The following is a 144,179-nucleotide window of genomic DNA, read 5'->3' as shown; positions in this document are numbered from 1 at the left end:
TGTGAAGGAGAATACTTTAATTCTGAATAATTAATTCTGAATTAAAGAACATCATGTAACCGTGGCCATTGATAATCTGATGTTTCTTACAGTGTACTTTATGACATTTGTAGAACTGTTGTATCAAACAATATCACACAAGAGGTTGTGACATTATACAGAATATTGGCACACTTGTTATCTTCAGCCACATTCACCACATCACTCCCTTTTGTTGCTTTTTACTCAAATCTAAAAATTAAAGCTGAATTCTGAGAGTTTTTCTTTCTCCAAAAAGTAACCCAGCACCCTGAATTTATACAAACCATAATTTTTCAAACAGATAATTCACATTTGAGTGTGAATCATCGTCTTGAATGAGACGTTTGATTGGTTGACATTTTCAGTGAACTGACGACATCTTATTTTCTCACTTTTTTCCTTGCAGTCTAAGTGTTTGACAGTCATTCTGACAGCATGCAGACGTGTGTTTAACATGCACCGTGAGGCTTGTAGACTTTCGACGTCAGCTCTGTAGACTTTTCTCTGAGCGAGCTTTGACGTCAGTCGTGTTGGTTTAGCCTCATTATCCTCACGTTTCCATCAGACGTGTGTTTACTCCTCTCTCTCTCTCTCCATCTGAACTGTGATATTCAGCTGACCTCAAAGCTAACAATCGCCCAGTCCGTGTCTCCCCCCTTTTCTCCCTCTGCCTCCCCCCTCTCCTCTGTACCTGGGGCAAAGTCTTATGTAAAACACATTTATTTTTAATAGATTTTTTAATGAATTTTTTAGCTGCCTATTAATAATGCCATTAGTGGTGGCAGAGCGGCGTCAGACAGCAGCCCGGCCTGCTAATCCTGCCCCCCAGCTCTGGCAAACCCGGCTAATCCAGGCCTCTGCTTTTCGCTCAAAGAAGGCCTCACACACACAAACACACACACACAAACACACAAACACACACACACACACACACACACACTCACACACACACACTCAGACCTATGCAAACACGTACTGTATGTAAAACACACTGTGACACACATAAAGGAGTGTTGTTTAATCTTCATGGTGTGTGTGCTCAAAGTTGCTCTTATTCACCGTCTCTTTTCGCCTCTATCTTTTTGCACGCCCCCTCTTCTCCTCTTCTTCATCTTCTTCACTCGCTCACCAGCCCTCCTCCTCATCCTCCTTTTTAATCCGTCTGTCGCTCCCTCTCTCATTCATGCCTTCCCTTTTTGCCTCCCACCTTATTCCTCCCTCCCCTTCTATCCTCTCCTCTTCCATCTTGACCTCCCTCCCTCGTTTTTTTTTTCCCTCTCTTCGTCTTCGCCTCCCTCCACTCCTGCCTTTCTTCTTCTCCCCTGGGCGCCCAGCAGGCCTGGCCTTGGTGCTCGACTCCTCACGGAGGCTCCTTACCTGAGGCCCTGACTGTTTGCACACACACACACACACACACACACCCACACATACACACATTTGTGGATGCTGCAGAAAGTCGGAGCAGAGCAGGGAAATAGTGAGCCGCTTAAAGCCTTAATAGAATTTGAGCCGGGCTCAGAGCGCGCTGGAGAAAAGGTGTTAATTACTGCTGGTTTTAATGCTAATTAAATGTTTCAATTAATGGCCTGTTTGTTGCCAAAGTGTGTGTCAGTAATTGACGAACGGCAATAAGGTGTTTGAAGGCATTAAAGACAGAGACAAAGAGAGAAAGAGAGAGAGCGCTACCTCCTACATGTGCCAGAGCCTGGAGCAGTGCAGCATGGGAAATTTCATTCATGAGGTTGGGGGGAAAAAAAGAGCTGGAACAGATTCAACACAGCTGCTTTCCATAAAACTCTTCATGGCCTCCATCAAATGTTAGTGTGTGTGTCTGCGCGGCACTGCTGGACGATCAGTGTATATAATGATCTGGATGTTTGACAGGAGGACGATGTAAACAGGCAGACAGCAGAGAAGTTTGTGTTTTGTTGTCAGGGAGCAACTATCAAATAGAAACAAAATGCCAAACCTCATGAATACATCTGAGAGAGCACTTTTTTTTTTATTGTGGACCAATGAGGAGGGTTTGTTTTTGTTTTATTGACAGACTGTAGACTGTAGAGGAAGATGCTTCGGCAAAACAGCTCCCTGAGAGTGAAGCCAGAACATTTACAGCTGCAGAAGAGATTATACTGAGGTACAGATCTTGAAATTATGAGTTGGGATGGAAGAGAGGGCAATGATGGCACTACCAAAGTTCATCTGCTTCTATTTCCTTTTCGGTTTGAGACACTGCATGCTCAGAAGTGAGTTCATATACGAGTATGTCAATGCTGTGCAGGCATCTCAAGTCAGTAGGATTATTCAGGCGTTCAACCCAGTCTGATGTCAATGAAGTCGCTCTCTTCCTGCAGAAACAGTTAATCCAGTACATGATTCTTCATGGATACAAATTAATGCTTTTAAAATATTTTCAGTCTAGCTTAGCTGTGACACAAAAACCTACCTGATACCTGCTTGAAATGCTGGATGCTCTAGGAGTTAATCTGAGGCATCTGAACTTGTTTGGAGGACACCTATCGGTAGAAACCCAGGTCCCAATTTTAGGTAAAAGTAAAACCATATGGTGTATGTATTAATGGGGCTATTGATGGATTTTGGTTTATGGTTACACATTTACTCCTCTAATAGCCACCTTATGGTTGGTTACTTCATTAATAAAGTGGAAACAGAAACGGAAAAGGATGGAACAATGGTGGGCATTCATAGGACAACAGCACGCACAGGATTGTATCAATGTTTTAAAAAATGTATAGGACATGGATCATTTCCTGCTGCCAAAGATGAACTCTGAAAGGATCTACGACTTTGTGCAAGAATTGGACAGTTCTTTGTGTTACAGCCAAGCGGCAACTTCCGGTCTCAAAATATGAAGCCCATGCGGAAGTGTTATAAACTGTGATTCATCGAGCCTTCGCTTGAGGCTGGCTGCAGAAACACCGGAAACCACATACACACCAATTCAAAAAAGACTATCTTTGCAGCATTAATAAACATGTTTACAGCCTGGTTCGAAAAAACGGCTTGGGTTCAGTAGCTCATTTCTCTATCAGCACACACTGTACGGAGGGTGAATTTTTTTTCTAATGCGCCAGTTCAGAAGATATTAAGATTATGAGTTTTGCCCATTTAAGGACATGACTGACTTCACTGACAGGCGGGAACACTCTTGCTGTTGGCTAGGAGGCTCAAACTCCGCCTCTTTCCTCACACTAAGTTTGGTTGAGTTCAGCATTACCAATATGGCTCCCACCAAAGATTGGCTTCAAGACTGCACTCAGAAACAGATGGGTGACGTCCCGGATACTACGTCCATCATTTATACAGTCTATGGTCACAGCCAAGCCAGATTGGATGCATTTCAAATGCATTAATTTGTATCCATGAAGTAACAGCTGCTGCAGAAACAGTAACCCTTCCAGGATCTCAAAATTACAACTTCCTTTTCTCATAATTTCAATATGAGAAAAGGAAGTATGAGAAAAGATCTCATAATTTTGAGATCCTCAAGGGGTCCAAAAAAATGATTTCAGTAGAATGAAATGAGCCACTGTAAGAACCACATTTCTGCTGTTAAGTGGGCCTGTTGGTGTTAACTTCTCTTGCAAAAGGTAAAATAATTTGGGTTCCCTTTGAGGACTGGGAGCCCTGTGTTGGTATATTTGCTGTCTAAGTAGATTTTCTATCTCATGGGATCTGGTTTGGCAAGTCAAAGTTGAAATTACTGCATCAGTTGTTTAGATAATCTGACTACAGTAACGAGCGTCAGTGTTGACTTCAAAACAACCACTTCAACTTCTGACTGAGACTTCGGATCTCATCACTCCTGTGTACATTATGATAAAGACACAATGAAACTGGAGATGTGTTTTCTTCTCTTTGTGAATGTGCAGCAGGCTCGTGTTCATCTTCATGAGTGTGCATTGAGACTGTGTGTGTGCACGCGTGTGTGTGTGTGCATGCGTGTGTGTGTATGTGCTGCCGTAGGTGATACACTGCAGACACAGACGGTCCATCACGCTGAATTATAACCTCAGTGAGGAGCTGGTGACGCTCTCACAACTGCTTTGTGTTCACTTTACACACTCCTTATATGTGTGTGTGTGTGTGCGTGGATGGTTTTGCTTGTGCATACTTTCCCGTGTGTGTGTGTGTGTGTGTGTGTGTGTGTGTGTGTCTGTGTGTGTGTGTGTGTGTGTGTGTGTGTGTGTGTGTGTGTGTGTGTGTGTGTGTGTCACACTTGCTGCACACTGATATGAATTCCATCTGACTCGGTATGCAAATCAAAAAGACTTTAGGTGGGGTAGTGCTAATCGCCCGGTGGCTCTGTGGGCAGTGAGTGTGTATTGCAAGTGTGTGTGTGTGTGAGAGTGAACAAGTTTTTGCATGTGTGTGTGTCCTAAGGCTTTTAGGATAAGGATGTGAAATTCCAGATCAGCGTTTCAGTGCTGAAGCCCGTGGGCTGCTGTCAATCCTGCTGACACACACACACACACACACACACACACACACACACACACACACACACACACACACACACACACACACACACACACACACACACACACACACACACACACACACACACACTCTGTCATTCACACGCACACACCTCTCTCTGTGAGTTTCAGGCTCAGATTAGCATAATTAAGTCATTTGTTGTGGTTGCTGCTGATAAAATCATTGAATTATTCAATACCAACAATATCACACGATAGATAAATCTGTGTGTGCGCGTTTGTGGGTAAATGTTTGTTTTCATGTGTGTGCAGGTGTCACCATGCACCCCAGCGCCTCCTCTCCATCACCCACAATGCACTGCGCTTCCGGCAATGATCCGGCGGGCCTAATCAATTGCTCCTCCACCCGGCGTCGCAACAATCCATCAACAAACACATACACTCCACACAAACACACCCATTCATTTGTTTCCATGGCAGCAGCAACAGCATCCACCCATAATTCAACGCTTCAAGACTTCAAATTGTTAAATTATTGTCTCATATATAATGTTTACGTTCACATGTGTGCTCACTCTTCTTCTACTGTGTGAAAAAAGAGGAGTGAGCGTAGCTTTGTGTTGCAGCTGTAAATTAGTGTCAGCATCTTCTGCATGTCTAGAAGCAGACAGAGAAGTTGTGGGGAAGATGATGGAGGAGGAGGAGGAAGAGGAAGAGGAGGAGGAGGAGGAGGGTGGTTAAAAGTACTTTGAAGTACAGCAGTTGTTTGCCAAGGACAATAGGCAGAGTCTGATGTTAGCAGAGAAGTGTTCTAATTGTGTGGGTGCAGGGTGTTACAGTGAAAATGAAACAATGTTCATGGAGGAAAATTGCAGCTGTGGAGGTGTTGGCTTTGTTTACACGTCATTTGGGAACACGGAGTGAGATGTTACTGTACAGAGCTGTTAGTTTAGATCCAAAATTGTTGTTCTAAAACCAGAGAAGTCATCTCTATCCGTTTTATTCTGAAGATTGTGGAGGTATAACTGCTGCTGTATTAGTTTTTATTCAGTTTTCTCACTTTGAATCAATCTTTTTCTTTTTATATGGCACCGAACCAAAAAGGAATCTCTGCACGTTTGGCAAAAAGAGCAGGTCTACACTGTACTCTGTATTATTTACACAAAACAACATTTGCTAATTATGAACAGGCCTTTGGCAACATTTGGCTTCAGTTGAAAGAAAAACTCCCTTTCAACAGGCAGACACCAGTGTTCATTTTGGCGGCTATTTTAGATTTAGTCTTATTCTTAGTTTTAAGACTAAAATGCTTGTTAGTTTTAGTCACATTTTAGTATTTTCAGCCCATTATAGTTTTAGTTTAGTCTTAGTCGACGACAACTCAAAACGTTTTAGTCTTTGATTTTTGCCGAAATATCTTCACTCTTTAAATAATTCATGTAGTTGATTAGATATTTGTAACAGGGTTAAACACAGGCGGCAACCAGCGGTCTCAAACTATGATACCCATTTGGAAGTGTTATAAACTGCAATTCGTCCTTGAATGTACCTGCAGAAACAGGGGCACTGGACAGACAGGCAGTATCTTGAAAGATTAGACGCAGTGTAGGCATTGATAACAAAAATAGTCAATGCAGGAAATTATGATGCTACTCAATGGACCAATCACAGAGCTTGCAGTCTGTGTTGCATCCAGATATTGTTACATTTTTAAAGAAGTGCACATCAGACTACATATGTTGGTTTCTGCGTATAAGCACAGGCCTTCACAAATATATTGCATAGTTTTGACCCAGGCGTATAAACCAGGCTCTATAGGTGAACAGCCATCTGCAGTGACCGGACAGAATGAGGAATTGGAGAAAGACGGGAAGAGAGGGATGAATAGACAACTATCAGCAACAACAACAGATAATACAGACTAATGGCTAAAATTTGAAGCGGACTCCAGGTTCGCCAATCTGATTACTTTGACTTTAAAAGCATATACCGGTTCCTTTCAGAAATGTATGTTTCTGGAGTAAAGCAGCCCCCTATAGTGTTTGTGTACATGCTGAGGAGCTGCTGTATCATGATGAGTTGCCTTTCCCCAGAAATTAGGGTTACTACTGGCTTTTGCTCTGGATCAGCATTTAAATAACGTTTTATCAGATTTGATGGATTAGTCACAGACTTTCCCAAAAATTGTTTTACTTTTCTTTCACAAATGTGGGAATGAAATTGCATTAAAATGTACAAAACAGTGAAATTTTATCTTGCCCAGCTCAGCAGCCCTAAAAATACGATCCTAGAATCGCCCCTGTGTCAAACCAATCAAAACCATGTATTTCAGGGCACTGGCCTGCGTACAGAGTCTTTAGTCCTCAAAGCTGACGGCCTGGGTCTGATCCAGAGCTGCAGGCTTGTACTGTCTGTCATCCCCAACTTCCTCTTTTCCCAGTTTGCTGCTATACCTCCACCCATCTCTGACCAACAGAATAAAAGCAGTATTTTAAACTAAAAACCAAAAAAATCAAACATTTGTGTATTGGTTTGTATGTACATTTAAAGACACAGAAGTTTGAGTGGGTCTATTTAACACTACTTCTAAAATAAATTTTCACCCTTTTCATGAATCATATGTGTTAAATACTTGAATCTGATTTGTCAACACTACATAACAATTTTTTATCTTCTTCAATACCAAAGGCGTTTGGCATAATTCACCTCTGCCTGTTGACACTGTGGCAAAAACACAAGTTATAGGGAGACAAAACCCCTCAGCTCTGTTTTAGGTCATGTAAGGAGTCTGATTCTCATAACCATCCACTCACTGTACATGAAACATTATCCCTTATGTAACAGTAAAATTGATAGCAACATTAAAGTTAAGCTACAACACATGAAAACTGATTAACAACCCTAAAAATTAAACTTACATTTGAGGAAAAACAAAGTTCATGCAGCTGCCAGAATGTGCTTGATCTTGTCTTGCCGACATAAATATCACTGTTTTGTTTCATCATTATATTTTCTCTCCAAAAAATTCTACCCACAAAATCCTGGACTTCATATCTTTTCCTCTGGTGTTGGTGTTTCTCCTTGAAGCTGAGCTGGATTGAGCTCTCTGGCAGAGAGGTAAATAAGGAGGGTGATTAAGGGGAATGAAGCGCAAGCCCTCGTTATGTTTGCGTCGTCTTTCTTTCTAATCAACATTAGTTCAGACTCATTATTCCTCTGAAGCAATTGGAGCCTCCACACACTCATAACCTCGTCCATTACTCTCTGCTGCTAAGCAGGAGGGAAGAGACCAGCGGAGAGGGAGGGGAGAATGGGTAGTGAGGAGGGTAGAGAGGGAAGGAGGGGAGTACAGTGCTTGGTGAAACATGAGCGATATGTATCATGTTTTATTTTACATTTAATTTTTCTCTGAGAAACTGATGGAGCAATGGATTATAAAGGTTAACTTTGTCACAACATGTGTTTAGAAGCAAGTCATATTAAGCACACTGTCAGAAGGTTAAAGCTCCTGTGAGGAGTTTTTTTTACTGGTTATCAATCAGACTGAAATCAACAGTGGTGCCTCTTTATGACCCACTAAATCAAATTACATCATGAGCCAAAAGATTAACAATCTTCTATACAACAATTTTACACGTGTTCCTGCTGTGAGGGGGTAGGTGTCAGACAAGGCAACTTATGGGGAAGGAAATCCCTCCTTTTTTAAAAAAAAAAAATTTCCACAGTAAATATTTACAGTGAGTAAAACATTTGTCTGTCAAAAGAAAACAGCATAGGCCAAGAAGTTGGTTGGGATGAGGTGGAAACACCCGGTAGGCTGACAGTCAAGAGCTGGATCCTCACTTTCCTAGATATAGTTTACTTCGAGCTTTCCACTGCTCGGATGATCACGGTTAAAGAGTGTAATATTCAAATGTGGGCTTCTTTTGCGGAAAAACTGAAAGAACAGATCTCTCAGATTTTTTCATTTTGTTATTTTATTTAATTTATATATGTATTTATTTTATTTTGCATGTGTACATTTATGTTTGAATATCGAAACTTAAATTTGTGTGCAGCTGCTAAGCCATTGTAATGTGATTACAATTTACACTATTTGTCATTTTTTCTAAAAAATGAAAAGATTTGATCCAAAAAAAGAAAGCTGCATAGGTTGTTGTTAGAAAACACAACTTACACATGTGCTGGAGAAGACTAGAAGATAAGAGGTATCCCTTTGTCCACAGGGGGCGCCACAATCAACTCAAGACAATTCCTCAAAGAAGCTGTGAGTCCCAAAAGCTTTAGAAAATGTTGTTCAAATATGAAGAGTTCATTTGCAAAAACAGTTAACTCACTTTTGAAAAACTAAAAAAATGTTTCAAAATACATATTTTTTCTATTACTAGCTTTTGGTACTATCAATCAACTGAGGTTGGGTGGCTTTGACTAAGTCAAAATGACTTTACTAATCAGAGGTATCTTGAAAATGTGACTGGATAAGAAATCTATCTAAAAATAAATGTTTTTTGAAAATGTATTAAAACGGAGTTATCTATTTTTGCAAATGAACTCTTCATATGTAAAAACAATGAGACTGTGAGAACAACTAAGGAAGGTTGATGGTGTTCATTTAAAGCTAACAACTTCAATGTTAAATGGAGCAGCTGGTGGGGACCAACACAGAGCCAAAAGACTTAAAAGTGTTAAATTCACCACAAAATATCCAGATGAAAATATAATATGGCATTACGTCAGTTGATTTGGTTAAAAAAAAGCAACCATATTATGCAGAAAAGATTATTTTCCCACTTGTTCCTGAATAGGATCCTGCTCTGTCCTGCTGCTGGCCTCTGTTTGTCAATTAAATTAAGTCTTTTAAGTCTTGTTATTATTGTATTGATGTATGTACTTCTTTAGTGTATCTTCTTTTGTCTTCCCTCTCCTACTCTGCTTTGAGGACTGAGTTTACTATTCATACCAACAGCCATGATCCATAGTATGACCAAGCTGACCACCTTGTTCTAATGTTGTTTGTTGATGTAAACCATTGAACACTGTCACTCTTAAGTATTGTGAACCTCTTTGTGTAATAAAATTTAATAAACAAAACTATTTAAAAGAAAAGAAAAACCAACCATACAAAAACAGAGGGTCTAAACATTTTTTTGTTAACTTAGAATGAGCTATTAATATCTACATAAGGAGCAGGTACCCTTCTGTGAAGGCCCACTGTGTGGCACTTCTGTGTTTCCTCAGTGAATTGTATTTAGCATGTGGCCGTCTAATGTGCACCTTGGAAGATGAAGAAGAAGAGAGTGGTGGTTGTTTTGTGCAAAATAATTTGTATTGAAACAAGTTTTTTGGGGTAAAAACTTGATAAATGGAGGATCATATTTATCATGTATCACAGCATGAGCTTCTTGTCCTCGAAGGCCACCGTGGCTTGTGGAGCTTCACCAACAGGAAGGGCAGTATGGGGTTTTGGTTCCATCTCCATAGTTAGTCTAACACCATGTTGGCACTGGAGACAGTTTCAGCCAAACCCATCATAATTCCACATTAAAGGGAAAAAATCCCAGGGTTGTTTGTGTTTCTGTTGACCAATCACAAACCTCCATGGGGCACCGATCAAGAACACAGTGAGGGTGCTCTGGTAAAATAGTGCTCTAGCAGCAACTTCTGGTGTTGAAAAATGAAGCCAATGTGGAAGTTCAACAAACTGCAGTTCTTAGAGTGAAAACTTGAGGCTGGCTCCAAAGCTTTTACCTCATCTGTTCGATTATGTTGGGTGGGTGCTTTGTAGCAGTTTGGAAGGTGGAGGAGCTATGGCTTCAACTATACCTCTGTTGCAGCCTCTAGCTTAGCCAGAAGACAGTTAAGTCAGCATTTCCAATATGGCAACCACTATCTTTGGGCTTCATAATGACTCTTCAGAAACCAATGGGTGATGCCACTGAGAAAGGTCTTTTAGTGGATAAAGTCTATTCAAGTGTTTGATGGCTCTTGTATTTGTGGATAATTTGCACATGGGGGCGATGAGACCTCACAACAAAATCACCAAATCATCTTGAAATAAAAATGTTCCACACATATAATGTACATTTTCTTTAAAGAGAGCTGAATAGGGCTTTCTTGTTGCATGATCAGCGTTTGTCAAATCTCGACATTTCAGTGTCAAGATGGCTTAAATGCAGTGCCAGGGATTTTGAAAATGTAACACCAAGATAACGAAAGAGAAGAAGAATTCTGTGTGAAAAAATGGGATAAACATTGGGCTTATTTTGTGAAGTTTACAACCTGAACTTTAGAGGCTCGTCACAAAATTTCCTGAGGTTGCATATTTTTTCTGGTCATGGAAAAAGAGACAGATATCGCCTTATAGGAGTTGAGACTAACAGCAATGTCAACACACACAATTTGTTGAGCTACCCAACTTAAGGAGTCCTTTTTGCAGCTCTGCAGGGTAAGTTTCTTCTACTTCAGCTCCTGACTGGGTTAGACTTTACAGGGAAATGCAGATCCAAGCAGAGGTCAGTTACAGCTTTCTCTTGCACCAGCAGTCCCCTTTATTGCACAAAGTTCTGACCAAAGTTGTCCTCATAAACACAAAGACTTTGAATTAGAAAAAAACAGCAATGAACACATCAAGACTTTTCTGTCAGTCTGCAGAGGTGAAGTCTGAAGTTAACGTTCACCTGAAGCTGTGTTTGATCCTTTTCAGAGGAAGAAAGAGTTGAATGACAGAGGGACAGTAGCAGGACGAATAAGGTTAAGAAGAAAAAGGAAAATATAGGGACACAGAGCAGCAAGGAGAAAAGAGCTGCATGATGACAAAAGTTGAGAATTAGACATCCTCCTGTGTGTGAAATCTGGAGGTTAAGAAATGTCTTTTAGTGGAATTTTGGGAAAGACAGATGCTGTATAAGAAGTTGTGCAACATAAAGTGGAGTTCAATCCAACTGTTAATTTATCTGCAGTATCTTTCCATTAATCGATCAGATTCTCATCTCTAAAGCCGTGTTTCAACATCTCTGAAACTGAAATCTGAAGATCAAATCACTGTGAAAATCACATGGAATCAGACATCCAATCAGAGAGTGTCTAATGGTTGGCAGTGGAATTGCAGTCTCACACACACACACACTGTGTGAAAAAATAAAACACTGTTGTGAGCTGCCACTTTAAGGAAACAGTAACAGTAAAGTAAAAAAAAAAACTTTAGCAGCAAAAACTAATAATTGCAAAGCAGCCAATTAAATTGTACGGGAGAGATGAAACCGCTCATATTTCCCCTGGTAATTTCATGCTCTAAACTCGCTTCCGTGCGCACATAAAAAGAGGAGAGAAAATATCATTTCAGAAGCTGACAGAACTCATTGTTCGTGGAATTTTAAATTCAAAAAAGTTAATAAAGGCGAGTGCGAGATGAAGGGAATTTGCATTTCTCAGATTAACAGCATGTAGAGCAGCGGCGGCGCGCGCAGCCTCGGGTCATCATTTAAGAAACCTTTGCATATTTTATTTAAGAGTGGCCCGGTTTGGAGCGTAATAAGACAGACAGATAATGATTAGAAGGTCGGGCCTGCAGGGCACAGCCGGGCTGGGCGCTGTAACGCTCTAATACCCAACACACACACACACACACACGCTCGTACACACAAAGCTCAGCACAGCCTGTGCCGGCTCCTCTAATTGGCTGCTGATGGTTTATGAAATGTTTTCCAAAGGTTTTATTATTATTGTTGTTGTTGTTGTTGCTTTTATTGCTTTCATTATTTTAATAGAGGGTTCTGCTGGTGAGCATTGGTTTGGCTCACAGCCACCTGGTTCTGCTAACATGTTGCCATTTTAATCAACTTGAAGAAACCCAAACAGGTCCGGAAATGTTGAGCCAAAGCAACATGCTAGCTACAAAGCCAGAGTGTAGGTACGAGGCGTGTCTGTGTGATTATACAAAGTGTTATTAACGTATTTCACACAACATAAAAAAAGGACAAATGACTCAAACTGTAATCAAAAGTTTCATTAAGTCTCCATTAAAGGAGTGATTGAAAAAGAGCTGCTTACACTTTGAATATGATGCAGTCATACTTTTTTTGCTTTATTATCTTAATTATTGTAATTTGTTTGCCTTGTCATTATTGTGTGTATGTGTACAATAAGTAGAAAATGTTGATGACAAACCATATCTTAGAGGTTCTGTACCAAGAACTTAATGAGCCTTGTGTGACAAAACGAATACACGGCTGCATTTTCCAGAGGGTGGACTGGATTATGAAACATGAACCCCTCAGTCTTCTTTAGTCCTGTCTTCATATAAAAATAAAAATGGTGAATACACTGTTTGTACAGATAACCTGTATACTTGTGTTTTGGCAGGACAGTCAGGCCTAATAAAAATGTAATTAGGTAGTTAGTTCATTTTAAGACCTAAAACTTGTGAACTTTTTAACCCTTTTTATGAGACAAATATCCAATGTTTTGAAAAGATATGCATCTACAGTAAAAATGAAAAACTTTCTCTCAAAATTTAGAATTTGGAAAATTACGAATTCCAACACAACATCAGAGGATTGATTTTAAATTTCACTGTTAAGGTACAAGGCTCTCAGTGGCTTGGCTGATTTTCTCCATGTTTACACTCCAGCTTTAGCACTGAGGTCAACCAACCAGCTGCTCCTCGATGTGTCTAAGAATCGCCTAAAAACCCGGGCAATTGAGCCATTGCAATAGCTGCCCCAAATCTCTGGAACAGCTTGCCAATTCAGATGCGATCGGCTCTCACTATTGAATGTTTAATATCATTGTTGGAGACCCATCTCTTCTCTTTGGCCTTCTCCTCCAGATGAGAACATTACAATACATCCAAAACTCAGCTGAACGCCTCCTCACTCACTCCCGCTCCAGAGATCACCCCAGTCCTCTAGAACCTCCATTGGGTTCCCATCACCTCTCGAATACAGTACAAGATCCTCCCCATCACCTACAAAGCCTTCCATAATCTAGCTCCCTCCTACCTCACCGGCCTTCTGCAGCCATACAATCCCACCCGCAACCAACCTTCGTTCCACCAGTGCCAACCTCCTCACCCCTCTCACCAAACCCAAACCCAGCACCGAACCTGGGGGGACAGGGCTTTCTCTGTCGCTGCCCCCACCCTCTGGAACTCTCTCCCCCAACACCTCAGACTCTCTCCCTCACTCACCAAATTCAAATCCGGACTCAAAACCCACCTATTTACAAAGGCCTTTAACCTATAATTGATTTAGTTTAGTTAAGTTTAGTTTAGTTTTGTTGCTTTGCTTGTTTGCATTGTTTTCCTTTGCTTTTCTCTTTGAATAATTGATTTTCTTGTAAAGTGTCTTAGAGAAACTTTTAAAGCGCTTTTATAATTAAAATGTATTATTATTATTACTATTATTCATTTCCCAACAGATTTTACTTAATTTTACTTTTTCAAATAAATATGTCACGTTGTTTATGGTTGTCTTTGTTTACATTTTACCTTGTAAAGCACTTTGGCAAACACTGGTTGTTTTAAATGTGCTATATAAATAAAGTTGACTTGACTTGACACAAAACTTTATCTAAATGACTTAAGTAAACGTTCAATCAAAACTGAAACTTTTGATATCATATACAGGAGTTAACAGTTTACCAGGTGGGGTACACTTACAGTAGTACGCTTCTTCACTGTGACATCTGGCCTATCAGATCCTGTTGTGGGCTGGATATTAGGTGAGACCGAGTTTTAAGTGAAAACAGACCCAGAGGGAAGACAACAGACACACTGGTACTAGAGAGAATAAAGTGCTGATACAGATAATCAGCTGAATGCCAAATTAGCCGATCAAGTAGAAATGAAATATTTAGGGATATCTAGTGGTCAGATTCCAAATTGAAATGCTCCCTTGCTTACCCTTCGTGTTGCTCAAGTGACGGTAGCCTTCAAGGACATGAAGCCGCTGTGATGCATGAAAAGAATGATCCTCCATGTACAACAATCACTCTCTTCTTCTTTGACTTCCAACCGGCGCATTTCAGACTCACCAATATGCTAAATACAAAACACTGTATCTTTAAACCTCTAGTCATGTTGACATAATCAGTTAGAATGTAATGTTAATAAATGAAATGTCAGGGCGCCAGTTTAGCTCAGTTGGTTGAGCAGGCACCCCATGTACAGAGGCGGCAGTCATTCTTTGGCCACATAATGTGAATTCCCTGGATCACTGACAGGATTTGGTGAACATCATCCTTCACTTTTCAATGAACCAAAGGTCCATTTAATGAGGTCAGTCAGACCACTGTAATATTTCAAACAAAATGTCCTTTTCGTTCAAAGTAACAAAAATATGAACAACAGTTGTGCTCATAAGTTTTACATACCCTGGCAGAATTTGTGATTTTTTGGGGGCCATTTTTCAGAGAATATGAATGATAAGAGAAACTGTTTTTTTCACTCATGGTTAGAGGTTGGGTGAAGCAAATTATTATCAAACAACTGTGTTTACTCTTTTTATATCATAATTACAACAGAAACTACTCAATAAATTATTTCAGGGTATGTTTACTTATGAGCAAAACAGTGAGTGTTGTGTGTTTTTGTGTCATAGATGTGTCAAGAGTCCTGCTTGCAGCTTGATCATTTCAGTGCATTTATTTTGTAGTTCTTACCTCTGAATTTTGAGAAATGTCTCTTCAAAATTCCTATGCTTCGTCTTATAATGCCGTTTCAAAATGGAAATCTTCATCACAGCTATAGTCTCCTGGCATATTAAGCACATCGATCTTGAGGTGGTTGGAGGGTGAGTGAATGCAAAAGTTTCACTCCATTCTTCTTTCAATTGCTGATTTTCACCGTCCACTTTTATTTGAGCAGCAAACTTGGAATACACCGTTTTCATGCATTCTAGGGTCCTACAGCTGGCAAAGTGCCAATATGCGAACTACTTCATAAACGAAAGTGAAAGTAAAAAATTGCACTCGCAGCAGGGGACTTGAAGGGACCCAGTAACAGCCTGTCTGTGTATCGTTGACATGGAGACAAGTCCTGGTAAACACAAGGTGACCCGACATAAACACAGACTGAAGGAATAACAGTTCGGGGGCCACAAATAGGCGGCCGGCGGGCCGCTTATTGAGGGCCTCTGTCCTAGACTAATGGATATACTCAGGTAATGTGAACTTATCTGCTGACTCGGACCCGTCTTTGACTTGAGCACTGGGGACTGAAGACTCTTCTTGGATTCAAGGTTTCAACACTGCCATGAAGCTTGAGGCCACTGACAAAAACTATTGTATAATAATAAAAGTTTCAGATGATCCATTAGTGCCTTGAAATTATTAAAATTAGTAAAAGATCAAAAGAAGTCAACAGTTGGGTTTGAACTTTGTCTGGATCATCAGAAAATGACATTTCTGTCACCGTAGAAGGTTTCATGGCAAAATTAAATTGTTAGTCACTGTTCTCAGTGAAATGCTTGAAATGTTCACACTTGGAAGCAAATTTCACATTTCTCCAACATTAGAGAACTACCTGACAGAATCAAGACTCCTTCAGTTCTGCTGTTGGCAGCTGTATAGCATGTAGAGCAAAGATGATAAGGAAGCTGCAGCACTGTTGGCACAACAATAACCTCGACTGTATCTACAAAGCAAAATCGTCAATTAAAACTCCCGTCACTGCCGAAGACTTTAACTTCATAGGTGAAAAACAGAAGCACAGTAATGATCTTTTCTGTGCTTTTGTACTCTCTATCTGGAGTCCTGAATCAATGCATCTTTTTGATCTCTCTCACTCCCATGTATACAACAGAGGTGTGTGTGTGTGTGTGTGTTTGTGTGTGTTGCAGTGCCCCCGGGGTTGCCAGTATAATGATAGTATCTCTGAGGCCCCTCCACGGCTTTGAGGCCTTATTATCAGAGCAGGTAAAGTAATTTCTCAGTTAGACCAAATGTTCCACACTAATTCCTCTATGTGTGTCCTTCTGTGTGCGTGTGTGAGTGTGTGTGTGTGTTTGTGTGAGCACACATCAAAGCAGCACAGAGAGATGAGGGAGATAGTTTTTCTCTGATTAATTTAGTCATTTGGGATACTCTGTTAACTGGATTACACTCAGATGTGTTGATATGGCCACATGGCCCTGGGATCTGTGTGTGTGTGTGTGTGTGTGTGTGTGTGTGTGTGTGTGTGTGTGTGTGTGTGTGTGTGTGTGTGTGTGTGTGTGTGTGTGTTTGTGTGTAAGTGTTCACTTTCACGCATGGTTTTAAAAATTATCCAGTAGCTCTGTGTTTTGTTCTGCCTGTGAGGTCCAGAGATCGTTCACTGACACACAAAGACCTCTGACTGATGTAAAGGAGCTGCTTTAAAGTCACAGGGCTCAATGTGATCAGCTGGTTTATTGACTCACCTGTAAAGTCATGAGAAAGTTTAAGACATCCATGTGTCATAGACGTACCATGATAATCTGTGATAATGGCCATTTCCTTTTTATACATTTATTTGGTCCAGCTTTGTGTTCGTCCTACTTCTTGTTCCAGGAGAGGGAATTTTATTTTGAAGTAATAACACCAGCTATGGTTTGCATTGAGCTTGAAGGTCCTGTGATCACTTTATACTGGTCATGAAACAGACTGAGGTAAATAGTTATGCCTACGTATGACCGACAAAAGTAGACATAACCATCAGTGGAGGGTGAACAGTTCAGTCATTTCTGAACTTTTTTTTTTCTGAATCAACAAACATGCTTCTCATCACGGCTCCACCTTCCCTGTTCTTTTTTTAAAACCTCTCTACAGAATCCACTCTGTTTTCTTTTCTCTTTTTTAGAAAATGGGCGAGTATGGGGAGGTAAGGCTTACAGCCTAATCTGGCAGGGGCAAGCTCTACCCCTAACAAGCTTATCTCCCTGGCCCTGCCTTTTTGTCCTGTTTCTTTCATCACTCTACAGACTCTTCCTCTGTTTTCTCCTTTCCCTTTCTCCTCTCTTTACTATAACAAATGGTCGAGTAGGGGAGGTAGAGTGTACAGCCTAACCTGGCAGGGGCAAGCTCTACTCCTAACAAGCTTATCGCCTTGGCTCTGCCTCTCTTATCCTCTTTCTAACCTCACTCTACAGACTTTTCTCTCTCTTCTTTCCCCTCTTCCCTCTTGAAAACAGGAAAGGCAGAGCGTACAGCCTAACATGGCAGGGGCGAGTTCAAGCCTTAACAGGCTTCTCATCTTTCTTACCATTATTTTCTTCCCATGTGGTACTGATGGGTAATGAGAGAAGGGGATCGGTTTTGGGAAGCGAGAGCTAACTATTAAGGCTTCTCAATGTGTCATTGGCCCAATCTGACAAATGGTAGATGACCTATATAGCGCTTTTCTGGCCTTTCTGATCACTCAAAGCTCCTTTACACTACTTGTCACATTCACCTGTTCACACCACATTCACTCACTGATGGTAGAGGCTGCTATAGTAAAGAGTATCAGTATTGGCTAATCTCCTTCATATACTGTTCATCCACCAAGCAGCAGTCTCCGGTCTAAAAATATGAGTCCAATGCGGAAGTGCTAAAAATTGCAGTTCATCGAGCATCTGCTTGAGGCTGGCTCCAGAAGTACCGGAGACCACATACACACCACTTTAAAAAAACAAAAACGGTCTTTACAGCAGAAGTAAACACGTTTACAGCCAGGTACAAAAGACGAGTGTCGTCTGGATAGCTCATCTGATCGGCACACACTGTACGGGTGTTTTTTTCTAACGCTGCAATTTCGAAGATATTGAGATTATGAGTCTTCCAATGAGAGGCACAGCTGACTTGATTGACAGGCGGGAACACTGCAGCTGTTGGCTAGCAGGCTCAAAGCCAGCCTCTTTACGCCACAATTGTTCAACATTTCCAATATGGCTCCCGCCAACGATTGGCCTCAAAACAGCGCTTCAGAAACAGATGGGTGATGTCACCGATACTACGTCCATTATTTCTACAGTCTATGGTATTAGCTAATCTCCTTCGTATACATTCACACACTGCTGAACAACAGCAGGAGCAATTTAGGGTTCAGTGTCTTGCCCAAGGACACTTCAGCATGTGACTGCAGGAGTTGGGATTGAACCGCCAACCTTCCCATTGATAGACGACCGACTGAGTCACACCCGCCCAAACACCAGTGAAGGGAGATGTCAACTTGATGACCCCATGGTTAGTTGGTTATTACCTCCCATCTAGGTCTCTGGTCTGGGTTTTGGGGCCAACTGGCTCCTAAGCCAATTAGTCGGGTAGGCAGTGGTTAGGGTAAGGAGTAGGTATCATTTTTGTCAATACCTGGTGCTCGCAAAAGCGAAGCATGGGCTTAATTTTTGTTTTGTTTCTATTTTTAGGCATATTTGCCTTTATTGGTGGCCTAGAGGTCTGGGCGTCCCATGTATAGAGGCTGCAGTCCTCGTCGCGGAGGTCGGTGGTTCAACTCCCGGCTGGTTGACCATGTACTGCATGTCTTCCTGCTCTCTGCTCTCCACGTTTCCTGTCTCTTTTCAGCTATCCTATCCAAAAGAGGCGAAAAAGGCCCAAAAATATAACTTTAAAAAAAAGAAAAGAAAAGGACAGCCGAAGAGGGACAGGAAATGAGGGGAGTAGAAAGTTGGGGGAGTCATGCAGAAAAAAGGGAAGAAGAAAAAAGAGATGTGAGGCTCTGTCAGATACCATGTAAGCTCAATTGTTATTGGATCACAGAGCTGAAAGGGGCGGAGTTAAGAAAGGGTCATCTTTTAGTTAAATGTGTGAAAACAAATGTGCATAGGTTTCTGTGCAGCGTGGAGATGCATCGTGACAGACAACTGGTGAAATGTAAAGAAAAGAGAGAGAGAGAGAGAGAAGGGGGAGGGAATGAGTGCACTGTAAGGATAACAGAAAGAGAGAGAGAGAGGGAGAGAGATGGCAGAGTGGCCAGAGGGCAGTGTGCATTAGAGTAAGAGTCTGATTGGCTCTGACCTTCCTCACAGCCAGCTGTCAGCCTCTTAGACACACACACACACACACACACACACACACACACACACACACACACACACACACACACACACACACACACACACACACACACACACACACACACACACACACAGTGCACAGCCTGTTACGGCCCTGCAGGCTCTGATTACCATATCAGCACCGTCTCATTTGCATAAATCCCAGCACTCTTAATTAGGCTTCATCTCTCTCTTCCTCTCTTTACCTCACCCTCATTTTCAGCTCTTCTTCTCCACTCTCTTTCCTCACTTTCTCTCTCCCTCTCTCTCTTTCCTCTCTTTGCTTGCAGATACAGGCTGGGGTTTAGGGTTAGAATTAGCAGATAGGAGGGTCCATGACTCCCAATTAGTTTAGCGCTGATTAGCCTAATGACAATTTCTCTTCATCTACATGTATTAGCACGCCATATTCTTTTAACACTTCTGTTCACACAAACACTATCTGAAAGGAATTTTCTCTTTCAACTTCTCTCCCCCCTCTTTTTTTCTCCTCCTTCTCTCTTTATTTTACAGGTGTTATGGTCAGAAAGGACACAGAGCTAAGTATGGCTGGAAGTAAACTCTTATAACTAGCAGTAAATGAGTGTGCCGGGCCAGCCAGTGTTATATCTCACCATGCAGCTGTCATGGAGCAGTAAAATATGTGTCTGAGTGTATTAGAGAGTCTGTGGTGTCACTCTTAGGGCTGTAAGGAGCTGGAGTTTTTGGCTCACGCTGGGCTGAGGTGAAGCAGGCGGGTAATGATCCCTAGATGGCCTCATACTGAAAGTAGTAACATGATATAAAGAGACGGGGGAAACAAAAGGTCTATCTCCACGCCTCTGAGTCTATCAGCAAATCCACTGATGCCCCCTGTGAGTAAGAGTCCTGCTGCACATCTCTGTCTTACAATTGCATGAACTAAAAAACTACGTGGTTGACTTAAGAACAAATTTCAGTTGGTTTGTAGCACAGTCACCTTCTGCATCCTCAAATTATCAAACACACCTCCTGCACACCTGACCACAAGTCCATACCAAAACATTCCAAACTATGCCTTTGCTCACTGACATCCAGCAATACCCTGTTAATGCGACAGCAAGTGCACTTTTCTGGAGTTTCAGTTTGGGTGCTGTCTCTTATTCAAACAGGTTCTTTATGCCTTAAACCATTATTCATCTCTTCTATCCCTCTTTCCAACCCCAGTACCGTCGAGACAGATGTTTGTCTAACATGAGTCTGGTTCTGCTCGAGATTTCTGCCTGTTAAAGGAAGTTTTTCCTTGCAGCTGTTACTAGCTAAATGCTGCAAAGTGCTCTACTCGTGGTGTATTTTTTTTAACAACTTTTTATTGAGTTCAAATAAAGAAAATTACAATACACAAAACTGTGCACAGTACCCCCCCACCCAAAACCCCTATACAGTACATCCAATACAAACACAGAAAATTGACTACATAACATAATAATAATACAAATTACAATGACAATACTAATAGAAATTAAATAAAGTAAATATGTAGATACAAATAAAACGTTAAAATAAATAAGCAAATAGAAACGAAAAAAAAAAAACAAATACAAAAAAAAACCCAAACAAACATGGAATTAAATCTAAATAGACAATGAACAGATATGTTCACAGATAATATAAGATAGAGTAAAATGTTGTTTCCAGTCCACAAGTGAGTTTAGGGTAACCAGTCATCAAAAGCCATGTCACGTTGTGTCTCCCACTATCGGGGTTTTAAGAGGGGTCTTCCACTCAGAAAAGTGCCCTCCCCTCAGAAACAGTTTCTTTAGGTCTAAAGGCAAATAGTCTATGAAGGGTGACCAAACATTTAAAAACTTCTCATTGTTTCCTTTTATGACAGCATACTCATGGTGTATTAAGATGAGATCAGACTGAGTCCTTTCTGTAAGATGGGACTGGATCTTATCCTGTCTTGATGTTGGATCTTTGTTAATAATTTAACATAGAGTCAAGTCTAGACCTGCTCTCTTTGTTAAGTATCTTGAGATAACTTTTTTGGGGATTTGACACTATAGGAATAAAGATTGATTGATTGATTGATTGATTGATTGATTGATTGATTGATTGATATTGTTCACTGTGATGGTGAAGCATGTGACAGATCACAACATGCCATCCAGAGGATGTCCCTTTATACCTGAGCCACAAGTCTCGATGACTTTTGACTTCTTAACTTGGAGTTTTTTTAAAGTCAAATGTGCAATTTAGAAGTGCAGTGGTGTCGTTATTTTTCCATGAAGGTGGCAGCAGGCGTGACGGCCCAACTAGTATGCAAAAAGAGACTAATAAGGCATGTGAGTAAATAAATGTACGTGTTAATTTCTGACCATAATCTCATTGCCATTACTGTTATGAATTGTTTATTTTGGGGGTGAAAGGATGGAAATTGTTATTGTGACCATTTCTTTTAAGTAATTTTGCAGCGTTTGAATCCATCTTTGCAAAAAAGGTAAATACATAAGATTATATTTTTCATACAAAAAACATATACAAGGTGCATCATGTGCTGTGTCATGTTAACAAGCAGGCTCAGAGTCATGGCTAAGGGAACAGTTTAAATGTTGCTGCACAGAAGAGGAATCAAGACTACAACATGCACAGGCACTTCAGTTGTGAAGCTCTGACTCAATAGACAGATGGGCCCCTGAATGCTGAAGTAGTTGTTGGCTATCTTACAGATAGGAGAGTGTTAAAGCCCTTAGTGGCTGACGATGATGAGAGCTGGACTTGATTACAGCTGTGGCAGGTTTGAATCCAGCAGGCACAGCTGGGACTGTGTGGCTCTGCTCACTTGTAGAATAATCTTAGCTGCTATATTTATGACAAGTGACTTAAAAACTGGCTGTTAAAGAGTCTGTGATGAATCTGATGACAGAAGCAGATGGTCACTGGGTATGATCTGTACCCTTGTCTTTTTCTTCTTAAGTTTATAGCCTCCATGTTGCCTTTGTATACAATCTGAAACCTGACTAGCCTTTTTACAAACAAAAGGAGTTAGGGAAGCATTTTCAACCATGTGTCTTTGAGAGTTGTAGTCTTAATATGTAGCACATTTAAGCTAACATTTTGGCGAACATCCTGGCACTTTTAAGCAGTAAAAAGGACTATTCTTATGTTTGTTTTTGTGAATTCAGGCACACAAGTAAAACTGGATCGAGGGAACTAAATCATATTCAGCTTAAGAGCCTCACTCAGCCTGCGGGGACTCTGATCTGTGGACCTCCAGTGTGTCTGCCAGAGGGTGTGTTACATCACCTGAAACACTGGAGTGGACTCAGGACCAAGTCCTGAGCCTGACGAGGGGACCTGAGAGAGGTCTGGTGGGGAGACGTGGATTTGAACTTAAAAGTCCAACTACATCTACATTTTAAACTATGATACATAACCAGGTGGTTTTTAGTGGGTTCAGTGTGAAACCAGGAGGTGCTGTGGGAGGCTGTTGAACCCCCTTAAAAACACTGAGTTCTGTGTGTGTGTACGGTGTGTGTGTGTTGTCAGAGGGAGGTGTGTTGGGGGGTTAAACACAGCTATATTCTGTAGATAACAGGATTAGCTGGGAAGCGGATAATAAGTTAGCATTTCCTCCCCGCGGCGCTCTCTCCTCTCTCCTCTCTCTAATCCTGCAGCTTTGATGTCCCTGCTCCCATCAGGTATCTGGGCTGCTCTGGCCCCGGGGCCTCGGGGCCTCCAAATGCTCAGACACTCAGTTGTGTGTGTGGATGTGGGTGTAGATGTCTGCCTGTGTATATGTGTGTGTGTGTGTGTGTGTATGTGTGTGTGTTCAGTGTCCTCATTAGTTCTGCCTGTTTACTAAAGTTGGCTTCTTGGGATGAAATCTGCTGCACGGCCGCTCTGCCAGAGATCTGCTCACTGTTTGCCATCCTCCCTCTCTCTCTCTCTCTCTCTCTCTCTCTCTCTCCCTCTCCCTCTCTCTCTCTCTCTCTCTCTCTCTCTCTCTCTCTCTCTCTCTCTCTCTCTCTCTCTCTCTCTCTCTCTCTTTCTTCCTGCCAAGTCTGACCCCACAGAAAGCTGATCAGGCATCTTAGTCTGGCCCTGAAACATCCTAACAACAACAATATGTTAAAAAACATCACAGTTCAATTTGAACAGCGAAGCAATACGCACATACAGAGTTTGTGGAGCAGGTTTTCTCAAAGTTATTTATGAGGTATCTCCACATCAAATGTTATATTTCAGGATTTTACATTGTCTATTTATGATGCTCTATTATATGCACCACTAAGAAGTTATCCATGTAAAGTCAATTTTCAGAGGTGGGCACAGATAGCAAAGACGTTAACATTGATAACAGTTAACCCGTTAGTTCTGTTCAGAATGAACGTTTGTTAACATCAAAGATTCACAGATTGTGACAAGTTGTCTGTGATCTGTCCTTCCATGTAAGAGCAGGGCTTGGATCTTTCTTCCTTCTCAAGTCAACACACTGACTGAGGGTGAAATCAGTTCACGGGTGATGTGTCTGCAACAACTCTTGTTGTTTGTGAAAGCATTGGTTTGTCAAGGATTTTCAATTTTAGCGTATAACTTAACCATTATAAAAGCCTGGAATATTGTGGTGGACAGATGAGCAAAAACTAGAATGTTTGTTTAATTTTGACGTGTTTAAACTCTCAAAAGCCTGGAAAGGAGGACAAGATAGTTTATTTAAGGTGCGCTGGTGGCCTAGCGGTCTAAGTGCCCCACATACAGAGGCTACAGTCCTCGTTGCAGGGGTCGCCGGTTCGATTCCCGGCCGGTTGACTATTTCCTGCATGTCTTCCCCCACTCTGTACTCCCCACATTTCCTGTCTTTCTTCAGCTGTCCTATAAAATAAAGGCAAAAAGACCAAAAATCTAACTTAAAAAAAAAAAGATAGTTTCTTTAAGTAGTCTGCATCTTTATTTTATTTCTTTTTAATTTACTTCCTCTGTCTCTTGACAATCAATTCACATGCTGTGTGCTCTGACCCTGGACTGCATAAAATCATGGTGTCTTGTAAGCCCATGCAAGCTGGGCATATGATTATGTTTGACACAATAATGCAATAACAACTTCAAACTTCTTATAACCGTAACTGTAGCAACAAAACAAGGGTCCTACAGATGCGGTCCTGAAACTGCAGCCTTGGGCTCTGCAGACACATAATGTTGGGGAGTATTAAGTATGCTTTCATTGTTGTCAGTCAGAGACTAGAAGCGTTAAGCTAAACTAGAATGTTTTTATTTAACACTTTTTACAGTCAAAGATGTCACAAAGTGCTTTACAAAGACAAGACGTAGACACAATTAAAAAAATGAGTGGTGAGGTCACTAGAGCCACAGATTAAAGCAATAACCTAAAACACTGATTTCTTGAAACATGGATCAATAAAACAGAACATTAAAGGTTTTACAGATAATCAACTGAATGTCTTTTGACAGATGTTTGAAAACATCAGCTGATTCTACAGAGCGTAAGGATACAGGCAGATCACTCCACAGTGTAGGAGCTCAAGCCTAAGTGTTTGTGTGGAGCTGTTCGTAAATGCAAAATTGAACAGCTTTCAAATATCCTGACATGACAACATGAAAGAAAACCGAATTTAACAGAAGTTAATGGTTTTTCAAATGAACGTCCACGATAAAAGTTAATACAAAAATGACACTAATAATTAACAATTAACAGATTAATGGATGTGTTCCCAGCTCTGGTAGTTTTCTATTTAACTGCAAGCCTTGAAGGCATGACAAACAACCTGTTCATGTTGCAAAGACAACTCATCGAAATCATGGGAACCCTGGGAAGACATCAAAAGTAAAACAATTCAGCTCCATCTATTAGGTTGATGTCACTGTACTATGGTACGGGTCCTGAAGTAGTCCTTAAGGTGCATTTTGACCAAGAGTTCCGGGGTCTTTTAGCCCCCAGAACTACTTTCCCCAGAACTAAAAGGTTCCTGTGCCCCCATTGTTGTCTGGGTTTCAACCGTGGGCTGAAGTCCTGGGTAGATTCTGCAAATCAGGCCAGTGACGTATGGAGAAAAAAAATTGTATCAAATAATATTTTGAAAACTAAACTAGTATGCATTCCCAGGAACTCCCTCTGTGTTTCAAACAACTGTGTAAACTCCACAAACACCGTAACGTTCAACCAAAAGTCCCAGGACCTTTGAAAAGTACTACCCCCCCCCAAGCAGGGGCTTTTCAGGGGGGAGATTATCTACCCCTGAACTAAATTTAGACCCTGGTTCCTCCGGTCGAAACGCAGGTAGTTCCGGGGTAAAGTTCCTGCAGTCGAAAAACGCCTTTAGTTGGAAAAAAGAAAACTCTATCAATTCAAGTGAAATTGTGTGTCAACAAAGATTCTCTGTTAATTATATCAACGATGGATTTCCACTTTAAAAGTAAAAAAAAATAATAAATTCCTCTCCCAGAGTTTGTATGTGTTCTGTTTGGCCTGTTTCTAAACCCTGTGTTACCCCAACTGGACTTCCTGGAGCATTCTTCACCTTCTCATCTGTACCTCCAGTAACAGGGTTATACTACTGTATATAGTGAGCTCATAAGCACAATACAAGAGCACTGCCAATGGAGTCAGTACTGTTACACAACTAAAGTTCTTAGCTTAACACCAGTCGCATCAATAGTATAACTTCTTAAATTTCAGTGATAACTAATATAAAACTGGCCTTTATTTTAAAGAAAAAAATCAAATAAACTAAATGGGAATCAAATAATGTATTTTTAATAGAATACTGAGGAAGGGAAACTACCTGTATGAGCCATTTTACCTATGTTGTTTTTGTTTTTTGTTTTGCTACTCACACAATCACCACAAGGGGCACTTCAGGTAAACGGGCAGGTAAATGCTACAAAAGGGGCACAGGTGAAGCAGTGATATTGGGTAACGGGAAGAGCATGCGGTTTTAACCAGTCGTCTTAGACCGCACTGTTATCCTCATCACGCATATCACCTTCAAAGTAAATTGTCTGTACCTGTTTATCATTTGAATCAATAAATGGCAAGTCGTAACGCCAGATTGGACATTGGACTGTTTTAGAAGTGCATCAAAAACACCTCACTCCCACACCCAGACAGTGACTAAAATCAGGTCGGAACAGTCACTACACTACCCTTACCCCGTCAAAAATATTTTACTCTATATGAAAATGTCTATATTTTGGTAAAAATATGCCAAATATGGACTTTTCTGTGCTCTATCTACACTCACCATTTTTCTTCGCGCTGCAATGCATGATGGTATATATCCCTTGGTGACTACCGTTAATACACTGTCTTTTTTGCAATGTACTGTGCAATAAAATGAGTCCAGTATAGAGAGCAATAATTCTTGACAGTAGAAGAGGTGACTATGTGATGTGATGTGACGTGATGTGAGGCTTTGTTATATTATGTTACATTACATTAATACCATACGACAGATACACAATAAGTTACAGTACATCATGTATGTGAGTGACCTTGCATGACTGATTCAAACCTCAGCCTCCTCTGTTGACTTCTGTGTTTCCCAAAACCAACTTTATGTTGTTATATGAACCAAGTCAATGGTTGGTGGTTATGTTTGTTTTCTGACTTTTTTAGTTGGAAATAATAATAACTTTATTTATATAGCAACTTTAAAAACAAATGTTTACAAAGTGCTTTGACAAACAAAGCATGGTTCAAATAACATAGCAAACATCTCGAATGACAGGGAGGAGGAACTTAAACAATGCAGAACAAAATGCAATGCAAGAGGTTAAAAGGAATACACGTCAATTAAACAGAATGAAATGGTGGGACAGTAGACCAGTAAATCATTGTTCAGAGGTTTTTATAATAAATAAAATAAATAAAATAAAATAAATAAATAAAAATGGATAAGTAAATAAAAGCATTAAAAGGAAATAAAAGAGGTTTTCAGAATAAGAGGACGACATCACATCGGGAAAATTTGAAAAGTGTTCAGGATAAATGAAGAACATTAAAATAATACATGAAAATACATCCATCCATCCATTTTCTTGACCGCTTATACCGTTAAGGGTAACGGGGGGCTGGAGCCTATCCCAGCTGGCTTCGAGCGGAAGGCAGAGTACACCCTGGACAGGTCACCAGCCTATCACAGGGCTTAACCAAATACAATTTAACACAATTCATTTTTTGGATAAAAAATAAGAATTAATGATAAAAAATAGAAGTAAAAGCGTTTAGAAAGCTAAAATCACATAAAATCAAGACTGTAAAAATCAGTTTTAAGAAGAGATTTAAGAGAAATCTGACTGCAGGGGAGATCTAGTTAAGTTGTCCGACTGTGTACCCTGATATTTTTCAGTTCCAATAGAAAGCAGCATTTTTATGAGGAATTTCCCGCTATGGTGACCTCAGGGAGCTTTGTTTTCACAGAGGACACTACAAAGCCACTACACCCCTACACAAAAATAGTATAAAGAAACAGCCACTCTGATAAAACCCTGAAACTTATTCTACTCTGTAGGTAATGAAAAGGCATCATTGTAAGAGTGAAACTACATCCAAATCTATAAAAAGAAAGTCCTCACAGAGCCTTTAAACTTAAAGAAACTCAGCACCACACAGAGAGGAGACGGTATCATCAGCAAAGAACTGAAGTCCCGACGGTGTAATCAAGAGATAGTGATAATATCCCATCAGCACATTAGAGTAAAAACCCCTCCCTCTTTCTCTTTAAACGATCACACAAGGCTGTAAATGATTATCTTGAATGCATTCTATCTTAAACATCAGTCAGTCACGTATACCCGTTATAAGGTCTCCATACTGTCAGCAGGCTGTTTACAAAGTGTAGGATGCTCCCATGCATGCCGGTGTGTAGTTATCTGTGAATACAAGTGTGTGTGTATGTGTGGTAGGAGGGGAGAACTGGAGTCTAGGAGTGTGTGAGTCTAATTAAAACGATGAAAATAATTACTGATACAGGCTGACAGACAGCCTCGCCCTCAGACATCCTCAGTAATTAGTTAATTAACCAAACGCAAATTAGCAGCAAGAATTAGTCAGCCAGGCTTAACGGAGAAGATGCTGAGCCCTCCTCTCGCTTTCTGCTTTGCTACTCTCTGCTCCGCCTTTGCTATCAGAGTGTGTGTGTGTGTATATATGTGTGTTTGTGTGTGTGCTTGCAGAGCTACATTAAACAGTTTTAAAAAGTTAGAAATAGGGCACATCTGCTTTATTACACTTTATCGCTACTTTGCATGACACACTCGCCACGTTATATGTAATACTTTTATGCCTGAGTCAATTTATTTAAATTAAAAAGTGATTTCAGGATAATGAGGCTGTAATTTTCTCACTTTTTGCCTCAAATAACAGGAATAAACCGAGCGAGTGTTAGCATCTGCTCCCCTTCAAATCCCCTAAACTTGTGCGTTAATAAGAGTTCTAATTAAAAAACATCGAGGCTTTTTCTTCCACAACTTGAAGTTAAAGTTTAACAATAAAGTCATCAAGGACAGAGCAGAATCTCCGAATTGGAAAGAACACAAAATCACAACACTACTTCCTGATCCCTCCAGCTCACATGGTCCAAACAGGCCACTGTAGTTCCTCTGAAGGCCTGCAGGTCATAAGAAGAAGCCGTTGGATCCAACACACTGAAGTCAAAATGATTTAGTGGGCTGGGATGAATATTCGCCCACTGCTGGCTCCGGCGGGCGAGTGGAGGCTTGGTGCTGCGAGCGGCCGGTCTGCCTCTTGTTAACACTCACTTTGACTCGCCTGTGGCTCATTTTGGGGAAGATCTGAGAGGAAACAATGCAACAACTGCACAACAAGCCTCAGTCCTGACACGGTACGGACAAAGACGAGATGTAGATATGAGAACATAAGGGTTAGTCTGGTATTCTTTATTTCTTTAACTGACTTTTCCAAGAGTAAAACAAACAGTGAACTGATATTGACAAGTACATTTATCAAGAATTGAAGGGAGCCATATAGTTCAGATTTGCATTACTGAAATGGATTGATCTGTAATGGTTCAGGTATTTTACTGTCAACTGGATGGAGGCGGTTTTCTTTACATTTTTTCAAAACTTTTTTTTCTTAACATTTTCAGAAAAGACTGTAAACATGTACATGACAAGATAAACTTAAAAAACGTATGTGCTTCTTGGTTCAAGGGGGCGCCTAAATCAATCCAAAGTTCCTCATAGTAGCTTAAAATAGTATTTATGGTAGATCAGGTGTGCTGTGCTGAAACTAGCATATTCTTTGCATATCTCATAATAACTGCATTAACTAACTGCAATGCAATGCAAAGGTATGTGGAATATGACAAAGCATTCTGATCAGGTGACAACTAATAACCAAGCCCCAACCTTAGGTCGCTAGAATTTAAGCCAATGCGGAAGTGTTAAAAACTGCAGTTCATCGAGTGCCCGCTTGAGGCTGGCTCCGGAAGTACCAGAAACAACATACACACCAATTCAAAAAAGACGATATTTACAGCAGAAATAAACATGTTTACAGCCTGGTACAAAAGACGAGTGTAGTCTGGATAGCTCATGTCTTGATCGGCACACATTGTACAGGGGGTGGATTTTTTCATAACACAGCAATTTTGAAGATTACGAGTTTTTCATTATGAGTGGCACAGCTGACTTGATTGACAGGCGGACACACTGTAGCTGTTGGCTAGGAGACTCAAAGCCCGCCTCTTTACGTCACACTCGCTCAACAGCAGTTATGTTGTGTTCAACATTTCCAATATGGCTCCTGCCGACGATTGGCCTCAAAACAACTTTTCAGAAACAGATGAGTGACGTCACGGATACTAAGTCCATTATTTATACAGTCTATGCTAGAAACCTACATTCCAAGTCTTCAGCTCGAGTGAAATGACAACAGTGACATGGAGGGATGGATTTATCAACCACAACAGATCAAGTCGTCATGTATTTCTGAGAGAGAGAGAGAAAGCAGAGGGTTCACTGATGTGATGGCCGACAAGGGCTGACAATCTACCAGGTGCCAAACGATTTTCACTAGGAGAAATGTGGTGGAAACGCAGAAATGATGCAAAATACAAAAAAAGTGTAAAAGTCCCAAACTAACACAACAACTAAAACATAAGGAAATGTGCTAAAAAATAGCCCCCCCAAAAAAATGCAAAGACAGAAAACAACTGCAAAGACCAACGCTGCAAATCAAGACTTTTTACAGGAAGTGTTCCAGACCTGACAGGGCATTAAAGCTAGGTTTGGTAGTCAGATTTAGATACACTTTTTGTTATACTGGTTAAAATGATCTTTATGTCCCGATGGCAATCAATACATAAAATGTTCTTAAAAAAGAGTGAAAAATATGAAACCAATCAAATCCCGTCCTGCCGTTCTGCTCGCCTCCTGCGCATCCTCAGGAAATGCTACATTCAAATTCATGGTAGTTTTCCATTTCTACCAACCCTAGCTTTAAGTGATACAGCTTTATTGTTTTCAGCAGAGAGAGGAGTGTATTTCATCTGCATCTGAAAATAGTTCCGAAATGTTGCACCATTCCCCAGTTTTTGTGAAGTTTGTTGAAAAATACTACAGAGCCAAGCTGTTTGATGGGCTCAGAAGTTGGACAAACACTACTGCTTTGTCAGTTGGTCTTTTCACAGGATTGAAGTCTTTTTTTTTTTTTTTTTAAGTTATATTTTTGGCCTTTTTGCCTTTATTTTATAGGACAGGTGGAGAGAGACAGGAAATGTGGGGAGTAGAGAGTGGGGGAAGACATGCAGGAAATGGTCGACCGGCCGGGAATCGAACCGGCGACCCCTGCGACGAGGACTGTAGCCTCTATATGTGGGGCGCTTAGACCGCTAGGCCACCAGCGCCCCGCAGGATTGAAGTCTTGATTGACGACTACTGAAAAAAATAAAACTCTCTTGCCCAATCCTTCAACAAATTAAACTCAAGGTTTCAAAACCAACTTCAGTATTATGTTTGTCAACTTGTACTCCATAATTTAGCTGAAGACACAATTCTAATCACTGAAAATATCAACATTTAGCATTAGCATGACAGAAGTTCAAGTCATGGCCAAGCTGTAAGCTGTAACACATTATAGAGTGCTTTTAAGATTAACAGACAGAGCCCAGCCGTCACCGCTCAGCAAGCAGGTGATTGACTTTTAAAAATGTCAATGTGGATATAAATGAAAGGTGAGTCTATAGTCTATGATAATCCACAGGATGTTATAACAGTTAAGTGAAATCTTTAAAAATGGCAGATATGGACTGACTGAGGCAGTTAATACGAGGGGAAATATCAAATCCAGAAACATGCACAGTAGTCTCTTACAACATTCACTTTTCATAGAGTGCAAAAGTTTTTGTCGTTCTTCTGTGCTTCATATAATTATATGAACACAGATGGAACAGTTATGATTTTGTCATTGGATGTATAAATGCACACATGGAAGAATATATGTATCAGTGTGTGCGTGCGTGTGTGTGTGTGTGTGTGTGTGTTTATAGCTTAAGGGTAAAGAGACATGCACATTCAGGTCAGAGCTGTCAATCATGCCCAGTCTGTTAGTTGTGTGCATGTTTGTCTCTCTCTCTCTCTCTCTCTCTCTCTCTCTCTCTCTCTCTGTGTGTGTGTGTGTTTTCATGCATGTTTTTCTGTTTGTGTGTTTGTGTATACAGACCGAGAGTAACCCAAAACTGGCTTCAGCAGAACTACAACATGAGTTTCTCTGCTGTCTGTCAGTGCTGCAGGATTTTTCTGACACTTATTTTTTGAGGGAGAGCACTGAGGAGTCCAGATTCTGTGGCAGTGACAGATGGATGGTCCCCGTGTTTCCCTTTTCTCACTGAGAGAAGTCTTGAAGAGTTCACCAAAAAGCCCAGATTTTAACCATAGACTGAACATGGAGCCTGTCACACCAATGGAAACAGCCCTGCTGATGAAGCCCAGTGCTTTTTTTGTGCACCTCTCTATTCTCGGGTAGAATCATGTTTAAAGGCACAGCGTTCATTTCTGCTGCAGGGTTTCTCAGTCTTCTTCTTCTTCTTCTTCTTCTTTCTTCTTCTTCTTCTTCTTCTTCTTCTTCTTCTTCTCCTTCCTTTTCTTCTTCTTCTTCTTCTTCTTCTTCTTCTTCTTCTGCTTCTTCTTCTCTTCTTCTTCTTCTTCTTCTTCTTCTTCTTCTTCTTCTTCTTCTTCTTCTTCTTCTTCTTCTTCTTCTTCTTCTTCTCTATTTTATTATTATTTATGTTGTTATTATCAGTAGTAGTATTATTGTTCTTATTATTATTATTATTTTTGTTCTTATTGATAATTATTATTATTTTTATTTAAGTAGTAGTTGTGATATTGGCAGTGCTAGTGGTAGTGATAATGATAATAATAAATAGTTTCAAAAAACACAGCTAAAGGCGGGTACACACTACAGGATAATCGGGCTGATTTTTGTCCCGATCTCACCCTTACGATCAAAGCCAGCTAAGACCCGATTGTCTGATGTTTGCAAACGACATGGTGTCTGATTTTCCTGTGGTGTGTGGTGTGTTAAGAGTGACTTTGTCCAGTTGGAGCTGCTCGGAAGGCCTCAGAAGGAGAGATTGTAAATAATGAACATGTTTAATATTTGCAACTAGAAATCCTGTAGTGTGTGGGATGCTCTGAGAGGAGCCGAGCTAGCGCACTGTGTAATGTCACGTACCGGAGCAAAAGCCAATCAAGACGTAAGCTGACTCAGCTGACTGACGACAGAGGAAGTAAAAACAAACAAAAACATGGTGAAAACAAAAGTCTCTTGGAACAACGACATGGAAGACCAACTGGTTGATTTGTGGCAACAGCATGAATGTTTATATAACGTTTCGTCCAAAACCTACCACTACAGGACGGACGAAGAGAAGAGTTAGACCGAAATTCTGTCCGCTGTATTTGTTTACACCGAAGTCACGTTTTATTACGCAAGATTTGGAATATTGAGCGTGAAGAACCTGATATTCTGGTGTGCTCCGTAGTGCACACCACACACTATAAGATCAGAAGAGAGAGATCTTGTGCGATCTGTCTTTTTTTATCATCAAGTGTGTGGTCTCTAAATATGTGAAGGTTTGAAGAATCCTCTAATGTGTGCCAGCCTTAACACAGAAACTTTGCATATGCAGGAAAGTCAAATATTACACCTTTAAATGTTTGTACCAAGGGATTCGTTAAGTCCCGTATCATGCTAACATTCAGTTTGTTTCTCTAAATGACGGTGAGTTCTCCAAATCTTAGACTAGTTTCAGTTTCCCAAACTTCACAACAACTAAAGAGCAGGTGCCACCAATCAGAAAACATCACTTTTGGTTCTGGTGTTTGCATAAACTGACAAATGATGCTCTTAAATCTGGAGCTATGCGTACTTGTTGGACTGAATAATTGATCTAAAGGTCTGTATTGAAACACATTTAGTTGTATCTTCTGTTTACGCCGTCTACTCCTTGTCCCAGTGTTCCTGTCACACTCGGCTCTGTTAAGCACACTTTCTTTAAAACAGTCTGTAAACAGCGCTTTTCTCTTGTGGGAATGTCTGACTGTGTTTCTATTCGCTGAGCAGCCAGCAGCCACAGAGCTGCACAGTGGGATTCAAACTCTTTCTCCAGGGACCTTCAGTGGAAGCTCATCTTCCCAAAACACAACACCAACATCTAAAAGTAATAATTTTTGACAGCAGCTAAAAATATGAGAAACATCCCCGGGGAGGCGTGTGTGTCAATATTTTTTCTGAACAGGAAGAAAATGATTTCTGTTTCTCTTAGTTTTAAAATGTTATTTTTTTAACACACTTAACAAGAGGAGAGACACATGCACATCATCTGCATTTTTTGGTAGTGCTGCATTTGGTTGTTCAGAATTTTCAACACACAGATTACAGATGAAGGACTAAAGCTGTGATGTGAAATAAATTGGAACCAGTGTGCACAATTCCCCCTGTTCATTTCTGTCTCTTTCATAAAGAATATTATTTATAAGCATCTCTTCTGGTTCTGCAAGCCAAAATCAAAATATAGCAGAAGGCTTGCTTATTTTTGTCGAGTACATCTGGTTCAATGTCAGAACATTTGATTTGGGGCCTCCCAAGAAACAACAACAGGTGAATTTCTGTGACCTGATTTGTTAAAGCTAGGGTTGGTAGCCACGTAAAACTAGCATGAATTTGAATGTAGCATTTCCTCAGGACTCAGATATTAACAAAACCTTGTTGGTACAGGCAGAGTTTTACCAGACTCTTTTGTTGTTGGGGTAACAATTATTGTTTCAGTCTGTTGGAAAGAATAGGTCATGTGATGTACCAAATGTCAGTTAAAGTAACTCAAATTGGACTTTTAGTTTCACAACCCTTAGTCACCCTGATATAAATCTGGTGTTGATTTGATGCATTTTTGATCCCCATTCTCCTCGAACCCACTGGTGGTCATCACAACAACAAAGCCCTAAAAAGTTGGTCATCGCTCAATTGGGGATTAAAGATGTGTCAAATAAACACCACATTTATATCAGGGTGACTAAGGTTTGTGAAACCAAAAGTCCAGAGCCATGGCCAACTTTTTGGGGCTTTCAATATTTCTAGTGTGAAAGTATTCCAAACATGACTTCCTTGTCTGTTGCCATTATAGACTAGTTGCAACTAGAGAAGCAAGAATGGAGTCAGGATTGAAAGACAACAAGTTCCATGCAGATATTTGTCTCTTGACTCTATTTGAAGCTAAGTTGTTGTCTGATGACTCAGATGAGGATTGCTTTCCATCCCTGCTGCTCTTTTTGTTGTTTTCCTGCATTCATTGCCCACTGAAACACAAGTAGACGAGCCTACCTGGACCACAAACAACACCAAAACATCTCTGGTACCTTCATTGTGAAACATTTTCTTTTGTTGGTACTAAATGGTGACTTTGAACAAACATCTTGAGTCCTTTAAAGAATGAAGTTCAGCAGATTTAAATATTAACACTTTGTTAAGTTACTGTTTAGGGTTAAATGATATACAAGAAAATGTTTTTGGATCCTTTAATTTAAGAAGTTAAAGTAGATGTGATTAGTGGAGATAAACCTGCTAGGTTTGGGGTAACCTCTAACATTTACCACTGCTGGCCATCTCTACAAAGGTCTATGCCTCAATTTGTCCACCCCAGTCGATAAACTCTTGCTTGCACTGCTTCCTATTCTCTTTTCCTGTCATAATTGCTCGAACTACAGGTTGTCAACTACATAACCCAAATATGAGTAGTTTCACTGTAGCCAGAGAGGAATAATATACAGTGAGTGGAGCAGAGGGGTATTACAACTTGCTCTCTCAACACTGACTTGCTAATAACACTGCTTTGTAGATTTCTCTGTCGTGGCCCACGGTGTTCGTTTCTTTAAACTCTCCTGCCTTCTCTTAGTTGTTTCCATGTTTTTTCTTTTTTTCCAACATAAACATGTCAATACAAAAGTGACCGGACTTCTTTCGGATGATTGATATTAAAGTAAGAACAAAGAATCTGGATATCTGCGGCACCCTTAACTGTTGTCTGCTAATCCTCACAATAGTCTGCTGTAGGAAAAAAGCAGATCTTTGAATGCAGCATTCAACCAATCAGAATCAAGTTTTTAACACAGTGGTGCATTTATACAACATAATGTCTCTCTCAGCTGACAGGGTCATTAAAGCTAGGGTTGGTAGTCTCGGAAAACCAGCATGAATTTGAATGTAGCTTTTCCTCAGGACTCCGTCTAACCCCTCCCCTCCTCCCTCGGAGCTCCTCCAAAACGACGCCCCCCCCCACTCACATGCACGAGCACCGCTGATTCTCGACGATATGATCGTGACTGATTCAAAACCGGTCCTCACCAAAACATTATCATAGTGAAAGTTAAAAACACAAACAAACATGGCTGCTGTTAGTACTCACAACTACCATGCTAGCATTATCCAGTTGTACCGGTGACACGATATCAGGAGAAAAGTTATAACACATATAATACTGTAACAGCTCTACTGTTTGTTCAGTGTAGATGTTCTTAATTCCTACAGTGTTGACGGTCAGTGAAGGCATCAGGAGAGGTGTAGAGAGTGCGAGTGGGAGAGAGGAGAGGAGAAGTTTTTCATTCATTCAAACATTGATTGTTGCTTTGTTGGTTGGCGTGATCATGGCCGACAGTGACCGGTTATTAAAGCTCAACGGGTTCACGTATCGGCTCGTCATCCCTACAGCGTCCGGACGGACGCTACAATAAATATATATTTTCTGTAGGACTTACTGAACGTCATTAATTATTCTGCTTGTTGGTGAGAGCTTTTTAGACTCTGATCCGGACTACAGTCCTGAGCAAAGCACCTAATCAGGTCAGAGGGGACAGGCCCGAGGACGAGCGAGAGGGGCAGTAAATAGAGTCAGGGGAAGTAGAGGCAGGAGATGGGGACTCGGAGGAGTGCACGCCGGGGAAATGTACGCGCAGGAGGAGGGCAGAACGGCTGGACGGGATTTGATTGGTTTAAAATTTGGGGAGCCAAAAAACGGTGATTGGTTGGTGTTTTCCCAGGTTTACTCTGGCTGTAGATAGCAGCTTTTTTTCACTCTTTTTTAGGAACACATCATGTATTGATTGCCATCAGGACATAAAGATCATTTTAACCAGTATGACAAAAAGTGTATCTAAATCTGATTACCAACCCCAGCTTTAAGTATGGCCCTACTACCTCACTACTGTGTTTCTGATTTACACTGATAATGAAGTGATAAGTTACCCAAATCAGCAGATGTTGGATTATCTCTACTTTCTTCCCTCAGTTGTAATCATACAAGTTTCTCGAGCGTTGACTCAGAAATTTGAATATCAATATGTATTCAAGGCAAGTTTGAACATTGAAAGTAAACTGAATTAACAAGTACCTTACAGCTGGATCATATTTTCAGAAAGTGATAATAGATTTTAGAGAAATAACAGCATTGTCACCTCTTAACCCATCCTGAGCCCCGGGGAAACGTCACAAAGAACAACTTTATTGGCTCCTCAAGATTCCTGGAGTTATCTTTAGCGCAAGAACATGCCAGCCCAGCCAATAAATAATGCAAATGAAACAAATAGTGTAACACAACATTTCATCTTCATCCAGCACCCTGCCCTGCTGCTTGCAAACTGGCTTCTCTTTGTTTTTATTGGCTTGACTTTGCCCTAATGTCAGAGATATGACATGACCTGAAGGCATCTGTTCTTCTTCCCTAGAATCTCCAAACACCCACACAAATACTTTTGCAACACACACTCCCCACACCCCTGTCTTTTGGTATTTCTCGGTATCCTCGCCCTGTGTCCTGTGGTGTGTGTCCTGCAGAGGAGTGTATGTTTTCTTTATGGTCAGTGACATGCACAAGCACTGTGGGGCCTAACTGAATGTGAGCACTGTCACATGAGATTAGAGCCATGTGTGTGTTGGTGTGTGTGTGTGTATGTGTGTGTGTTGGCTAGTTGACTGGTGGGGAGACACCAGTACAGATGGGGGCTTCAGAAATGATGAGCGTCATGGCCGGGCCTCCTCCTGTCCTCTTGGTTCAGCGTCAAGAAAAGCCCTGCTGCTGCTGTCCAAACTGACCCGAGCAGCCCACCGGCCACTCCACGTCCCCTTTGTCTCCTTGTGCCTTTCTCATACACACAACACACACACATACACACAACACACACACATGATTTAAATGGTTTCTCTAATATTCAGTTTAAGAGTCACTATTAATTTATACAGATATTCACAAGAAAAACACATTTTCAAAGGCTACAACAACCTTTCTGGAGAATGTACATGGACATAAATCAAACTATTTATGTTTAAAGAAAAAGGTGATCACATTGGTTTACGGTCAGCACGATTAATTTACTCAAAAAGTTAATAAAAATGCCAAGTAAAGAAAATAAGTGTGTACCAAAGTCCCTTTAAAGATACATTTTGGAAGATTTGCTCATTTCTTTAGCTTAGAAGATTGTTGTTTTTATCCTCAACATAAAGCTACTGCTATCCAGACAAAATGGCTCCAAAGGATCCCCTTGAATTAAAAAAAAGGGTCTCCTCAGAGGTTACTAACACCCTCTATGAAAATCTGACATGTGTATACATCAAGACTAACATAAACCCTCTTGCAACCATGCCCAAAATCCTGTCAGCCAATTTGATTTGATTTTTAAAATTACGTCTATTTTGAGGGACTGTATTTGAACAAACTCTTGCTAAGGGTTTCTCCCAGTCATCCCCAAATTTGGTCAATCTATTGAATACACTCTGAAGATTAAAAGCTGTCAAAATCTACAGTTCTTGTCAAAGGGTGAAGCTGTGGCTGTGGGTTAGAGTTTGATGTTATTTTGGCAATTTGCCATAAAATAAAAACAATGTAAATCTCATGCACAATGTTCAATCTTATTAAAATTTAACATGCATGATAAGAGTCCAGGCCTGAACATTACTAAACGCACATTTGTCTTTAATCATAGCTCCCCTACTTCTTACAGGAAGTGAAATATTTTGTAAGTGAAGAAGCTGTATGGGATACACTTTTGGAACTGTCCACCTAGCTTAACAGCCTATTGCTACATATCATGTTCCATTAATCTGATTGTTTGTAGGTCTTTATCCTTCATTATTGCTTATGCATATGAACAATGCTTTGACACATCTTACTTAGATTTAGACCTTTTTTTTAGTTCCTTAATAAACCATCGGACCCAGGGGCTGTATTGTGTTTTGTAGAGTTTTATATTGTTTTATTTGTGTTTTCTTTTAATGTTGGATTTGTTGGACACCACTACTAGAGATTGGAGATTCCCTAGGAACGTTTTCTTAATCTACTGTATGTTCGAGCACAAATAATAATAAAGTTTGTTTTGATTTGATAATGTCAGGCGATCACAAGCCCACTGGTGGGCTATAGCAATACCACATTTTCTGAGTAATTTCAGAGTAAATGTACCAATAAGAGTTTGTACAAGCTGATTGTAGAGGAATAGAGGAGTGTTAGTCGTGTTGGATGAGCTTTTTTAACATTCATATTTGTTTCTGAAAGTCCTGCGTTAGTTTTCCCTCTGAGAAAGACACAAAAATAATGAGCTCTAGTAATACTTTTATTCATCACAACAATAGTTCTGTTATCACTTGTGAAACACTAAATTCATATTCAATCAAACTGTGCTTCATACATCAGATCTGAAATAAACTGTCACAGAAATGATGGCTATATTTGTCTGCCACTTGCAGGCTCTCTCTCTCTCTCCCTCCCTCCCTCCCTCTCTCCCTCCCTCCTCACACAGTGTGTTAGACGTGTTGTGAGGGTGGGCTGGATGCTGTAGGGGTGGAGGTTGGTTCATGGCCTTGCTCACTCCATCAGACTGGGCATTTTGTTCAGACAGTGAACAGAGACCTCCATTGCCCCGAGGCCATCTCTCCCTCTCTCTCTCCCTGCTGTCTCATACACTCTGTGAGCTGGAGCTGAATTTCTATTATATCTATAATAAAACAGACAATACAGGGTCTTCATCCTTGTCTAAAACACAAACAAATCCTCATTGTCCCTCAGTTTGTCTTTAATTAGAACTTTTGTGCTTGGGATGCATTTATCTTACTCCAAAACACATCAAGTAAGGAATAATGTATGGGTAGCGGGTGGTTAAGTAAAACAGAATCCCGACAGGGTGAGTGAAGACCCGGACAGCTTTTAAAAAATAGTCCGTGATTCCAGGGTAGTTAACTTCCAATGGCAACAGATTCTTAGCCGCCTGTTGTGGTCAAGTGATGTACACGGTTAAGTCACAGTCAATATCAGTCAGCTTATTTGTTACTATCCACATCACTCTGAACATTTCCATGGATGGTTATGTCAGACAAGGTGAATGGGTCTTCTGCAAGATTATAAATGTTAAATTTTGTCCTTGTTCAGTTTTTTTGTAGCGTTAAGGACTTCCCCAAGTAGAGGTATGAATGCTACCTAAAAGCCCTAACATGAACAGTGATCAAAGAGTGAAGGATAGGACTGGTTCTCAGTAGGGGAGGATTGAAAAGGGGTTCGGTCATCTGCACCGGTCTGCCGGAGAATATACTGGTCGGCGTGGGTGGCGAGGGGCGAGCCCAAGCGTCTTCTTATAAGTTTAATAGCCGTTTTGTTTGGTTGGGATAGTCTTTGAAAAGGTGCTGTTGGTTCTCCAAAGGTTTGGTCATCTCTGTTGAGTCCTGTCTTGATGAGTTGGCGTCCCCTTCGCTTCCCAGCTGCGGCTCATCACTTCAATCAGGTGCCGTCAAACAAGCCCCTTTCATGGGTGAGTTTGACAGTGTCGGACAAACCAGTGACAACCAAACACAATCCCAATTTCCCATATAAGAACCAGTCAAACAAAATAAAGAAAAGAAAAGAAGAGGAGGCTTAAGGTATCCCTTTGTCCTGACAGTAGCAACCAGAAACTTAAAGATGAACCCAACTGATCTGCTGCTTATAAGATTGCAGGACATGATCCAATATTGAAATATCCATGTTGTATAGCCTACAAATTTAGAATGCTAATGGAAACCAATGTCAACAAGCAGAAGTAAAATATGCCGGAACTCTTTTCCACGAATTGATTTGATGTGAAGTGTGTGATCTGGTTGTCTCTGGCATTGCTCTTGTTGGTAAAAGTTAATAACCGTTTTCAAGGGGTTTTGATCAATCAGAATCAAGTATGTCACACAACATTTGGAAAACCGGGTAATAAGAAGTTGTTGGACAAATATAAATTTGAGATCGATGTAAGAATTTCACTCAAGGTAAAATGTGACTAAGCCATGACTAGCATCTTTTATAATTCTGAAAGTGCACTGACGAGCCTGTGAGAGTGAGACGATGAGTGTTTGATGCATAAAGTGGTTGATGTTCTTGTTTGTTAGGGCAGGCTACAATATACACTGAAGGAATCTGAAGCAGTCTTTGGCATTAAAGGCTGATTTATACTTCTGCGTCGAATCGACGGCGTACCGTACCCCGGGGTCCGCGTAGCTCCTGTACCTACGCAGAGGCCTATGTACGTAGCTGACGTGCACCTCCTCCAAAATGTAACTACGCATAGAATCAACATCGGCCGTGTATTTCTCTATTCTTTAAGTAATCATGTCTGTATGATAAACAGCAACATGTATCAGCTGTAGATTAACATAACACGCTCTGAATCGCTGTGGAAAAGTAAACAGAGATCGTAGCAGGGCCGGAAGAAGGTGACCGGCTATCAGAGAGACTGCACTGCCCTCAAGCGTTTCGGCGGAGAATTGCTGCGTGTCACGGACACGTCGACACACAAGGATGTGGGGCTCATGTCCACGTCTGCCCCTGCTGCGATGCAGAAGTATAAATCAGCCTTAAGAGTAGAGGAGACCATGCCTAAGCCAAAACTTGTCTTTTTTTTTGCAATTGAAGAAGTGATTAACCGATTAGACACTGTTCTCTGTGTTACACAAATTGTAGTGTCCTGCAGGTTCATTCTCCTCTGTCCGCAATGAGTCGGTGTACATCACAGCTAGGTCATGTGCGAGGCTCATAGGTCAAACCCAGATACAACATCTATGTAAAAGGCCACATGTCCCCTTATGACAACAGTTAGAGCAAGGGTCAGCCAGTGGCATGGAAGCATCAATCAACGTCAACAGTCAACATGGTGAAAGTCAAATCACTAATACACTTTTAACACCTTCAAAAACCAAAGTGTAACATGTTAAACTGCTGAAATATTATAAATAAACTCATCTGAACTAATAGTAGGTGACAGTAAAGTGCTTGCTTTCAGACCTTGGAGGCTTTGGGAGACATTCATTTCTTTGTAATCTGGAGTTTGTATACATGTTTATGTGTCTCTGTGTGTGAGAAGCTCTGCAGCAGAAGTGTGTTCTCCTCTGTGTAACCTTGACCCGTCTGGAGCGGCAGCCTTGCCTCAGCAGCAGCAGCTGTGTCACTTCAACTCAGCGTCTTCAGACCAACCTTAAGGGACCAGGACTGCCCGTGTCCCTGCCCACACATCCAAGGACCCCCCCCCCCCCCCCGCCCCTGATACAGCAACCAGCCAGACCCCCCTTCTTTTTTTTCCCTTCTTCTGCCCTGAGCGAGCAGCAAACACACATCCACGCACACTGTCCGTCTTGCATACTGATAAACGTGCTCGCTATCGACAGCAGCAGACAGTGGCCTGGCTGCTTGGCTGCTCTGCTGCTGACAAAGCCCAGACTCAGCCCGCCTGCCCGCCTGCCCGCCTTCTTGGCCCTTCAGACACAAGAACGACGTTGGAGACAAACACTGGCCCCCAGCCACTTCCAGTCAGCTCTACATATGTCACATGTTAATGACATCAAGTCTGTGGCCACCCACAGACTGCGGTGGAGAAATGAAGTAGCTTCTCCGTGATCTTATCCTTTTGCTGTGGCATTCAACGCCAACACCCGGGGGCTTAAGTCACTGTCCTTCAGGTTTCTGTCAAGTCTCTGCTCACCTTTCTGCACCTTCTCCAACCTTACCAAGTCTTACTTATATTATCACTATCCTCGTTTGTAATGTTAAGTAAGAGCTACTTGACTGCAAATGCTACAGTTTTTCCTATCAGTCATTTACATTATTGAAGTTGTTTAATGCTAAAATCAGATCTGTTAACTGCAACTGGTACCACTATCATCAATAATTTATATTATCATGTATTTGTTAAAAACGGTGCTTATGTGTCAGATTTAAGAATCAATCATCAATCAATCTTTATTTATATAGTGCCAGATCACAGAAAAACGTTTTCTCAAGATGCTTTTACAAACATAGGAGGTCTAGACCACTCTATGTCAAATTATAAACAGAGACCCAGCTTCAAGACAGTGTAAGACTCAATCTTACCCCACCTTAATCCACCATGAGCACTGCACATCACAATATTTAGATAGTTACAGTGGCTAGGAAAAACTTCATTTTAACAGGCAGAAACCTCAGGCAGAACCAGACTCATGTTAGACAGACATCATGCCTTGACTGAGTTGGGTCTGGAAAGAGGGATAGAGGAGAATAAGAGAGAGAGAGGTGATAGTGATGAGACGAGTAGTAGAAGCTGTTGCCGCTGGAGTCCAGCACGTCCGTATCAGCTGGAGTCTGGAACGTCCACAGCAGGAGGACGTCTACGGCAGCTCAGAGGGACCTACGAGACACTGGAGCTCAGGGACTCCAGAAAGGTCTATGGTTAATAACTTTAATGGGACAGGCAGAGTTAAAGTAAGTGATGAGGGGGTTGGGGGAAGGGGGTGAGATAGGATCCCAGTGTGTCAGTGCGTTGCAATGAATGCAAACAAATGGTATCATACAGAGAACAAGACCCGCCCCTGCAACACTCCTTACTAAGTGCAATAGTTATGTGGATTTTATCCAGACCAAATAAGAAGAGTTAAATCTTATTATACATATACTTTTTTATGCTATTATTGGCATTGCCCTAAGTCTGTATTATGTGCTGTTGAAGTTGTCGCTCTGTTTGTCTCCATCATGGACATATTTTGGAGCCAAGACATGCGCAGAAGTGATCTGGCAAGTGAAGACAAGGGACGCCCCTGAACACATAAAACTTATTGATAAAACAGCAAAGGTCACTCAGGTGGGTTTCAGTCCACAGCAGAACAATCTCTTGTGTTGAATGAAGCAGACATTCATGATTATGTAAAAGTTGTATTAATCTTGTGTAGGGACCATTAAGTTTTCTCTTTTGTAAGTGACCATTAAGTTTTCTCTCGCTGTTCCTCGTCTGTTCTGCTAATCCAGCAAAGAATGCTGCAGGAGCTGCATTTGTCAGCAAAGCATCAACCCCACTTTTAAACATCAAATAACTAATTGAAGTAAATGCTAAACTAAAATGAACACTTGCATATAGTCTGATAAGAGCTAACTGCTATATGAAAAAGAGCATGTTGAAGAAAAAAAAGAAAGTACATGGTTTTTGATCTCTTAATTCAACTCATGTTCCATCTGTTAACATGGAGGAGGCAGGCTATATGACCTACAGCAGTGGTTCCCAAAGTGTGGGTCAGGACCCCCTGGGGGGTCGCGAGCCACTAATTTAGGGTCTCAGAATGTCTTCCAGAATTGTTTTTCTTTTTTAAATGATCTGAAGTTGCCTAGTTTACCCTTTATTCTAAAAAAAATATTGACAAAAATAGTTACATTTCAAATAAAATCTTGCAAAATTTTAAATTTTTCATTATGTCTATCTTTGTTGCCTGATGACCCCTAAGGTTGGGGAAAGTTCACAATGAATTAATAGAAGCATCAGTAGCAGCAAGTTAATTCACAGCACCACATGAAATACAGCCAGGTGTGCATGTAGGGGCTTAATTTTCTGCAGACCAGCTAAATGAAATATGAAACAACATTTAATCACTTCGAGGTGGGTCGTGAGTCTTTGGTACCTTTTATTTTGGGGGTCGTGGGCTCAAAAGTTTGGGAACCAATGACCAATGTATGCTGTCAAACCTTAAATGTTTTAAATTGTGATTAATCGCTGAATTACAGTAGTTAATCGTGATTAATCGCATGGTTAACCACATATAAAATTATATTATTTTGCATTTAAACACTGTTTTAACATTAACAATCTGAAGCAAGTCTTACCACTGCCACTATTTGATTTCATCCAAAGATCTGTGGTGACTGCACTCAAAAATAGTGCTCTGCCAGCTTTTGTAATGCTGTTCAGTCTGATTAGCCTCTACCTACCTGTATGCTAAGCTTGTAGGAGGTAGCTCAAACTCAAAGTACTTCAGTGATATTTTCATTCCGCATCACAATCAACATTGACAGCCCTTAAAGTAATTTTATTATTCAGCCAGTCACCAGGGGGAGCTCTAGATGTATTGACTTCACTTGTGGGGAGCTGTCGTGTCATCCATCTTGTTATTCAGTCCATGGTCTCTATCCATCTCTCTCCCTCTGTCCCACTGTCCCGGCCAATCCAGTAGTGGCAGATGGCTGTCCATGAATGAGTCTGGTCCTGCTCAAGGTTCCTGCCTGTTTAAAGGAAGATTCATGTTTGGTCTGTTTGAACAATATGTAGGATTACAATTGAGACCTGCTCTTTTTGAAGTGTCCTGTGTTCCTTTTGGTTATTATTTCATAATAAATAAAATGATTGATGGGTTGAAACCATGCAGACTGCCATGGCAGCTTTACAAGCAGAGTGCTGTTGAATAGAATGTATCCCTACAACCCAAATAAATCATTATAATATTTATGATACATGTTTTTCTTCCTGTGAAATAATGAATATTTGTAGCCTGGAGGCCTCCTCTGTTAATTAATTAAGTGAACTAGACTGAAAAAGGGGAAAGTAAAAGTCATTATTCCAGAGTGTGAGTTCCTCATTTTGCACATATTCAACTGTTTCATGCAAAAAACTGGAGCAGATCTCCCTTTTGTTTTTGCAGGGATTTGAGCCAAAAACAAGCATGCATGAGCCAGAAACATATTCACAGCTCTAATCCTGATCCTATTAGTGGACTTGGGAGTGAAAACAGTAAACAGCAGCCATACTAAACTCTTCCATGTGCAGAATGGATATAACGCAGCGTCTTTTGTCAAACATGACTGATTCACTCTCTTCTTTTGTGTGTGTGGGAGCGTTTGCCTTTTATATCGATCACGTTTGTGCCAACTGTTTGTTTTGTCTTTTCATATAATGAACCCTGGGCCCTGGGTGAGGCCCCGGCGGAGCCTTCCCTCCACGCTAAAGGGCTTTTTGTGAGACGGTGTCACGCTCCCTCGTTCCGGCGAGGCTCCGCGTTTCTTATTATTCATGGCTCTCTCCCCGTTTGTTGAGGAGGCCGGGATCAAACAGGCCGATTTGCCACGCCTGACACCCACTGCAGAGAGTGTGTGTTTTGTGTGTGTGTAAGTGTATACTTGTATGTATGTGTGAACCGGGCTCGGGCTCTCAGTAATGACAGGATTTGTTAAACAGTAAATTAATGAATAATGAAATATCCAGCACGCGCCTGCCTCGCCTGGAGCACAGTGCCCCGAGCAGGAATTACTCCCGACCAGCACTCTGCTGTCTGCATGCTGGATAACCTGTGTGTGTGTGTGTGTGTGTGTGTGTGTGTGTGTGTGTGTGTGTGTGTGTGTGTGTGTGTGTGTGTGTGTGTGTGTGTGTGTGTGTGTGTGTGTGTGTGTGTGTGTGTGTTTGTGTGTTGGATAAGCATTTTTACAGCCCATTGCGTGACAGAACGCTCTGGGGCTTTTGCTGATGGGGGCCTGCTCTCCCACTTTCTGGCAGAGAGACAGACAGACTGACAGAAACACAGACATAACTGAACATAGAACAGACTGTCTCTTATAGTTTGGGTATCAAATATTACCCATGCCTTCATTATCTCAGTCCATGTTGATAACTGCAATATCCTGCACTGGTCCTCCTATTAAAGTAACAACCTGCGACGTTTTCATAAAGACATTTTGCATCCCTTTATCACCAATTCATCAAACACATAATTCATATTGTGCCCAGCTTGTGGACGCCTATTTGTCATTTCAAACTCTCTGCAGTTGGTGGATCTTTCCCTGGTGCACGGGAGGTGATGCATTTTAGTATGATCAGCATTAGCCTAATAGAATCTACAAAGCCTTGACAGGTAATCTAAGGCTATGTTCACACTACAGACAAAAGTGGCTCAAATCAAATCAGATACAGATCTGATTTTTTTCAATGCGACCTCAGTGTGAGCGGCCAAGGAGGATTTGATGCACATTTGATACTTTCACGTCACTTTATAGCGACACACGTCACAATTCTGCGAGGCGGTAGCCTTGCAAAAATGGAGGACAGCAACGATGGAGCACCTCAATTGAGGGTCCTGCTGAAGCTGTCTTGGGGAGAGCCGCTGACAGATGTAATTGAAAGTTGCCCTCGATATCCAGAAGTTTTGAATAAACTCTGTCTCTGTGAAACTATTAATGTGGCAGACCCACCTCTCCTGACTCCGTGTCTGCATCCACATAGACCTTTCAATCGTATTAGCGGCCACAGCTCCGCAAAAAGCCGAAACAAGCAATTTGGCTCTCTTTTTCTTTATACTTGACCTCCTCCACACCTGGTCATTCATTCTCCGGCTCTCACTCCACAAAAACTTTGTAACAAAGGTGAAAAATGCTGACTTCCTCCATGTTTACGTTTGTGAAACAGCTGCATGTGACGTCATTGTTACTGTTCTTTTGCGCATGTGGGGCAGTTCAGAGCCGCAAACAGTTCACACTGGAATCGGATACAGGTCACATTATAGATGGTAATGTGAACAGGCAAACAAAAAAACGGATCTGAGCAAACAATTCGAATTGAGCATTAAGCCCCGCAGTGTGAACGTAGCCAAAGAGTACTGCAGATTGAAACACACAAGGCTTTTAGCTTCTCTACTTGTTTTTTGTACAAACCCTGTACAACGATGACCTAAACAGCACACCATACACTATCAGATTACATTCGCCAACTACCAGAGTCCTGACTCTCAAAACTGGATATCACGCGATATCTATGACAGTCAAACTTGACATCAGAGGAAACCATCATGGCAAAAGGTGAGCTATGATAGTTGTTAGGCTTCCTGGTACTTCCAAGATGGTAGCACTTCCGGTCTAACTCCTGTCCTTGTCAGTTTCATCGTGTTGTGTTTATAAGGACACCTTGACTTGACATTTGGGGTGTTAACCCAGACCAACAAGTTTGATTTCAATTTCTGGCATCCATGCTTCACATTTTGTATTATCGCTGTGGCTGTTTGTGTTGTACTTCCTTCTTCGTTGCGGCCCTGAATGTCTTCCAAGCGAATCAGGGGAAGTAAAATCACTCTACACTCACACCAAGAAAATCTGACAATATTAACTTATCTAGGACCACCAAATAATGGGAACTCTGATTGTCTTGTAGTGTGTAACCCGCTTTAGTTGCACAATTTAGGAAGATTTCTTTACGGTCAGCCACCAATGAATGTTTTGTTAGAATATAGTAAGAGGAATGGAACGGTGTCACCACAGTTGGGAATTTATAATTATTGTTTAATGCTATGCGTTAAAGGTGTTTATATAGACCTGTATTTGTAAAAAATGTGAGTTTTCCTTAGGGGAGCAGGTGAACGCTCATGTATACCTGAGCAGAAATACATTTTGCTGACACTTTTTTTCTTGGTTTCTTGGGTTATAGAGGATTGTTCTGGTAGCCTTTATTGATTGGTGTAATCGGTATTAGTTGACAAGTTTGTATGGTTCAGTTGACCTCCAACTTCTTTAACATCTAAAATCATCCTGTTTAAAGCTCCAGTTTGTTTTGCATAGTTTTTGGCGCCTCCTGTAGACAAAGTTATATAACTCATGCCTTTGCTGATTTTGTCCTGAACATATGGAGTGTTTTCTGACAAAATATTTGCTTTGTTTTTACAGTCAATGAACACTTCACTGTGAATATTTGCTGTAGAAAAAGTAAAACTACCTTTTTTCTACAATGTATACTGTCAATCGTCCAGTCTGACACCTACCCCTCACAGAAATTACAGGAATTTCAAATGTATGAAATAGAAATTGTCCATCTTTTTTTATGATGGTTTGTTTTTGTAGGTCATAAAAAGGCATCACTGTAAATGTCAGTGTGTTTCATAACCAGCTAAAAACTCATCTCAACAATTACAAGCCAAGTCCCCTGTAAAGTTGTTTTTTGTTTTCTTTTAAGATATTGCATCTTTTTTAAGGGAACTTGTGATTTCAAAGACAAGGTTAGCTTTTTCTTGACACTGCAGGCCTGTGACTGTTTTACATTTTTGTTTGCAGACGTGTTATTAGATTTTTTTCTGTTGGCCAGTAATTAATAAAAATAGGTGAAGCATTAAAATAGCATAAAACCAGCCCTGGATCTACCATATGGGCAATATGGGCACATGCCCAGGGGGCCTTGAGCATGTAAGGGCCCTCTACTATGGGAGTGGGGTAGAAAAAGGGGCATTTCCATCCTATCAGATGGCTAAAAAAACTAATGACCAATTAGCAAACTGCAATGCACTTTATAGGTTGTAATTAATGTTTCTCATGAAAAGTCTGTATTAAAAATGTAATTCATTTTACCTGACCCACTATCAGTTAAGATGTGTGAATGTGTGTTAGAGTAAAAGAGGGCGTTGCTGAAGCATAATTGTGCTCAGTGACAGCCTAGCGAACCAATCATGTGTAATTAAAGTTTAAAAAAGAATGTATCAGAAAGGAATGCAGGAAAACTCGCCAAGTGACAGAAACTGGACATCCAAATGCCCGGCGGAACAGCAAAGAGAAAGGAACGAAAAGAAAAAGACGAGAAAGACGCGGCAGTAATAAAAAATGTCCCACTTATAAGTAGCTTTTTCAAAAAAGCTGAACAAAGTGAAGAGACGGAGGATGAGCAGCTAGCTAACGATTGCCTGTGTGGTGTGTGTGCGAGTGCGTGCCTGCATGTGAGGGGTACATGAGCCTCAGTGCCCAGGGGCCCCTGGTGGTACTATACAGCCCTGCATAAAACAACATAGCAAAGGCCATATAGCTAAAAATTCATACTACTTTTCTTATTTTTAAGAATCCGTATTAAGGAATTATTAACATGTTATTTAACACTATCATTTTATTGATTTAGATTGAAAGAATCAATACTTTCATTGAAACTTGATTAAGTTTATGGGCTGTAATTGGCTTTAATGTGTAGGCCTAATTCGACAGTATCCCTTGTCCTCTTGCTGAACGGTTCCTGCCCTCATTAGTTGTTGAGACGCCATGTTTCTCTCCCTGATGTTGTTTTGTTTTCCTTGTTTGTTTATCGTTGCAGCCAACCTGTCGTCGTTGTTGCAGCCGCTGATGCTCAGCAGCTCCCTGTCTTTGTTGAGCGCTGAAACGCTCGCGGACATGCGGGTGCTGAACTCTGCACCTGCGTCACGCGGCGTTCCACTCCACGGGTCACGCTGAGCCCGCGGGACACTTTTCCCTCTCTCTCGCTTTCCGCCTCTCTCTCTCTCTCGCTCGAGCTCCCTATTTTGTTTCCCTCTGCCTCCCTTTCTCATTAGCTTTCTTTCACTGTCTCCCTCTCCTTTTCTCTGTGTGTCTCGCGCTCTGCCGTCATTAGCACACCGGCGGTAGATCCACCGCAGAAGCGGGCCCGCGAGGCACGATTCTATTCCCCTTGCGCGCGTGCGAGAGAGAGAAGGCTCTCTGAATCTAGGGCCTCACTGCCCGGAAAATACAGCCAATTATCTCTCTGGAATAAGACCGTATCCATCACGGTGTGTGTGTGCGTGAGTGTGTGTTCATCTCAGAGGTTTTGCAATATATAGACTGCAGAATACTGATATTTGAAACCTTATAAAGCTGTTAAAGCGTTAAAACGTTTCATACTTTTTTTTTTTTTTTTGCAGTAAGGGTTTTAAATCATCATGTCAGTGGTGACAGTTTGTAAAAGCTATTTTCCCAGACCATTTGGGAATTTTTGCAAGCTTGGAAAAACTGACTGAAAACAGGGATATACCTGAATCACACTCATGGATTATAACTGTGTAGGGAATGTTCCCAGATAGCAATTTTTTGTTCTAATAACATTCTGTTAATGTAACTGAGCATTTTAGTTTCAGTGGGAAGTTATCTTTGTTTTCACAGAATGTTCTCTAGTTACATTCTCTAGAAACCTTCATAAAATGTTAAGTGACAGCAGTGCTCGAATATTATGCCTTAATGTTCTTCAAACATTCTCAGCGGGAAGTTTTCTTTATGTTCACAATTTGTTCTCAGATAACGTTCTCTAAAAACATGCAATAATCTGTGACCCAAAGAACGTTTTAAAAACATCCTTTGAATGTTAAAGATAAAACATTCCATCTTTGTGCTAATGAAATATCACCAGAATATTCTTAAATAAAACATCAGAAACGTCCTGAAAACATTTTTATATGTTGCTTTGAGAATCTTGCTTCTTTGTTATTAAGTAACATTATGGGAACATTTTATAGAAAACATTGAATAATCTTTGACCTAAAGAATATTATAAAATCATGATCTGAATGATATAAACAAAATGTTCTTCTTTCATTAATAGTTAACAAAAAAGGAACATTATTTAAATTGATGAACATCCTTAAGATGTTCTTTGATATTACACTCAAAACCTTGTCTTGAAACTTAATCAGAACTTATAGTGAATGTTAGCCAATGTGGTGAGAACATTCCCTGCTAGCTGGGTTTCCACTTATTTAATACTCACTTCATCAAGCTGAAGATGGCAGCTTTTTCATTCACAGTACATTCAAAAGCAAGAACTTTGTATTTTTGTATCATAATTTCATATAACGGCAACATGTTGAGGGGCTAAGTTATATAGGAAAAAAGTGAACTAATGGTTGGCAGTTGCATTTGTTTAAAACATCGGAATCAATAACTCCTTTTTCTTTCTGTATTGATTCTTGTGTTCGAAGTGATCATAAATGTGCTACCCACTGCAACAAATAACTAACATTATTAGTGTGAACAAACATTTCTCTTGAATCTGTTACTTGCCCAGCTTTTGATTCTGTTTTATAACATTTAAAATCACAATAAATAACAGGACTAGTGTTTGGATGAATTTGATTCAAATTTCAGTGATTCTAAAAGTAGCATTTTCTATCAACCCTCCATATTTCAAGCATTTCGCTCCCAGGTGTTCATTAATATTCAATGAAATAAGTCTAGTTAAATACCCTCGGATAATAAATACAATATTTTACATTTCCAATTGATTGAACTGAAAGTGACTCTGACCTCTGACCCTAACAGCATGACTCTTTCCCCGCAGGAGAAAAGGCGCAGGCTGCACACCTCTCATAATAAAACACATGGTTTATTATCAATGTGATAGAAATGAAATCACTGGACAATTAGAAGCATGTCTACCCATCATCATCATCATCATCATCTTCATCATCAACATGACAACAGCTCTATAAGAACAGAAAAACACTGGATGAGTCCTGCCCTCCCCCCACCCACTGGTCGAATCACAGATAAATAGGCCTACTCCTCCAAAAGTAGCTGCTGCACCTATTTACACAACCATCCATTTAAATTAATATAAATAAATATTTACACACATAAATTAACACCCTCCAGCTTCCTTTTTGTGATAACTCACCAGACAAACCTGTTTTACTGATATAACACTCATCACCCAAAAGTCAAACCCACAATGCTTTTCTGTGTGAGGACCGTTGACTGTATTACAAGATGGACGACACCTCTCTAACGCTGCAGTACAAAAGTGGAGCCAAAATATTCCCAGGTGGGCACGGGCATCTTGCGGCAGCTTCGTTATTTTGGAGCCAGAGTCTCTGTTGTAGATGATGGAGCCACAGTATTGACGTCCCGCCTCCTCATTCACAAAAAAACACACACTTGACTTACAAACAAACAAGCAAACTGGCAAAGTCTACTGCAGAAAAGCTTCCTGTTAGTCCAGACATTGACTCTTAGAGACTGTGAATGACTGGTGACATCGTTTAGAGCCAGGGTTTGGACTGAAGCCTTGTGGTGTTGCAGTATTGACATCTCTGCCTTTCCCGCCACCAAAAACACACATTTAGCACGCCCACAAACCAGCAGAGTTCCCTCAGGACAGAAGTCCAGGCAGAACATTTTGTGAAACTTGGGGTAGTGGACTGTGGATGGCTGGTGATGGCATTTGGAGCCAGAATCTATTCAGCGGAGGCTAGCATTTACTTATTGACACACAGGCAAAGACCCCTCAGATCAACAAAGTTTCAGATACCCAGAGTTGTGGTAAGTTTGGCTTTTTTAGTATATTTCTTCTTGCTGTTCCTCCTCTACTCTGATAACCCATTACAAAACACTTAGGGGGACCGTATTTGTCAACAGACCTGTCAATCATGATGTCACATACCTTCTTTATCATTAACAGAAACCAAACTCCTCAGATAAAAACAAACACTTGGACATAAATCTGCATGATCATCACTACCTCGACTGACAGAGACCACGTTTGAGATGAAATCATCAACATGTATTTTGATTTTAAAGTTTGACCCATGTCAACTCCTCCTCCAAACGCCTCCTCCAAACTCTTAACATGGAGGAGGCAGGCCTTAAGACCTAGACTGCAGCCAGATGTTTTGACTTCACTTTTGGGTAAATGTTACGTCATCCATCTTTTTTTATACAGTCCCGTGAGGAGAAACACAAGCACACAGTCACACAGGCACTCTCAGACACAATGTCATTTGCTGGCCGCTCACAGAGTCTCACTTTCACAGGATGCAGGCAGGGGGGAGCGAAATTGATGTAACACAGTAACCATGTCCTCAGGGGAATGAAAAGAACGTAACACAGATGAAAAATCCCTCTGTGCTCTCTGACACTGGCCCACGGGTGTCTTCCTCCTCCTCTTCCTCCTCGGCCCTGTGTGTGGCAGGTCAGTGGCAGTGGTGTAAAGCTAGAAGTAACGCCTCTTCATCCCCCCTGCTTCATTTCCTCTGCTTCTCCTCTTTGTCGCCGGCCTTGCCGCTGTTGTCTCCGTGCCTGTTGTTGGGCGGGTTGTTGAGAAACATCTTGTCGAGTCCTTTGAGAGCCTCGTTGAGGTAGTTCTGGAGGGTGGTGAGCGCGGCGCAGAGGGCAGGTGAGCCGAAACCGTGTGTGATGAAGGAGAAGTGGGACAGGCAGCTCTGGATGCCGGGCTCCAGGATGGGGCTGGGCCGGGAGTTGCCCAGGGGAGTCCGGTCCTGGGCCAGCAGGTCTGTGAACTCCTTACACAGCTGTCTGCAGGGGAGGAGACACAACAATGGTATCAAGAAGAGCTCAGCCTTATAGCTCATGTTTTCCCTGCTTTAACACAGCTGAGAGTGAACACATGGTGGCAATACTTTGGTGCTTTGCACAAGAATCAATCTCAAACAAACTCTTCCAAATTAAAACAAATTTAAAAGGATTTCATTGGAGTTTTTTGTAACTGACCAACACAAAATAGTCCCTAACTTTGAGCAGGAGGGTAAAGTTTAAGTGGTATTGAAACTGTTAGAAAAACAAGAAACTTTCATCCACTGACAAAATTAAGTGGAACCAATTACCTACAGGTCCAAACCTTGCTTTCATTTGAGATCTGTTTTCTGGACTGCTCTTGTTAGTAAAACTATCAAATTTCAAAGGATGTGTGAAATGTAGGAAAGTCCAAGAGGGTGTAAAACATTTACGATGCACTGTGAATACCTTGGTTATTTAATCCCTTTAAATGTTATAAGTAGAAGAGGATGATTCAGAAGTTTGACACCAAGATATCCAGACTGTCTGAAAACGTATAATCCAGTCCCTTTGCAGAACACGCTGATGCAACAAACTCATACGTTCTGGGTGATGTAAAGTCAGAAGAACATCTCTGCTACTGAGATGCAGTCAAGCTGAATCAAAAGTGGACACTGTATGTATCCCTTCTGGCTGAAAACCTCATCAACTGCATCCAAATCAGGCTTTATGAAATCTTAATCCAATAAATTTGTGGTAAAATTATGTCAAAGGCCCAGCAGTCAGATTATTTTGAAGCATAAGAGGCATGTTCTTCCACTGGTACTAAAAATTAAACACATCCTTGTCTGGGATCCAGATGAGTCTACAGCTCATGTTTGATTTACTCTGACAGGTGTATCTTATCTCTCTCCTGTTCAGGCAGATTCACATCTGCTCACATTCAGGGCAATCACAAGCGTTTATCTGCTACAGGTCGGGGGTTAAGTGCAGTTTAAGTATTATTGTAGATAAAGAGATGGCTGCTGCTGATGTTGATCATTCTAGATTGGTCACTTCAGTATTTCATGGACTGGGTATTTGTTCAAATAATGTACAATTTTTAAATATGACTGTGACAAAAAATCTGTGCACTATATGAACTGTGTGTTGGAGCTAGCTACCTGTAGGCTATCAGCTGGCTGCTTTATCACACGTTTTGGTGCTCTGTTTGTAAAGATCAGACTCATATTTTCATCATCAGTTTATATTACCATCGGGAAACATTGAAAAATTGACAGAGATGTTATTGCTGTTGAGAAATAGTTTAAAGATCTGTACAAAGCTAAATACTACTAATATTAAACTAATATTTACTTTTAACTGCATTTCAGTCTGTCTCTTACAAGCGGCAAACTCCGGTCTCAAATTATGAAGCCTATGCGGAAGTGTTATAAACTGCAATTCATCGAGAATCCACTTGAGGCTGACTGCAGAAACACCGGAAACCACATAGACACCCATTCAAAAAAGACAATCTTTGCAGCATTAATAAACATTTTTACAGCCTGGTACAAAAAACGGCTTGGCTCTACGTAGCTAACTTCTCTATCGGCACACACTGTACGGGGGGGTGATTTATTTTCTAACGCAACGGTTCAGAGGATATTAAGATTACAAGTTTTTGCCCAAATAAGGACATGACTGACTTGACTCCCCGACAGGACCACATAGCTGTTGGCTAGGAGGCTCAAACTCCGCCTCTTTATGTCACACTATGCCTGGTTGAGTTCCACATTTCCATTTTGGCTGCCACCGTCGATTGGCTTCAAAACAGTGCTCAGGAACAGATGGGTGACGTTGCAGATACTACCTCCATATTTTATACAGTCTAAGGTCTCTTACTTTCGTGATTTCCTGTGGTAAAACAACTTAACAATATGCGTTAATATCTGTGTCAGTAATAGTGCAATATTTGAAGTAATTAAGTTTGCTTCATCGCCTACAATTTGCCTTTCCCTAAAACCAAATAACGCTTATTTCATCACCTAATGCAGCCCTATTCAATGAGTGGCCCGAAAGCAACCCTCGAGTGATTGTGACTTGGGTCCGTCACGAAAAACATCTTTTACTAACACTGACAAAATGTAAGCACAGATTTATCCAGAGTAGTATTCTTGTTCAGGTGGTGATATGAATAAAAAAGCAACCAAGACTGATAAAACTCTTTCCCATGGTCCTGCAGCATGACTTCACACACCTGCTCAGTGTGAGGGGAAACTAAAGTAGAGTGCTTTATGCATCATTGTTGTGCAAACCTTAGCAAGTTTTAAGATGTTAAATACTGATTTTGTGGTAAAGACTTTGATTTCCAGGCCATACTTTTATTCACTTGTTTCAGTGGTGGGAAATCTTGATGCAAATAAATGTGCTTCTCTGTAACAGCCTGCATGAGATCATCTATCCCAGGGCAAAACATAAAACCCTGAGAATTTTCTACCATACGCCTTGCAGGGATTTTTTTTTTAACATATCCAAAGGCCTTTTTTTACAGTGATGGTGGAATACTTTCTTTCACAATTTAAATCTATTTTTTTTCCTTGTGTTTCCCAGAATGCATCTGGGATACAAAAAGGGAAAAGTTGCATGAAGTTGATGCAATCATTGGCTACAGTATGTCTCTACCTGAGTGCCAGCTCTGAGAGAGCAGGAGTTTTCAATTTGAAAGTGTATAATCCCCCCTAAAAATGCCCTCTGGCTGGAGTACATTCTGGTACGCTGAAGCTGCTGTCTGTGAATAAGTTTTAAGAGTCTTTGGTTCGTCTTTTTGCTGAAGTTTCTTTAGAAATGAAGCCTTTTATTCAATTCTGAAGGCCTGCTTCTTAAAACCACTCTACTCTTAATGCTTTAGATAAACTAATCTTCCCTTCCTGATTTTCAGACTCCTCTGAGCATGCACCAAACATTAAAAAATACTTCATATTACATCATATCGCCAGTTTTTATGGTCCTGATCATGAGTGTACTCAAAGACACATCAAATGTCAGAGCACTATTTGAACATGGTGCTAAAATCCTAGCCCTTTATGCCTTTACGAATTGAAGTATGGCTAATGTCAGAGCATGAAAATGGTTTGGTGTGTGGCCTCACATTGTACATTTTTAATTATGTGTAATTAAAAGCACATAGATCTTCACTGTAGCCTTAAAATGAAAAACGCACAGAGAGGAGAAAATCCTGTCTTCACCTTGCTGTCCTTGTTCAATTTCAACAAATCATCTTCTGGTTTTAGGCCCACATTTTATATTCAAGAGACCTCTCTCTGTCTCTTTCCTTCTTTCCCCCCTCTCTCAGATTTGCACACCCCCTGCACACACACACACACACACTCACACACACCCTGTCGGAGGCCTAAGGGCAGAGCTGCAGCAAATGAGTGACAGGCTGTGCGGGCCGAGCCCAGCTGGGGTTAGGGGAGTAGAGAGGAGAAGCCGCGTCCCGGGGCTACACTCGCGGCCCTCGCTGTTGTTTTCTGACGACTTGAAACACTTCACTGCTAAATAATGAATTTCTAACAGGCAGCACCGACACGCAGTATTGGAACAGGTTTGAATCTGAGCATCAAACATCCACCACCAAACACACCGTACATACTGAGTACATCGGGGTGCAAACACACACACACACACCGACACACCGACACACACAGATAGGCAGATGGTTTATGCAGTGCAGGCCAGCAGAAAGCACTATTTATGCAAGCTAAAAATACAAGCCTCCTGGAGGGGTTGTTGGGAGATGGTGTTTCGGCTTAGTGCAACCTTTTTGCCCAGAAAATTCAAATTGGGGTAAACAGCGGACACAGAACAAGACTAATTAATTAATTGATGGATGTTTTTCTTTTTTCTGAAGGTGATGAGCCAAAAAGTTTAGATTAAATCTGGTGTTTAATCAACATTTTTAAGTCTACACACCATCTGCCAGCCTGTACATTTCTTTGTTGCCAGAGCCAATTTGTCTGGAACATCATCATTCAGGACAATAAATGGAAAAACTTAAGTTGACAGACTGCTTTTCTCTGTCACAAGTAAAAAAATTGTAAATTGTCTTTTTTTGGTATTAAATCTAATTTTTAAACCCATGTCACAGTTGCTCCCTTGTATTTCCTTAAGAAATATGCATTTTGTTGCTGCAAAAGCTCATCAGATCACCCCTGAGTCAACTACAATAATTTTGTTTCACATAATCATAATTCAGGAGAGGTATCAGACATATAAGACTGCTGATTATTCAAGGAATAATTTTTTACCAGGCAAAAAAAAGGGCAAAAATCTCCCGTAATGCTTCCATTTTTAAACCCACATTACTTCCTCTACAGGCTTCCTTAAAGAAATCTCCATTTCTCGCTGGCTGAAGCTAATCAGACGATCCTTGATTCAATTCCACAGTTAAAGGCCCATAAAATGGATTAATAAAAGTTACTTTACGAGGAGTAAAATGTAAAATGGATCGCTTTTAAGACCAGAAGCAGAGGTCAAACATACAGTAGCTACCTCATAGCTCATGTTTTATAATGTCTGTGAGCTGTGTGAGGCACGTGAGGTTCATTCACACACAAGCTAAAGGTTGTTCTGTGCAATGAACCGCCTGTGAAGATGTTAAGTTGTGCAGTTGCATACAAAGTAATGATATTTCATTGCATGCATCTTATAGCTTCTCCTGAGGTATGAAAATAAAATCACAATCATGAGTTGAAATGAATGCCCTGCTACTTTTGTCCAGTAAAAAGATCCTCGACTGGGATTTTTTTTTTACCCAATTCAAATTAATTCAACCGCCTAATTTCTTTGTATGACAATTTTCCTATCAACCCTTTCATCACAGGTCAGATCCATATTGAGTTTGATGCCTTTCATTAAAGAAATCTCACTCTCTTTTATAAATGTCAATGCATGTTCACTACGTATTCTGAGAGTGATATAGAGAGGTGGATATGGGAGGTTTGAACCCTCAGGGAGAGGCCCTGAGAGGGGCTGTGGAGGCTCCAGGAAAATGAGAGAGAGAGTGTAATTTCACGATAATTTCCTCCTTCAGAAATGTACTCACATACAGAAGATGATTGCCTTTTCTGACCTGTGTGTGTAACCGTTTTGTATTTTCAAATCACAAGCAACAAAAAACATGCAAACCTGGAATTTTAAAGCTGTCAAATGGGGACATTTAGACCTATACTTTCTGGATCTTTTGAGACATTTAAAAGGAGAATACCTTCTGTTTGGGGACTTTTTTTGTAGAGTTGTATTTTTCTTTCTTCTTTTCTGCTCATTTTTTATTCACCTTTTCTCTGTCAGACCATATGTCACATGTGCAATACTTGATTTCCAGCGCAATACCTTATAACCATGGGCAATATTGTGATTTATCCACACTCTTATTATTATATTCATGTACTACATTTGCACTCTGGCTTAGGCTAATTTAACTTATCTCATGCCTTTAAAATACTTCTACACCTTTCTTTGTACAGATAGTATTTTGATTTAGGACTTTTGGATTTGTGTTTAGGTTTATATATTTATTGTCCATACTGTCTTGTTGTTAAGAACCAGTGTTCCATTCCCCACATCAAATTCCTTGTGTGTGAGCTCACTTGGCAATAAAGCTTTGAATCTTGGATCTTGAATATTATACATTTACCTGGCTCCTGATAGTGAAACTTCTTGTTTTTCATGAAGCTCTGCTCTATTTGAACGTGCCTAAATACTTCACTCATCATATCAGTGATTCAACAACAGTTAGTTTTATGGTATGATCTCATTCCACCTGTCTCCTCCTCGATATTAAACTGAAGACGTGTATTATATTTCCTCTCTGACAGACCTTGTAAAGACAATGAACGAACAGGATCTAATCAAACGCTTCATCACACTCACTTTGTCGCCAGAAGCATGTTTTTCCGCGTGTGCAGCTCGTTGGGGTCCGTGTGCTGCCGGTTGAGGTACTCGCTCACGGCTTTGGTGGGGAACTCCGTCTCACAGATGTAACCGAAATCCCGGGCCAGGTGCACCGCTTCACCTTGGGGGAGGAAAAGAAGCGGTGTCAAGGTAATGTACATAGATATTACGGATGGAAAAAAACTTACAGGGAGTGTTAAAAATGACTCAGCAACGGACGTTAAGCGAATTTCAGCCCACTCTTTTCTACCTGCCCAAGCTTTAAAACCCCTCCTTAGTACGCAGGCCTTCTTCTTGCATGTTTATTTTAAATTAAAAAATCCATGTCAAGTTAACATTTAAAAGCTTTTTATGAGATATTATCAACCCACTCACTAATATCCCTCCGCTATCACCTTTTATGTCAAAGCAAAAACGTAGGCCCTATTTATTAATTTATTTAGCTTACTTGTGCAGATCTCAGATAAGTACATTACTCACGTAGGTAGTGCACATTAATCCCAATTCATTTTTGACATCGTTTTAAATTGTAAGTTTGCTAAATGCTCATTTTTCTTCCTGTTCAACTGACAACTCACAAGAAACTAGTCCCAAAAGTCATAAATAAGTCTATAAATAGCCGGCTTTGCTAGCTTGATGGAGGCAAAGCGTTAATAAATTGCACAATTAGCCCAAATTTAAGAGTGAAGGTATAATAATAAAGCTGGATTATTTTTTATTAAAGCTGCAAATCAGCAAAATGTCCACTGTATAGTGTTAATATTGACGTTATGTTCAATGATCTGTTGTCATATAATAAATTGATCTATTTCATTCCGCCTAAGTGAAAACAGCTTTGAGAAAAACGCACAATGGAAATAAAAATCTTTAAAAAGTCTGATAGTGACTTTAAACTGACCTTCAGAGCAGATTAGAAAAGCCAAATTTGATTTAATTATTTGAACTACAGGCCAACATTTTTTTTTTTTAAAGGGAGTATATTCTTCAAAACCCTTTATTAGGCCTACACTTTAATGGCCCCTTAGTTCAAATGAGCAGATAGAAGCAGATTGAAATGTTATACTGGGCTACAAGTAAGAGAAGCAACCTTACAAAATCAAATCAAATGCAATGTCATATCCATCCAACCTTAAGTGGTGTCTCATGGCTACAGTCCATGCTTGAACATGTTAAGTAGGCATAGTGGAGCTTCTTTATGAATACAAGCACATTATATGTCTGAAGTCAGTAAGGTCATGACCTTTGAAGTCATCTCTTGGCATTACTTTTGGTGATGCCACATGTATGTCAATTAAGTGTCACAGGAAGATACAAATAACATGTGATACTCCTTTGGCAGAGTATAAAAATTGGACATCTGCAGTTTCTGTATTTCTGGAGGTAAACTATGAATGCAGTCACCTTCTACTAGAGATGTTAATAATGTGACATTGGCAGCCTTGCGTCTTCCAGCAGGTAAATTCAGTCCAATCTTCTCCAGCTTTTCTCGCAGACACTTCCCTCCATTTTTGGACTTTGCTCTGCAGAAAGAAAAGACATTGTTACATAGGCTATGACACATTTTTGTTCTAAAAGTAAAATTGATTATGAAATGCTTTCATAATATTCCAAACCCCCCTCTACATAGCCTTATTTTTAGCCTAATAAATGACCAATATTCGCTCCAGAGTTTGGAAACTTTATTAACCAAAAGTCATCAGCCTGTGCTCCAATTTGTCTCTAGAGGTTTACTCAATGTTAAGTAGAATCTGAGCTTTAAATGGCACAGATACTGAGACTTTAAAGCTTCGGCTTTAATTAATACATTCCCTGCATATTTAACGAGCCACAGGCTTTCTTGTTAACACATCCACAGTTCTTCCTGAGCGTCAACATGTTCTGAGGCTGCAGTCGTACCTTCTCAACACGCCCCCCAACAGGGAGGCGTTGAGGCACTCGGGTGGGGACAGTCTCCTCTGCACCTCTCCTACGGTCACTTTGTACTTGGAGGTGGAGCTGAGTAGGGACAGGCGGCCCGGTACCGAGCAGAACACCTCGTTTATGTTCACGGTCACTCCACCGATCAGGCCGTCCTTCCCCAGCATCAGAGCGCCCATGTTCTTGTGGGGCATGGGGACTGAAAGAGGCAGAATGAGTGGTCCTTTAAAACACAAGTGTGAAAAACGGGATATCATTATTTTTTTGTTTCAAAACGACGTTTTTCCCTCCACTCTGTCAAACTTTGTAAGTGTGTTGAGACCTCGCGCGCTCAGAGGGCGGCCATGGCCTAATGAAGCCCCCACGCGCCGGGCATTTGCTGTTATTTAATGTCGCGCGACATTCTCATTACAATATTATCGATTGTTGATTGGCTCGCGCTCTTAAATCGCATTAACCACCTCCCTGTCTTTTCTCCACGGCCGGTTTAACTCCCACCAGCCAGCACTGGATGCTCCTTCATCCTGCGTGTTAATGCTCGCACTAATGGCGTTTAAAAAAAAAAAGAAGAAGAAGGAGCCAGCCAGCCTCGTGCATGCATGCGTAGGGGCCAGTGTGAGGGGTTTTTTGATGGCTCCACGGGGGATAATACCGCAGATTAGCTCTAAACGAGCTCACGAGATCTCCGTGAGCGGTGCCATTTATTACATCAGCGGCTTAAATGCCCCGCGGGGAGCTCAGTCACTCAACATCCCGTAACTAAATCACCGCACATCATCAGAGCGGCAGCGTGGCAGCCTGTCAGCGACACACTGCCTGCCAGTCAATACCCCGGGATCGTTAACCCGCCTTTCAACTTCACGACCTGACGCCCCAAAAAACACAATTAGCAGCCAAAGACGTGGAGATATATGACTCTGGATCCTGTTTAAGCGCAATACATGCACGGATATACCCTTTTACAAGCAAATTACTGCAGTTCTACATAGGCCTACAAGAAATAATCTAAATTAATAGAATTAAGAATTAAATATCTAAAAAAAAGCAGGGTTTAAAAAATCATAGGAAGGTTTCTCAACCAGAACTTACAATATCAAAAGATATTCCTGAATAAAATGTTTCCCACGCAATATCAGATTTTTTTAAATATTAATTATTTTTAAATCTTATTTTTGCATTTGCAGGACTGATTAAATGAAATTGTTGGAAATGTGTAAATTAGTATGTTCCTACCTTTCTTAATGACTGATTGATCCAGGATGTTTGTTCCATTTGTGTCATCAATTGTCTGTCAAAACACAATAAATAGACAACATTCATAGTTTGCTTTAAGAAGATCCACACTGTAAAATAAAAGCCCTTTTTATTTTAATTCAACAAACTCAAACAAACGAGACAAAGAAATACTCCAGGATTTATTCCCTGTTTGTTTCCACAGAGCAAACAAATCTGGCTTATAATCACTCCCCTCTTTTTGTCGTAATAACGTGGCTCAGTGAGAAAAATCTGCTCTCACAATTTCACAGCTACATTCATCAGTCTCATTCATCATCCTGCGAGATCAACTCCCCGCTAAACAGATTTGATTTCACCATAATTGCTGCACAAGAAAAACAAAGACTATGTTCAAACAAATTTCTGTGGGGTTAATACATGCATGACACAAATACGAAGAGCTAGAAATGAGAATCTACTGTGGAGGTTAAATGGCAAACAATTCGTGATGGAGGAGCCCTGAGGGGGGACGAGGAGGAGATGAAATCCTACACAGCTGAATGTCTTTTTTTTTTCTCCCAGTCTGTGCTATAGCTTGCTTTGTATGTTTTGCACCTTGGCAGCAACAATGCTCACCAAAAGAAATCTACATTTTGTTATGTTTTTAAATTATTTGAATTTCACATGAGTATGAATAAAAAAGCAGAAATATAGAGCACCAACTTCATAAAAGAACATATTAAATGTGACAGGTTTTATAAAAAAACCAAGATAAAAGATCCAGAAATATTAAACATTTAATTTATTTAATTTGCAATGCATCATTATGTCAGCATGGGATTTCATTTTGAAATAAAAAAAGAAACATTTGAGCAGCATTATGCTTTTTTGATCACTTATTTTCCATATATCAGCATCTTCTCATCAAATAAGTTGTTTCAGGTCCCTGCAGACAGTGAGTGTAGCTGTGGGCCATTTGTGTTCAGGCTACAGCTGCAGATAGTCCAGCCCTAAGAGAGCTGCTCTAAGTTCACTGACCTTTACTCTGAAGGACCGGAAACATGCCGAGACAATGAAGAGGACAACTGTCAGCAATTACCAATTCGTTTCTTTGAATACAGTTTTATTTATTTATCTAATTTTATTGGGGGAAAATATGTGAAGGAAGCATATTTGGGTTGTTTTGTCAAGCAAATTAGTTAATATTTCTGTTACTTCAGCAAAATACAGTGGCCTCACTGTAAATGGGATTAGTTAAAATTATTTTTTAATGCATTTATTAAATATCAGGTAGTGAGAAAAATACTGTAATACAGTTTCAGTAGAAACCCTTTTTGTCATTCAGATCCCGGGTGTCTATGACGCTTTCCTATAAAATCCCAACACACAACAAAAATAAATAAAAATGGAATCGGTAAAAACTTCAAAAACTCTAAACAAACAATAAATTCTCAGTTGTTAAATATATAACTTCAGTGTTCCGCTCATCAGCTGTGAGCTATGACTCACCTGAACGTCCTCCATGCCGTGCAGCCCGTGCAGCAGTCCGTCCCCCATCCCGTGGTCCAGTCCCGGGTGAGCCGAGTGCAGCAGCACATCAGGCCGCCTCACGCTCCCGTAGTCCCGCCGAGGGTCCAGCCCGGATAGCTGCGGCAGCGAGGCCCGGGGCTGAGCCAGCAGACCGGAGCCCTCCATCCGATCTCCCGTCACATCCTGCCTCTGCCGAGCCCCCCACGCGCCCTGCTGGCTCTGGTGCAGGGAGTTCAGGGAGTAGGGGTCGCTTACATGGGAATACGGGTCCTGGCTCTGGTAGTGAGCGAGCGGCTGGTACGGTGGAGGGAAGTACGGAGGCTGGAAATCCGAGGAGGGCGCGTGAGACAGCGGCGGGGCGCTGGAGTAGGGTCCCGCATGCGAGCCCAGCTGGGACAGGCGCGAGCTATGGCTCGAGACACCGTCATGCCGGTCCTTGGAGGAGAAGGAAAAGAAGAAGTTTAAAGCAGCTCGTTGCTTAATTGGAAACTGAAGAAGTTCAACGAAATTAAACAAACTGGAGGCCTGAGTCGAGACGCGTTTGTAAGAGAATTTTGCCCCTGGTGATGTAACCGGCACTTAATTTCCTGAATAAAATTAAAGCCTGGAGGAAAAATGTTACACTTGTATTCAAAATGTCTCAAAACTTTCTCCCAACACTTCTGAATCAGGCTAAACTGTGAGGGAGGAAAACTCACCGCGGTAGAGTATGAATGAACCAACATCTGTAAACCGTCTGCTGCAGTCACGAGCGGGCAGGATGAAACAGCAGGATAGTAAATACCGTGTTAACCCGGGAAAACCAAACTCATTCCAAGTTAAAAGCAGCTTGTTTGTATCTTTAGGCTCGGGCCGGTCTGAAGCTCCATACAGAACCTTCCTCCCCCCGGAGCTGCCGCATCTATGACTGTGAGCACCGAGCGCCCGCCTCTACCCCCGGTCCTCGGTGTAATTGTTATTCATGACTGAGACTTACAGGAATATTAATGTGCGCGAGGCAGGGGGACTGGGCGACACATGGAGCGTGAAGCCTCTCGCGCAACCGTGAGTGACGTTTAAATTCCGTGGAGAGCCGAAACGAGGCGCGAGCAGCAGGAGATATAGAAAGAGGAGTCTCTCACTTTGCAGGAGAAAGCGAAACAGGGTGACAAGACCCGTGAGGAATTCCCTCCATCACAAAAAATACACACTTTGGGGTCTTTTTTATGAGCGGAATCTGACACAGGAAAAGTACACTTTGTTGCCTTTGGAGACACCTTAGCGTGAAGAGACTTTGGCGTCATAAAAACCAATATAAGTGAAGTTCGTCTGTAAGAATACCACAGGGAAATACTTGAAGAGTTCTGGGTCAACAATGACACTTCAAACCCAGGGTGGAGAGATATTTTCCAAGCAGACACATGCAGTGTTGTGCTGCTAAGGAGAATGTAAAAAAAAAGGGTTCCCACACAATAAATGGACAAAAAATAATAATAAATCCACATTTTTATCTGCAGACATTTTGCACCTGCTTCAGCCAGCCAAAACGGAACTCTTCCAAAATAAAACTCTTAAGTATTTCATTAAAATACTTGAAGAGTTCTGGGTCAACAGTGACACTTCAAACCCAGAGTGAAGAGGTATTTTCCGAGTAGACACAAGCAGTAATACAATGTTAAAAAAAAGGGTTCCCACACAATAAAATTGACAAAAAACATAAATCCACATTTTTATACATCTGCAGATATTTTACACCAGCTTTAGCCAGCCAAAACAGCACTCTTCCAAAATAAAAGGTGTCTCATGTTGTGTCCCAGCTGTCTTTTATTAGCCTGCTAAAACACACACACACACACACTCGCATGCACACACTCGAGAGACACAACAAGGCGCACGCGGGGCTCGTGTGAACGGTGTCACGACTCAAAAGAAGCGATTAAACTTGATATTGTAGCACTCCTTTGCCCTCTTGCTTGACTTCTTTAACTACATCATACAGCCTCCCCTCCCTCGCGCCGTGGGAGAAAAGCCATGTGCGGCACGAGACAAGGGGTTTCCCACCGGGCTGAGCCGAGGGGCCTCGCGCGCTGCCCTTTTCTCTCTTCGTGGGCTTTGTGCTCGAGCCCATTCAGCGCGAGCCGGAGCAGGACTTCGCCCCTGCGCGCGCGGCGGTATTCCTTCGCTTCCCTCCGCTCGTTTTTTAAAATTATTGTTCTGGGATGAAAGCCAAATGATTTACATCCTTCTTACACATGTCGACCTCTTCTGACCCAGCGATTCTCTGACTTATTTTACTTTAAAACTAATCTAAAATCTAAAACCAGATATTGATTTGTCATTTTACAATTTTTAAAACATGTTTTTTCATCATCATTGATTTTTTTTTTTTTTTGGTAAACTTGTCTGCACGTATTTTTTACAGTTGAAATGTATTCAAACTCTGCGTTTTTTTTTTGCAATCCTGACACGAATTTGCAAAAATAAAAGCACACTTGTATTGCACAATAAAAAAGTATTCCAATTTCTAAAAATAAAATAAAAAAGGCTACCTATTCTGTCTCCAATTACAAATACGTGTTACAATTTTACCCTGTATCCCAGAAAGTAAATATACCTGCACCAAAGGACATAAATGATGGCAAAATAGAAGCAAATTTAAAATTGAGCCAAAAATAATTCTGTCTGAACGAAACAATCACGTGCTGAAATTTTCTCCAATTCATACAATCACCTTATCCAAAGATAACAGGCCTTAAAGCCTCCTGCACAAACAGCTCCAGAAGGGCGAATTATTTCTAAGTTGAACAACACGTTTGTAAAGGCTATCCGTTTTGCAACACAGACACAGATGGATGGTAACGTTACCTCATAAATATCTTCATACTTGACATTCTCAACTAGTTTCCACAGCATGGTCGCTTCTCCGGTGTCGGTAAACCGAATGCAGCCAAGTGAGGAAGAGACGTCTCATCTCTCTCTCTCTCTCTCTCTCTCTCTCTCTCTCTCTCTCTCTCTCTCTCTCTCTCTCTCTCCCTCCCTCCCTCCCTCTCTCATTCTCTGTTTCTCACTCTGTTTCTCTCTCCGCCCTCTAAAGAGAGAGCCAGGCAGGCTTTGTGAATGGATGGGGAAACCCTGCAAAGACTCCACTCTAAGAGGAGTCAGACTACTGGAGCAGCAGGCATGCCTCCATGTAAGAGCAGGGAACAGGAGGAAGAAGCAAATAAAAAAAACAAAGAAGAGAATGCATATTTTATTTATCGTGCATTTCTGTAGTTTTCAAAATAGAGACACAGCTGGTTAGGCAGGCATAGACTGGACACAGTCGGAGAAGTTTGGAGAGCACTTATGTCAAACATGGGTCAGTTTTCTTACAATACATGAATTTACTGGAGTTAAATTAAGCAGATTACACGGGCCTTGGAGTTTAACCACAGAGGTATGAATAATAGTAATAATGATATAAAATACTTTGAGTTGTTCACTTTCAGGTTAAAGTCTTTGTCATATCTAGTATCTTCATAGTGTCAGACATTAAATGCCTGTCTTTATGAAGGCTGGCAGATTGTAAACATGAAACAACAGTGGATATAAGACCAGGGTTTTATTGAATGTTTGGTATTTATATTCATACCATTAAATGTTGTCCATGAACCAAAGCAGTACTGTAAGGTAACGATCAATAACAAGCTTCCACGACTGCTTGAATCCTCCTTGTGGGGATATATTTGTCCAACCAGGGACGACTTGTGACCTCTGTGGACCTCTGCTGATTTTACAATTTTTGGGCATTGGGAAGCAAAGTCAGTTGGACCTGTGTCTTTATATGTTCGTTCTGCTTGTATTCATTGTTTGGAACACTGTTTTTTTTTTTTGACTTAACTTTTTCTGTGATGGTTTGATAGCAAAAAAGATTTTTTGTAAATTGTCCAACATCTACACCAAGTCATTGGAGACCTTGCACATGCATGACGTACAACATTACATCACAGGACTCACTTGTAAGATTTGAGAAGTACAGAAATCCCTCTGTATACTGCTTAAAACGGGTAATATGTATTTAGCATTAAGAAAGCATGAATGAAACCTGCCTGCAGATAAAATATGTTTTCAAATTTACAGAGAGCAAGATAGCCTGTAACTGGGAGCTTGATATTTACGTTTTTGGTTGATCTGCTGTCATAAATAACATTGGACCTGTATTAGGAACACTGTCACTACAAACACAATTGGACGACAATTATCCAACAATACACCTCCATATCTTATTCAATTATACTAATTATTATTAGTGATACAATAGTTGTATCACATGAGTCAGGAAGACGATATGTTGCTGTTTTAATATTTGTCCCAGCCCAATTCATGACATCACTCTCTTAGGTCAGTGCATGATGCACATACAGATCACTCAAAAAACAACTTCCACTACATGCCAGTGATCCTGAACTTAGATATGGGGGTACAGGATTGAAACACATCAGGTTTGTCGTCATGTTGTCACTGTCAGTTCTCTAAAATTCAAGATCATACATTGTGGAATTTTAAATCAGATATTGTATTTATATGGTAATGAGCGCTTTGACAGGGACTCTTTCGACACATGAATGCATATTGCTTGAATCATCCGTTGATATAGTGCATAGGATTTTAAATTTGGTCAAACTGTTAACCGCTACCTGTTGCTTGTGGTACTTTAAAGCTCCTGTCAGGAGTTTTTACCTGGTTACGAAACAGACTGAAATTAATAGAGGGTCTATATAAGTTACAAAAGCACAAGTGACAAGACTGATTATTTCTGTATGCATACTTTACATGCATAAAACTCCTGCCACAAGGTCGGTGTCAGCCTAGAAGATTTACAGCATGCTAAAAATCCTTTTTCCTTTTACATGGCAAATAATCCCAAAAAGTGATACATTTGAATGTTTAAAAACAAGCAGGATGAGATTTCAAAAAAGAAACAAAAGATATTGCTTACATGTATAGGGCAAGTCAAAAAGATGAGACACATCGCTGTGTCCACAGGGGGTGCCAAAATGAGCAGAACCCAAAAGACCCTCACAAGACCTTCAAGTACATTTGTAAGCTCATACATGTGTGCTTATTTTTGGTTATATTTATCACTTTCTTCTTTATTGACTCACATAAATGCTTCTTCCAACACTGCATTAAACACATGGTATAACAAGAGGAGGCAGACACTGAAAATTGATCACTTATCTCATTGATTCAGGCTTTTTATATTCTTCAGATCTACTGAGTGTTAACATCAGTCTTTCATTTTTAATTCAGGGATTTGGCACATTAGTCACTCTGTGATTGGGTTTTTTTTCTGTCAACATCCAGTTAGTTGTTTTTTTTAGTAAGGTCTAACTGAAACCAAATGAAACATAAATAATGGCTATTACAGCTGTCATACCACATGGTGCCCAACTCGGTTGAGGCATGATGGCTGTCTAACATGAGTCTGGTTCTGCTCGAGGTTCCTGCCTGTTGAAAGGAAGTTTTTCCTTGCCACTGTAACTAGCTAAATACTGCGAGGTGCAATGCTCATGATGGATTAAGGTGGGGTAAGACTGAGTCTTACCCTGTCTTGAAGTTGGGTCTCTGTTCATAATTTGACATAGAGTGGTCTAGACCTCCTATGTTTGTAAAAGCGTCTTGAGATAACGTTTGTTGTGATTTGGCGCTATACAAATAAAGATTGATTGATTGATGGTGTACTGGCTGTTACAAAGACAGGATGCATTCGATTTGCTGCAGCCTCACAGTGTCGAGGTCTTTCTTTTGAAATAATGCAATTTAACGGCACATGTGTAGCATTAAATTAAAATACACAAACACAACTACACAAAAATGTATAATATTATTAGATATTACAATAATAGAAATATTATTCCTATGCATTCCCTTCTATTCACCCTCATTTATTTCCTGCAAGAATTGACCCAAGTGTGGGTAAACTGCTCCCCCTAGTGTCAAAACAGTAAGCGTGCATCCAGCAATACAACTGTCTGTGAGACAACGTTGATGTAATCTCTTTTTCATTGTTTAATGAGATTTTGTAACTATAAGACAGATTTATTATTTTATTTATTTAATGCAACAGTAAAGTAAATGAAAGAAACCAGGAAGTATTTTAATCTGAACACCAGGAAGTTATGTGCCCTCAAACCTCAGAAAAGTGTATTATTTGCAATAAAGCATGTGTATGTGTGGAATCTGACATTTTGACCAAAAAGTTTCAGTCAAGAGTTGATTTTTGATGTTTTAGCTGCCATTGAACACACAAACAGAAGCTACTTTAAGCAGTTGCACTCTCTTGGCTCGTATTCATTTACAGGTCCCAATATATGTTCTCGTGTGCATGTGTGTGTCCGTGTGTGTCCGTGTGTGTCCGTGTGTGTGTGTGTGTGTGTGTGTGTGTGTGTGTGTGTGTGTGTTTCTTTGACATGGCTGCCACATTTAAGCTCCTTTTGATGTGTGATACAAAAAAAATCCGCTGAGGATATCAGGCATGAATGTTTAAAAATCACGTCTGTGGGACTGACCTGCTGCCAAACATTCACCCATGCTCTCTTTCTATCTCTTTTCTTACACATATTACACACACACACACACACGCACACGCACACGCACACACACACACACACACACACACACACACACACACACACACACACACACACACACACACACACACACATACACATACACATACACACACACACACACACAGCGGGACATATGACTGTCAGCAATGACAGATGTCCTGACAGTCTGGAGGTCTGGAGGCATGTTTGTGGTTGTAGTCCTGCAGGGCTTTGACACACGATGTATCAGCATACATAACACGCTTACAACACACACCACACACATGTCACAGTAATGCTGCTCGATCTGCTCCCTGCTATTTGTTTGCTACCATCACTGCAGAGAAGCCACATTCATCTTCACCTTCACTTGGGGTGATATGTTTGATTCCACCTGTCCTGGTGATTTAGGTTGCACCAGTTTCCCGTCTGTTTATTTCTCTGCCTTTTTGTTCATTCGGTGTCACATGTGAGAAGAAACCCAAGCTGTGTGCTGTGGCACCTTGATTCAGATTTATGCAGAGTAGTGTCATTGTAAGGCTGAAAAACAGTGGAATAACCCTTTAATCATTCTTTAAGCCAGTCATGTAGACTAAGAGCAGGGTGAGATGACCCTCACACACACTCACTCACTAGCTTGTGTACATCGTTGGCATCAGTCCTGTTATTTCCCCTCTTTGCAAAGAGCACAGATTTGGATTCTGGACTAACTAGTCACCTAAAAAGCTTGGAGAAGAAGACCCTTAATGCATTACTTTATTATCTAATAACTTTGATTTCATCAGAATTGGATGCTATCGGCTACATTGTAGAGATTTACACATTTTGTTGTAAATACAAAGATCTGGATTTAATCACTTGAGTCTTTTGAGCTATTACACTGCAAAAGGCCAAATCTTATCAAGAGTATGTGTCTACTATTCAGAATATCTCTTCACACTTAATATACATCATACTGAATGCACAATTCCAGAAATAAATGTTATTTTACAAACCAAAAGTGAGTACCAACAATTGGAATGAGTAAAATAAGCATTACCCCATGCTTCAAGTAACATTTTGCTGCATTGGCAGATATTTTTACTCATTAAGTGACATCTACAGCTCCCGTTGTCTCAGCACAGCCAGGGACATCCTAAAGGACACTACTTACCCCGGTTTCCACCTCTTTGACCTGTTGCCCTCTGGCAGACGCTACAGGTCTATATGGTCCAGAACCAACAGACTAAGGAACAGCTTCTTCCCCAAAGCTGTCACCATACTCAACTCAAACCTGCACTGACATAACCCGGACTGATGACACTTTCCCCCGTACAATAACTACCTCCACTATCTGTGCAACATTCGTTATTCATTTATTTATTAATTCAACCACCTTGCACTGATATCTTGTCTTGCCCTTTTTGTCTTGTCTTTGTTTTCTTTGTGCAACAACATCTACCTCTTGTGTTGTTATATTATATTGTGTGTGCACTTTAAAGGAGCTGCTCTCCCAAATCTAATTTGTACTATGTACAATGACAATAAAGGCTTTCAATTCAATTTCAATTACAGTCAATTGAGACTTTGTTTTTAGCTTCTAATATCTTGAAATATAATTATTTCAGGTCTTGTCAGACCAATGGGGCTAATATTAAATGTAACGAGGTGTTTTGACTTCTAAAAAGAAGAATACACTTTGTAAGATTTGACATTTTGGATGTAGTTTGATGCTTTGGACAAGAATAATAATCTATTAATTATGCATTTATCAAAACACCTAACTTTGCCATTTATTTTAATACTCCTACTTGGAATCCTTTTCTATATTTCATGTTACAATTTTGTGTGCACTAAACTCACTCTCTTAGCTAAAGCTGCAGTTCACCTGCTGACCACTAGGTCGCACTGGAGCACCACAGAAAAGAGAGGAGGGTGGAGAAAAGAGGGCAACAACATGGAGACCTGATTGTCAGTATTAAACTGTTTAAAGCCTGTTATTGTAAATAACAGGTCATGAAAATATTTGACCAAAGTCATTTTGATTGTTTTTGAAATACACATAAGACTTCCTCTTTTGACTCGTCACTGCAAGGAAAAATACCAGGAATGATGGCTGTATACCATTTAGCTCTTTGAAATAAAATAGACCAATATCACAACCAACTCCTGCTCTTCTTTTTCTTCCATGTGTTTTTGAATTTCCTGTTTCAATAGGCCCAAAGAAAAAACTTACATTCACATGTTCACCACACCACACAAAGCAAGAATATTCCCTCCAGTGTAAAAAACAGATATTAAATCTGTCTTATTTTTTGCAGGCCACCAGTGGCCACCTTCATAATGTGTGTTTTCTTTAATATGGCCTAAAACAACTACCACACCTTAGTAGTGATACCTGAATTCATTAAGGGAGGATAGCATGACAAAATATTAGCTCAAAGAATAAAGTTGTGATCAAATTACTGTGTCATCCACTCTCAATTTAGCTTCATCTTTAGATACACCATTAATGCCCATACAGTGTCCTCTCAGGAGCCAACAAATGGCAGCAGCAGAGGTTAATCAACACTATTTGAAAAACCAGGGCGTTCCTGTCTACCTGAAGGCTCTAACAGGTTTTGGGGAATTACACAAGCCCGTCTGTGTGAGTGCGTCAGTCGACAGAGACTGACGGGGACAGTCAAGGACAGCAGACGAGGAGAAAAGGCCTCCAATGTACTTGGGACTGAGCGGGGATCAGGACAGAGGAGAAGAGGTTTTAGCGGAGTATCATCATCGGGAGGAGGAAGAGGAGGAGGAGGGGGAGGGTTAAAGCTTCAGAGGAGACAGACTGGAGAGAGACGGGGCTTAGAAGTTGTCAGAGTTTGGTATTCGTGACTGTGGGGCTCAGTCAGCGGGAGTTATGGTCCCTCAGAGACCTCACACTGTTTAACTCGCTTCTATAGAGATGGCAGGATTCATTGCATGCATTTCTGGGTTGAAGATGTGTGTTTTCAGTGTGCTCTGGTTGTTAAACCTCAATTTAATGTATAAATATTCACTCTGCATAGGAATGAGTCATGGGTATATGTAGATTAAATCACAAATAGACGATATTGCATACTGAAGGATGGTGAAATTGGAAAATGTGGTGATAAGAGGGCCTCATTGTGTTCCAATCAATACCCTTTGTGAATAATGCATCATCCGTCCCATCACATTATGCATTGCTGATGTCAAACTTGTGATTCATTCTTGCACGATTGTCAATTTACAGAAACCCTGGCACAGGCAATGAATCGATTTCATTTTCCAGCTCACTTTTTTCATCAGGACGCTTCTTATTATTCCAATTCAGGGTCAGCAGGGACACATATCCACCGATTACATGTTTATCACACAAATAACAAGAAGAATCTTTCTGTGAGCTGTGGGTTTGTGTGTGTGAATGTGTGTGTGGGTGTATATACAGTATGTATGTTCAGGCTTATTTCTTGCTGCTCATATCCTCCAGTGGGATGCAGCAGCAACCATCAAAGAGCAATTTATGAAGCTGTTGTGCTTTATGTGCATCACTCTGTTACATCTACACAAACAGTGTAGCATGAACACATTCATGCAGCCTGATTGTGTATCAGACTGCTAATTCTGCATGTGTGTGGAATCAATAAAGAGACTAAAATGTGATTAAAACATGTAATTTGAAAAACACAAAGAAACATGGTGGCCTACATCTATACAGCTTTGTAGCCCTGCAAACGCAAGAAATACAAATGTTATTCGCTGTCTTGAACTCAACATTTTGATCTCCTTCATGTACGGAAAAAGTTGCGTTTCAGTCATATTAGATTTCCTGTCCTAAAAGACGTCCTGTGATATGAAATAGGATGTATGTGATAGTTTGGCAGCGTGGCTTCATAATATATTAGGTCAGGTGCAAAAGTTGTCAAATATCAAAGTGATTAGTTGTTTTTCATGATATAACACTTGGCAGTACTTGGGAAAAAAGCTGGAAACCCCATGCTGGAGTTTGTGTTTTGATTTTAAGAGAGGATTTTGGATCAAGATGTTCTAATGAGTAAAAGCCTGAAGCAATGAAAACGCTCTTCTCCTGCTTCCTTTGACAAAACCTGAGTATGATGAATAAATACCAAGCAGTGGAATGAATAGTGTATCATTGAGATATGTTCTTATACCATTTCCCCTTGATATTGTCTCTTAGATTTAAGTAACAGCCTGAGATTAAAAACAAATTATTTTAACTGAATGATTCTTTACAACATACAATGTAAAGATGTGATTGTATTACTATGTGCTCTGGCTCAGTACATCGAAGGAATCCTTACCTTCATATACACCCAGCATCTTAAAACAAGCTAAACTAATGTACGCAGTAATTTGGAAACCTCTGCCAGCTGAGAGTGTCAGGATGACCCTATTTTTTATCTCTTGTTTCAGTGTTGAACTTCTTCGTTTTGTGTTTGCACTGCTTTATTTTATCTCTCACCAGGCTAGCTGTGCCTATCTCTCTGCTAGTACTGTGCTGTTGCTGTTAGCTAAACGTACGTTACTTAGCAGCAGCTCCATCTCCTGTGCCCACTGGAGAGAGTCAGTAAAAGTCTTCATTTAAACTGCTTTATCTTGTGTTTGTAATGGTTTTCATTTTATTTCAGCACACAAAAAGTAATGGCCTGAATGTGACGGTGAATGAATGCTACAAACATTTGCTAACACTCTCTGCTAGCACTGCATTGTTGTTGTAAGCTAACATTAGCTGCAGCTTGGCATACTGTTGTTGCTGAGGTGTCAGAAAGAACCATATTAACTATTTATTTTGTGTTTTGAATGGTTTTTCTATACCTTTATTTCAACACAGAAAAAATACAACCAATGGTCACACATGCATGCTGAAGTACGTACTGTTAGATGTTACTGTATCAAATATTAGCAGCAGCTCAGCAGCATGGGTCTGCTAAAGTTTGGAAGAAATAATAATAATAATAGTTCATTTTATTTAAAAGTGCCTTTCTCAACACTCAAGGTGACTTTAAAAGAAAAAAAACAGATTTTTTCCTTCTGCCTTTTCAAAACTTTCCTTGAAATACATTGAACTTATTTTGGGGTTGGTAATTGTTTCAATTACCTTTTAATTATAACACAAAAAAATAATTACCAAGTAAGTTTTGGTTAAAAATGACTGTCAACTTAGCTGGCTTTATGTTTTTACACTCTCAGCTCGCTCTGCAGTGCTGTTGCAAGCTAAGCTAGCACTGGTGGCAGCCATAGACTGTATAAAATATGGAGGTAGTATCCGTGACGTCACCCATCTGTTCCTGAGTGCTGCTTTGAAGTCATTCGATGGCGGCAGCCATATTGGAAATGCGGAGCCTAACCTGGCATAGTGTGACGTAAAGGGGCAGAGTTTGAGCCTCCTAGCCAACAGCTATGTGTTCCTGTCCAGGAGTCAAGCCTGTCATGTCCTTATTTGGACAAAAACTCGTAATCTTTATATCTTCTGATCCATCGCGTTAGAAAAAAATTCACCCCCCATACAGTGTGTACCGATAGAGAAATTAGCTATGTAGAGCCAAGCCGTTTTTTGAACCAGGCTGTAAACATGTTTATTAATGCTGCAAAGATCATCTTTTTTGAATTGGTGTGTATGTGGTTTCCGGTGTTTCTGCAGCCAGCCTAAAGCGGATTCTTGATGAACTGCAGTTTATAACACTTCCGCATGGGCTTCATAGTTTGAGACCGGAGGTTGCGGCTTGGTGGCAGATCAGTGTCCTGTATCTGCTAAGTAGTGTCATAGGAACCACAAATTTATTCTTTTAAACATGGAACTGCTTCATTTTTTGCATTAATTTAAATTTTCTTAACTTTCGACACGCAAAATTTAAGACCTCAACTTTTATAACAGTGAAACGTGGTTGCTAGCATTTTGTAAGCTTTGACTTGCGTATCACTCTGCTAGCGATGCCCTGTTGTGTTGAGTGCTGTCTTCACTTAATGATGAACCTGGAACAGCTCTTTTGGCTTTTAAACAAAGGATGCTAGTGGCAGACACAAAATAGTGTAGGCTACTGTATTTGAGAAGAAGAAATAAGTACATTTTGGTGGGACCAGTTTGGAAAAGGGCATTTATGTACTTTTCTCTCTCTCTCTTTTGTTTTTGTTTATAAAGGCATGTACAAGCCAACACTCCCCACCACATTGTGGTTGTTTCCGAGGCATTTTCCTATTCGGTAATTAAAGCAACCACAGACCATAACAAGCACAACATGACCATTGGTTAATCTCTGGATTAAGTGTCGGATTGATCAATTTGAATTATGACGTGTAAGAAAAGGGCGCACCATCATTTTATTCATAGATGTTTCTTCTTCACGCTGCATGTTCTGACCCAGAGTCCAGAACTCTGAAGTAATAATTCATAGCAGTGTAAAAGAGGACAACCCATCAAACCCTCTCGTTGTATAAACTGGAGACAGAAAGTATTTGATGTACTTTTTTTGATAAATGACTTGAATGATCATTAGACTTGTTGATGGCAATCATCTGTCAGTTGATAAATCAAATATCTGAATAAATGTTTCAGCCCTGAAGCAAAATGTTGGCAGCTGTGTCAGCATGGGTTTGGTTGAATTACACAAGAATCTCTTCTTTTTGTCTGAGCTGTTGCTCATTTTCTTCTATCTTTTAATATTTTCATTTCATTGTTTAGAAACATGATCATTTAAATGTAGTGAACTATATTCTCTCCATGATGAAAGGTTATAGATGACAAAGTGTAGCTCTTTTACAGTTGAAATCTAGCAAAGCAGTCCCTCTGGCATATTTTAATGCATTATCAATTCTTCAGCTGTGTCCCAGCACAACATTCACTGCATGTGTGTGTATTTTTGGGTGAAAACACCATCTGTCAAAACCCAGACCAAACAAAACCAGCGAGACTGGGACTACATGCAGGAATTCTGCCCCCATGTCTCTTTACACCAATTTTATTTTCCACCTGAGGCTTTTCTTGCATCGATTCAGGGTGACAAACCGGCAGAGGCAGGCTTGACTCTAAATGCATCCTGTCTGATTTCTGTATTTTTGTGTTGTGCGGTGAACGTGACCTCCTTTTAAATGACGGGAATATTAAAGAGCAAACAGAAGCTACAGAGCCCGGATGGAGACGCCGGCAGGCAGCTGCTCCGCTCTCTGTTTTATCATCAGGCATTTTCTTTCTTATTCTGAAATATAAATAAGCAGAGGAGCTGACAGAAGTCGCTCAAACTGAAAGAAAACACGCACAAAGGAGGCTCTTGAACTTTTCTGTAGGTAAGGACTTGTTTCACCAGAAACAGAGAGGAACTGTGACTTTGTTTAATTTTAACTCTGTGAACTCATATGGATAATTCACACCTGCTGTCTTTGATCTACTCTGCCTCTTGTCTAATGTCTGTTTGCTCTTTTGCCTCCTGTATGTCTTTACATGTGTGTGTGTGTGTGTGTGTGTGTGTGTGTATAGTGTGTGTCTTTGCAGCACATCTCCAAACCACAGTCAATAGTAGAACATGTAGCAACTGTCTTTATTGAACACCAGCATTTTAGAAGGTAGGGATTTAACATATATATAGTTGAAAGCCTACAAGAAAAGTAATTTAAATATTTATATATATCTTTACAAATGTTCATGAGCGACTCGGAGAGCTCGTGTCGGCTAAACTTGCGATCCAGGGGAGTGTACAAAGATAGACATGCACAGGGGAAGAGGAACGACAGCGACCGCAGAGTCACCTTTTACAAAATGGCTGAGTTGGACCCTTATCTCTCTCTCTAGCTCTTCCACACACACACACATTCACACACATACACACACACACTCACACACACACACACACACACACACACACACACACACACACACACACACACACACACACACACACACACACACACACCACAGTATATAGCCTATAACCCCAGGCAGTGGTGTCACATCCAGAGGCAGTCTCATGGTTAACACACTGGTTGTTATGGCACTGATTGTACGGCATACAAACAAAAATAAAGTCAGCATTGTTGGGATTCAGAGGCTCTCACAGGTACAGAGGAGGGGGCGTTAAGTGTGCTGTGTATGTTTAAGAGCGGCAATGATTCATTCATCTGTTAATCAAATACTGTATCAGCCTGAACATCGGACAACTCTGATTATAAGACGACCCCTCTTTTCAAGACTAATTCATAGAAAAAGACAAAATCTTATTATAAATAAAGCCATTTTAATTGGAAATAATGATAAAACATACAATATCTTTTAAAATGAAATTGTCAGATTAAAATTGAATAAAATGTGATCAGGTGTGTAAATCAAGCACTTATGGTATTAGAATTTTAATACCATAAAAATTAAAGTAACCTGCAGTCTATTGGTGGGATGAAAAGTCTGCTAATGGGCATACCTTCCATCCTTCTCTCAGTAACATACTCTCAAGCTTTTTGGGCTTGCCACCTTCAGACATTCCACTTTGTGTCAGCAATATCTCTTGGCTGTTTGACAGTTTAGTTTCTCTGTTGCATTGAAAACCATTATCTTAACATCAGCATCATAACTCCGCCTCAGTTTTCGGTTAACCTGTCCTACTTTTGAGCAACTCTACTCTGGACAATCACTGTGTCTCTCCATCTTTCATCCTACTGGCACTGTAGTTGTAAGTGGCAGCTGGCTAATTCATGAGGGGTGCACTCGCTTTACAGATAAGTGGTGTCATGTTTTGTTACAAATATTGACATTTAATCACTGAATCCCAAATATAAGATGATCCTGCTTTTTCAGAAAGTGTTTTATACATGTTTATGTGGTAGTAGATTACAAGAAAGTTATTTTGGTAGTCAATTTAGTGAAATTTGGAGGGGAAAATGTCTTATTGCAGCTTCTTCAAAGATTTTATACTAATTGTCATTTTCTAAGTTAAGTCTATGACATGTTGGTTTGTCTTAAACAATATGAAGAGTATTTTGAGCTCTGGGTTTGTGTGAGTAATTTTCACAAGACTGAAATTTTTAGACTAAACATCTAAATGATGAGAGATTTTATCAATATTTTAAAAAACGTGTCATAGCAGGTCAAAAGTTGTTTTTTTCTCAGTTGTATCTTTAAAAATGGTGAAAGTGTTTATTTAGTTATTTTCTTCACTTTTTCTTTTACTCTCTTATTTTCTTATTCTTCTTTAATTCGTATTATCAGTAATTTGTTGCTATTATTAGAACTATGTCCACTACACAGGAGCATGATTGATTGATTAACAACCAAGGACATATAGGGTGAAAAGTGAAACATTTTGGTCCAGTCGACTGAAAATTTCAGCAAATCAACAAATATGATTGTTAGTGGCTGGGAAGTCTCTACAAAGTTTAATTAAAAAATGGCCGTGTGTGTGTGTGTGTGTGTGTGTGTGTGTGTGTGTGTGTGTGTGTGTGTGTGTGTGTGTGTGTGCCTGTGTGATGTGTAAAATATGTTGACAGTGAACCTCCTCTGTCCTGTAAAAACTGTGATGTCAGCTTGTCTACTTCCTGTTTTTGGGTGTTAATAAATAAAGTAATAAAAGTCTTAGATGAGTAACAGCCATCTCCATGGCAAGGCTCCTGTTTTGTCATGACTCACACATACTCACAAACAAACACACACACACACACACACACATACACACACACACACACACATATGAACAGACACTCAGCTAAACACGATTTCACACATACATCTGGGTGTCTTGTTTGGGACACTTCAGGTTGGAGCTACTTTAGAAAATAAGATAAATAAATTAACAATAAATATGAATTGTTCAAAAGGAGACAACAAATCCTTTTCTGAGAGACACACCCATGAACAGACACACACACACTCCTAAATGCAGCGCTCCAAGGCACAGGGACCGGCTGTGGGGGGGCTACTCAGTCTTTTCTGTTTTGCCGTCTTTGTTCTGCGGCTCGGATGTTTTCCGGAGCTGCGTCTTTTCCGAGTTGTTGTTGATCTGTTGGTCGTTCGGTCCACTCGTCTTGCCGCTCGAGTTTTTGTCTAGGTAGTTGAGCATCTCGCTCAGGACTGTCTGGAAGGTGCTGAGAGCCGCGCAGACTGCCGGCGTGCCGAACCCGTGAGTGATCAGACTGTGAGGGAGGGAGACATAATAAAATAACACATTAGTTTGATCCAGGTGCAGAAAACTGAAAATAAACTCTGGTACAGTTAGATACAGCTCCTTTTTCCTTGCTTAGACTACACACCTGCAGAGAAACATTCCTCTCTCTACATTATTGAGCTTCTAATCCTCCTAAAAGAGTGTCTTTAGTCAGGATAACCCCTTTCAGAGCAGAGTTTAAACGTGCTGCCATGTTCTCAATACTGTTTCTGCAATCACTTAACTGCTTTTGGCCAATTCCAGGCCTAAATCACGTCAGGTTTAAACATTTTATAAATACACATAAGAGCTGAATCATCAATTTGTCAATCCACATAAAGTTATGAGCTACTTGATTGATAATTTCTTCTTCTATCATCTTTAAGCAACAGAGCCAAAGATCCTCTCTTCCTTTCCTCTACATTACTTACTTCTTTTCTTTATCTATCAAGGATATTTTTCAGGTTTAAAGCTCCTGTGAGCAGTTCGTGTTGATTCTGGGGACAATGCGTGCCTTTTGAATCTTGCTATGCACATGCCAGTAGTGTTTTTTTTTTTTTTCCAGAAAAATGTCATGCTGCTTTCTATTAACAGCCTAATGTATCACTCAAGAATTGTCTTCTGACAGCTACCCCCACCAGCATTTTTAGAAATGGAGAACTAACCGAAGAGTTCATTTGCAAAAACAGATAACTCTGTTTTTATACATTTTCAAAAAACACATTTCTTTTTGATATAGATTCCTAATAAAGTTACATTTTCAAGATACCTCTGATTAGTAAAGTCCTTTGGACTTAGTCAAAGCCACCAACCTCAGTTGATTGATAATACCAAAAGCTAGTAATAGAAAAAAAATGTTTTTTGAAACATTTTTTTTAGTTTCACAAAAGTGAATTAACTGTTTTTGCAAATGAACTCTTCAACTATAAAAACAATCAACCTTGTTGCTGATAATCTTGTTTGCGTTTGTAGGTCATAAAGAGATGAAAGTATTGATTTCAGTCTGTTACATGAGCTGCTAAAAATCCGTCACAGGAGCTTTAAGATATTTGGGGACATCCTCGTGGGCTTTTTTATAAACTTTGGTGGCCATTGTCAGTATTCCTCAACATGAAAATCAATATCAAAATAATTCCTTACTAAAGAAACTAATACATTTCTTACTAGACCCATATGAGTCTTCAAAATCCAGTGTGAGTATCTGAAGTGATCTAATGTCACAGTCAACCATTAAGGGTTTTTAAATACATTTTTCTGTGCCTTTAATAGAAAGGACAGCTGAAGAGAGATGAGAAATGTGGGGAGTAGAAAGTGGGGGAAGACATGCAGCAGAGAGTCGAACCAGCAACTGCTACTAGAAGAACTTCAGCCTCTGTACATGCTGGCCAACCAGTGCCCGCTTATACATCTTTAAAGCTCCTGTGAGGAAAACCAGTTCATCTAATTTGTCAGTTGATGTTGTCCTGCATGTGTAAGAAGTATTTATCTTAACAAAAATCTGACCTGCTTTATTTTAGTGTTCAAATGAATGACGTATCCATGGATTTTTTTTAAAAAGGTCTTTGATTCACACTTACCCCCCGCCAATGCAGTCAGACATTAAAATTATCTATGAAGAAATACTCAATGTTTATACTGATGATCTCATTTGTTATTGTAGGTCACAATGAGATACCACTATTCATTTCAGCCTGATTTGAAACCAGTTAAACACTCAACACAGGAGCTTTAATTCTAAACTATTAGTTATGTTATCTAACAAAGTTTATACAAGCTTGCATGGGAATCGTGATGTTCATCCAACCCCATAAAAATATAAAAACACATTCAGAATGCAGGGTCAAATAAATTACGTGTGATAAATGTCCGTAAAATGAAACACTGGTTTCCAGGCGGCTCCTTGCAGAGCTGAATGTCTGGTCAGCTCTCCGCTCAGACCTTCCAGCTGCCAGAATGAACCTTCTGCTCCTCAAACTGTCATCACTGTGTTCAAACTGCTGAGCTCCCTTTTGGGATCTGATAAAACTTTGTGTATTCTGCAAAGAGTGACGCCATAGATGTGACATTTATGTTAACAAGCCTCATCCTCCTCCCCCTCCTCTTCTACCTCCTCCTCCTCCTCCTCCTCTTCTTCTTTTTCTGTTATTTGTGCCAAATAACAAACTGCACAGCTGCATCTTTTCCGAAAATGGCAAAGTGGACGCAGCCAAATCGAAGCGCAGCAGTTTTAATTCTTTACGGAGACTCCACTTTGTGAACTTTCTTCAGAATATCTCCATTTAATGTGTGTAAGGAGTGTGTGTGTGTGTCTTTGTGTGTGTGTGTGTTACCTGAAGTGTGTGAGGTGTCTCTGGATGTCCAGGTCCAGGATGGGGGTGGGTCTGGAGGAGCCCAGAGGAGAGCGGTCTTGGCTCAATAAGTCCTGGAACTCCTTACAGATTTGCCTGACGGACAGAAGGAGGGAGGGAAGGAGGGTTTACCATCTGTCTCTAACACAACCGGAGCATTTTAGGCCTTTTTTTCCACACTCATCCTGTTCATTTTGGATCAACACGCAAATAAATTCCTCCCAGGAAACACTTGAAGAAAAACAACACATGCAGGAGTGAAACAAGTTCAAAGTCGATCCCCAAAAAAAAAGGGAAAATGTTCACAACATGACACAGAACATTCAGTAACATGTTGGGTCAAAGGTGGTTGTCTAGAGTGGTCAAGGTTGTCTTCTTTGATTTCAGTCAATGTTGGGCACACATAGTTTATCGAATAGCAAACCAATTTATTTAGAGGAGTGGGAGTAAGTGTAGAAATCGCTGTGAAAGAATCTGGCAGTGTTAAATGAACACATGCCTGACAGCCCTGAAAATCTGGGAGTAAAATATCTCCAACATTAGATCTGTGCGTGAAAAGTGAACGATACCTTCCCCCAAGTTTTCCACTTCTTCATTTGTACATAATGTTCTTCACCTTAACCAAACTTCCCCTAAGCATCTGTTACATTTTCCTCAATTTTCTCCCTCTCATAGATACTCAATTCTTGCTTGCTGTGAAGCTTTCTTGTTGTTGAACATATTGCTCAAAGCTCTGTTTATCAAAGCATTGCTTTCAAAATGATCAATTTCTCTCGGCTGTGTTGCAGCTGTGAGATTGATCGCGATATTCACCTGCACCTATAGACCTGCAGACAAACAACAACTTAAGTCTGGACTGACATGATCGGCCCATGATTGTAGAGAAATAGAGATGTTTATATCAGGGCGTCTTCAGGAGAAGTTATTGAAGCGTGTGTCTGTGCTCCTGTTTTTACTCGTATGGTGTATCTACGTTTGTTTGTCTTCTTACTTTGTTGCCAGAACCATTTTCTTGCGTGCGCTGGTTTCTTTCGGCTCGCTGTGCTGCCTTGCCAAATGTTCCCCCACTGCCTTGCTGGGGAACTCTGTCTCGCAGGTGTAGCCAAAGTCCCGCGCCAGGTGGAGCGCCTCACCTGAGCACAAAACGTGGAAAATTACTGATGAAGCAATGCTCAGGCGGATATGAAAACTTTAATAGAATATAAGGGATTCAGGACAAAAAGTTCCTTACCTTCCACCAGGGATGTGAGCAGAGTTACGTTGGCAGCTTTTCTCCGTCCTGCCGGCAGGTTGAGGCCCAGACGGTCCAATTTCTCCCGAAGACACCGGCCTCCATTCTTCGACTTTGCTCTATGGAGAGTAACATAACTCTTTAAAATGACACATTTCACCTCAGAACAACTTTCCTTTTAATTTTTAAGACACAAAACTCCTGAATATCTGCATCACATGTCATCATATCTCTCTTTTTTCTTGCCTATTGTTCCAAAAGACAAATCTAATCAGCCTGCCACTTCAAAAAAATTGGTTTTAATCACATCTTGCAAGTAAGGATGGAAAATATAATTTGCTTTGATGTGACAAAAGCGTAAAATTAAGCATACAATCAAAGGGTGTAAAATTAAGTCGTCTGATTATATGTTGATTATGCTTTCTCCATGTCCCCCTGAGTTTCCCCTGTCGCAGTTTGAGCAGTGTACCCAAAGTGAGACGCTCTATTTTGGAGGAACAATAGTGCCTGTCAATTTTTTCATCTTTCATGTGAAGTTTTGAAAATGTATGTGCTTAAACTCTGTCCAATAAATCCGTAGGAATCCTTTTGGGATACATCTTCTTAATAGAGTTACAGAGAAACCATCCAAACAGACAAAAAGTAACTTAATAAACATGCAAAATCACAGCTCATGTCCTCCTCTGTAAGAGCAGTTTCTATATTTTCTGATTTACTCCAGATGAAGTTCAACTCCTTTTTTTTCTCCTTTGTTGATGCCTCCTCTTGTACGCTCGGCCATATTCTCTCTGTTCCCTCCCCCCCCTCTCTCTCTCTTCCTCCTCGTCCTCCCCCCTTTCCCTTTCTCTCCGCCTCATCAATAATACAGCGCTGGCAACTCTTGCTTTCCTCTGCTTCCTCTGATCCTGGCATGCTTTGGCCTGGTCTCGCCTCCCTCTGGCTCCCTGGGCATGGCGGCGCGTGCAGCCCCGGCCCCTCATTTCGCCTACAATAGTCTTTGTGGATTCTATATACTGAACGTTCTGTGTTTCAACGGAGGGCTGCAAAGAGTCGGGGCAGCGTTCTCCAGTGATCACTGGCCAGAATTAGGCTTTAAAAAAAGACTTTTATTCTGAAATTCTTCCTATATCACAATCCCCTGTTTTACTTGCTTATTATTTAGCTACACTTATAAAAGTGATGAAAAAATAATAAAGCCTTGCAGTAAATTCACACCTCGCGCTCTTATAGCTGTACATTTTCTCGACTTTCCCTACAAGTTGATTTGTTCGGCTGTATTTGTTTTATCATTCACTACCAGCTGTTCCTTTATTACGCTAACATGCTTTCATTCTCATACAATACTGCTACTGCTGCAGGATGGACTCCATGTTTTTGAAGTTTTGAGTCTCTGATTCTCCTGGGATGATGTTGAGAGTACTACATGAACACCTCAGTGAGGTCCTCTGCTACAAAAAGATGAAATGGTTCCATAGAAATGCAAGAAGATAAGGTTTGAATTTAAATATTTGCTTTGTCAGTAGCAATGAACGACTTCTTAGTTTGATTTTTCTTCAAGTCAACAAATCAGGGTGCTTTGTTGAATTGTTGTTGATGCTGTAAGTGTAGACACGTGTGAAAACTGCAATGGATTTAAGGTATTCCCTTGTGTACTGACCCGCCGTGTTTGTTAGTGTGTGTGAACTGACCTGCGCAGTATACCACCCAGTAAGGAGGCGTTGAGGCACTCTGGTGGGGACAGTCTTCTTTTCACCTCTGCGATGGTCACTTTGTATTTGGAGGTGGAGCTGAGCAGCGACAGGCGGCCCGGTACCGAGCAGAACAGATCTGTAGGGTTCACCACGCATGTCCCACCTGCACACAAACACAACACAGGTGTTAGAAAAGTACTGATTACAGTTACATGAGCACATGATGAACAGTGTGTAAGAGAGCACAAAGTCTAGTAAGAAAACTTCAGGGAATGTTCTGGCAAAAAGGGGCCATCAGATTACTGCTAAAGTCTGATGCTGCATGATCCAAATCAAAAAATTGTAGATTGATAAAACTTGAAAATTGAATAAGAGCTTGATGGACACACTGGTACGCCAATATGATTTTAGGCCGACATCACTGAGCCGATATAACTGGGCCAATATTATCCGACAGACATTACTGAACTGATATTATTGGACTGATATTACCTTATCACATATTATCGTTTAGAAGATCTCTGCCTCCACAATATAATCTCATTGGCAAAGTGGGTCAAGTGGGATGAATACTCATGAGTAGTTAAGCACTGCCTTTCCTTTTCATCAGTGAACCAATGTGTGTTATAACACTATCTTAACAGTATGCAAGCCTCAGATATTGTGTTGCATCACGTAGCAACAGATGCTTGCAGTCCACAAGGGATGTTCCGGAGTGACTCATTTGCTAGTCGTTTAGACTAAAATTTGAATTCCGAATTCCGGAGTTGTTCAACGGTAAGAAAAAAGTCAGAAACGGTCAAAATTGTGTATTATTTACGTTATTATTTAAGCACATGATGTCCAGTTGCTTAAATGAGTGTGCCTACTGCTAGCACCTCCAGCCATCAGTCTTCCTTGAGGGTTAATGTCCACAGGCCTGTTGTGGTTACACATTGCTCTGGTTGAGTTAACCAGACACAGCCTTCATACAACTTTATCATCATTTGCTAGTTTAAAATACTAACAAACCATGCTACACTATGAGATACAACCTGTCATCTGTGCTTCTTAACCCTCCTGTTATGTTGCGGGTCAATTTGACCCATTTTAAAGCTAAAAAATCTAAAGAAAAATGTAATTAGAAAAAAAGTACTTAGCGCAATCAACATATAGAATAATTTATCAACATAACTTCATAAAATAAATAAATAAAATAAAATACAAAATTAAATTAACAAAAATCTAAGGCATTTAAAACTATTGTAATTATATCTAGGGCTTCCCAATGTACATTAAATAAAGTTTTAACAGGAATTTTCATAAAAGACGAGTGAGTTATCCTCATTGAACCATGATCTGTGGGAATTAAAAAACACCATTGCACTAAATATCAATTTAAATGGTTAGTAATGGAGTTAATAATGAGATTGTTTGGATTTTTTTGTGTTCTTACACTTTTGAATCATTAAATATTCCCCGGGTCAAATTGACCCAGGAACATTATTGCTGTCCCTAAGAAACAAACATAACTGGAGGGTTAACATCCTGGTAGTAGAGCCTTATGGCAGTCAGCATTGACTGGAGACCAAGCTAGTGACTGGAGAGGTCCAAGATTGAAGACTACTTTCAAACTTCCTATGTTTTCATTTTAAAAACAGAAAATCATGGTGGTGAATCACAGTATCTCAACAGCATGTGACACATTCAAGCACCAGCAATGAAATTAGTTCGCTATTTGAGTATCTAACTGCTCATGAGCAATGCAGTGCTGAGCAACTCGCTGTTATAACCCCACTGCCCTGTTTTTATTTTCATGCTGCCTCCTAGAAATAGACGAGGAGGGTTTAACTCATGAAGTTCAGATGAAAAGTAGCTCTATGATACCTCCTCATTTCAAGAAACCTTAACCTTACAATGGCAGCTGGCTGGAGGGAGATTGTCAGGGCGCTTGGAGTGCCCAGTAAGAAAATGTGTATTGATTTTTAGAGCTTGTTAGCTTGTTTAACAAAGTGGAGATAGTGGTGCATTAATAATATCTACATCCTTAATTGAAGTGCGTTGCCTTGACTCATGTTAACACTGGGGGCCGGCCTGTTTTTCTGTTTGCACAGTGCAAAAGTAAGAAGATAGAAAATATTTATCCATCTTGGATGTCTCTAGCTGGTCTCCTGAACTCACCTGAGTGCAATAAGGTTTGTTTGGATGATGTGAATGTTTGTTAAATGCTGTATGGACAGCTACTACGCAATGTGATTAAATATCACTGAGCAAAGCAATTTACATTTTAGCCCTTAAGTTCAGCTCACTTTATCTGCTGCCATATTACTAATCTGTACATTTCCTCCCCATAACATAGATACTGGTCTCAGAAATCCCACATCTGACAAGCTCTTATTTCCACACTAACCACGTTTAGTTTGTCAATGTCAGTCCACGTTCCTTTCACGTTTCTCTAACCTCAACTCAAATAACAGACGCAGCCTAACGGATCTTTTTCAATGCTCTATGACAACAATGTATCACCAGAATGTCCCCTCTCCCTGGACTAAGAAAGACGGCACCGTGTTCATCTTTTTTAGAACTTGCTGTGTGGTTTTTGAATGACTCACTTATCCAAAAGGTGTTTTATAGTAACTAATTTGCATAATGCTATTAACCCACCTTATAAACTATAGTGAAACAAAAACCAAGAACCTGTATCCACTCTACAAGTTCAGTTCACTATTTGGATTTAAGCATTCAGACATCACAGCAAAACTTTTATTTGTCAGCCAACTAACCTCTTTCCAAATTTCAAGCAATAAAAGCAAAAATAACTTAAGTACTATAGTTAAACATATGTTTTTACTAGGGCTGTGATCATTTCTGCATTAATTGCTATGCGATTAAGGTCAGAAATTAATTTTCAATCATGCTATTTTGTCCCTTTCAGCACACTGTAGTTAAGCTGCTGCAGTGTCTTCTTGCTTCCTGCTGCAGCACTTTCGAATGCCACATTTCACTTTAAAAACTCCTAAACAGCGCAGTTGAGGCCGTTATGTTGTCCTTTGAAATATAAATAAAAACAAACTGTATTTCACAGATAAGCTCTTTGAAGATGTCTGCTACCTTTAAGTCATTGGTTCAGACCCCACTGGTGTAGCAATGCAGCATTTATTTGAAAAATAAATCTGAAAGTTAAGATCATAAAGAACATTTCATTGCATTCATCTGATTCCTAAATCAAAACATCCCTTTACATTGTTATTATTGACTTCAAAACTGTTTGGAAATTCAGAATAATAGAATTTCAAAAATGTGATTAAAAATGATTAATCGTGATTAACTATTGAAAATCAGCGATGAATTGCAATTCAAAAAGCGAATCATTTGACAGCCATAATTTTTACATTTCCTTCACTTCACTTTACATCACTGTTCTCTCTAGTGTCATCAAGCAAGGCAGGTTTCATCAAGTTGAAAATCAGAAGCACTGATAAGTATAATGAGGCATAAAGCTTCAAAGGTACCTCATTTTGACTTGAACTCTACAAGTAATAGAGGGTTTCATATTTTTACTACAAGAGCTGCTTTTCCCTTTACTTCCTGTACGGCTTTCAGGTAACAAAGCGTATCAAATAAAAATCCTTTAACTCTTTGAGAAGCTTTAACTCACAGAAAGTACGTGATTTTTTTGTCTGAAAGCATAGTATAAATCAAATGAATTGTTGTTAGTGTATCTTCTGCATTCATCAGTGATGGGATTGTTCAAAAGAATTGAATAACATGTTTGTTTATACATTTTGAAAAGCTCCGCACAGGGAAGAAGAAATGGGCATTATTTTTGCCCATTTGTTTTTAGTGAGCAGCTGTTTGAAAACTTAGCATGAGATCTGCCTAGGTGTTATTTTCAAGAATCACAAATATCAGATCATGATTCACATTTTAAACCTCATATCTGCCAGCAGAGCAACCAAGAAGTTACATTTACAGGTGCAATACTGTGCCAGTGCAGCCAGTGTGCAGTGGTAGCTTCACAGTCAATGCAAGTATTCTCACCACAACAGAGTACTTGGAAAATTCAATTCAAACAGCTTATTAATGCTAACAAATTAGAGGATTTTTCTAAAACCATCAAGTTGTTTTTTTATATAGTTTGTCCAAACATTTGAAAACAAACAAACATTAAGGACATGTGACAACTAGGCGTTACTATGGTTCACTGCCTTTTACGTCATCCACAATAGATAATGTATGTGTAAATACAGTTTTAATGACAGCTAAAAAGTTAGCAGTAAGTAATGCAAACTCTGTCAATGAGATCAAGTATCTTCACTCACCACTTGCAGTAACAGTGTGTTTCAATGCTTCATCCCTTTCACTGGTTAAATATTAGATTAAGTTTTTTTTCTGTTTTACTATGTACATATAATTTGATGTCTGTTTCAGCTCAATATTTGTCTGTAAGTAGGAAAAGTCAGCTTTAACCCCAGGAGGGGAAAACAAAACCTTCCTTTTAATCACCTTCCACCATCCACCATGTTGATTTCATTACAGACTCCTACATGTGTGAATAAATGACTGCTGTTGTGATAGTGAAGACTCTTTCACATTATTAATTGCATCTGAATCAGTGTTGTTGAGTCCTCGTGGAATAAATCCACTGCTCTGAGTGGGCCTATTATTATTAAACTTTCACTTGAACTAACGTCCCAAGCAGCTGAAACGCAAGGTTTCTGTCTGATGTACTGTAGGCTATATTCTATTATTCATCTGCCTCATTATCAAATCTAACAGCAGGGTGTGTCGCTTTGTTATTGGGCCGTGCTGGGTTTGATGGAATGAAGAAAAGGATGCCATGTAGGCCAAGGAAGAACGACGCTGCAGGCAAAGATTGGCTAATCATTTTAGGGCAGTGTGGACAATTTGGCCACCAGCTACGCTTTAAAAATATGACCTATATTTTAGCTCTAAAAATCTATTATTCAGAATCAGCAGAGAGGGGGCTAGATTCGTTTTTCTGGCCGCAGGAAGGCTGTCAGACCTGTGGCATCAAAACCATGTCACCCGGGTTCAGCACCATGGACAGCGGCTCCTACCTTTCATTTCAGCACCTGGACAGCGCCTCATGCCCACAGCACAAGTGTGACATCATAATGGTGTGGCAACAAAAGCCTGTTGTAGTCCGGCGGGCAGCGCTTTCATACAAGGCTGTATGGGACTTGTATTTCACCCTGGCAGTCAAAAGTAGACGCTCGGTGATCGATTGATACTATTGGTTAAGCATGGACTCCTGTGTGTGTGTGCGTGCGTGCGTGCGTGCGTGCGTGTGTGTGTGTGTGTAGTGTCTGTGTGTAGTGTCTGTGTGTGTAGGCTATGGCTATGTGTGCGTGTATGTGTGTGTGTGCGTGTGTGTGGATGTGCGCGTGTGCAGTCCGGCTCGTCTGTGTCTTTCTCTATGTGACACAAACCGGGCAGACCTGTCTGTCAGCCTCACGCGCTCTGACAGGGGCGCGCGTCTCTGAAAGCCGCGGGTTCACATCATATTAATTCCCCTAAAAATGTTTTGATTCAAAGTAGTTTGTATTTTATGTTGCCAAGGGCAATCGAAAAGAGCTATTGCCGGTAGTGCAGTCAGTGGAGCGCGCGGGCCCAGAGGCGATAACGGTATTTAAGCAACGGAGAGTAGCCTGGGGCTGCGGCGCGAGCGGCGGGCGGGATCACACGCGGAATCAAGCGCCTTTTACGAGTTTGCCACGAAAATTAAAGAAAAAGAGACACGGGCCAAATGTCATTCTCCTCATATTTTAACAACAATGTTTATAGCTCCTAAAAAAAGCCCGCCAATGTCTTGACAGAAAAGAGAGGAGGCGTGCACGTGCTGTAGTGGCGGGGGCGCGCCTGCCTGACAGATCAGCTTGATCTGTGCGGCTGCTGCTGCTGTGTTCGAGCTGAACTGGAAAAGGGATAGCAGGGTGATTAAAAACACAGACGACTCCTCCTAAGTAGGATCCGCGTTTCTTGAGTGATTTTCTTTTGAAAAAGGTTATGTGAATATTCATGCCGCCAAAGCCGCAGTCAGAAAGAACAACATTAATATGATCTCGGCTGAATCCGGGGCCCCGCTCGGCATTAGCATATCAAAGCGTCCGCCCGAGGCGAGAGAAGCTATCGATACGGGAGCGGGAGGTAAAGCAAAGATTATTGGTTGTGATGGTTGCAGCGGCTGAGCTCAGGGCCAAATACGGCGCACCATTAACCGAAAGTGATAGCGGAGGGATTCCCGCGTCAATCCGAGAGAAAAGCCCCAACACCTAGGCTGAGCTGATGAAAAATTAAACCCGAGACACAGCCTTCCTCTCTGTATGGAAAACTACACATAGTCCTGACTGAAAAAAGACAACAACACAGGAGTAGGCTTTGATGGACCGAAATCAGATCCAAACGGTGCCAAAAATCAAGAGTCATGGTGAAAATGGCCGGCCTGATATGTGTTAATACAGGCCGAGTCAAGGTCCACGTCCAGCCCCCAGAGCGTCAACACGAGACGCCTTTAAATCAATCATCTCTGATTAAACACACAGGTAGCTATGGGCTAACAATAACTCCACTGAAAAGAACACACAATTACTGCTAAGATGTGGATCACATCACTGCCCACAATAAATACCCTACATAACTTATAGCCTATATCAAAAATTTAAAATAAGTCCGGAAGCATCAAACTTGAGTTAATTATTAAGGCAACTATAAAGGTTATTCTTGCATTACACAATAGAATAGAATAGAATATCTGTATTGTCACTGTCACAAATACAACGAAATTAAGTGCAATCTTGTTTCAGTGCAATAGATAATATATTAACTTTTAGTTTCAAATGATTTTATATGAAAGTGTATTTCTGCTAGCTTGACTACGGAAGTGTAATTTATTTGATATTTTTCTATAGCCTACTGATCATCGTCCAATAATTGATTTTTTTGGCAATACATTTAAGAGGTTAGGTTGTATGCCCTTTTAATTGTAGACTAAAACCTTGACATTAAAAGTGTATTAACGTTTGGTTTTATACTGGCTAATGACCATATAAGTTAAATAATTGGTATTCTATAGCCCATTCCTTGTTATAGTAACAATATTTACCGTTTTATATCAGAGTCAGCCTATTAGAAGGTTCTGCTGGATTTATCACTCTAAAAGCATTAACATGAATATTAGATTAAAAATCGTATTAATAAACAAAAGCAAGCCGTCAGATTGTAGCCTGACACGTGCGAACTGTAAAAGCCCCATCAAACCTGTGCCGTTTAAATTCATTGGTGACGTTTTAATTTGTATCAAAAGAAAAACTCCATGTTTTTATATCGACTGGTAAAAGAAACAGGTGTTGAGTGACAGTGAAAGGGAAGCGCCTGAACACTGTGTGTTAGCGTTTAAATAGGCGCGCAAATGGGGCCGCTCGTGCTGTAACATGTTGACAGCAGACAAGAGAGGGGAGTGTTCCGCCTGTTTGTCTGTCTGCTCGCTGTCTTGTCGCGTTGTGTCGAGCCGTGAGAGCTTCACGGGCCTCCGGTATGAACTTGGTTATATACAACATACAGGGGGAGAATAAACAGGGGCCCTTACCTCTCCGGATGACGCCCCCTTGGCCGTTCAGCACGAGCCCACACTGCGCTTCCACGGAGCCCTGCGGAGAGACAGCATCATTAGAGCGAGCAGGGAGGTGAAACCACTTCACCCACATTCTTTACACCGCTGGAGCTCCGAGTTACACAGCTGTCAGGATCCACAAACACGTGAAATTAACCGTGTTACGTTTACTTCTTCTTTTTCTTCGAAACGTTTTGATGCTTTCATGGACAATCAGTCAAAAATATTCAACATTTACACTGAAAGCAAAGCATTGTTTTACAGAGATCTTTGTAAAAAAAAAAAAAAAATGGGACTATAACATGAAAACAACACCAGAAGAGAAAAATACTATGACACACTTGTAAAGATGATATCAGCACATACATTTCCTCATATTTGGTGAAAACATTTCATATAAATCATTGTGGTTCCTAATGATGTGACTAATAATACAGCAGTTATGTTGTCATATGTAGGGTATAAATGATATACACTCTTGGATTAGTTGACTTTTAATTTGTAATATTTGTGACACGTTAGGGGTATTCAATATTTCACAAATATTCTATGTGAGAAAGCCTTAAAAAAAAGTTTGTTTCTCTACTTCAGACCAATTTTTATTTTTACAATGTTACTTTAAATGCAACACATTTGCCTAGGTTTTATGGCTTTACATAGATCTGAATCATGTGTCCCTTCATTATTATCATCAGAAACTAAAATTATAGATTAAAGCCAAAATCTACACTACACTATAACAACAAAATAAAAAAATGTATTGATATTTGAGTATTTTTCTCAGAAATCAGTCATTCCTTTTACAATTTGACCTGAAATGCAGAATAGTTGGCTTGTTTTTCAATCAGTTTGATATAACTGACTAAATTATCTTATAGCTTATTTAGTTTGTATACATTTAAAAAGGCTCAATATGATCAAGGTCAGTATTTCATGGTAAAAAAATACATAAAGGCAAACAGTATTTCTTTCCTATATATCGTGATTACAGTTTGCATTGAAATTCAACAAATTCAACCATTTGGCATGTTATAAATTCAGTCAGATTTAACAACTCCTTCAGGATTTGTAATTTAAATAATGTTTAGAAAGTTATTGGCGATATTAGCCGGTATTTAATAGGAAATCAAAAGAAAAAAGTGTTTTAAATAGCTACATTTTAGGGTCTTAATATTACAATAAATCCTCCTATGACCCCTCATATGTATTCCGTGACCCCTGAGGGCTATCGACACAGGTTGGGAACCACAACCCATAAGTCCATCAGGTAACTGTACTGCACCATCAAGTTTGGTAATAAGGTCTTACACATTACATCTTTTGATAAATTGTCCATGTTTCACCCCGTTTGAACCATTTTTCCAGCAGTGGAAGCTTTTTGTTAGAAAGTGTGCGTCACTTAGCAGCTTTGAGGAAAATTGAGGGCAGAGAGAAATAAAGGATGCAGCTCACGGATCACCCAGAAACGAGCTTAATTTGAAAGGCTCGAGGCTATATGCGAGGACAGCAGCACTCATCCAGACTGAGAAATGAGCACGAGTGTCCTGAGTTTATTGCAGCCACCAACCTGTTGGGGATCAATCTGTGGCACACACACACAAACAACAAGCAGCCTGTAGCATACATATACGGGGCCTGCATGTATGGAAACCTGTTACCGTCGCCATTTTGGTCCACATCAGACTCGCGTGCTATCAACAATGTCATCAAGAAAGGAGAACACGCGCTTTTTTATTCAGAAAACACTTAATCCCCCGTGCGAGCCTCAAGGCCTGGCCCACGCAGAAGCCCCCTGATTAAAATAAACCTGAAAAAGGAGCTTGTTGTAGTTCTTTCTTAACCAGCTCCTGTTCTGTTTCTTTTCTTCCACTCCGAAGCTAAAGTGATTATAAAATCAATATACAAAACGCAGAGGTCTTGCATGAATTAGCTTAGCGACGGGAGAAAGGTGTGGCAGCTGCTTTTGTTCAGCATGAAAATCTCTTTAACGCGCTCAAAGATGCGACCGGGCTGCACGAGACCATAGGCGCATCTGTTCCGTTCATACATCCGCCTCGTGCGAGCTCAGGTTCACGAGCCGTTTCTTTCTTCTCCTCAATAAAGGGTCAGACCTGTGCTCTTTTATGTGCCAGCAGCTTTAGGAAAATAAAGCATGAGCTTGATACAGCAGTGCTTAGCTGGGAGCGTATAGCCTTCTATAGGTTCAATATATATATTAAAATACAGAAGCCTTTTCACTTTTAAATTTCAAAATATGTATTTAAAGACACTTATGACTTAAAATAAAATAAAAATATTTTTTAAAGGAGCAAGTTGGCTAAATTAAATCAGGCTATTGCGCTTCACTCAGATACCATGTCAAAAATAATAATTAATTGCAGAGTAAGGAATAAAAAACTATTGAAAAAATCCCAAATCCACTAATAAATTAATCTCTGATTTTCTAGAGAAGTAGCTTTGTTTTCTCGACGTTTCATTACATTTTTCAAACTAATATAAATCATGTTCAGGCAACACCACACCCTCTATATTGGCTATTGTAAAAAAAATAAAAAAATAAAAATAAAGAAGATAATAATAAGAGTAAAAGAAACCATCAAAAAGTAAATTAATTTGCAAATCTTCTGAAATGTTTTAAATGTTTTGAATATATATATACAGTTGTGCTCATGAGTTTACATATTATTTCTAGTGTAGTTTCTGTTGTTGAGTGAAAAAAATGTTTTTCTCTTATCATTCATATTCTCTGAAAAATGGCACAAAAAAATCACAAATTCTGCCAGGGTATGTGAACTTATGAGCACAAATGTATATATTAAAATAATTATTAAGGGTGTCCAAAGAAATAACAAACGCCAGTGATTCAATGTGTTTAATACAAGTTTGGACGCAACTGTCCAAATCTGAACTTGAGCAGAGTTTGTAAATAGTTAACGTGACTGAAATAATGTGTCGCCGTCTTAAAATGTGTTTAACTAGAGCCGTGATTTAACCAGCTCAGATGTCGCTGCATAAGTAACAAAGTTGATTGACGTTAAGTCTGTAATTGGATAAACTACGGTGCTTTATGGCGCTCGAGCTGTTCATTGTGCCCTGAACCCCGATCCGTTAATCCGCCCTTTACCGGAGAATAGAGCAACCAGCGGCTTTTCTTTGCTTCAACAGACAGCCGGACACACACACACACACACACACACACACACACACACACACACACACACACACACACACACACACACACACACACACACACACACACACACACACACACACACACACACACACACACTGAAATACACACACAAGAACCGTGCGAATCCGTTTTCATCTCGACCATTTCTTTACATCGAAAAGAATTATGTAAAATATGGGTCACGTGTGTTTGTGGGAAAATAAAGGGCGGATTTCACAATAGGATTGTATAGACTGCCAGTCAATTAACCTTTAGAAACAGGCCTGCCTTTCAGAGGCTCGGCGCCGTGTGGACTTGACATTTACTTAGCCTGCTGTACAGTCACGTTTGGTTTGGCTTGAAAATTATCTCAAGATGAAATCCAATATTATTATTTCTCCCTTGTAAGGCCAGAGTCAAGGGTTGGGGCGAATGTAAGACAGCTTTGTCAATGCCAAATGCAACAGACAGTTGAAGCAGACAGGCAGACAGACAGACATCTGGCGCTGTCTTTCTGTTCAATATTTTTGGAATTGCTGTGTTGCTGGTACAATAGAGGGGAGGGAGGGGAGGGGGGGTCAATAGTAGGCCAGTGGGGCATGGATACTGGGCTTGAAGTGGCAGCTATGGTGGTTCTGTTGGAGTATCTTTTGGACCAATGTTAGTAAACCAGAAGAATGGGAGCACAGAAAAGGGGGGACATTAGAGGTGTTGGACCTGATGGGGGGGACTGTGAGTTAATGCGTAAAAAGAGAGTAATGGTGGCCTCCGGTACCTGCAGGTCGTCTGACGCCGCTTGAGGAAGACCCAGGCCGGCTCCAGGTAGCAGCCTCTGGTCCGGGTGGTGCATACCGACGCCGTAGGCTTGGGAGCCGTGTGACGTCATCAGCGACAGGTCATGGCGCCTGTATGCGTCGAGGCAGCCCAGCTCGCGCCGCTGCTGCTCGTCCAGGCACGAGGACTTGAGGGCCGAGCGAGCGTTATGCAGGTTGATGAAGTCGGCGGGCTCCCCGTGGTGGATCTGCTGGTAGTACTGGCCCGAGTGCAGCGAGTTCAGTCCGTAGGCCTCCGGGGCCACGGCCGGGTGGGAGTGCTGGAACTCGTAGTGGAAGGACTGGTGGTGGAGGGGCGTGTACTGGTGGTTGGCCGAGAAATAGGGCGAGGCGAACTCCGTCCCCGCTGGTGCTGGGTAGGTGAGCGGGGAGGAAGAGGAGTAAGCGACCGAGGAGTTGGCCACGGACTCCAGGCACCCGAGCTGCATGAGTCGGTAGCTGTTTGATCCGTCGTGACGTATCTACAAGATAATAAAGAGACGGGGAAATATATGAGCCGTGTCATTTAGCATCAGCCGGAGTCTCCTCTCTCTCTGCCTCCCAAACACACTCCAAAAACACATCTCACATACTCAAAGCGTTTTTTTTCTTCCTACTTTAAACCACCTGAAGGAGATGTCACTTCCACACGCCCGGGAGGGGAACGAGCGCACGGCAACAGGAGCCATCGGTATTTTTTCCCTCCCTTTGGCGTGCCTGTCACTCTGCTCGCAGCGGTTTAAAAGGCGTGCTGTTATATATTATTATTATTACCGAGCTGCTGGCGAATTTACTGTCCCAACTCTTGCGCTCATTGTGGATGGGAGGTAAGCAGAGTGAGACACAGCGGAGTGTTCCGCCCTGAAATGTTCTAATCACACTGTTACCGGCTCACACACGAGCCTCATTTGCTTCCACACACTCATAAAAAGCCCCGTTTTCACCTGCAGCTGCACTAACATGCACGACTCTTATCTCCCATCATACATTACATTTCTTTTAATGCATCTGATAGCTACAAAATACTCCAGTTGGAGCTTTCTTTGGAGCAAATGCTGCCTTCAACTGCCTACGAAACTCAGCCTAAACCAAACATAATTTCTGCTTCGCTGTTGCTACAATTCAGAGAATTAAAGGATGTTAAGAAAATAAATTAGCGTACCTCTGCGTCGTGGACAAGTCCGGGGAAGGTCGCTGACATTGTTCTTTCTCCAAAGTAACCCGTGTTTTTTTTTTCCTCCTTTATCTGGCTCCGGTCGAATAATAATTATAATAATAAAAATGCGTTTAAATCCTCAAAAAGCGAAAGAAATAAGAAAGTCCCCCCTCGCGCGCTCTCGTTAACGGCAGAAAGCAGGCGGAACGCGAGCGTCTCCCCTCTGCACGGACGGGGCTGGCTCACGGATTTTGTACTTGCAGGGTATTTCTCGGCTGATGTCGTAGGTCCCTTGGTAATATAGAAGTTTTGAAAATTAAGCATCAGCACTGAGGAATGGGAGGACAATAGACGGAGCGGAGCATCCCAGGAGACAAGGAATAAATATTGTATCTTCGCCTTAATAAGGAACCAAGTGCTTCTTTCAACAATTTCGACGCTTTTTGTGGACATTTTCCTTTTTGACCCGTTTGTATTTTCACCAGGTCTTCTGCTCGCTTTCGTCGTGTTATTACTTTTTATAGTCACACCGACGTTTTTACTTAAAATGTTTGGATTTTCAACGAAAATGTAAGTTTGCCTTGAAATATTACACAGCTAATTTCGACAATTATCAACGGAATTAAACTGGGTTTTAGTTTATTTCTAAAATTGTATTTTACTTTATTTAGAAAGCTTCGATAGGGAATTTCATTCAGATACGCTCCGTTTTCGGTGCTTTCTGCATGCTTTTATACTTAGAGAAGCATTTTCATTGTTGGAGTTGTTTGAGCATGTCTATAATGCTACTGTGGTGTATTCTGATTTCAAAATAAAACGACCACCCCATTTTTAATAGACATTAATTCGATGTTTCCACATCGGAGTTGATCCAATACGTTTCTCAATACAGATTATGATCTAAAATAGCTGCATTTAAAATGAAATCTGTAACAGAAGAGTACTTATAAATTTTTTCCCCTTTTTATTTTTCTAAATAAATGGAGAACGCTGCTTTATATTTTTCGTTTGAAATTATTTTTACGCATGCATAGAAAACAGCTTTTAATGAGCTTGAATGTATTATTTTTATTATTACATTTTTTTTATTATCATTTTTTTTTTATAGAGGGAGGGGTTCAGGGGGTTTAGTATGAAAGTTGCATTTGTGAAGAATTGACAGGAGCACGAGACCTTTTCTCTTTACAAATCAGCATTGCATGTGTATGTGTGACCAGAGGCGAGTGCATGGAGGGTGAATATAAACATGGTTGACGACATGATTATTATATTATTATTATGATTTTTTTTAATTATCATTATCATTTATTATTGTTATTATTATTTTTTTTATTATTATTGGAGATGCAGATACGAACGGGGACTATTTTTTTTCGGTCAGTCGGTCATCCTCATGACACCTCTCTCTCCATCTTGTACTCTCTCTTTCTGCCTTTCTCCTGCTGTAACTCACCTGAGCACGCACCCTCAGGGTGGTCCTGCCCTGCTGAATGGGGCCGTTGTTGTGTTGTAGAGTAAGATGATAGAGGAGGTTTGTTTATATTTATTTGAAAACGTGTCATAAAGGATAATCAGGTGAGACATATTCTCGCACACAAACAGGTTACTCATTTGTCGTTGTTTAAGGGATAATAACAGACCGACATGTGTATGGAGGGACACAGCGAGGAAGCAGCCTCTTTTATCAGACTGAATGTACAGCACAGCCCATTGCTGCCTTGCCCTTAGGCCACCCGGAGAGCAACAGGAATACAAAATGTAAAAAAGCAGAGGCCTTAAGCTTGTGGTCACAGCCTAGAGAGGAGCAAAGCTGAGAGGTAAAGAGAAGGAGATGAGGGGAGGAGAGGAAGCTGAAGGAGGAGAGAGGAGAGTCTGTCAGATTTCAAAACAAACCAGCCAACAGAGAGAGAAGGGGGGGAGGGAGAGAGAGACAGACATGGAGAGAGAGAGAGAGAGAGAGAGAGAGAGAGAGAGAGAGAGAGAGAGAGAGAGAGAGAGAGAGAGAGAGAGAGAGAGAGAGAGAGAGAGGAGATAAACCCTAATCAGTCTTGTTTTGGATGTTTTTCCCCCTGTTCAGCTGTAACTGTAACCAAAGCGACTCCCTGATATTATTAAAGTGCAGACTGTGACCGTGCTGACGCCGGGACGCCGGGATTGACTCTGCACTTTAATTAAGCAACTATTTCCCCTCCCATCTGTTAGGCTGCTGCATGCGCCTCCCTTTGCCCTAATCTGCTGTAATATTATTATTATTATTATTATTATTATTATTATTATTATTAATAATAATAATAATAATAATAATAATAATAATAATAATAATAATAATACGAATAATAATAATACGAATAAGTATAAAAATAAGAAGAATTTTAAATAGAAGGAGGCATTTTTGGCTCAGTTAGTAATATTTTTATTGATTTTCTTCACATGCTGCCATATCTCATCGCCTACTAAAAATATATTTTCCTCTTCGTCCCTGGTCACGTGGTTTAAACCCCCATCCCCAAAACAAGCTTAAATATTCTACAAGATCTTTTTCCTCTTGATTAAGTCTATTTACTCCAGTCACATCTGAAAAAGAGTCCTGTAACAAACACAGACGGCCCGGGCGGTGCAGGGTTCCGCCTTAAATAGCCTCCTTAAAAAAGTTCTCAAGGCCTTTTATATTTTAATTAACCGTTACCGATTGTTTTGCCTCGGGGCTCGACGGGAAACCTCTGCACGACGAGACCGGTGAAGGCCGGTTGTCGCACGCCAGGTATTTGAAAACGAACAGAGAGAGAGAGAGAGGGCGAAAGGGTGGAGGGAGGCTACAAAGAGAGAAGGAGGAGGAGGGATGAATGGGAAGGCCACCAGGCAAAGAGATGGAGGGAGGAAGAGAGAGCTTTGGTGTCAGTTAAGGTAGTGATGCTAAATGTTATAAGATAATGGTTTCCTTATTTTGGTTCAAGAAAAACTTTCCAAAATAGTGTCTACAGGCCAGGGGGGCGCTTAATGACTCTGCATGTGTGTTTGATATAGATTTGACAGGGAAATCATGTCAACAATCAGATTCATTGGTTCAACCTGTTTCCTATATACCCTAGAATAAAACCCTGTAGGTCGACTAGAGAGTGATGATCCAATAAATTGTTAAACCTCTAGTCTAGTAGATTGTTCAAGTCACTTTAAGGCAATTTAAGCTGGTTGTCTACCGCCTGAAACCATAAAATATGAGTCTACACCCAAAATCTGCACACTGAATGAATCTGACAGATCACTGACTGCTGTCTGATTAGTTGTTTAAGTCAGTAAAGGACCATTGAAATTGGTGGTCTACCGCCAAAAGCTATATCCAAATCAGCTCCCTCAATCAACCTAACAGAGGTATGATTTGGTTGTTTGCATAAGCCAAAGGCAATTCATGGTGGTGTTCTTCTCCTCAAAATAATAAAATGTGGTCTTCACTATAACCCAAATATCACTCTCATTTAACCTTACAGATCCGTGATTACTGTCTCGTTGAGCCATTCATAGGCTGTTAAAATTGCTGTTCTACCGCTAAAGGAATAAGATTTCACTTGTAATCCCAAATCTTCACATTCAATTAACTTTACAGATCAGCTATTGTAGTCAAGTCAATTGTTGAAGTCACTCAAAGGCCATTCAAATTGGTTTTCTACCCAGAAATGATGAAATTTAGGGTCTACACACAAATCTGCACTATCAATTAACCTAGTGATTGCAGTGTATTGTGTCATAGGCTGTTAGAATTGGTGTTCTACCACTAGAAAGGATGACATTTCAGAATTGTACACATTTAATTCACCTTACAAATCTTTAATTGATAGTTAAGTCATTCATAGGCTGGAGTTGGTATTATACCGCCCAAAATGTTAAAACAACTTTTGGTCTACCCTTAACCTAAGTCTCAGTGATTGCACTCTAATTTTTGGATCTACACACGGATCTGCACACTCAAGCGTAGACTGCAGTCTATTTTGATGAATAAGTCACTTCAAGGCCATTCAAATTGGTGGTCTACCACCAGAAGCGTTCAAATTTAGTTTCCCCCCGTTTATTACATTTTTTGTAACAGACCACCGTGAGTCACACTTTTTCTTTTTTTTACTGAAGTTAAGAGGGTTTGTTGCAAAACAGTGTTACCTGAGAAACAGATATGTGTATGCATTCAGGCTGTCAACCCGGTCGGGGCACCAGTTGCACGGTAGACGGTCCTAATAGGGCTTAACGCCGACGAGTGGCCCCGCTTTACCGGCGGGGCTGGGAGCGCAGCACCAGATGCGCACTGATCTCCGGACAGGAGCCAGTCCATCTGCCGCCTGACGAGGCAGGGAAAGGCCCCGAAACCCCGCACAGCCCACAGCCCAGAGGCGAGAATTTAGATCAGCCCTGAGCTTCCTGGATGGAGCGCTGATCCTGCAGAGAGAGAGAGAGAGAGAGAGTGAGAGGGCCCCTGGTGTCTGCTGTTTTAGAGCAAGTGTCTGAAAATAAGACAGTATGGAGAGGAAGAAGATTAGGGTTTAAACTTATGGGCATGTGGCTTTGGCGCACTCTCGACTCATCTTCTAGAGAGATCTGTAAAACATATACCATCATGTCTGGGATAATTAAAGAGAACAGTTTCCTAAACTGAAAATGTGGGGATACCTTTGTTATCTTAGAAAAACAGTACCAAGAAAACTTTCTGTTTCAAAGAATAAGTCATAACTTATTTGGGACTTTCGATGATGCAGCTTTGGGTTTAGTTTCAGTGTCTTGTTCGAAATATTATATCTAAAACCCACAAATTTCACCTGAAACATAAATTCCATAGTGTAAATCGATCAAATGAAAGACAGTTTCCATGTCATCGCTTTTCTCTGCCCTTTTTGTTTCTTTCACCCCGATTGGTTTAAATGGCTTAATAGGGTGCAACAACTTATTTATAATAGATCACCATATAGCCTGCAGTCATTTAGCCTATTGCTACCACAGTTAACTGTAATCCCCTTATAGGCTTTTAGACTCCTTTTAAGTATATTGTGTCAGATTGTAACACTTCCAGTAGTCCTAAATGATGATGCGTTTAGTGGCTGTAGGGATTTATAGCCTACCCATTCAGGCTTGTATTTAATTCCTCGTGGCTTGTAAATACTGTGTAGTGAGAAGTCAGTTTACAAATGTAAACTCATTGGTGTGTATTAATGTGTAGTCTGAAGTCAGAGGAAACTAAAAATTCATAACACTGTCTGCTTGCAGTCTGTGTGCACATGTGTTGGCCTTGTTTATGAGTCTGTTTTGGTTTTAATCAGCCCCGGTCAGACACCGACCTCATATGGCCATGAGCGTCCGTTAACTCGGTGCTGTAGAAGCTTGTGTGTGTGTGTGATGTCAGTGTGTTTCCTGTATGTGTGTATGTGGGGGCCTGCACCTTTTCCAGCCAAAATAACGACTGGCATAATGAAGGCGAAACATAACAAACGGCCCAGAAGATGTTTGTCCAAAAGCAATTAAGAAAATGGTGTGTGACCTACATACAGGAAGCGCCTCGGAAGGAAGCACAGGTTAATATGCTAATATGGATCTGCTAATTGTGGGGATTTACTTGTCGGTTTGTGGAGGGGGGAGATGTAGAGTGGGGTGAGGAGGGGAGGGGGGCGTCACTACTCTTCTTTAAGCCTCCAAGATTTGCAGCAAATTAATTTCTCCCCATGATGCAGTGCGTGAGGTGAGGAGAGCAGAGAGGAGGCAAGAAACAGGTGGTCGATGTTAGATAGAAGAACTGCTCAGATTATAATCCCATATTGAGAGGAAAAAACGAACTGAAATCTGGATTATTTTCGCCCCTTTTTCTCTCACTTTTCCTTCCCCAGTTTTCCTGGGATTTATTTTCATTCTCAGGGTTTAAAAACAAATATCATCCAAAATGCATCCACCTCCTGTCAAGTGCACACATCATATTAATTATTATCGCCCCGGGGTGACACCCCTCCTCCTTCTCGCCCCTACCCACTCACAAACAGAGCCTGCAGGACGTTTAGGCTACTTCAAGGACCCTGCATCTCTCCAGGAAACATTATTCTTTAAAAAAAATAGTCCCTAAATTGGGTGCTCGGGCTCTCCATTCACAAGAGGCAGCCAACGGGTATCATTGCCGGTTTGTGTTGTCAATTAGCGCGTTTAATTGTTGTTCTTTGTTGCTGTAATTACTCCTGAAGTCAGTGCTTGAGTTCAATTCAGGGCAGACACGTGTCAGCTGCTGCGAAAATACTGAAGAAAAGGCCAATCTGCTGCTAACGGACAGTCCCTCGCAGACATATTGGACCCATATAGCTAATCCTTATAGGCCTGTACATGGCGTTAATAATAAAAAAAAAAAGAAAAGAAAAAACAAGGCCAAAGTTTTTAAATCTTTGGAAAATAAAGATAAACTTTTCCGCCTGATCAGCTAAATTACAAAGCGTTATTTTCGTACGGTTTCACATTTCTAATGTTCAGGGAAAAAACAACCAAATATTCAGATTTAGCTTCTGACAATTTTTCTTTAAATAATGATAAATCTCATATATTCAAATAGTAAACGATATATTAAACGAATTTGGCTGTTAAATCGTCGAATAATTATTTTTTTCTTCACTATCAATCAATCAACAGACGCCCTGCTAGAATGAATAACAGTATTTTAAATAGACGTCACATTACAGCCATAACTGATGCTATAAAATTGATCTTCAAAACTTAACTTCAGCAGCTGTTGGATCAGTACGCTCAGTGGTGTGTGTGTGTGTATGTATGTGTGTCTGTGCGCGTCGATCGATGTTCATTAACTTCTTTTTTCAAGAGTTTCTGAAGTGCTCCTGAAGATCACACGAAAGCTAAAAGTCTTTTGGCTATTTCCCATCCGTTTTTTTTGGGGGGGGGGTGTTGCGGGGTGGGGGTAAAGAGCACAGATGGGAGGAAAAGAGCAGAGTGTACTTTCAGATTTTCATCATCTCCCCTTCCTCACTGTTTTTTTTCTCCTTCTGAGATCCAGCAGCTACATGACATGCAACAGGCAGCTTTACAAGAGCAGAGAACGACTTTTATAACTTATAAATTAATCAATTATCTCACTGGGTTTTGTTTGTTTAGACACATGCCGTGTCTCGGTTATGCCAGTGTTAGAAAAAAGACAGGCAGGATAATGCATGGTGAATTACATGTGTGATTATTTGAGACATGGCTGCAGGCTGTAATGGAGGCTTTCTCATGCATGTCTTCTTTATACTCAGTGCAGCCACATTTAATTGATGTCAAAGTATATTCTCTCAAGAAAGACAGTCCTACATGTACAGTATTAACTTGTTACAGATGTTAACTCTAACATGAAGACAAAAGTTAAAGAGGTAACACAGCCGGTTGGATTTGTCAGTGAATGCAGCATCTTGCCTTATTTAGTACTGTTAGTTAAAAGATTTTGGGGCTGAGGACTCTCATGAACTGGCAGGCAGGAAATCAAATGCTACATTAACGCATCAACAACGCTGCCAACAAGTTCTACCTATTGAGGCAACATGCATTTGGCTGACTTTGTTGCGGCAATTCCAAAATAGAACAATTTGTTTTTATTACTATCACTTCTACACGACCTGCAGAGGTAATCTAAAGCCCTTGAAAAGTGGTTCTCACAGTGGGGTCATTGAAGGGGTTTAGAGAGTTTAGTACAACTTAATTTAACTTTTCTTTCATCCTTTACAATAAACACATTCATCAGATTCAGATTCACACAACTTTATTGATCCCAAGAAGGGCAATTCATTTATAGCTTACCTTACAACAACCATACAACATTTAACACCTACAACACATCCATCATATATACTGTACATGCTACAAGTCACAAGTCAAGCACCGGGTCTGTACATGGGACCAGAGGGTCTGTGGAGGACAGCAATAAGTTAATGTAATAAATAAATAACAGTAAGATACGACAACGATTAAAAGACAATATAATCTCTTGTCATACCAATGTTATTTAAAATGACTAAAAAGACTGCCGTCTGAGTTTAAAAGCCTGATAGCAGACGGGATAAAAGACTTTGATATTATAGTTATTGGGTGCATACACTTGTGTAATGAATAATCCAAAAGCAAACGTCTTATCCAATACAGTCTGTGGTCCAAAACTCTTCTCAAACAGAGGTCAGTGGTGCTTGAAGGGGTTTTAAAGGGTCCCACACAATTCAGTTTAACTTTCATTTTATTCATTACAGTGACCGCATCTATTACTATTCTGATCTCGGGTTTCATACACTCTCTGTAGGGAATAATCTAAAAGCAAAACTTTTATATAATGCAGGTCACTTATCCAATTTTTGTCGAGTAGAGGTCTTGAGTTTGAGACTTACTGCCTTTAAAGAATGGACAAACTGTACCCATCCAGTCGTGGCAGACAACTGTGCATCAGTGAGTTAGGTCCTGCTCAAGGTTTTTGCCTGTACACAGTTAAAAGATTGTCCTTGCTAATGTTACTAAATGTTGCAAAGTGCGTTGCTCATGATGGGCCCATGTTTGCTCTCTGTAAATCAGTGCTTCTCAAAGTGGGGTCCTGGGACCCCTGGGGGTCCGTGAAATAATTAGAATACATTTCTAATAAATTATAAAATTGTTGTTTCATTACAAAACAGCATATACACCATTGTTATGATACCATTTAGTGTCTTGAAGAGATATGCCAGCCTTGCTACTGTTAATTTTCTGAAAGCTTTTAAGATCAATTACCCGAAAAGTATAAATGCTGTCATGTTGAGTCCACAAGGAATGAAATGACCCTCTGTTTTAAAGTATACAAGTGGTATTTACTTGATTCAAATTGAAGTGTTATCTGTTTATCACTATGGCACAGGTCTGAAGTATTTACATTGATACGTTTTACAATACAAATAGTTCCAAGGGCATCTAAGAGTGCAAATGGTAGTAAGCATGTACTTAATCTGTGTTTCAATTATGAGGGGGTCCTTCCACAATTTTCTCACCTGTAAGGAGTCCCTGGCTCCAAAAAGTTTGAGAACCCCTGCTCTAAATAATGTAGGTTAGGATATCATCCAGACTTCTCTTTATGTTGTTATGAGACAACTTTTGTTGTGAATTGGTGAAATACGAATACAAATGGATGTATGTATTGATTAAGATAAAAACAATGCTTAAAGTGAAGCATGAAAAAAATGTATCTTGTGTTGTTAAATAACAATTTCTCATTTGCATGTCCTCCAAAATTCAGATTGAGCCGATGACCTCTTAAACCAATAATTTAGGGTATCCTTTATAGGCTGCTTTTCTCTGTTAAGATTTAAAGGGTACAAAATAAAACACATCCTTTGAACTTTGCCTTTGAGTACAGCAAAGACCAGCTGGCCATCTATTTACTTAAACCCCCTGATTGATCTCACTAAAGTGATTTAAAAAAAGAAGGATAGTGTTACCATCCATCCCCAGGTGGGCCCAGTTATAAACATTGAGGTGTTTGAGAGGAAAAGGATTCATTAGCTAGGGCACTTCAACCCCTCCTTTTATATTTAATCTAGTCAAGCTCCTTCGTGTCAAATCTGTTGTGGTTTCCTTCAGTACTTTTTGCTCCACTTTAGGTTTTCGTACTCCCAAACTTAGCATCAACATCTCACATATGTTCAAAGTTAGACGGTCTCAACGACAAACTGTGCTGCAAACACAACGTAACACCAGATCAGTGGTGTCAGTACAACAGAGCAAAAGAAAATCAGCCAAAAAATTAATTATGTTTCAGTTTAATCTCAAGGTGTCTTTGTTGGAGTTCCTCCTCCTCTGGAAATCTGGAGGGTTTGTTGTAGTTTTTGCATGAAGTGTTTCCCCCTTATTTGCTGTTCCTGTCCCAGCCAGCAGAGTGTGCTGCTTTGGCATTGCAGCCTGAGGGGAGATTAACCTGCAGGTCTCTTACAATAGAAAGGGGAACACACACATACTGTCTCATACACATTCACACACATAGATTCACATCCTCTCCCACTTACAAAGCTAGTAATTATACACATGCAAGGGGGGCGGTGCAGGTTCAATGACTTTGATCGTGTAATTCCTGTGTAATCTCTGTAATCTTTTAAAGCAGAGCTGTTTGAATGTATGTTGTATGAGTGTGATTGTGCGAGTGTGTGTGTGAGACAATGTGCATAATGTGCATCGGATTAACAAGATGAAGTAGAGGCCGAGACGACTGCTAAAAGAAAATCTTTAAGATTTAAACGATCTAGCCGGTTGCTGGCCCGGCTTTTCAGTCCAGTACATTAACACAGTGGAATACAGGTTTTAGTAGAAGTAGAAGTGTTTTTGCACGGTGTGGATGTGTGTGCCAACAGGCAGGTGGGCAGGTGTATTGATACGAAAACAAGAGCAGAAACAGGTTCTGGAAGTATCTTTAAACCCACAAGGGATTCTCTAGACTCAACTCTAAACTGTGGAACAACTTTAACAGGTACAACAACTGCCTCCAGGTCTCACACTTGGGATATTTAAAGTACTTTATTGCTGTAAAATATTATACATGATGATGTACATCACTTTGTTTGCTCTATTTGCAGTAAAAAGCTTAATAATAAAATACTGAATGTTTTGTGTAATAAATGCAAAATAAATCTTGACTATGAGTACTTAAACATTGTTGTCTTTTTGTTTTTGGGAAACTGCATACACACATCAAACCGAAGTTAGTCCACATTTATGCCATTCTTTGTAGTTTCCTCAGGATGGTGACAGACTGCATTTGTAGTCATTGGAAAAACCAACAGAGGCGTGTCTGAAGAGGTGTGCAGGGTTGACATGGGCCCCCTTGAAATCTATTTGTCCACCCCAGGTGCCACCCATGGACTGTATAATAATGGACCTAGTATCCGGGAGGTCACCCATCTGTTCCTGAACGCTGTTTTGAAGCCAATCGACGGCGGCAGCCGTATTGGAAATGTGGAACTCAACCAGGCAGAGTGTGACATAAAGGGGCGGAGTTTGAGCCTCCTAGCTCAAAGTCAGTCATGTCCTTATTTGGGCAAAAACTCGCAATCTTAATATCTTCTGAACCATTGGGTTAGAAAAAATTCACCCCCCATACAGTGTGTGCTGATAGAGAAATTAGCTACGAAGAGCCAAGCCGTTTTTTGAACCGGGCTGTAAAAATGTTTATTAATGCTGCAAAGATCATCTATTTTTGAATTGGCATCTACGGTGTTTCTGCAGCCAGCCTCAAGCGGATTCTCAATGAACTGCAGTTTTTAACACTTCCGCATTGGGCTTCATAGTTTGAGACCGGATGTTGCCGCTTGGTGCCACCACAAAATCCTAAACTATAATTGGCTGTTTACATTCTAAGAGGCGGAACTTCCTTTCTAAAAGTTGCTGAAAACAAAGGAAATGTAGTGTTAAAAAAATATTAAAAGTTCGTCTCGCTCGCAGCTGACGACTGGCGGCCACCCCAAGATCCTAAACTATAATTGGCTGTTTACATTCTATGAGGCGGAACTTCCTTTCTAGAAGTTTCCTGTACACAATCTAATTGTTGGTGTTTAGGAGTCTATTTCCAAGTTTCAGGTACTTACATTTTGAAAAACTATTTAGGTAAAACTTGAAAACATGACTTTAAGTCCTCAAAAATGTAGGTCTAAATATTAATAAAACATTCATTATAAAGTTGGTTTGATAATGGAGATAGAAATGGGAGATACATTGGTAAATAGATTACATTATTTTATGTGTGTAAACAAACTTTGTGCCATCCCTGAATAAATCAGTGCCCCAGTTGGGCCACCCTCAGTAAAAAAGTCTGGACATGCCTCTGAATACAAACCATTGCCTGTTGACGCCAATGGATCAATCAACCAATCAACCAATCTATTGTAGGTTTTTCATTTTTAAAGTTATTTTTCAGGACTTTTTTGCATTTATTAGAAACATCTGCTGTAGAGAGATTAAAAAAAATGTTGGAGTAGGGGGTAGGGCAGGGCTTTTCAATTAAATATTTTGTCGGTCCAGATTTTCAGACTAAGGACATGAGCTGGGCAGGACATTTTTTAGCAGACAGTGAGCAAAGTTAACCATTTAAAGTATGTAAGTTACATAAGTGTTGCATTCAATGTTTGTAATAATGTTGGAATTTGTATAAGAACTCGTCAGTGTTAATAAAAGATGTTTTTCTTGCCGGACCCAAGTCACGATCACTCGGCAGTTGCTTTCGGGCCACTCGAGGGTTGCTCTTGGGCCACTAATTGAATAGGGCTGGGGTAGGGTATGACATGCAGCACAGGGTCATGGCTGGGAGTTGAGAGACTGTGGCTCCCTAGTATGAGGCGTCCGCTTTGACCTCTAAGCCAAATCGACACCCCCAATGACAGGTCTTTCATTATAAAACATAACCTGGTGTCTAGCAGACATTTTCCATTTTCACTAAGTTGTTAACTCCAGCACAATGTTCTGATGATGCAGCTGACAAAATGAATTACACTCCACAAAATGATCTTCCAAGAAGAAGAGGTAGCAGGGTAACTTATGCAGATTCTCCATGTATTTGTAGATCTTGATTTATTTGTAATGAAGCCGTTTAGTCTCCTCAACTTGAATCTTGACTGCCATAGAAAAATATGTTAATGTTATTCTCCTGTGTCAAATATCAATGTATTTTTTTAAACTTGGTGACGTGAAAAGCAAAAACCAGACTGGCAGTTGTATAAGACAAACTAAATGGACATTATGTGAGGAAGAGTGTCATACATAGCCTAGGAAATAAAACTTTAAAATCTGTGCAACCTTTTCTTGATTCAATAACTCAATTTGGAGTTCTATATTTTGCAGACTGTAAAAAGGCCAAAGGTTATCATATTTGTTTTCACCCAGATTCCAGCAGATTGTACCAAAACAATAGTCTAAAGACATCCACAGAAACTTATCAAACTACCCCTTCAGCACAGTCTTCATCATAGCTGTCCATCCATATGCTCACTGTCCTCTGAACACTTTAGAGGAAATATGGCTTTAAGCACAACTTATGTCCGTTCCATCATTACAGCGCCAGCTTCCCACAGAGCGAGCCAAATAGCAAACCACAACAGAGGTCATGACCTTCAAATGAACCACAGAGGAGGTCAGACTTGCCAAGTACCCCAACCAAAAGAACAGCACTAATGTGCAAAAACTGTCTACAGCATGATTATTGAGTTGACGTTTTTCAGCAGGAATATGCATCACAAGAATATATTGAACAATATTTGACAAAAAGAGAAATATGCTGCAGGAGAGCTCTGGGAATTTTAAGTTCACCTTTTGACTCTACTTTCTCCATTTGAACCAAGACAACTGATAAGCCAGGGCTAGTAATGTTTACGAAGCCTTGAAACATTTAACACCAGTTCTTAACAGAGTTGTTAGACATAGTCGCAGGGGCTTAGCAAAGATATTCTTGGCCCTGTACATAGGCTTTGAGCACCATTATGGGCCCTCCGTGAATGAGGGCTATCCATTAAGGGCCACCAATCTTGCAATGGAGAAATGTTGGTAATAAAAGCAGCTTGCAATTTGTAATCCAAATGTTATTCATTCAATGTTATTATGCATAGGTTTTCAGACTGAATAAGCATCTTGTAATCATTTGAAGTAACAGGCTTTTACAGTAATAATTAAACAAATACAGTCAGAAGTGTTTTGAGGATTTAGATTTTTATTGAAGCACAACCAAACCAAAATCTTTGCCTTGCATTAACCAGAGTGATTGTGTTGTCTCAACCTAACTACTGCACATACTTGAGTACATAAACCCTGGACTCTTCAGAAAATGTACAAGGACAACTTTATTCCCACTGCAATATGTATTTTAAACAAGGCAAGATAGACACCACTTTTTAATTTGTTTTGCACATGTGCTTTTGCATCTTTATGGAACGTTGTGTATGATTTCATGTGCGCGTAATGGGTGTGAATGATTTTGATCAGTTATTTGATCACTATGTGATAGAGAATAAAGCTTTGTTGACATCTTTAACACCAAATCATAAACTCAAACCAGCCCCTTGTGAATCCTGCACAGTACATACATGTCAGTGGTGCGTTATAAAATTTAAAAAAGGATTTGGACTGTGAACAAAATACACAGAATTAATTGGCTGTAACTATGGACTGTATAAAACATGGATTTTCAGTGATGTCACCCATTGGTTTCTGAAAAGTCGTGATGAAGCCCAGCAAGGGTAGTCTCCATATTGGAAATGCACCCTCTAACTGTCCTTCAACTAAGCAAGAAATGGTCTTAGACTAAATGAAAACTTTATATTGTCTCACATAGGTGTTTTCAGAAAGAAATACTGTGTAAGTGTTGGCTTTTTTCATGCTGATCAGACTTTTCTGACCTGGGGGGCCAACTGGGGCACTAACTTATATCATCTCGTATGTAGGAACACACAGATTAACATTGTGTATTTACCTTTTTGATCTCCACTAATTATAACTTATAAAATGAAATTCTCATACAGATGTCATATTACTGTGCGTGATCTTTAAACTTTGAAACCTAGCACAACAGAGTGACAACATATACTGTGCATTTTCTAAGATTAACTCTTTGGAGACTCAAAAAGGAGATATTTGGGGCACTGGTGGCCTAGCGGTCTAAGTGTCCCACGTGTAGAGGCTATAGTCCTTGTCACAGAGGTCGCTAGTTCGACTCCCGGCTAGTCAACCATTTAATGCATGTCTTCCCCCACTCTCTACTTCCCACATTTCCTGTCTCTCTTCAGCTGTCCTGTCCGATAAAGGCGAAAAAGCCCAAAAATATATCTTAAAAAAAAAAAAAAAAAGGAGATATTTATCCAATTCACAATTTAAAGTACTTAAAAAGTGTCTAATCGTCAAAAGTACATTTATGTCAAAACATTTCCAATAGATGTATTTTAGACAGAGTCTGTTCTGGAGTTTGCTTCTTATAATTGATGGACTGATTCCTCTCATACACACCTGTGAAATGAGCTACAAAATGATAGCTACTGGCAGTCTATTACAGCACAGCTCAAATAGTTGGTCTTAACATAAGTCCTGCCCCTGACAAGATATAGAGCTAATCATAGGTTGTTTTTGAAACCGCCTACCATACTAGCAGTACGTACTGATTTGGCCAAAATTCAGTATGCAGTAAGCAGTATGTGAACAATAGCAAAATCTGCAGTATTCTAAAACTCCCTGGATGTTGACTGATTCGGGAAAATTTCACAGTATTCATCGGACCCGTCTACCTCGCGTACTGTTTCCCATAATGCATAGCACTTGTTCTGCTTTTTCTTTTTTCTTCTTTTTTGACGGGAGGAAATCCGTTTTTGGGTGCTGTGAAAGTTATCAAATTACATATAAGCCACTTTCTAACATTTTAAATCATAAGTGGATGCTAAAGAAGCAGTTTCTCTACCGGCTTCGCCATTGTTTACTTCCGAAACCAGAAATTCAGTGACGTCTGGCCCAGCGTACTGCAACACAGATCGAACAGAACAGTCATACTACATACTAAATTCAAATGCAGCATGTAGGCAGTACCTACTGTCTATTACATTAGTAGGTAGTATGTAGCAGGCCGTTTCGAAAATAGCCATAGTTTAAGATTTAGGGGTGGAGAATCAGATTTCAAGGGGGGCCAATGCCAGCCGTGGTCACGCCTCTGGTTACGCCCCTGCTAGGCAGGCTGTTTCTGCCAGTTTCTAGGATTTGGAGTGTGTTAACCATTGTGGGGTCAATATACACAGATGAGCTGTATTAACCTCTCATCTTAGAGAATATTCTTGTTTGACCAAAATGTGGAAATGCTGGTTTTGATCCACTACTGTGACAGGTTGTCACAGTGGATCTCCAACAAAATAATAAAATGAATACAGGATGTCCCAAGCAGGCAGCATAATAAAGTGAGAGTTTATACAGATGTAAGAGTGGTTATGAAGAAATCTTGAAACTAAACAGAGCTCTAGTGAGGCCAACACAGTTCACCATCCAGTTTCTTTACTGAAAATGTATAGACTGCCCCCCCCCCCCCCCCCCCCCCTTTTTAACATAACCAAGGATTTCCATGCTGTTCCTCAGAGGCCACCATTAGCCATATTGATTTCTCTCTTGTTGTCAACTTAACCATCTCTTACTGTTGTCCTTTCAGCCTCTAATGCTTTTGTTTATCCTCAAACGTAACACACACAGATCTGAAACAGAACAGACGAAGATGAAACAAGCACACCTAAAGCGAGCAGAGAGGCCTTAAAGAGACAGAAGTTGAAAGCAGACTTGGTCAATTAAGACAGACTCCTCCAGCTTTGAGCCTTGTGGTCGTCCATAAAGCTCGCTCGCTGCTTTCTTAAGTCATCCGCTGCAAGAAAAATCCTGTTCACTGTGTAACAACCAAGCGCTTGTGTCAACTGCAGTGTACACACATTCACCTGAGATCACAGACCTGCTGCTTTATGGGAAGATAAACACAGAAAATACACCACAACAACAATCATATAAGGGGGATGTCTGTGTGTGTGTGTGTGTGTGTGTGTGGGTGTGGTTACTTGACTGCTCCTGTATAATTACCAGGGAAGTCTCCTGATGTGGAACCTTTGCTGTTCTCACAATGAACCCATTTACTGCTGCAAACCATCAAACACCTGCCAAACACACACACAAACACACACACACACACTCAGAGGATGATGGTTTACATATACCAGCACACACACACACACACACACACACACACACACACACACACACACACACACACACAGGCCTAGAGAAACACACACACACACACACACACACACACACACACACACACACACACACACACACACACATACATAGAACCATTTCAAACGAATGCAGGGAAATAAACAGAGACGAGAGCACACAACCCCATCACCCCTCTGGGAATTTTACTATTCTGCACTTCTCTGCTTCTCTCATCCCTCTCTCTCTCTCACACACATATACACACTCTCTCTCTCTCTTTCTCTCTCTCTGTCTCTTCCTCTGCTCCTTTGTCTCCCTGATTATGCAGTCGATCCCAGGGTGCGCTACTCACTGAGATCATCCACCTGTCAATCTGAAACACACACGCACACACACACACTTCTTCGCACACACCATTCCACCAGTGATATTGATACAGAGGAAATATTAATGACTTCACTCACCTGCAATACACTCTCGTATCTTGCACTTCCAACAGCGGGCCATGCAATTCATCAAGACACAGTTCTGGAAACTTCCGCTCAAATAGGAATAAAAAGGAGAAAGGGAGAGGTGGTGAAATAACGCAGAGTGTTTTGTCCCTGAACACACACACACACACACACACACACACACTAGTTGGCAGATGTGTCGAAAAGCGTCACATCAAGTGGTGAAAATGCAAGATGGCGGGTTATTTTAGCACTTCTTTAACACATGTCATGTTGTTTTTAGAGCGTTTGGCATATGTGTATCTTATTTATTCCTGTTTTAAAAGACACAAGTCAACTATTTCATGCGTTGGAGTTCAGGAGTAAATAGTCCTCACATACAACATACTACAGAGACTGCTGAGACGGGTAAAGATGAAGTGGTATAAGGGTAGGTATAAATATATCATGCTAGCATCTTCTAACTCATAGCTTTTTAATTATCACATGCATAATTAAAGGCATTGTTTACTGTTGCATGTCTGTGACTATGGTAAGAGTAGGAGCTGCATCCTGCCCCACATATGAACTTCTGTGCGTCTCTTATGCAGGAGCACTGATCGATATGTTCAATGGAGTAAGCCAGAGCGGCAGGTACTTATTTCTAATTCAGAGTGTTGTCTTTGCATCCAGGCGTGGATTCACACATGGTTGTTACAGGAGAGTTTAAAGTTGACTGTTTAAAAGATGATACTCAGTGTAGTAAGTCATACATCTAGTGTTACATCAACATTGTTTTAATGTACAAGACAAGACCTTAATTAACAAGGTGTTCCACTTTTTTCATTTATGAACTGAATGTAACTCAGGTTGTGAATGTTAAGAATTAAAAGTATCACCCTGACTGAAGGTCAGATAATCAGCATTTAAATCTCTCATTTTGCTACAAGGCAAGTCTCATTCATTTGAATCCTTGCAATCAGCACATTTATTGAGTCTAAGGCTACATTAGGGTGAGCTGAAGTGAAAACGCACCAGGAAGTATTCAGGAAAATTCATCACAAGTAGGCAGGTGTGAAAAGTGATCATGTTTTTATCATGCAACCAGCGCAAACCAGAAAGACATGTAACAGGAAAAAAGAAAATACATTAAAAGTTGGGGCAGTGGTTGAGCTTAGTGGTTTAAGCATGTGCCCCATATACAGAGGCTACGGCCCTCCACACAGATTTGATGGTTTGACCCCCAGCCCCATTCTCCAACATGGAGAATTATTGTTAAGACAAGAACAGCAGAGATGTCTGCACATCTGTCTGTCACATGTAGCATTAATGTAAATGCAAAAACCATCAACATCATAAAAGCGTAGGTTTCTGTTGCTCTGTACACCATCATGTCATAAACATTACATTGTGACTTCCGTTGTGTGCATTTGATATTGAAGTATCTGATATTTAACTACATAAGATAAAGTGTATGTTGTTGATGGTCTATGCTGTTTAAAATAACTTCAGGAGGTTTCAAGAATGTGTTATTGTAGAATGGCCTCAGGGATTTCTAAAAGAAGAGCACCTTGCCTATAAATGTGATTGACAGTGACAGTTGGCATCTTTGACCAATGGTCACCTGACATGGTCATTTTAAGGTCTTCGGAGATGGAGTCCAAAACAACAATGTTGTACTGGTATTGAGACGTCCATATATGTGTGTGCTGTGATGACACCTACACCCTTTATGTAAGACAGACATTGGAGACAGAGGAGAGGTGACTTAATCTGGCCCAATCGTCCTCCAAGCAGTCGCGATGCTTGTTACTGATACTGATGCTATTTGTTGTAAATAAACATATTGCAAAAGGAGCAAGCCAGTGTCACAGAGTTCATTCTGCATCTGCAAATCACGGACTGTTAAGACACAACAATATCATGTCCTGCCTCCTGAGATGAGACACCATCCAGGCAGGGAAGACCTCACGCTGTGAGGGACACCTGTAAACAAGCAACGCTGCTAAATCTTTGGTAGCTTTCATACTGCAGATGCTTTAGTAGCTTGATGAACAAGACTGCATGTATTGACTAATAGCACATGCCAATTTCTGCACCAATAACAAGCTATCATGCAGTAGGAGTTATAAATGCTTGATAATGCTTACCCAGCTTTAACCTTTGTAGCATCAACCATTCTCATTTACTCTCTAGTACTGGAGTACAAAATGCACCACAAAAGAGTATTGGTCTACAGACAGTCATAACACATGAGGCAACTAGCCTTGAAACTTGATAGACTTCTGTGACACCAGGCATAAAACAAATACATCCTCTCATGTCGTATCAAGTTCAATTTTAAGGTAGCTTACGTTATCAAGCTCTTAAATTTTACTATGAGAGAAACATTTCCACAGGTTCATTTTAAGCTTCAGAAATATGTCTGTGAGTAATGAAGCTGTTGGCACTCTGAGAGTGGAAACATCGAAGACTCTTTTTACACCAACACACTAACATGTTTTATTTTATTTAAAGGAAGAATGAGAGTTTTTGAAGTGGAGGTTGGATGAGGTATTTGTCAATTGTACATTTATCACCCTCTGGGATACCTGTTTTCTCGGTCATCTGTTTTTGAGACACTAGCCGGAGAACCGCTGCAGATGGGGGCAGCTACACCACATTATTTAAATATATATTTTTAAAAATCCAATCAAAGCACTAATGTCAGGGTAAGTGTTCGCTCTATTTAGATACTTTTTAGTGCTTTACTTTACTGTCAGAAAGCCCATTTGTTGTTGTAACATTCTTTCAGCTAATCAGGTCTATGATACAGTATATGAGTTCCATTGACTTTTGCCCAGTAAATTGTTATATTGTGAATTTCTATCTCTTTTGCATCTCAATTTGACATCATGTTAAGCACCACATGCTGTACATTATTCAGCTTAACGTTTGTAGAGTTTGTTATTTTCTGTCTTCCCCTTTACTATAATAGCTAACACGGTGTTTTAAACATAAACATATTGTAAACATATCGTGCAGACCATGGGTTGGGTCATTATGATATCAAAAAACTTATGGGAGCTGAAAACTTACTTTGAAGACTTCCATTTAGCTTTTCTGGTTTTCTGATTTAATTTCTAAAAATTGAAGAAAGCCAGCAGAAAACAGTGTGCTTTGGCACATCAGGGAATTCAGGAGTGGTGGTTGAAAGCCTAACTTCAATTCAGGTTCTCCAGCCAGTTTGAGCTGACCAGCACCCTTTGTGGGTAATAGGGATGGGGTCAACAGCGATTACTCGAGTACTCGCTGTTGACCCCATTATTCGAATAGCATTTTGTTACTCGTCCACCTGGCAACATATCTTGAACTCATACAGCTTTACATGTGTGACCATGTGCTTTTTGTTTTCACCTAATTGAATATACTAAGTAGGAAAATAAATAACGGGATATAAACGTTTGAATTCTCCGGCCATGGCTTCAGCTTTGGTACACACCAAGCCAGATTTCAGCAAAAACAACTGTTTTACGGCAGCTACGGCAACTCTCTAGGAACACGTTATTCAACGAAAGCGAAAGCACAACGAACACAGAACCGTCTGTGACACCTGTGGCATGTCAGTTAACAAAAGTAATGTCTGGAAGTACTTAGAAAAAAACGATGAAGTTAATGTGGAGTGCAAGATATGTGGCGCTAAACTTACATACCATTGAAATACTAGTTTGATGCTTAACCACATAGGCTTAAAGCACAAGGAGAAAACAGCAGAGACAGATAACAGGCAGTCTCGCATTACGTCTTTCGCTCGCCCTGTTAGCACACGTCGTTGTGATGAAACCAGAGCGGAGAAGATTAGCCTGATGATAACCAAAATGGTAACTGGAGATATGCTCCGGTTAGGTTTTGTGGAAGGAGAAGGCTTCAAAGAGCTGATCGCGTTAGTCGAGCCGGAGTACAAGCTACCATCATGGAGAACAACAACTACGAGAGAGGAAAAGATGTCTGAAGGAAAGGCAGCAGAACTTACTACAGCTCTGGTCTGGTAGTTCCGTGTCCGACGGACTTTTATTTATCTATTTTTGTTTATGGTTAAAAAAATAATAATTGCGAGTACTCGAGTAATCGTTTATTAGGGAAATTCGAGTAATCGATTACAAGGATTACGGTAAATTCCCATCCCCAGTGGGTAATATACTTAGAGCCTGATCTACTAAAGGTTTGCGTGTATAAAAACGTGCAACATTGATAGCACACACAAAGCAGATGTACTAACCGGAAGCTCCCGGAGTATTGCGTCTGTGAAATGAAATTGCGTTTCTTCTGGCAACGCTGAGATGTCTCTGCTGGAGTTCACCTATGTGTTTATTTGCCTCCTCCACCAAGACCTCCATGGCTTCAAACTTCATTTTTCATTTGCGGCCACTCTGCTCTCTCAAACTCTCTATGGTGACAGCCAGTAGCACACGCAAAATCCTCATGAATATAGGGCGGTCCGCACCGCTTTTGCACTTGTTATCATTTGCGCACGCAGTCATAGTAGATCACCTGCAACACACTCAGAAATAGTACGTGCAATGTTTTAGTTTGCACAGATTATATAGCACTCGTTATTTGAGATCTGACCATGTCAGGTTATTTGAGTAGATCAGGCTCTTAATGTTGACAGGTAACTCATACAACCCCACAACAAAACAACCAAACTGTCCTTTTAAGGCGAAAATAGATACATAGGTAGGTAGGTAGGTAGGTAGGTAGGTAGGCAGGCAGGCAGGTAGGTAGGTAGGTAGGTAGGTAGGTAGGTGGATAGATAGATAGATAGATAGATAGATAGATAGATAGATAGATAGATAGATAGATAGATAGATAGATAGATAGATAGATAGATTTGTAGAAAGAGAGATAGATAGATTTGTAGAGAGAGAGATGGGTAGATGGATATTTTTTGTCGCTCAGTTCATTTCTCTGTCTCACTCCATCACTCTCTGAGATCCTGGGGCCTTAGCCTCATGTGCTCTGATGGTACAGGTTACCATGGTAACGGTGTGGTCTTGTGGCCCTGGACGTACACACACACACACACACACACACACACACACACACACACGCACGCACGCACTCTCCTCTCTCCCTCGATCTCTCCTCCATCACTTCATGCATACATATCTGGAGCTACAGGTGCCCCCAAAAGTATCATCCTTCCTGATTTTGATTGACACACTCGAGGGGCGGCGGATCACAATTAGTGATAGTGCTAATTTCCCACAATGCCCTGCAGCCACTGGGCACCCACTGCGCCCGCAGCCAGCTCATCAATATTCATGAGCCATCTGATGAATATGCAAACGGTACAAAAAAAAAAAAAAAAGCAGCGGTGTCCAGGTGAATAACTGCAGCTCAACCAATCAGGGGACGGTGTTATCTCCTGACACGCAGGGCGGGGAGACGTGGCGGGAAGTGGCATCTCAGGGCATCAAAGGCATTTCATCCTCAATATAATTCTAATTAATGCATCAAATCTTGATATAAACAATGAGCTCTAAGTTGAGACTTACCTTAATATTACAGATTACACCATATCTTATATTAGGCTGGATTTAAAAAGCATATGGATTGATTTTTATCTTCCTAGTATCATAATAAACTCCCTCTTTGTACTCTGTCAATTAATCTCTATTATTTATAATTATTTAATTTATTTAATCATTATTTAATAGTTATGTTTCATTGCACACATAAACAATGCATAGTACGCTTCAATCTCAATCCTAACCTCAGTAACCTCATGTAAAGACCTCGTTCCGTATAGAGCCAGGGATCAAGAGGGATGTTTAGGTCATTTGATATTCAGATTGTAATCCATGTGAACACTTGGTCTGATTGTTTCCTCCTGGTTGGGATAAAACTATCCTTACTGCATGACTGCCTCACGGATTGAGACGAGTTTGTGCTTTGTTATTACAGAAACGTGGTGGGAGCAAACAAAACTGGTCTGTAGCTGACACTACTTTTTTAGTTAGACCAAGACTTAAAAAGACCTCAGGAATGATGAACATCTCACTGGTCAAAAAACTGAGAAATAAAAATGAAGAAATAAAACACAGACTTCCAAAGTCACAGACACAAGAGAGGAGGAGAGTAATCTCTGGTGCAGAAGTGAATAGGAGCAACATGTAGAGGGAGGTGGTGTAGCTTTTTTTCAGCACCAGCAGAACATGTTTTCACATGTCAAAGTGGTTTCATTCAGATTAAATACTTGATGTATGAACATGCACATCTTACTTTGTTCAGCTATCATGAAACAGAGAAGTTGGAATGTCTAAACAGAATGATTTTATAAGGGTTGCTAAAACAACAGCACACCACCATATCTATTGTCCTTTTCAATCAACCTTTATTTATACTCGAGAGGTCATTGAGGGGCAACCCTCATTTACAATGATATCGAGTCATTTACAGTGACAAAAAACAAACACAAACAAACAACAGTGCATCAAGAGTATCAAGGTCATCAAATAGGATTTTTTTTATTGATTTGGATATAAAAACAATTAAAAGATCAAATAAGATAATACAAATAAAAGAAGGTGTAGGGGATTGACTTTAACAGCACTAAAATAGGAAGGGCCTGTGGTTAAAATGATACAATAAATATAAACAGGTTAACCTAGCTAAAACAGTTGCAGAGCAGGATTGAAAGGTTAAAAATTAAGATTCTGAATTGTTCAAAAGTTAAAAGCGAATTTAATTCAAGACGCTGCTGCAACTTGTTCCTGGAGTCAGGAGCAAAGAAACAAAAAACAGTTTTTCCCAGTTCTGACTGAACTCGAGGAACATGCAAACATGTTATAGTTTCTAATGAACTATAACACCAGGCACTTTAGAGACATCTACCTGAAACTTTATTTTTATCGATGTTAGTTGAGATATATCGGTGAGTAGTCCTAAATAAGTGGATTAAAAACTGATGGTTTAAAGATCTCAGTATCACTGTTATCCTGCTCTAAAGCTTATAACACTTTTAACAGAGTTGTTTTTAGTATGGTGATAGAAAATGTGTCATTTCAATCAACTCCTGAGGATATACAGTATGTATATAAACAGGGCGTAAAATTAACATTTTACTTCATCTGCCATTGGCTAGTGACCTCCAAAAATGAACCGGCCAAAAATGTTTTTCACCGGCCAAATAAAAAAAATCATGCCTTATTTGATTTTAAATAATTACCTTAAGTTTTTATTATGAAAATCCAACTTAAGCATCACTTAAAGAATACAGTTATGTACAGATACAATTAGATTATTGCTTTGTTATTAGGTTATACTTTATTTCAAGGTGAAGGCTATATCATCATGTATTAGAAATATTAAATATTAAAATATTAGAATATGTGTCGCAACATCCTCCTCGAAACACTCTTCCCGCCGTGTTTCTTCGAGCAAAGGGAATGAACAGAACTCCAGTAGCTGACGTCACGCCATTCCCGATGTACCAAATCACAAGATAAGTACAGCGCGCCGCGAGGGTCAAAATGGCCTGACAGTTGGCAGAAATTGGCGAAAGTATGAAAACAAAACCTCACATGCATTCAAAATTTTCCATCGGCCACTGGCGGGTGTGTGTTTTTGTTTAACACGCCAAACAAGTGTTTTACCTGCCATTGGTGCTTGGCAGGTGTTCATTTTACGCCCCATATATAAACATGAAACAAGTCAACATACACATAAACTACATCCTGAACCAAAGAAGATATTTTTAAGCCAAAAGTACTTTGTAATTTGTTAAGCTGTGCATATACAGAGATAAACTATAGAGCCTTACTGATAAACTGATGGGGCCAATATTTCAGTCAGTATTTGTATCATACATACTTATAACTAAGTCACAAGATATATCACTCCAAATGTACAGGGATGTTTTAATGATAAGCAGTGAGATGGTCACAAGAGCTACAGATACGCATGTTATAATTCAAAACAATAATTAGTGGTGGACAAAGTACACAGCTTCATTACTTAAGTCAAAGTATAGATCTTCCAGGTCAAATATTGCTCCAATACAAATGAAAGTTGTTCTGTCAAATTATTACTTAAGTTAAAGTACTGAAGTACTTGCTTTTAAAAATACTTAAGTATTCAAAGTACTTTTTAAAATGTCTCAAAGCGTTGTATTTTCACAATACATAAGTGCAGTCAAGAATACATAGGATAACATTCAGTTACATTGTGTTTACTTAGAAACCATTACTTGAAATCTCCTAAAACTATACCATGAAATAAAAACAGCGACTAAGTTACTCCAAGCACAGACAACTTAGTTTGAAATGTTCATCTGGAATTAAACAAATGTAACGTAGCTCAACACGCTTTCTCAGGTTGGACAGTGAATGTTTGTATGTTTGGGCAGAGTGGGAAACAGGGAGAACATTTCAAACGATACGTATCATTCTTCATTTCAAAAACCTCTAACATGGGCTGAAGATATAGCCACGGGTACTCAGGTGGAGAATTATAGCCATCATTACCACCTCTAAATGAACTGCCTGATCTGAGTGAAATTTGCTCTGTGTTTGCTCCACGTTCAACCGTGGAGACACATGATGTACAGGTATGACCAAACCACTGAGACAGACAGAACTACACAAACACATTTTACTGTCTTAGGGATCAGATTTCAGAAAAGAGAAGGAAATTCATGAGCTGACTTCAAGGCAAAAGTAATGAGTAACTAGAGCATTGATAGAAATGTAGTGGACTAAAAAGTAATATCCATCCATCCATTATCTTGACCGCTTATCCCGTTAGGGGTCACAGGGGGCTGGAGCCTATCCCAGCTGGCTTCGGGCGGAAGGCAGGGTACACCCTGGACAGGTCGCCAACCCATCACAGGGCTAAAAAGTAATAAGTTCCCCAAAAAATAATACTCAAGTAAAGTACAAAAATGTACTTAAGTACTGTACTCAAGTAAATTTACTCTGTTACTGTCCACCACTGGTGACATGTGTGTGATCAGGCTGTTTTTAGTGTTGCCTTTGATATTAAGAGTTAATAACAGTTGTCAAAGGGTCCTGACCAATCAAAATCAAGCATTTAACACTGCTGAGTGATTAGTATGAAAGCCAGGTTTTCAATAAGAACATCTTCTTAAATATCCTTCTGGATTTGTCAAAATTCTCTGAGTAAAATGTTAAAAATGTGTGCTGGTTTGGCAGATCTGATGTGAGTCTGGGCCTGCTGAAGACTTGAAAATGATCCTTTATCTGGTTGATTTAATCACTCTCAGTTTCAGCAACTTTCAGGCTTGTTATATTAGCGACAGCGTTTGCTAGAATTGTCACAATGAAGTCAGTCTCTGTGATGATCTTGATCTAGAATTTTAACCATTAGGCGATATTTGTGTCTTCTGACAGAGGTGAATACTTGATTTAAAGTCCTAAGGGGTTGTTTTTTAAAGTCAAGAAATCAAACTCAGTCTAATGAACCGAGGTGACAGGGATGACACGTGTGGGCGTTCATATATTTTAGAGTTGACTCAAAGTTTATTTCAGCCTCTTATTGCTTTAAAACCAACCATCCTTAATCGCTTGACTTTGGGTTCAGAGAACATCTCTGAGTAAAATGTAGCCCACTAACCCTGCAACAGCATCTGTCTTGTTATTATACTATCATATGAAAGTGTTTTGAATGGTTCAAACACATAATCACAAACACACACACATATGAAGCCACACTGGGAGCTGCTGAGCTGCAGATCTGGGAGGAAAACCAAAGCGGACAGATCAGAGCGGAGACATAATCAACCCTGAGTTCTGAGGAAAACGCATTTCGCTGTTTCCTTCCAGGCCTCCTTTACCTCCTCTCATCTCAACGCAATTTTTCCACCACCACCACTGCTACTCCCTCACCATCCCCCCTCTACGTGGAGCTCAGTCATGCGGTCGGTTTCTCTAGCAAAAAACATTCCTAATTCAGGTTTTGATAGAGAAAACCAGCAGCCGGAGTTGCTTTGGACCCACAGCACCAACTCTGGAATTGGGCTCACGTCGAGGTTTGCTCCAGTGCAGAGTTCAGCTGCACCAGAGTTTACTGCTAGGTATGTGCATGTGTGTGTGTGTGTGTGTGTGTGTGTGTGTGTGTGTGTAGGTGTTATTGAGAAGCATGCCTTTCCCCAGAGAGATCCTCCATTAATTGTGAAGTGAAGGAGCCTGAGGGCGACACCAGGGACCTCCATTAAACACAGACAGGCAACTGACAACCTCTCTCTCTCCCTCTCTCTCTCTGCACTTTTTCCCCTCTTGCTCCCCTCTCAGCCCCCACCCTCCCTCATTTATCCTCTAAAATTCAAATTCACATTCAAATTTAAACAAGGTTCATCGCCATGAAAGGAGCAACCCTAATGTTGGCAAAGCAGAAATAACACACAAAAGAAAATAGTTTTGTTGATTCTGTGAGGCTGCGAACAAGAAAAGCAGCACCTAAATGTAGCATGCATGCATAAAATATCTGTGTTTTTGTGCACAATAAGCAGCAATTACCCTTTTTAAACAGCTTTTGTTGTGCAGGATTCTGTTTTCGCTCTGGTTTCTAATTTTTCCCTCAGACTTGTACAACTCAAGAGGCCCCAATTATACTTTTAAAACATCCTGCTATTTTCTAACTGCATTTTTATTACTCAAATTTGTCTCATTCCACGCTCCAGCTAGTAAGTCAGCACTCAGCGGAGATAAACTTTGTCTCCTCAGAAGCAAGTTAAAAAGTTACTAATGGTGTTGGTTCTGTCCTCGGAGCCTGCCCGTACTGTGGGTGCTCTCTGTAGCCGGGCTGTGAGTCCCTTATGAACTTATTTCCAGAGCAGGGTAATTATTGCAGGTACAACGCCTCAGGACGAGTACACCATTCCCAACAGGATCCGTCTGGACTCCTGAATAAGCCCCATATCGAGATCTTCTCCAAACTGCCAGTCAGCGAGCGGCTGGATCTCCTACACAGGAGGGTCTAGTTTTTTTTTTGTCCCATGGTGAATCTGCAACTTCTAAAAAAGCTTCTCTGACTTTGAAATACTTAAAACCGCTCACAAATTATCTCTCTCTTATTTTTATCACCTGTTTTTCCTGAGTGTGTGTGTGCATGTGTGTGAGCAGTTACAGTCCCCAGCCACTAGAGGGAGCACCAGTAGTGTGGAAGAAAGACTCACATATGTCAGTCTTCACTCACCCCCTGCATGACTTTGACCATCACACACACACACACACACACACACACACACACACACACACACACACACGCACACGCACACACACACACACATATAGAGTACAGTATATGTACATACTGCTGTAGGCAAATACCACTGAACCTAATGGAGTCCACCTTAACTCTGATTATCAATGAATTTTGTTGGGTGAAGCACTGATGTGCATTTTATTCACGTGCACATGCACATACTAACACACACACACACACACACACACACACACACACACACACACACACACACACATATACACATACGCTATAGCAGATGTTAAGGATTAGTGTGTGTGTACGGGTGTGTGTGTGCGTAGCCTCAGGCAATGTTCAACAATGCATTATTCCTGAGTGCACCAGTTAAGAGGGGCACTCCGTCTCCATGGCAACCACTCCGGCTCTGATGTAAACATGGGGGTAGTTGAACGTCAGCCCCAATAAAGAGGAAGATTTGCACCCCCAGATTGCAGACAATAAAAGACAAAGATAAGTAAAAGTGTCACCGTGTTTATTAGGAAATGTGAGAGTTTAATAAAAGTGAAGCTTAAAGTCTGAAGATATTTTCACATTATGAATAAAACTTTCTCCTTCTTTTCATTTAAAAACAATCTATGAAACTCTTAAAACGTGTTTTCTGGTGAAACAAGCAACCAGAAAGTATCTGTTTCTTTAATACAAACACGTCCTCTCTGATTTGACTTCCTGGATGACTGAGTGTTTTTTTGAAAACAGTGTCCTGAAAACCTTCGTCTTTAATCTAGATGTAAAAACCCCAACAAAGCCACTTACTTCCTGGTTAACATCTAAAGGAACCCTCCTTTGTTATACAATGTCGACGCCTGCCAACTTTTGGCAGCCCGCAGAGAGAGCGCTGGATTTCTGGAGAGATTAGTCTAATCAGAGGGGTCCCAGTGGGGCTAATATAGGTCGAGCACAAGCAGAGAGTCTGAGCAGAGAGAGGGGAAGGTACTGGTGGCCACTGTGACCAACAAAGTGTCTCTTTTTTAATTCATTTTCTGTGAGTCTATTCCACTTTCACCTTGCAGAGGAAGCACAATCTATGGATGTTAAAACCTAAACACATTATTCAACATAGTGAACGTTGACACGTTGAAATCTGTTTTTAGATTTAAAAAATTGGACCAAATGGCTCCTTTTTGGGTCACACATTCAACTTGTAAATAGCAGTGCTCTCGCAGGCTTATCCTTTGTATCATCAAAACTCACAAGGATCTTGTGCATTTACCTCTGATTTTAAAGTTAAAAACTTTAAAAACGGTATGAAAACTTCTTCTGCTTGGCTTAACTAGCGTAATCATATTACATAGATACTGGTCATGGGTCAATTTGACCTGGCAGTAAAGGGGAGGCTAAAAGGGGTTCGAAGCATAGACTGTATAAAATATGGACGTAGTATTTGTGACGTCACCCATCTGTTTCTGAAGCACTGTTTTGAGGCCAGTCGGCAGCAGCAGCCATATTGCTGCTGTCGAGTGATTGTGACATAAAGAGGCGGGCGTTGAGCCTCCTTGCCAACAGCTACAGTGTTCCCGCCTGTCAATCAAGTCAGCTGTGCCTCTCATTGAAGACTCGTAATCTCAATATCTTAAAAATTGCTCTGATAGAAAAAAATTCACCCCTAGTACAGTGTGTGCCGATCGAGAAATGAGCTATCCAGACTACACTTGTCTTTTGTACCAGGCTGTAAACATGTTTATTTCTGCTGTAAAGATCGTCTTCTTTGAATTGGTGTGTATGTGGTTTCCGGTACTTCCGGAGTCAGCCTCAAGCGGATCCTCGATGAACTGCAGTTTTTAACACTTCTGCAATGGACTCATATTTTGAAACCAGAGGTTCCCGCTTGGTCCGAATTGTCAAATGCAATGATTCGTCGTTTTGGAGGAGCTCTGAGGGAGGAGGGGAGGGGTTAGACGGAGTCCTGAGGAAATGCTACATTCAAATTCATGCTAGTTTTACGAGACTGCCAACCCCAGCTTTAAGTAAGTACTGTACTGATTAACCACAGCAGTAAGGGGGAAATGAGGTTGAGTTATTGACAGCATTTTCAGATTGATAAATCCTTGTTTAGTAAAGCTTTTTAGTGAATCAGTAAGTAGAGCGACAGCAGCATGGAGGTTTGTCTGTACTTTACTTTCTGTATTGCATGGAATGGTACCATATTCTTTTGTGCTGACTTGTACTGTATTGCTATGTTATCATATCTTAATTAAATTTTTATCGTATTGTATGATGGTTTGGCATAGCATATTAAAGTGTATCTTAGAGTATCACATTGTATCGTATCATATCACGTTGTATCGTATCATATCACGTTGTATCGTATCATATCACATTGTATCGTATCATATCACGTTGTATCGTATCATATCACATTGTATAGTATTGTAACACATTGTATTGTATCACATTGTATGATATCGAATCACATTGTATTGTATCGTATCATATTGTATCGTATCACATTGCATTGTATCGTATCACATTGTATAGTATCATATCACATTGTATCGTAACGGATTGCATTGTATCGTATCATATTGTACAATATCGTATCACATTGCATCTTATCGTATCACATTGTATCGTATCACATTGTATCGTATCACATTGTATCGTATCACATCGTATCGTATTACATTGTATCGTATCACATCGTATCGTATTACATTGTATCGTATCATAACACATTGCATCGTAGCCTATCACATTGTATAATATCGTATCACATTGTATCGTATCATAAGTTTGGTTCTGGTTATTTTTGCTTGCGTTTGGTTCTGGTTCTGGTTCTGTTTGCTCGAGTTCTGTTATGGTTCTGTTTGCTTGAGTTTGGTTCTGGTTCGGTTTACCTGGGTTGGTTCTGGTTCTGTTTGCTTGAGTTTGGTTCTGGTTCTGTTCTGGTTCTGTTCTGGTTCAGTTCTGGTTCGGTTCTGTTCTGGTTCGGTTCGATTCTGGTCCGGTTCTGGTTCGGTTCTGGTACGGTTCTGGTTCGGTTCTGATTCAGTTCTGGTATGCTTCTGGTTCGGTTCGGTTCCGGTTCAGTTCTGGTAAGGTTCTGGTACGGTTCTGGTTCGCTTCTGGTTCGGTTCGGTTCTGGTTCGGTTCGGTTCTGGTTCGATTTGGCTCCGGTTCAGTTCTGGTTCAGTCCTGGTACGGTTCTGGTTCGGTTCTGGTTCGGGTCTGGTTCAGTTCTGGTTCGGCTCTGGTTTGTTTCTGGTTGAGTTTGATTCTGGTTCTGTTTGCATGAGTTTGGTTCTGGTTCTGTATGCTTAAGTTTAGTTCTGGTTCTAAACCTAACCCTAATCCTATCCCTAACCCTAATCCTAACCCTAACCCTAACCCTAATCCTAACCCTAATCCTAACCCTAATCCTAACCCTAATCCTAACCCTAACCCTAATCACAATCCTAACCCTAACCCTAACCCTAATCACAATCCTAACCCTAACCCTAACCCTAATCACAATCCTAACCCTAACCCTAACCCTAACCCTAACCCTAATCACAATCCTAACCCTAACCCTAACCCTAAACCCAATCCTAACCCTAACCCTAACCCTAAACCCAACCCTAACCCTAATCACAACCCTAATCACAACCCTAACCCTAAATCCAACCCTAATCCTAACCCTAACCCTAACCACAATCCTAACCCTAACCCTAACCCTAATCACAATCCTAACCCTAACCCTAAACACAACCCTAACCCTAACACTAATCACAACCCTGACCCTAACCCTAAACCCAACCCTAACCCTAATCACAACCCTAACCCTAAACACAACCCGAACCCTAACCCTAAACACAACCCGAACCCTAACCCTAATCACAACCCTAACCCTAATCACAACCCAAACCCTAATCACAACCCTAACCCTAAACACAACCCTAACCCTAATCACAACCCTAACCCTAATCACAATCCTAACCCTAATCACAACCCTAACCCTAATCACAACCCTAACCCTAATCACAACCCTAACCCTAATCACAACCCTAACCCTAAACACAACCCTAACCCTAATCACAACCCTAACCCTAATCACAATCCTAACCCTAATCACAACCCTAACCCTAATCACAACCCTAACCCCAACCCTAATCACAACCCTAACCCCAACCCTAACCCTAATCATGACCCTAACCCCAACCCTAACCCTAATCACAACCCTAACCCTAAACCCAACCCTAACCGCAACCATAACCCCAACCCTAACCCTAATCCTAACCCTTATCATAACCCTAACCCTAACCCTAATCATAACCCTAACCCTAACCCTAATCACAATCCTAACCCTAACCATAATCATAATCACAACCCTAACCCTAACCTTAATCGCAACCCTAACCCTAACCCTAAACACAACCCGAACCCTAACCCTAAACACAACCCGAACCCTAACCCTAATCACAACCCTAACCCTAATCACAACCCTAACCCTAATCACAACCCTAACCCTAAACACAATCCTAACCCTAATCACAACCCTAACCCTAATCACAACCCTAACCCTTACCCTAAACACAACCCTAACCCTAACCCCAACCCTAACCCTAATCACAACCCTAACCCTAACCCTAATCATAACCCTAAAGGCTGATTTATACTTCTGCGTCGAATCGACGGCGTAGCCTACGCAGTAGGTCCGCGTAGCTCCCGTACCTACGCAGAGGCCTACGCACGTAGCTGACGTGCACCTCCTCCAAAATGTAACTACGCGTAGAGCCGACGCGGACCGCAAGCTCTGTGATTGGTCCGCTCGACTGCTTTGTCTTTCCCGCATTCACAGCACTTCCGGGATCCCAGACATCGGCCACACTTCGGCCGTGTATTTCATCTCCTCCTCTCTATTCTTCATGTAATCATGTCTGTATGATAAACAGCAACATGTATCAGCTGTAGATTAACATAACACGCTCTGAATCGATGTGGAAAAGTAAACAGAGATGGTAGCAGGACCGGAAGCAGGCGACCGGCTATCAGAGAGACCACACTGCCCTCAAGCGTTTCGGAGGAGAATTGCTGCGCGACACGGACACATCGACGCACAAGTTTGTGGGGCTCATGTCCGCGTCAGCCCCTGCTGCGTAGGGGCGACGCAGAAGTATAAATCAGCCTTAACCCTAATCACAACCCTAACCCTAACCCTTACCCCGAACTTTGTTTTGATTGGTCAGCATGGCGGCCATGCGGCCAATCATATGTGAGGATATAGGATACAGGTGATGGAGGGGAGGCTGTGTATCCTGGCTTCATCTGTTCCATCAGAGAGAGTCTTCTTAAAGACCGGGCAAATACTCACTGAGAGGAGAAATCGGATCAGCCCATCCAAGCTGAGGCAACTGATTTTACTCAATGCCAACCCGAAGACGTAAATAATGTTTGCTTGAATTGGGTTCTGGTTCTGTTTGCTCGAGTTCGGTTCTGGTTCTGTTTGCTTGAGTTTGGTTCTGGTTCTGTTCTGTTTCTGTTCTGGTTCGGTTCGGTTCGGTTCTGGTTCGGTTCTGCTCTGGTTCGATTCTGGTCCACGTCTGGTTCGGTTCTGGTTCGGTTCTGGTACGGTTCTGGTTTGGTTCTGGTTCGGTTCTGGTTCGGTTTTGGTTCAGTTCTGGTACGGTTATGGTTCGGTTCTGGTATGGTTCTGGTTCGGTTCGGTTCCGGTTCGGTTCTGGTTCTGTTCTGGTTCGGTTCTGGTTCTATTCTGGTTCGGGTCTGGTTCGATTCTGGTCCCGGTCTGGTTCGGTTCTGGTTTGGTACTGATTCAGTTCTGGTAGGGTTCTGGATCAGTTCTGGTCCGGATCTGCTTCGGTTCTGGTTCGGTTCTGGTTCGGTTCTGGTTCGGTTCTGGTTCGGTTCTGGTTCGGTACTGTTTGAGTTTGATTCTGGTTGAGTTTGATTCTGGTTGAGTTTGATTCTGGTTGAGTTTGATTCTGGTTCTGTTTGCATGAGTTTGGTTCTGGTTCTGTATGCTTAAGTTTAGTTTTGGTTCTAAACCTAACCCTAATCCTATCCCTAACCCTAACCCTAACCCTAACCCTAATCCTGACCCTAATCCTAATCATAACCCTAACCCTCACCCTAATCATAACCCTAACCCTAACCCTAATCCTAACCCTAACCCTAATCATAACCCTAACCCTAACCCTAATCCTAACCCTAACCCTAATCATAACCCTAACCCTAACACTAATCACAACCCTAACCCTAACCCTAAACACAACCCTAACCCTAATCACAACCCTAACCCAAAACCACAACCTTAACCCTAATCACAACCCTAACCCTAATCACAACCCTAACCACAACCCTAACCCTAATCACAACCCTAACCCTAACCACAACCCTAACCCTAACCACAACCCTAACCCTAATCACAACCCTAACCCTAATCACAACCCTAACCCTAACCCTAATCACAAACCTAACCCTAACCACAACCCTAACCCTAATCCTAACCCTAACCCTAATCATAACCCTAACCCTAATCATAACCCTAACCCTAATCACAACCCTAACCCTAACCCTAAACACAACCCTAACCCTAATCACAACCCTAACCCTAACCCTAATCCTAACCCTAACCCTAATCATAACCCTAACCCTAAACACTAATCACAACCCTAACCCTAAACACAACCCTAACCCTAATCACAACCCTAACCCTAACCACAACCCTAACCCTAATCACAACCCTAACCCTAATAACAACCCTAACCACAACCCTAACCCTAATCACAACCCTAACCCTAACCACAACCCTAACCCTAACACTAACCACAACCCTAACCCTAATCACAACCCTAACCCTAATCACAACCCTAACCCTAACCCTAATCACAAACCTTACACTAACCACAACCCTAACCCTAATCCTAACCCTAATCATAACCCTAACCCTAATCATAACCCTAACCCTAATCACAACCCTAACCCTAACCCTAATCCTGACCCTAATCCTAATCATAACCCTAACCCTCACCCTAATCATAACCCTAACCCTAACCCTAATCCTAACCCTAACCCTAATCACAACCCTAACCCTAACCCTAATCCTAACCCTAACCCTAATCACAACCCTAACCCTAACCCTAAACACAACCCTAACCCTAATCACAACCCTAACCCTAACCACAACCCTAACCCTAATCACAACCCTAACCCTAACCCTAACCACAACCCTAACCCTAACACTAACCACAACCCTAACCCTAATCACAACCCTAACCCTAACCCTAATCACAAACCTTACACTAACCACAACCCTAACCCTAATCCTAACCCTAACCCTAATCATAACCCTAACCCTAATCCTAACCCTAACCCTAATCACAACCCTAACCCTAACCCTAAACACAACCCTAACCCTAATCACAACCCTAACCCTAACCACAACCCTAACCCTAAACACAACCCTAACCCTAACCCTAATCATAACCCTAACCCTAATCACAACCCTAACCCTAATCACAACCCTAACCCTAATCACAAACCTTACACTAACCACAACCCTAACCCTAATCCTAACCCTAACCCTAATCATAACCCTTACCCTAATCATAACCCTAACCCTAATCACAACCCTAACCCTAACCCTAAACACAACCCTTACCCTAATCACAACCCTAACCACAACCCTAACCCTAACCACAACCCTAACCCTAATCCTAACCCTAACCCTAATCATAACCCTAACCCTAATCCTAACCCTAACCCTAATCATAACCCTAACCCTAATCACAAACCTAACCCTAACCACAACCCTAACCCTAATCCTAACCCTAACCCTAATCATAACCATAACCCTAATCATAACCCTAACCCTAATCACAACCCTAACCCTAACCCTAAACACAACCCTTACCGTAACCCTAATCACAAACCTAACCCTAATCATAACCCTAACCACAATCCTAACCCTAATCCTAATCACAATCCTAACCCTAAACACAACCCTAACCCTAACATTAATCACAACCCTTACCCTAACCCTGAACCAACCCTAACCCTAACCTTAATCACAATCCTAACCCTAACCCTAAACACAACCCTAACACTAACCCTAATCACAACCCTAACCCTAAACCCAACCCTAACCCTAATCACAACCCTAAACCCAACCCTAACCCTAATCACAACCCTAACCCTAATCACAACCCTAACCCCAACCCTATCCCTAATCATGACCCTAACCCCAACCCTAACCCTAATCACAACCCTAACCCCAACCCTATCCCTAATCATGACCCTAACCCCAACCCTAACCCTAATCACAACCCTAACCCTAAACCCAACCCTAACCCTAATCATAACCCTAACCCCTAACCCTAATCACAACCGTAACCCTAACCCCAACCTTAACCCTAATCACAACCCTAACCCTAATCCTAACCCTAATCACAATCCTTACCCTAACCCTAGCCCTAACCCTAATCCTAATCATAACCCTAACCCTAACCCTAATAACAATCCTAACCATAACCATAATCATAATCCTAATCACAACCCTAACCCTAATCCTAACCCTAATCATAACCCTAACCCTAATCACAACCCTAACCCTAAGCCTAAACACAACACGAACCCTAATCACAACCCTAACCCTAAACACAACCCGAACCCTAATCACAACCCTAACCCTAATCACAACCCTAACCCTAAACACAACCCGAACCCCAACCCTAATCACAATCCTAACCCTAACCACAACCCTAACCCTAATCACAACCCTAACCCTAAACACAACCCGAACCCTAACCCTAATCACTACCCTAACCCTAATCACAACCCTAACCCTAACCCTAAACACAACCCTAACCCTAATCACAACCCTAACCCTAATCACAACCCTAACCCTAACCCTTATCCTAACCCTAATCATAACCCTAACCCTAACCCTAATCACAACCCTAACCCTAACCCTAACCCCAACCCTAACCCTAATCACAACCCTAACCCTAACCCTAAACCTAAGCCTAACCCTAATCACAATCCTAACCCTAACCCTTACCCCGAACTTTGTTTTGATTGGTCAGCATGGTGGCCATGCGGCCAATCATATGTGAGGATATAGGATACAGGTGATGGAGGCGAGGCTGTGTATCCTGGCTTCATCTGTTCCATCAGAGAGAGTCTTCTTAAAGACCGGGCAAATACTCACTGAGAGGAGAAATCGGATCAGCCCATCCAAGCTGAGGCAACTGATTTTACTCAATGCCAACCCGAAGACGTAAATAATGTTTGCTTGAATTGGGTTCTGGTTCTGTTTGCTCGAGTTCTGTTCTGGTTCTGTTCTGTTTCTGTTCTGGTTCGGTTCTGGTTCGGTTCGGTTCTGGTTCGGTTCTGCTCTGGTTCGATTCTGGTCCACGTCTGGTTCGGTTCTGGTTCGGTTCTGGTACGGTTCTGGTTCTGTTCCGGTTCTGGTTCTGGTTCGGTTTTGGTTCGGTTCTGGTTCGGTTCTGGTTCGGTTCTGGTATGGTTCTGGTTCGGTTCGGTTCCGGTTCTCTTCTGGTTCGATTCTGGTTCGGGTCTGGTTCGGTTCTGGTTTGGTTCTGGTTCAGTTCTGGAAGTGTTCTGGATCGGTTCTGGTCCGGTTCTGGTTCGGTTCTGGTTTGGTACTGGTTGGGTACCTAACCCTAATCCTATCCCTAACCCTAATCACAATCCTAACCCTAATCACAACCCTGACCCTAAACACAACCCTAACCCTAATCACAACCCTAACCCTAAGCACAACCCGAACCCTAATCACAACCCTGACCCTAAACACAACCCTAACCCTAATTACAACCCTAACCCTAATCACAACCCTAATCACAATCCTAACCACAACCCTAATCACAACCCTAACCCTAAACACAACCCGAACCTTAACCCTAATCACAACCCGAGCCCTAACCCTAATCACAACCCTAACCCTAATCACAACCCTAACCACAACCCTAACCCTAACCCGAACCCTAATCACAACCCTAACCCTAATCAGAACCCTAACCCTAACCCTAATCACAACCCTAACCCTAATCACAACCCTAACCCTAATCATAACCCTAATCACAACCCTAACCCTAAACCCAACCCTGGCCCTAATCACAACCCTAACCCTAATCACAACCCTAACGCTAAACACAACCCTAACCCTAATCACAACCCTAACCCTAATCACAACCCTAACCCTAATTACAACCCTAACCCTAACCCTAATCACAACCCTAACCCTAATTACAACCCTAACCCTAATCACAACCCTAACCCTAAACACAACCCTAACCCTAATCACAACCCTAACCCTAACCACAACCCTAACCCTAATCACAACCCTAACCCTAAACACAACCCTAACCCTTATTACAACCCTAACCACAACCCTAACCCTAATCACAACCCTAACCCTAAACACAACCCTTATCCTAACCCTAATCACAATACTAACCCTAACCCTAACCCTAATCCCAACCCTAACCCTAAACACAACCCTAACCCCAACCCTAAAGACAACCCTTACCCTAACCCTAATCACAACCCTGACCCTAATCCTAAACACAACCCTAACCCTAATCACAACCCTAACCCTAATCACAAGCCTAACCCTAACCCTAAACACAACCCTAACCCTAATCATAACCCTAATCACAACCCTAACACTAAACCCAACCCTAATCACAACCCTAACCCTAATCACAACCCTAACCCTAAACCCAACCCTAACCCTAATTACAACCCTAACCCTAAACCCAACCCTAACCCTAATTACAACCCTAACTCTAATCACAACCCTAACCCTAACCCTAATCACAACCCTAACCCTAATCACAACCCTAACCCTAATCACAAGCCTAACCCTAACCCTTAACACAACCCTAACCCTAATCACAACCCTAACCCTAATCACAACCCTAACCCTAAACACAACCCTAACCCTAATCACAACCCTAACCCTAATCACAACCCTAACCCTAATCACAACCCTAACCCTAAACCCAACCCTAACCTTAATCACAACCCTAACCCTAAACCCAACCCTAACCCTAATCACAACCCTAACCCTAATCACAACCCTAACCCTAAACACAACCCTAACCCTAATCACAACCCTAACCCTAATCACAACCCTAACCCTTATCACAACCCTAACCCTAAACACAACCCTAACCCTAATCATAACCCTAATCACAACCCTAACCCTAAACCCAACCCTAACCCTAATCACAACCCTAACCCAACCCTAACCCTAATCATAACCCTAACCCTAATCATAACCCTAATCACAACCCTAACCCTAAACCCAACCCTAACCCTAATCACAACCCTAACCCAACCCTAACCCTAATCACAACCCTAACCCTAATCACAACCCTAACCCTAATCACAACCCTAACCCTAAACCCAACCCTAATCACAACCCTAACCCTAATCACAACCCTAACCCTAACCCTAACCCTAATCACAACCCTAACCCTAATCATAACCCTAATCACAACACTAACCCTAATCAAAACCCTAGGATCAGGGTGAGAATGATTTTGTAACAGAAGAAATGCACACAATTGGGCATTATAAGGCTTCTCATAAAAACACTGTACGTAAAGGGTTTTCAACAGAAACTATTATTTTTTGCAAAATTAAGGTAAAATATACGGCTACAAAAGATCCTACATTAAGAGCCGGCTCTCTGAAAAGAGCCCAACTTCCCATCACTAAAGCACATGCTTACTACCATTTGCACTCTTAGATGCCCTTGGAACTATTTGTATTGTAAAACGTATCAATGTAAATACTTCAGACGATAGTGATAAACAGATAACACTTCAATTTGAATCAAGTAAATACCACTTGTATACTTTAAAACAGAGGGTCATTTCATTCCTTGTGGACTCAACATGACAGCATTTATACTTTTCAAGCAATTGATCTCAAACGCTTTCTGAAAATTAACAGTAGCAAGACTCACATTTCCCTTCGAGCCACCAAATGGTATCATAACAACAGTGTATATGCTGTTTTGTAATGACAGCACAATTTTATAATTTATTAGAAATGTATTCAAATTATTTCACGGACCCCCACGCTATGGTTTGCAGACCCCCAGGGGTCCCAGGACCCCACTTTGAGAACAACTGAGCTAGAGTACGGTAATTGAGCCAAGTGTACCTTAAAACATAAACAATATACCCCCGTTTTTCCTGTGAATGTATGATTATGAAGTGAAGGAGAAAAGATGTGAAAAAAGTTGCGCAGTGTGACTGTCTTTTCCAGCACAGCGGGCACTCAACTTTCAATGAATGGGGATGTGTTTTGTTAATAGGGTCAGGTCAAACGCAGCCATGTTGGAAAAACTTTCCAGGACTACAGTATATGTGATTTTCCAGGACATTTTACTTTTTCTCCCATTTTCCAGGTGTTTTCCAGTACTGGAAAACTGGTCAACTGTTTTCCAGGTTTTCCTGTATCGTATCACATTGTATCCTATCACATTTTATCGTATCACATAGTATCTTATCATATCACATAGTATCGTCTCATATCACATTGTATCATATCACATTGCATGATATTGGCTTGTATGGAATCTTGCTGTATTTTAAGTGAAAGTCACCAATTGATGATTTAAGTTATTAATACTTAACATTAGCAACAAGATGACAATAAGAAACCAAGTTTTTGTTTCCATTCTCACGGTGATCAGTTCAAATGTGATGTAGCATTTCAATAAAACACAGCAAAACAAAGTAGAGCAACAGTACAACAGGACTTTGTTTGTTTTGTCATAGAATCCAATAATGTTACATATGAGATCATCAGGAATCACTCTGTAATGGGTTGTTGGGTATAGTATGGTATCAGATCATATTGTTGCCTACAATATCATACTTTCACTAATATTGGGATAAGTAATTATTTCCCTTATTAATGGTATAATCCTGGAGAAGATGAGTGCTACGTTATCATTTACATACATTTTCAGTTATATTTCCAACGTGTATGCATAGCAGCACAGCCTAGTGTAGCAACACAGGGCATACAGCACAGTAGAACTGTGTTTATTTGTCCATGCTCATAGAAGATGATGTTAAAAGACAAAACAACAGACCGCACCGCATCATCACCCTGTCCTCGATTATCAGGAGGGCACTTTCATTTTTATTTGACTCTTTTAACCACAGCTTATAATGAGGGAGAAAAAAAACTGTTCTGTGGTTCCCCAGAAAACAAACACAAGAGTGTCGAGTCAGACCCAGCAAACCCAACATGTCATGTCCACCACCTCACCCAGGCAGAGCCATTATTGTCTGGAAGCCACACAAGCAGAAAAGCAGGGGCGACGGGGGTTATAATGCTCATGAGTGTTTATAAGTGTGTGTGTGGATCCTAAACTCTCTCTCCAATGGAATGGTTCTTGTGTGCGTATATGTGTGTGTGTGTGTGTGTGTGTGTGTGTGTGTGTGTGTGTGTGTGTGTGTGTGTGTGTGTGTGTGTGTGTGTGTGTGTGTGTGTGTCTGACAGCTCAGATGAGGACTGGCTGCAGGCAGCTGCTTTGCTCGAGGCCACATTCAGTTCCGTCGCGCTGCATTAGTCCCCAACCAACCTGTCACCCCTAGCAAGAGAGTGATAGCACGCAGTACACACACACACACACACACACACATACACACACACACAGCTAAAAACATTCACACACATTCATCAATCACTGGTTTCCCATGTGTTCGAGAGCGCAAAGCGACACAACACATTGACACATACAAAGTTAAGCTAACGCAAACATTCCTCGCTTGTTTTTGGGTTTAGCATACACGTTACCACGCATGTTATCGTAGCCGACGCGTTCTGTCCAAGCTAGCAGAGAGCTGTTTATCAGCTGTGGGGGGGAAAGTGATAATCAAAGCGACTTTAGCTTAAGTGCAGTGTGTGTGTGTGTGTGTGTGTGTGTGAGTGAGTGAGTGAGTGAGTGAGTGTATGTGTGCTTGAGTGTGTGTGCAGTCCGTCAGTGCTGATATGCTAGTGAGGGGGACTAACCGGAGTTGAGTGGAGTCTTTTGTAGCGCAGGCGAGGCCCTCAGGCACAGCCCCAGACCTAGATCCCCCCACCACCACCACCACAACCACACACACACACACACACACACACACACCACATGCATATGCCCTCGGCCGTCGTGCTGTAGATCTGATGTGACAACTACAGTGGGGCAGACTTTCCCACCATCAGCCTGCGATTTCGACGGGATGTGAGTGCATTTTCGTGGTGTGTGTGTGAGTGTGTGTGATAGCAGGGGTGGGGTTAGCTGAGGGGTGCCATAATGAGGCTTGGTTTGGTGGGACAGATGTTGGGATTCGGAGGGCATCGGCTGAGACAAGGAAGTGATGGTTCATTAGTATGAGAATCTCTCTCTCTCTCTTTCAGCCTGTCTGCTTCTTGTGTTTTTCTGTCTCTATCACCACCTCTCTCTCTCTCTTTCCCTCTCCCTCTCTCTCTGGTATGATTTCCTGTGCCCGGAGCCACTGACAGAGGCAATTCTTCCCCACTCTGCTGCAATGGTGCATCTCTGATTAACTTTTAATGACTTTACTATAACAGCCACACACACACACACACACACACACACACACACACACACACACACACACACACACACACACACACACACATGGACTGGTGCTGGCTAGCATTGCAGGCCAGCAATGAGATGAATCGACCAAGAAGTTTGCACTTTGGCTCAGCCGGGCTAATAGCCTGTAATGGAAGCGATACATGGGAACGATCAGATAGGATGGAGAGTTACAGCGTGCTGAAATGTACCAGAACTTTCTTTTTCCTGCCTTCAGTTGAGCTGAGGGATGTTGGGCAACATTACTCAAAGAGTTGCCTCAGCGTAACTACTGTGATCACGGATGAGGATTTAATCTCAAATAGGTTTTTAAGCATCGTTTTATTGCTCATTCCTGGTAGTGCTGGCCTGATTTTTGTAACTTTTTGCAATCCTTTGACTTCAAAAGAACAAAATCGATTTGAGTCAGATCTAAGCAGGCACATGATCAATTTTTACATGTTCAACTCAATTAGAAAGACACACAGAGTACAAGAAGGCTCGGAGACTACAAATTCAGATTCTAAATCCTGGATTAAAAACTTGTTTAGGAGTTTTAAAGGTTGCTCTCTAAGGAATCTGGTAAAAGATGATGCAGTATGTGAAGTTTGCAATTCAGATCTTTTGGAGCTGGAGACATTCAAAGGACTTAAAAATACTCAGGAGCTAAGCGGGAACCTCTGGTCTAAAAATATGGGTCCAATGCAGAAGTGCTAAAAACTGCAGTTCATCAAGGATCTGCTTGAGGCTGGCTCTGGAAGTACCGGAAACCACATACACACCAATTCAGAAAAGATGATCTTTACAGCAGAAATAAACATGTTTACATCCTGGTACAAAAGACGAGTGTAGTCTTGATAGCTCATTTCTCGATCGGCACACACTGTACGGGGGGTGAATTTTTTCTAACACAGCAATTTCGAAGATATTGAGATTACGAGTCTTCCAATGAGAGGCACAGCTGACTTGATTGACAGGCGGGAACACTGTAGCTGTTGGCTAGGAGGCTCAAAGTCCGCCTCTTTACGTCACAATCGCTCGACAGCAGCAATATGGCTGCCACCGACGATTGGCCTCAAAACAGCGCTTCAGAAACAGACGGGTGATGTCACGGATCCGACGTCCATATTTTATACAGTCTATGGTTGCTAAACACCTAAAAGTGTGTTTGTGAACAGCTGCGTCAACTTTAGGGATCCAATTACACGCTACTGTATTAGCTACTCAAACTGTTGCTAATTCATCATGATTTTTTAGATTTACTTTGTACCTCCTCGGCTCCTCCTGTTCCTTAACATGCAGAAAATCTGTGTCTGGGGAAAGATTTTCATCCGGTGTGTTTCTCCTGGAGGCGGCACATAAAAAAACATAATCGCAAACCCGACATAAAAGAGTGAAACAACACAACTAAAACCAGCGGAACGATACTGCATGGACCACCATTAAGATAAACTGTTGTCATGAAGTTTGGCGTTCCTGCTTTCGTACCTGCTGAATAAGCAGCGAGTGTTGTCAGCATATTGACGAGTTCAGCCATTTTGTTTTTTCTCCGGGCAAAACTCTCTCTTTCATGTTTCTGATCAGATAGAAGGAAAACAGTTATGAATTAAACAT

At 40.8% G+C, this 144,179-nt stretch overlaps 2 protein-coding genes and 1 long non-coding RNA gene across 5 annotated transcripts; all 3 read right to left on the bottom strand.

Moving 5' to 3' along the window:
- Positions 1–2,046: 2,046 nt before the first annotated feature.
- Positions 2,047–15,218, bottom strand: LOC117823597. The gene is made up of 3 exons (XR_004633437.1): positions 15,141–15,218; positions 2,468–2,537; positions 2,047–2,369 (listed from the first exon to the last, which is right to left on the bottom strand). It is a non-coding gene; the product is annotated as an uncharacterized LOC117823597 (long non-coding RNA).
- A 37,126-nt stretch (positions 15,219–52,344) lies between these two features.
- On the bottom strand, positions 52,345–67,758 carry tfap2b (transcription factor AP-2 beta). 3 transcript variants are annotated; one of them, XM_034698819.1, is made up of 7 exons: positions 67,711–67,758; positions 64,846–65,301; positions 63,355–63,409; positions 62,101–62,320; positions 61,606–61,724; positions 60,184–60,325; positions 52,345–54,291 (listed from the first exon to the last, which is right to left on the bottom strand). In XM_034698819.1, the coding sequence occupies exons 1-7, from the start codon at positions 67,756–67,758 to the stop codon at positions 54,000–54,002; spliced, it is 1,332 nt and encodes a 443-aa protein (XP_034554710.1). In that variant the 3' UTR covers positions 52,345–53,999. The 3 variants fall into 3 exon arrangements, with proteins under 3 accessions (XP_034554710.1, XP_034554712.1, XP_034554711.1); XM_034698821.1 differs by lacking the exon at positions 67,711–67,758 and adding an exon at positions 65,565–65,731 and having other exon boundaries at positions 62,101–62,344; XM_034698820.1 differs by lacking the exon at positions 67,711–67,758 and adding an exon at positions 65,565–65,731.
- Positions 67,759–79,319: 11,561 nt separating this feature from the next.
- tfap2d (transcription factor AP-2 delta (activating enhancer binding protein 2 delta)) lies at positions 79,320–103,905 on the bottom strand. The gene is made up of 9 exons (XM_034700108.1): positions 103,775–103,905; positions 102,274–102,400; positions 98,395–98,913; positions 94,424–94,484; positions 86,833–86,998; positions 85,145–85,263; positions 84,905–85,046; positions 83,896–84,009; positions 79,320–81,554 (listed from the first exon to the last, which is right to left on the bottom strand). The coding sequence occupies exons 1-9, from the start codon at positions 103,903–103,905 to the stop codon at positions 81,338–81,340; spliced, it is 1,596 nt and encodes a 531-aa protein (XP_034555999.1). The 3' UTR covers positions 79,320–81,337.
- Between the last annotated feature and the right edge of the window lie 40,274 nt (positions 103,906–144,179).

Source organism: Notolabrus celidotus, chromosome 13 (assembly GCF_009762535.1).
Source record: "Notolabrus celidotus isolate fNotCel1 chromosome 13, fNotCel1.pri, whole genome shotgun sequence".
Lineage (NCBI taxonomy): Eukaryota > Metazoa > Chordata > Actinopteri > Labriformes > Labridae > Notolabrus > Notolabrus celidotus.
This window is presented reverse-complemented; position numbering and strand designations above follow the sequence as displayed.

Bases quoted from the DNA above. Each gene is read 5' to 3' on its own strand.
- tfap2b (XM_034698821.1), bottom strand. From the start codon at position 65,591: ATGTTGGTTCATTCATACTCTACCGCG. The intron at 62,345-63,354 runs GTAGGAACATAC...TGTGTTTTAAAG, and splicing joins TCAATCAGTCATTAAGAAAG to GACCACTCATTCTGCCTCTT. The intron at 54,292-60,183 runs GTGAGTGTGATG...CCTCCCCTGCAG, and splicing joins AACATGCTTCTGGCGACAAA to ACAGCTGTGTAAGGAGTTCA.
- tfap2d (XM_034700108.1), bottom strand. From the start codon at position 103,905: ATGGACTGGCTCCTGTCCGGAGATCAGTGCGCATCTGGTGCTGCGCTC. The intron at 86,999-94,423 runs GTAAGGGCCCCT...GTTTGTGTGCAG, and splicing joins AGGGGGCGTCATCCGGAGAG to GTGGGACATGCGTGGTGAAC. The intron at 85,047-85,144 runs GTAAGGAACTTT...TTTTGTGCTCAG, and splicing joins GCTCACATCCCTGGTGGAAG to GTGAGGCGCTCCACCTGGCG.